Raw genomic sequence first — 144,179 nt, forward strand, 5'->3', positions numbered from 1 at the left:
GTGAAGAGGTGTAGCTTGTCTCCGCAGCCACGTGGACACGAAGAGGTCGAGGATGTCCAGGAGTCGATCACGAGCTGTCCCACAAAGGCTCTAGCTTATGGCGGTGTCAGCAACTTGATTGGAGCAAACAGGTCTTGGCTAATGCAAGCCACGCAGGAAGTGAAGAAAGCTTATCACTCGGACCAGCAAGGTCAGAGCAACCAGACCCACAGTGTTGATTGTAGGTTTCGTTGCCAAGATGGCTGCTAGCCACGTGGCAAGTGGCCGGGATGGCGCATCGAGTGGCAAAGTGCAAAAGGGCCCCACGCAGATCGTGAGATGCTGGGGGGCTGATCTTCGGTGCAAATGCTGCTCAGTAGTGGAGCTTCTCAAACCCCAAAGCACAGCGTCGAGGGTGCCTCGGGTGCTGCGCAGTCAGCTTCTTGGGGGTCTTTCAAGATGTCCGATCCCTCGTCTCTCGGTGCCTCCACGGGTCTCTTCTTTGCAGGGACTATGGATCGGGCTCTGAGATGTCTGGGAGTCTGGGTCTCATTGGGCTCTGGGCTCGGGCTCCGGCACGAGGCTGCAGCAAAGCAGACGTCTAGTTGCTGGATGGTGCCTGTGTTCACAGGGTGGCCACTCCTTGGCCACAAGGGAGAAGCTCTTCAGTCTTCTGTGCAGCAGAATGTCGAAGTCCAGGCGTCTTCTTAGTTTCAAGTCGATTTCAGGATGATCTGAGGTGCTATGGCACTGCTCCCACTCTTATTCCCAATCTGAGGGGTGGATCACCTGCTAGGTCCCTCCTCTGGGTGGGACCAGGAAGGGGGGCGGTTACACCCCCTTTCCTTTGTTCAGCTCCACGCCAGGACTGGGGCTGGAAATCCCCAGCACCGGTTTGGACTGGCTTATGCACAGGGACACCTTGTGTGCCCCAGGCATGTCTCAATCTATTCAGCCCTGTCCTACCCAATACACAAAATCCTGTCTGGGGTGGTCCTCGCACCTCTCAAGGCAGGAAACCCTTTGTCCAAGCCTCCCTCACTGGAAGGACTCCCAGCAGCAGGAGGTCAGACTTGTGTCTGTGGTGGCAGCATCCATTTTGTGATGCTGAGGCTCGAGGTTAACTTTAATCGGCGTTCAGGTTATGTACATGTCGTGTCCCACTAGAAGGGTGGAATGCTATCCCCGTCGACAGGACTGTCGAGGGGATAGTATTCCAAATTATATGACACCTTACTCGACATGTTTTGATAAAGCCAAACCAAAGTTAGCATATAACCGCGAGGATTATAATGCACTTAAGAGTATATGGTATGGCAATATCCCGGAACAGCTAAGGGAGTTGTTCCCGACAGCTGCAGACGGGCTCAGCTTGTGCCAGAGCACCATCTCACATGAAACCAAGCACTCTGCCTCCAGGATTGCTGAGGCCTTCCATAGGAGTGGCTTATAGGTTAACATGTGTCCATTTAGGGTTAGATATAGGGATACTATACCTAAGTAATAGATGATTACACCAACTTACCCCAGCTGAGTGATTAGCAAGTTGTGTCAAATATGGAGGCCAGGCCAGGGGTGGCAAAATACATGCTGCAGCCCCTGGTAGGCCTTGGATACGCCTATGCCCTGGGTACCTGGAGTAAACTGTTACAGGGGCCTATAAGGTGAACCAGTTCCAATTCGTAATGCACCTAGAGTGCATTGGCATTAATTTAGAGAGAGAACAGCAGGCTGTGGGTCTGATTAGCAGGCCCACAGCCCCATTAAGTCATAAACCAGTGAAGCAAAAAGCAAAAATTTGGGGTGACCATAGGATAGTAGACCCTACTCTCCTACAGTTCTAAAAAAAAAAAAACAAAGCCTTTTGGAAGCGTGAGGGGATTGGAATCGCCTCAGGCTCCTTGAAGCCTTTGTTCACAGCCAGAGCTGTGAACAAAGAAACATTGGAATGTTGGAGCTCCAGGCTAATACCAGACATTATAATCCCAGAGCACTACATTGTTTTCAATGGAGCTCCCAACATTCCAATGTTCTAATACTTTGTAAACCTATACCTGCATAGTTCTACCAAGAACAACCTGAAGTTCTGTGACTCTTTAAAAATCAATCTGTTTACCAAAGGAAGGGTGCTCAGCAGTCAGTTCTGCCATGTTCTCTAAGGGCTGCCCTTAGCCCCGCCACTCCCTCCCATTTCAAGCCCCTATATTCCTCCTATTACAAGTCTGCCAATACAGACGGTGCCACTGTGTTGCACACAATATTGGCTCCCTACATACGGTCACCTGGTGAGAAGCAGCCAGCACAAGGTGGATCAAAAAGTGGAATAGAAAGATATGCCTAGTGTGGGTTTCCAGCTTGTGTTAGGAGCTTCTGCCAAGTCAATTACAGTTGTGAAAACACCCTAAGGATTCCACGGAAGACAACATTGTATTCAGACATTTCTTTTTTGGCGACTGGTAGGATCGAATTGCCTCAAAAGCAGTGTTCTATAGACAGCCCTGGCCCTGTAAGACCCCATCCCCTTGTCAAACGGTGTAAAATGTTTACAAGCTCTAAGGTCAGCTATCCCCTTTGTGACTACCTTGGTGTAGCAGATTCCCAAAATAATGCCCTCTCTCAACACCTTTGTCTCATTAATACTTACATTGCCATCCTGCCTGCATGTATCTTACCCTTGTCTCATGTTCAGTGCCCTAATGCTTTGAAGCTTGGTTAGAGCTTTAGAAAATTGATGCAAACATAACATGGTTTAAGGTTATACAATGTCTCCCCGTGTTCTTCCCAGCAGGTTCCGATAAACTGCAAGAAGCAGTAATCAACAAAGAGTGCTATTCAAATGAAGTCAGCTATCCATCCACTGGGTCCACTAACGTGGTTTTCAATATTATGTTTTCTTAGACACAACTTTTGTTTGAAAACAAAAATGTTAGTCCTCGTTTTGCCAATGCAATAATAAACAGTTGAAGTGCGACCTGGAACGTTATTATAATTTCACGATTTACAAGTATTTTGCTGAATCGATGGAATAATTAAAATCAATGTAGTTAATTATTCAGTCTCTAGCTTCATAGCTCCTTCAGCGGCTACATATTTCACTATTATGTTTTATGGGCATGCGCCCAAAATAAGCTTTATGATGATGAACTGTCGACCAGTTGCTAATGGATGAATAAATATACATAATGATAGTTTAACATGATGTTTTAAAATACACTTAATCTATTATGTTTCATTGCAGGTCAGTCGATTGGAGCACCGTTTCAAATTGATTCAGTCACCAGTGCCCTGATTTCAGCAACAGTAATCCTTGGTGTCTTCAGTTTTTGCTTCTTTGTATTCTCTCTCACGCTTCTGAATAAAAAGAGGCGTAGCAATATAGTCCTAAATGGTGTACAAAATCAAACTATCAACTGATCAGCCGCTGGAATATTCTGATGGACATTGCTTTAACGATGTGCTATGTTAAGACTATGTATTCAACTCATGCAATTATGTTTAGTTTTCAGCTATCTCTTCAAGTCAGATGAAAGTATATAACACAAATGACTGTCATTTTGAAATTAATTTTCCTTTTGTATGATTGCGTTTTATTTTGGCTGTACTATTATTTTATTTTATTTTGTACTGTTTAAACAGAAGATGATTTATTATAAAATATGAAGCAAGTTTCACTAATTTGTGGCTGTATCATTCTATGCTAGTAATCCTGTACAATTTTTAGAAGTAGACCTCAGCAAGGCCTACCAGTGCTAGGGGTTCGCCCTTCTCTGCACACAAGTTCTCAGACCTATAAATAGAAGTTGGCACAGGAGCTGAAATATCAAGGAAATAATTTATTAAACCTCATGAGGTGGAACTACATTCACACAACACCCTTCGGCAGTGTATGAAGTAGCAAAAGGGGAAGAAGAACCATGGGTCTTTTATACCCACACAGGAGCTCAAAAGAAGGCAGTACAAGTACACATAGGACGAGTTACATATATAAATGGTCATACAAGAATGCACAGTGAACAAAGAAGGAGGGGCATTGAGTTGCTGAACAGTTAAAACAGCCAGACAGTAACATACTAGAGCAGGTGCATGGGCAGCTACAGACTCTTCTGAGCATGTGCAGAATAGCAGGGGCTAAGCATAGCCAATTCTTGAGCACAGTACAAGGGCAAGCAACAGTGAAGAAGGAAAAAGCACATGGTGAGCACATGGTCACCAAGATGGCTACCGGAAACAAGATGGATGCAACTAAATGCTAACAGCGATCTCTGTCAAATTTTCATAGACAACCCTTTTAGCATTAGCTGAACACATTCATAATCTGGAAGGGTCTAAGTATACATCATATGTGTTGATTCTCATATTTTCATCAATCTCTTTATCTAGTACACGTTGGGCATTCATTTGCTTAACATCACGTCTGGTAGGGGTACAAGCAGTGATACAGATGGAGCAAAGCATTGGACCACATTGTGTACATAGGCAGCATGTCAAAAGAATTGCAAATAATATACACAGAATTGTCAACAGTTTCCAACCCCAGGTAGTGATCAATGTCCAAATCCAGGTGGCAAAAGTCCAGGTGCCAGTATCAGGGGGAATCTCAGCAGCTATTTTGTGTAGCTTGAATATTACATTAAAACTGAAGGAACATGATATGAAATGTACACGCAGCAGCTACTTCTGATGATGCGACATGCGCCACCTCGGTCAGCCAAAACCACATCTAGAACCATACGGTTTTGGAACGCCACAAACCTTGCGATCTGTAGTTTCTCTGTGATGTTTCCAAGTACCATAGCTGTCGGGTTGGTCACAGCTTCTACGACACAAGCCAAGCGTATGATTTTTCTACTGTTCAAGGCAGCACTAACAAAAAAGAACAATCCCAAATTGAAATCAATGTATTGTTGCAGTGCAGTGTCAGTTTGACCCACCTCATCGTGGTTTATTGTCCTCTTAAATCGGTTCTTGGAAATGCCATAATACAATTTATAGTCCTTATGATATGATGCAGGAGCCAAAAACACAGGAGGTAATAAATAGGACACATAACAGACTCCGGACCATCCAACAGGTAGACGGAAGTATCTCTTGTTTCCACAGATAAAATATGTATTATGTGATAACGTAAAGCTGCTGTTATTAGTGCCAGAAATGTTTAAAACCAGGACACATTCACTTTTTCCCACTGGAATTTTCCCAACTCTACTCACACATAAATCTGCTCGAGCTCTGGTATCAGCTATAACAAATGGCCCATTACCCTTAGCAGTTCGAGTATTCGGAAAGACATAGTCCGTGGAGGAATTTCCTTTGCAATACTCGTCCATCTCCCATACAGTTCCTTCAGTTTGCGGATTTCCATCCTTATTAGGATAGCACCCCTTATTCAATTGATAGTTCAATTTTCCTACATCAAATTTTGTAATTTTAGCAATGTGTGTGGCCCAGAGTGCTGCAAACTAGGCTCTACAAGAAGCATTATGAGAAAATGGCAAAGGAATAAAAGGTGTTCCTCCCTTTTTCTGATAAGCTGGCATCATTCCACACACCCAACAGTTAGTAATGTTTGTAGCATTGTGGGTGTGGTGCAACATCTGGATGAACGTGTTGGTTAGATAAGACTGTCTATGCTTCTGCTCATGTTAAGGGAGAGAAAATAGTGGTGTTCAATGGGTGCTGGAGTGGTGGCAGTCAGTATTTGTCAAGTAGGAGCCACTTCATCTACAACCCAAGTAATCACTGCCATAGTGATAGTAAACCCAACAATACACATAATCGACATGTTGCAAATCCTTGCAGCAGTTGATGTTTTCTCCATAGGCACATTCATCTCGGTGTTGAAGTAGGAAAACCGTTGGAGCTCTAAAGTCCTGGGCAGCCGTTGGTTTCTTCACTGAGGGTTAAGACAGGTGTCACTAGACAAAAAGATCCCCCCTTCTTCAGCTCAGTTTCTTACTAACTCAGGTCGGTTGCTCAACCAGTCTTTTTCAACAATAAAGTTTCTTTCCGGGGCCGCAGTTGATATTGAGATACACCAGGAATCGTATGGTCCGGGAAGACTTCCTTAGGTTCTTCAGGTGACAAGGCTTGGCCTCTCTGTCTAAGAGGTCTCGATCCTCGATCAAGGCAGCAGGTTCCACCAGGGTAGACGGCACCTTCTTGCAGTGGGTAGAATGCACCTAGTTTGTCCTGTTTGTCACTCGGACTGCAGTTCTCGTCGCCAAGAGTACCTGCTCTGGGCCACGCCACCTAGGTTCCAAGCTGCTCGATCTGTGGAAAGACCAGATCATCACCTGTTCTCCAGGCCGTAGTACATGGCCTGCACTTTCCGAAGTGTCAGGAAGAGCTTCTCAAACCTTTTGATAAATAGAAATCAAGCTGTCAGTCAACCATGATGAGTAGTCACTCATCAAGACACAAGGTACATCATTTATGAGGCATGGCTTAGGAATTCCCCAAATATTCATAGGCCTTCTAAATACCACCTCATACGGTGTAAGGCCAGAACGTGAATGTGGCACAGATCTAAAAGACAACAATGTTAAGGGTAGTGCATCAGGCCATTTCAAAGATGTGGAAGCCTGAATTTTAGCTAGCTTAAGCTTGAGGGTAGCATTGTATCTCTCCACAAGTCCTGCTGATTGTGGGTGGAAGGCAGCATGACATTTCTGCTTAATCCCTAATCCTTTCAGGACGTACTCGACAACTTGTCCAATGAAATGGGGTCCGATATCACTCCACAAAAGTTTGCAAACATCAAATCTGGGGGGGAAATTATTTTAGAAGCACCTTTGCTGTAGTAAGAGCTGTATTATCTTTTCTGGGGTACGCCTCTATCCACTTACTGAAGGCACATACCACTACTAGCACATACTTCAGATTATTGAAGCATTCAAGCTGGATGTAATCCATTTGAAAAACTTCAAAAGGTGCAGTTGGTGTGGGAAACCCTCCTGTAGGAGTTTGTGTCCCTTTTTCAGGATTGTACTGAATACAAATCAAGCAGGACTGCACTATCTTTTTAGCTGAGCCGGCAATCTCTAGATGCTCCCAAACTTGCGTGAGCAGTTTCGTTATTGAGGAGGATCCAACATGTGTCGGCCCATGTGCCATATGAATCATGGAATGTAAGTAGGCTGTGGGCAATCGCCACTTAGTCATATCTTTATTACTCCAACAGTCCTAATCATCTAATGTTCCCTCTTTAGACCATTGCTCAAGTTTTTCTGTAGAGGCAGATCTTTGCATGTCTAGCACTTCCTGCCTGGTACGTTGTCAACGTTCAGCCTGTGGCTTCACCACACACATAGATGTGGTACGTTGCTGCATTGCTGTCTCTCGGGCTGTGTGATCTGCGAAGGCATTACCTTGTCCTATTTTGTCAGTCACTTTCTTGTGTGTGCTACACTTAACAATCACTATTTCCTTCGGGTATGTCAATGCAGTCAGAAGATTGTATACCAATTCTCTATGCATTATTTGCATCCCATGGGATGTAAAAAAGTCTCTTTCCTTCCAGAGTAATCCAAAATTGTGAGCCACTCCAAAACATAGCGGTATCAGTATAGATGTTCACAGATAAGACAGTACTAAGTTCACACCCTCTTGTCAGGGCTATTAGCTCAGCTGCCTGAGCTGACTTCTGTGGAATACAAGCTGTCTCAACTACTGTCTGAAGTGTTGTGATTGCATATGCTGCTGATGTTGTGCCATCTGGTAATTTCAAACAGGACCCATCAACCCACAGTTCTCCATCAACAATTGAGAGAGGTGTATCTTGCAAGTTGACATGACCCTTTGTCTGTTCCTCAGTAAGGAATATACAATTATGAGGCTCTTGTGACTGAGAATGAGTCGCTGGATATGGCAACAGAGTAGTCAGATTCAAAGTTGAACATCTTTTCAGAGTGTTGTGAGGAGCCAAAAGTGTCAATTCATATCCTGTCAAACGAGCACAAGATAAATGCTGCGTTTTGGTTTGGTTCAAAAGGGCATCAACTGCATAGGGTACTAACACAAACAATCTATGCGACAAGACTATCCATTCACTCTGACGTATGGACACAGCTGCCGCTACAACAGCATGGAAACACCCAGGCAACGCATGAGGGACTGGATCAAGGACAGCTGAAAAATATGCACAAGGACGCTGCTTATCACAGTGTGTCTGTACTAAAACTGAAAGTGCACAACCACCCCCTCTTGTACATAGAGTGTGAAAGCCATACTGTAGTCTGGGGTGCCTAATATTGTTGCAGAACAGAGAGCTTGTCGCAACTGTTGAAAAGCCATCTGGCCTTCAGTCATCCATAGAAGGGGCATTGGAGTGTCTTTAGTCAGAAGAGCCAACAAGTGTTTAACAATGGGCGAGAAGCTTGGTATCCATTGCCTACAAAAAGAAGTGAGATGCACAAGCATCTTTCTGAGTACAGTGCACAGGTGTGTCTAAAATAGCTTGAATGCGGTCTGATGTTAGTGCACGTCCCTCCTTAGACAGGAGGTGACCTAAATAGGTAACCTTCTGTCTACAATACTGCAATTTCTTCTGAGAAACTTTGTGATGTTGTGATACAATTCTCACGAGAAATGCACATGCACGAGCGCCCGCGTATGTGCATTTGTCAGGAAGATGTCGCAATAAAGCAGGAAGAGGGAGCCCTGGGACGCCGCATCTCTGGTAAGTCTTTTTAATTACTTGTATTATGCTTTTAGAGATTGTCAGGCCATTTAAAATAGGGCGGCCGGGAGACAGGTGGTGGGCAACTTCGCTCCTCCACGTCGTGTGCGTAGCCTGCCTACTACACCTACTTTGCAGATTGCGAAGTAGGTACTACTATGCACACTCCATGGACGGAGCGGAGCACTGTGCCCAGGGTTAGTATAGACCCATTTATAAATAAAATAACTCTTCGCAACAGTGGAATCTTTATTATCATCCGTTCCTGCACGCTCAAGAGGGGCATATAAAGGCACAGCTTCCCGCATGGGTTTAGCATGAACTACAATATTCTTATCTGTCCCTGGAGTGTCATCCCGCGGCACAATGGACCTAATTGTTTGTTCAGCTGCATCAGCTGCATTTTTCTCCTCTTGCAAATGGAGTGCATCAGCTCATAGTTCAACCACACGTCTAATTAAGTCAGCCACCTGGGAAGGGAGAAAGAGACCATCACGCAATTGTTTATAATCTTTTGCTATATCAATAGGCTCTAACTCTGTGGAATATTTTCTAAACCGTTCAATTACTTCTATGGTAAACCTTTCTGCAAAATATAACTGCCCTCTATCCTGCCATTGTTGTACATCGGCTACAAGATCTGATGCAGAAATGTTATCACAGGCTGCTTTAAGAGCAGCCGATCTTAGAGTGGCCGCACGGTCAGCAGTCAGAAGAGAGTGAGTCTCTCGCTGAGTATCTGATCCTAACTTATCCTGATCCGAAGGAGAAATATTATCATCAGAATCATGGGAAGGGGCAGAGGGAAAAGTATATGGAGACGGAGAGCGATCCAACAAAATTGAATCATCCTAGAGTTTATTAAGGAGAGGGTAGAATTTTTCTAAGATCAAATGACCCATTTATAGGCCAACACACCTCGGCATCCTTACTGGTATACTTATTCCATAATGTGCTGTACATTATAGAAGAAATACCGTTTCTCGGCTGAGCTCGTTCAAAGTTCACATTGGTATTTCCAAGAAAGTAGCACATTCTACGAAGTGAGCTTGAAACAGGCATGCCAAGAATATTGTAGTATATACAATATTATATATAAAGTAGCACTTAGCTTAGAGTGTGCCGTTCAAGTATTCACAATTTAGAGAAAAATCTCCTCATTACCTGCCTATGTAAATTGCAATTTACATATAATCACACAAATCACGATAATCACATTATTGGCCAATACAAGTCAAGCACATGTCGACGACCTTACCAAGCACAAATCTCCAGCCTCTCCCTGCCAAGTTCTGAATTGACCAAACTGTCTCTGCATGGTGAACACCAGAAAGGATCTCAGTCGAGAACCGGTGCCACATGGAGGATCAGTTCACGGAAGAGAGGAAAAAACGCTGTGGGTGCCAATATGCGGGTCTCCTCGGGCAGTGATCGTCCGTAGCGAGATTCCAATCCTCTATCAAGACCACTCCTTTGGGCAACCGAGTCGCCGATGAGCCCAGTGGTTGGGGACCAATTTGTAGAAGTAGACCCCAGCAAGGCTACCAGTGCAAGGAGTTTGCCCTTCTCTGCACACAAGTCCTCAGACCAATAAATAGAAGTTGGCACAGGCCCTGAAATATCAAGAAAATAATTTATTAAACCTTAAGAGGTGGAACTACATTTACACAACACCCTTCGGCAGTGTATGAAGTAGTACAAGGAGTAGAAGAACCATGGGTATTTTATACCCACACAGGAGCTCAAAAGAAGGTGGTACAAGCACACATAGGAAGAGTTACATACATAAATGGTCATACAGATAATGCACAGTCAACAAAGAAGGAGGGGCAATGAGTTGCTGACTTCAGTTAAAACAGCCTGACAGTAACAGACTAAAGCAGGTGCATGGACAGCTACAGACTCTTCTGAGCATGTGCAGAGTAGCAGGGACTAAGTATAGCCAGTTCATGAGCACAGCACAAGGGCAAGCAACAGTGGAGAAGGAAAAAGCACATGGTGAGAACATGGTCATCAAGATGGATGCTGGAAACAAGATGGCTTCAGCTAAATGCTAACTGCGATCTCTGCCAAATTTCCACAAAGTAATCTCTAGTACTACTACTCATTATCATGTATGTTTATTCTAGGTGAATCCCTACAAATGAATATCTCAGTGATAGGTCATTGTTGTTATAAATGTTCTGAATTTTTGTGATTTTAAATTAGGCGATACTTTGTTACAAAATGTTCTTTATAATGAGTATCAAACATAAATAATGTTCAAATACAAAAAAATCCATTAAGGGCTATCATCTTAAAAATTGCACATGTGAATATTCAACTGAATTACATATATTTTTAAACCTGCCCTGTCATATTTGTCATACTGTATGTTTTCAGTTTTCACAAACATAGACAAGCTTTGAGGTTTTCAGTTAATCAGTTCAGTAAAACAAGTATGTGTGCTTTTTTTCAACCAAAAGTTGTTAAGTTGTATGTTTTCTCTACACAGTGGAACGGAAAGCATTATACTTCTGAAATCAGATTACAGTTGTACCCCAAAACAGTAAGCTGAATTTCATTTTACAAGTACATGAATTTTTTCCATATTTTTGGTCGTTTTTTCTGTTTTTTTCACTACATTTACAAACACTTTGCTGAGGAAAACTGAATTAAAATGTATATGTTGGATCCTTTATATTTTTGAATTTCTCTAATATTGAATTAAAGTCAATTATCCATTTTAATAACATTATCATTATTTTAGAAGTTGTGTTTCTGGTTGGCAAAGATATGCACTCTGTCCAAGCAGGAACCACAATCCTAGTCAACACACCGTGAATTATTTCGTGCTCACCTTCTGGTAGCTTGGCACATAGCACTCAGGCTTAATAAAAGCACCACAGAAAGATTCCACACCAGGTTAGAAAAATAGATTATGAATTAATAAATAAAACAAGACAAAAATCCATTCACTAGAAGTTGAGACATGACTTTTTAAAGAATAAATGTCAAAAAGAAGCAATACAAGCTTAAATGGTTTACCTGGTCATGCTAGACAGGGGTGAAGTCCAAAGTTCAGGCCAACCATGGGCCGGATATAGGGACCCACTTGGGCCCACTGAACAAAAGTATCTTGATCCGAGGTGCAGGTGATGCGTCAATGCCAAAGGCAATGTGCAGGTTCTGAGGGCGATGCACCGGGCCCATGGCCTGCTTCAAACAACAACAAGGATGCACTGATTCCAAGGGCAATGAGCCAGGGTCCGCACCTCTCAAATGAGAAGATGCACCAGTTTCGATGAGGATGTGTGTGTTCTGGATAAAGAAGCACCCTAGACCTCACTTCCAAGGGTTCTAGACTAGGGTTGAACAACTTGGCAGGACAGACCCACAGCTTGCAGAGTCCAGATGCAGGTGATCCAGTGAAAAGGCCAGTGATAAACACTGCACAGTCAACAAAAACGAAATGGATCCATTTACACATTCAAGTTTCCTGGCTGTTTCACTGGGAGTCAAGTTTTGTAATTCACCTTGATCTTGATTAGTCACCATCTAACTAATCTTCACAGATCAACACTCTTCCTTTGGTCAATGGACCAGTAGTAGATGGTGATATTAGTAATTAACTAACTAACTTACAGATCTTAGTGAAATAACCAAAGATTCTGGGTAAGATTCAACACAATTTTATCTAAATCTCAGTCATAAATGAATGCTCATTAGTACAAATTCACAGTGCAAACTCCATCAGCTTTCATGGGAGAGAAAATTCATTTATCAACTCACAGTATCATTCAACAATTAAATGCATTAAGAGTGGATAGATGAAGAGAAAGTAGACATCACAAATCATGCATTTGCAAAAGATATGCAAATATAAAGACAGAATAATATTTACCCAAGGCTGATAACGGGAAAACCAGCCCTCTGGCCAAAGGACTGATGGAGGTCCCCTGATTAAGAGTCAGGAGACAAAGACTATAGGAGAGTAACAGCATAAGGCAATATTTACTGAACTTTTCTCTACAACCCCGAAGCACCGGAGCGCATCCTTCTCTCACACTCTCTCCCTCCTCGATATTCTTCCGATATCTTCATTCTAATCAGGTGCCTTTCAGAGGTGAATCTTCCCAGTCTGTTCTCTTTTTCTCATCAGCAGCAGCTCTCGTCTCTCCCTCTCCCTCTCTCAGCATCGATAGAAGATAACTCTCTTCCAACCATGAACAATTTGTCTACCAAAGTTCCTCTATTTATACTCATTATTTCTGCATGTCCCACCCTCAAAAGTTACAAATATCAGTGGGTCATGGACTGTGATTGGGCAGGGGCAGGGGAGTTGTCATCACCTCTTTCTGTCATGTTTAATTTCTTAACGAATTCTTTTGTCTAACAAACCCTTCCTCTTTACCTCATTTATTATTCTGCCTTATTTCTTTTCACATGTATTTAATGTTTCAAAATAAAACATATTTCAATAGTGTTTCAAAGTCAAGAAATGCCGTCAGACAGTGACTTCTTGTCCTTGGCTCTTTGCAGCCTGTCAGCGACACGGTCAGCGGGTCACATCATTATCACAGTGCGCATGACTAGCTCGTTTCCATCTTCACCGCCATCTTTTTAGGTCTCGCATAGCGATGCAGCGAATGCACTGCTCGCTTTGCAAAGGTATGCAGTATACATTATAGGTGAAGGAAGCCCCACCCACTCCCACACCCACTTTTTCATTGGCTTGTGGGTTTTTCCTTTCTAAATGCTGCCTTCTGAGTAGCTTAGAGGCTGCTAGTCCCGCCTTTTGACGGCCATGTCTCCTTCCACGGCTATTGGCCCCTTTACTATATGTTTTCCTGAGCACCACTTTTTCCCATGCCAACCCTCCCGCTGTCTGAGCCTTGTCTCCCGCCCCTCCCACTTCTGTTGTTTGTGCCTTATTTTCCTTTCCATTCACCCCTTTGCCCTCCGGGACGCTCGCTAATCTGCTTTCCTCAGAAGGAGGATGCTGCTGAGGGATCCTCACCGAAGCTTGTCCGCGATGTCTGCCATATTGGAATGGGTCTGGTCTTGTTGTAAAGAACGAACTGGAAGACCGTTTACTTTTCGGCAGAGGCATACCTAAAGAAGCTGTAACATTAAGTATTTTGGTATACACAGAACGCGGTTATAATAAGGATAATGATTGGCTATATTTTAACTAATAATATTGAAACACAGTTTCAGACATTAAGTACATTTTCCAATCTGTGCGGCCGTGAACGTCGCACCGGATAAAGAACGGACGCACTCCTTGTTTTCATTGCACCCTGGCTCTGCGCCACAATAAGGCCTCCATTCCATGATGGTGCCAGACGTGCAAGGGGCGGGGCCACGCGAGAGCCTGGACCCGCCCTCTCCATGGCCTGCAGCTGCATGCCGCTTGCCCCCGCATCACGATGAGCGCCCCGGTGGAGAGCGCGACTGTCAAGTTCCTCATAGGGGGCTGTCAGGGTAAGGCATGGCCGGGGGCCCCAACACCGCTGGTAGGGGCGTCTTCAGTGCACGGTACCCTGCACCCCAGGACCCTACCTTCTCCCCCCTGAACACTACCTGCCCCAGCCTCCGACACTGTAGTGGGTCTGTAGTACCCGGTATCCAACCACTGCCACTCTAGAGGAACCTACTCAGTCCGCAGGAGGTGGCGCATGGCCCCCACCTCCAAACCTCGCCCCCTCCCAAACAAGGCCCGTATACTGCCCCCAGCGCCCTGAAGACCTTGAATGAAAGCTTAAGAATGCCCTTTCTTGTCATGGTGTCTGCACAGAAAATAATATTGGGGTGTCAATGCTACGATAGTTACGAGATGCCCATTTTTAAAATTGATTTCTGCTGTAGCGAGGTTGTTGTACTAAATTATCGACTCTGCATGTCACTTTCTAGAAGTTGATGGAGTCCGGTGTGGTCCGATCTGGCCTACACCTTAAAACCGGTCATACTTGACCATTCATTTCTACTTTGACATTATTCCAATCCCTTACTTCAGCCGGACATCAGCACTGTCCACCCACCCCCTTCACAGGCAGCAGTCGAGGTAGACGGAGTTCCCTTTTGTGCTTAACTTGTTTTGCTGCTTGTTTCTTTACCGATCATATTAGGCCCAAATGTACACTATTAATAAAGGAATCATATACAGATGTTAATTTCTCAAATATGTGATTGTCAATGTTCACCACCCACTTCCATTATATCCCATTTTAATTTCTTTTACTTTAAGCAAAAGCATTAGGAGTAACAGCTCTCTTTAAGTTCATTCAAGCATATGCCAAGCATGCAGTGCCTCAAGACGTTATGTTAGGAACTTATGCGCAAGCGTGATAATTTTCCCACTCAAACAGGTTAGTCACATGGTTATCTACGTAGTTTTGGTTTGCACATGTGCAAAAGTGTTTTCCAGTTTAAAGCGAGGTTTAGTCGAGATGCAATTTATTCTTTGTTATTTAAGTGTACATAAAGCACTTTTCCCCATATGTAAATGTTGTGCACCTGTTAATTTTTTTTTCTATACTATTTTACTGGTTAGTACTGTTAATGAGAGATTGCTTTCGGGCAAGTTTCGTTTTCTTGAATCCTTGCTCCAACAATCCCCCCTCTGATGGCATTTTAGAGCCATCATAAAATACCCATCATTACCAAGTTCCAACTTTATTATTCAATCTTGGTATCTAAGTTGTTCTCTTCACAATCTTTTTCTCTCTTTCATGTTCATTTCTTTCATTTTACCAAAAAGATTTTTTTTCGCTTCCTCTAGCTCAATTTCCTCCTTTTTTCCCCTTCTTCCCATCCTTCTATTCTTGATTTCAATCATCGATCCAGTTCTAATTTTTCCCTTGCAACTTTTATAGGTCATTATTAGCGTCAATATTACTAAAGCTATTAAAATTACTGGAATTAATATTTTCCCTAACAAGCTACTCCAAAAAGTTGAAAACCAGCTTCCTATAGTGGAAAGACTCTTACTAAGTCTTTCCCAAACACCGCCAACCTCCAGTTGGGTCAAGTCTTTATCAATCTTTGTAATATTCTTAATACATCCCTCTATGCCTTTACTTTTGTCTGGGATATATGTACAGCAGTGTTGAATTTTCAACATGCCACAGACTCCACCCTCTTTTGCCAATAGAATATCAAGGGCAAGTCTATTTTGCAAGACCATAGATCTGATTGCAACCATTTCAATATTAATCATTAAGAATGCTCCAGCAGTATCTGTTGATAAACGATCAGCTACGGTGGACAATTGACGTATTTTATATGAGTTCAATACGACTCCAACTGAGGGTATCAGTGCACCAAATATATCACCTACTATTTCTGAAAAATTTGCTCTTTTATTTCTGATTAGTCCTTTACTTATTACATCCATTTCATTGTTCTTAGTTATGTGGTATACTTTCGTAAATACAATGCCAGAATAGCAACTCTCATACCATTGTGCGCGCAACCTAAAATAGGCATTTTTACTGCACATGTAATAAATACCTGGGATAACAGGATCAGTTCCCCCTTTCAGTGCCCATCCCCCTATTATTAGGAAGGTATGTTCACATTCACTAGTACCAATGAAAACACTATTATATTCCGTTTTTAGTCTATGTAGACAGAATTTCCCCAATTTTGAAAGTCTATGGACATTGTAGCATGAGTCTCACCTTTCTTATAGTCCCCCTCTAAAGTAGGCCTTGGAGGTACATGTGACTTCTGCTCAATAGCTTTCTTTTGGAAATCCTGTCTTCTTTCCTCTACTAAATTTAGAAAATCTTTTTCTTCATCATGCAAAAGACATGTCAGATTATTTCTATGAGCATGTGTTATATCTTTGGTATTCGTTGTTAGGAAAAATTCACCCATGTACCCTGCATTTTTGCTACTAAGCACAGGATTCAAGTTTCTACGAATAGTGATTTCTGAAAAGACTAATGCCCACATGCATCAAACTGAATTGCATTCGCAAACGGTGCGAATCGCAAAATTCAGCCGTTTGCGAATGCAATTCATTGATTAAGCTTTTTTGCTATTTTCGCAATTTAAGAAATTGCAATTTATTTGCGATTTCGTAAATTGCGAATGCATTTAAGAAATCTCAAATTTGCGATTTCTTAAATGCAATGCATGATTTTTTTTAAATTGCTAAATCGTAAATAGGAAGTGGTAGATTAACATGAACACTTACACATTACACATTAACACATTAACACTTCACGGTCATTTGCGATAACTTTCAAAAATGCACAAACGTGCATTTTTTAAAGTTTCATTTTACACTCACACATTCCCTTGGGGCATGTGTGTGTGTAAAAAGTACTTAAAGGTACATTTCAGGGGTGCAGGGGGGTCCTTTTAACCCCCCCCCTGCTCCCTTGAAATTGCATTCTCATTTTGTGATTACTTAATTGCGAATCGCAAAATGAGAATGCCTTCACATTCATTCCTATGGGCCTCTAGGCCTATAGGAATCAATGAAAAGGGATTCCCTAATTGTGATTCGCAAATTGTGAATCGCAATTAACGAAAATTAAGAAGTTGCAATAAAAATTGCGATTTCTTAATGCATAGCCGTTTGCGAATTCTTAATTGCGATTCCTTAATTTTCGCAATTAAGAATTCGCAAACGGGAACATTGATGCATGTGGCCGTAAATCCATATTTGAATAAAAATACTGCAACTTGCCTGTTACATCAAACAGACTGGGCAGAACACGACATGGCACACCATATGTTAATGGAAGATGGTGATATGTCACTCCTATAAATAAAAATCACTCACATCCATCGTATCTACATATTGATAAAGGAGTTTGGTAAATACATTTAATGATGAATCACTATTCGATTTGTCATGATAATACATGCTCTTATCCATTTGTTCTAAATCTTTAGTAGTAGTTTTCTTAGTGACTGCATTCGTTCTTTCACTAGTATTTGTGTAATTTTGATTATTAGTCACCATTAGGACAGGTATCATAACCATTAACAATAACCACATCAACATTTGTATTGTAATTCTACATAAACAACACTTAAAACATCTTTGTTTTAGACTAGATTTTGGATGTTCAATCACTTACACTTCTGCCATTTTTAGTATCTTCTTCTGTTGTTTGTATTTGTTCTGGACCCCCTGGTCTTTCCTTTTCTTCTTCTTACTGAGCTTGATCTGGATTTTCGGTAGTTGATTCTTCTATTCTTTTCTCACTTTGTCCTGGTCTTTAAAGCTCTGGCTCTTTTTCAGCCTCTACAGCAGTTTCTTCAGTCCCAGTAACTGGTGCCCACTCTACTTGACTTGTACTTGGTTGTTCATCATCAATGTGGTCTTCAGAGTCCGTTTCTCTGATTTCTTTGACTTCACAACTTGAGCTTCTGGTTCTTTTCTTTGTTTTACCAGATGCTGCTTTTGTCAGTCAGGTGGACTTGGGACTTTCTGGGTATGACTGGCATGGATCCAATTTGGCAAGCCAGCACATTTCACTGCTGTTGTCATGACCAATATGATTTGATGTGGTCCTTTCCACCTGTGGTGTGTTGATTTGACACTTACTAACAAGCAGCAAAATGGAAATCTTTTTTTGAGGACAAAGAGTTATTGGCAAAACGGCGGCATGCCTGGACCATCCTGAACAGCTTCACAACCCCAAAAACACACACATATCTAACATCCCACTTCAGTGGTCACCTAAAAAAGTCTTTTACAGCCTATCGGATGGGGATGCATGTCACAAAGGATTTACTACCGTCCTGGAAATCATCACACCAGACGAATCAATGTCGCCTTTGTGGGTACAACACCGAAACACTTGTCCACCTTTTCTGCTTATGTCCGGCCCTGATAAGTCAGAGACGACTCTTATTGAAACCCATCTTTAATGCTCTCAACATTCGATCCTGCAGACACGCAGTCACAAGCTGGCTCGGTGGTTCCAACATAATCCTAGTATGCTGTGGAGTCAAATTCTTGGCAGAAGCAAGAAAACTTTTAGACCTAATAGAATATGAGGACCATCCAGTTCGTGGGCAAACAGGGCAAGCTCAACCCTAGGACCTCACAAGCCCCGCCCCCAAACAAAACAATAGCCGAGAGACAACAATTTTAGTAATTTTTTTAATAAATTTTGTATCGTTATTTTATTATGCGAATTTTGTAATAATTTTAACTAATTATGCAAATAAAAAACCTTTGACACTTTTTTGGCAAAGTGCCTAGCTGAAGTTTTTTAACCCTAGCTCTGCTGGCACCTAGGGAAACCTAGCAAACTTATACATTTTTAAAAACTAGACACCCAGGGGAATCCAGGATGGGGTGACTTGACAGGCTCCCACCAGGTATTGTTACCCAGAATCCCTTGCAAACCTAAATATTTGTAAAAAAACACCCCAAAAAATGTCCTCACATTTCTGTGGTGAAAAGTTCTGGAATATGTGTGGATTCGCAATCCCCCCCCATCTTCCCCAAAGTCTTCTGAGAAAAATAGTACCTCACTTGTGTCGGTAGGCCTAGTGCCCACAACATGAAACGGCGTAAAAACGCAACGTGGACAAACCACAATGTCACAATGAAAAATTACCCTTTTTTGGCAAAGGGCCTAGCTGTAGTTTTTGAAGCCTAGATTTGCCTGCACCTAGGGAAACCTAGCAAACCGATTCATTTTTAAAAAACTAGACATCCAGGGGAATCCAGTAAGGGGTGACTCGACTGCCTCTCACTAGGTTCTGTTACCCAGAATCCCTTGCAAACCTAAACAATTGTTAAAAAACACATTTTCCTCACATTTCTGTGGTGGAAAGTTCTGGAATCTGCATGGATCCACAAATTTCCACCCACCCCAAATTCCTAAACGTCTTCCTAGGAAAATGGTACCTCACTTGTGTGGGTAGACCTATTACCTGCAACAGGAAACAGCACAAAACACAACATCGACACACCACAATTATACAATGAAAAATTACACTTTTTTGGCAAAGTGCCTAGCTGTAGTTTTGAACCCTAGCTCTTCCGGCACCTAGGGGAAACTATACATTTTTAAAAAATAGACACCCAGGGGAATCCAGGATCGGGTTACTTGACTGGTGTAGGAGAGTAGGGTCTGCTTCCTATGGTTACCTCCACTTTTTGCTGTGGTTCTCTGGTTTTTCGACTTTAGTCTGGCTGTGGCCCTGCTAATCATGCCCAAAGCCTAGCTGTTCTCTCTCTAAATTGATACCATACACTATAGGTGCATACCAGATTGGTTACTGGGTCACCCTTGTGAGTCCCTGTATAGTGTACCATAGTACCCAGGGCATAGGTGCATCCAAGGCTTACCAGGGGCTGCAGCATGTATTATTCCACCCCTGGCTGGCCCTCCAAACTGACACCACCGGACTGCAATGGCAGCCTGGGTAAGGTGATGTAATCACCCCTTATTTAGATATAGTATACCTACATCTATATATATATACTACAGCGAAAACGTGGTGCGAGGTGGAAAGGATTCGTGAAGGGTGACATCCTTCACGAGCGTGCTGGAACTGAAGGGGCTTTTTTCAGGTGAAGGAAAAATCGAAAAATGAACTTCACATTGAGGATCTACATCTTGCCTGACTACTCGCCTAAAACCCACATTTACAACGATGACATTGTCATTTAAGAACACTGCAAACCTCTGAAAAAAGGTAAAATAAAAACGTGAACTTTCCGGGAGAAAGTGGCATCGAACTGACAATGCATTGTGGGACTTGTATTTTGAGCGCAAGGTCACGTGAGGAACATTTTTTTTTAAAAGGCAGGCACGAATGCACTTTGCAGATTGGGCATTCCTACTTTCTGCTTTGAGAAAGGCTACTCGCCGAAACGTTAGCTTTTGGAAGTCTGCTGCGCTGCTGTAAATACCTGAATAAAAGCGCTTTCTCTCCAGTATTGGTCCTCACGAGTTGGTTTACACTGGATGGTGTGTTGATGGGTTACTCCGAGCCCATTGTTGTGAGGACGCCTTGAAGGGTCGGGGGCTCCAGTATCGGGAGAACTTGTGTAGTAATATATATATATATATATATATATATATATATATATATATATATATATATATATATATTACCTACTGGCGGTCGCCAGTAGGTATATATAGTTAGGATTTTTTCCCTATGGGATTTCTGAAAATTCTATGCCTAATAACTTTTGCGTTTGTGGACGGAATTGGCTGAAATTTTCAGGAAAATGGCACATTTTGTTTCTGAGCAGCCCTTGAAAATTTGGGGGGGTTTTGTGGAGGGGGGGCCGAGAAAAAAGGGGGGTCCCAAAACGCCTTTTTCCCATGTTAATTTCCATAGGGGGCGGTTGGACTCACTTTTAGCCCGAACGGCTGAATGGATTTTCACGAAACTTGGCAAAATTGTAGGGACTGTTAGCCCGATGTGCCTTTGCTAGGTCTCAATATATGTGCTTCAGTGGATTTTGAGAAATTAACGTTTAAATCAAGATATATATCTGTAACAGCGCTCCGGGCAGCGATCCGGTTAGCGAACCTTTCGCGTATCGGAACTTTGCGATGCGAAGCTGATTGGCCCTCCGGTGTCTGTCAACATTCTAAACAGTCCGGAGCGGCCGCCATCTTGTCTCTCGGTAGGATCGAGAGACAAGAGGAGGCCAAAACAAAGGGGGAAATTACCATAAGGGGGCATAGTAGATCCTCGTTGACCCCCTAGGTTAGATGTGGAGGATTTAAAAGGGCCTAGGAGGGTCCAAAAAAAAAAAAAAAAAAATTTTTTTTTTGCGTGGTAAGCGCCAAGTTCGCGAACCGGAAAGCGTTCTGGGCAGCGAACTTTATGGATAAAAGAATGAAAGACTTTTCTAATACTGTATGTTAATTGTTTGTTGTTTTTCTTGTTTTTTTTTGTTTTCTTTTTTTTAAAGTGTTTTTTTTATTTTGATTCTTTTTCATAATTTATTAAACTTTCTAACATTTCAGTGTCTGAAATGTCATTATTTTCTTGAAATATTGTTTGCAATCTGTGAGGTTGCAAAATGTCCTCATTTGCAAGGAGGACATCTACTGCTTGGACACATTGCAGCAGTTCATTATCCAAGCTTTCATCCATAAATTCCATGTCAATTTGTTCAATTAATTCCTGGCTGCTCTCTTGCAGGTCCATCTCAAAAGAAACTTGCTGCTCGCCTTCCATTTTGCCTGAAATTTGGATTAAAAAAATATATATTAGTAGAGATAGGGCACTGTTGGGATTAATTTTAGATAGGCAGTTTTTATCAGTGAATTTATCTTTTGGCAGTGTATAGTATGAGAGTGGAAATAGGACTATAAAAAAGTGTATGTGATTTAACCAAGACAAGCCTTACTCCATTCATAACTATAACAGAGAAGTCTATCTAAATACATTACTACTACAGAGGGATAGTGTATATCTAGCAGTAAAAGTCTACTATATTAAGTTATAGTGCACAATATATTAAATTATAACTTACCTTCACAAAGAAGTTGAAGTTTTTTGAAGCTATTGAAATAGGAGGTACAACAAGAAGTAGTAGTCAAAATGGCTGTGTTTCCTTCTCTCCCTTTATATATATACAGGTATATAACCAATCAAATGTCAGGTAATAAAAGTAGAAAATGAAAGTAACATTTTCATTGGTTGTCAATTCCAACAATTCAGATGTGTTTTGTGAAGTAATTTACCTCACGGTACTTGGAGAGGTCTACAGGCTAAATGGCTAAATGAAATTTCAATGAAATTTGTGAGAATGGAAGGGATTGTTATGTAGTATGAGCTAATCTATATTTGGTGAGAGTGTCTCTAGTCGTTTTTCTGTAAATTACTTTCCCACCTTTTTTTAGGACCGCTTTCCGGAAAGCGGCCCGGTTAGCGAACCTTAAGCGTCACGGGAGTCCACCATTTTGTGTTTCGGTCGCATTAAGATACAAGATGGAGGGCAAATAATGTTTAGAATGGGTAGAAGGGGTCATGGTAGACTTATCTTGACCCCCTAGGTTTTCTGAGCGTGGCTGAGGAGGCTTATATGTGCGGAAAAAAAACATTTTTTAAAAAAATCCGCGAGGTTAGCTTTCGGTTAGCGAACCGGGTAGCGCTCCGGGGAGCGAATTTTGTGGAAAATTAGTGAAAAAAGTTAGAGAAAAATAATAATTGTGAGTGATCAGATGTAGGGTAGCTCTGAGAAGAGCTTTTGGGTTTATGGTACATTTAGGTACTTATAAGTAGGTACCAATGCACAGTCTTAAATTCAGAATGAAAATTCTGTTGCCCTCATCTGAGAAGTGAACTCCATCTCCTCTGTAGATATCTTGCATGTAGTAACGCAAGTTATTGTTGTACAGAGAGCCCATTCCATGGTCTCTCATGTAAGCTGAAACAGATTTGTTTACATGCTTCCTCGCTTTCTCAATTTGTGGAGAAAATTGGTTGGACCACCTCCATTTCTGTCTTTGGCATATATTGGAATATACCAAGGCAGTTTGAGGAAAAAGTGCCATTAATTGCTCAAAGGTGTCCTTTAAAAGCATTTCCAGAGCTACCCCTGTCAAAGTGCCCAAATCATTACCTCCACAGTGCACTATTAACAGGTCAGGTTTTGGCAAATGCATAAAGGTTTTCACCAATGGTATCAATTGGTGACATTTTAATCCTCTTTGGCCCAACCACTTAATTTCCACATCTTGTAAATTGAGGTTAGGTAAATTTCTGTTCTCAGCATACCTTTGAGCCCAGTGGATGTAACTATGTCCAACAATCCAGACCTTAAACATGGTGGGAGAAGGTTGTTCTGCAGTCAGATGAAGTGTGGTACTGAAAGGGCAGTTGAAACAGTAGGAGTTTCAAAAGAAAAAAAACTGTGGATTTACAATGCTAATGATTCATTAGCAGTGATTGGTGCATTTCCATTTCTGAAAACAGAAAGTTAGGGTGCATGGATGTGTTCTTTGAAACATGTAATTTGAATGGTCAAGGAAGAAACATTTAATGAAAGATTGCTCTGGATACGCAGGTGCACTGAGAGTTCAGAGTTCAATTGAAACATTGTTGTGTGAATTTGCAAACATGAGAGGTCTTCCAGGAGGTGGTTGCTATGGAAACAAGGCAGAGAGGGCAGAGGGGGGAAGGGTTTTGATTTGAAAAAAGTGAGGGAAGAGGTATGATTGGCTAATATGAGAGATATGTGAAATGAATATCTGTATTTCTGTGCTTTCAATAGCTGCAGCCTTTGGAGTGCATCCTTTTTCTTCTGCTGAAGACAATTTGGTGTATTTCTGAGACTGTTTTCAAAACTCAAAAAATATTTGCTAAGGTGAGAAAAGATTTATTTAATTTAGATAGAGAATAGTATGATTTAAGGAGAAAATGATGAAGAAAGCTGTGTTTTTAAAATGTGGTTTTGTCTCTAGTGATATACTAATAGAATTAGTTTCATAGAGAAATTGTAATTGCATATTTGGTGTAACATTCTGGCATGCAGTAACACAAGTTATTGTGGTACATGGAGCCCATTCCATGGTCTGTTATGTAAGCTGAAACAGATATGTTGTTTTTAAAAACGATTTAAGAAATCAATTACATTTCTGGATATGTACTGCTAGAGCTTCATAGGTTGTTTTGAGCCATATTTATAAGGTATTTGAGTGTCTAAGATGTTATGTTTTCCTTTTAAAATGTAAAGTGTTCCTCATGGGGCAAGTGTCTTGTAAATACGCTCCCACTTGTGCTTGGCAAATTTAGATTTTGATTATGGGAGTTACCTAGCCATGTTAATAGTGTCCCAAAAATGGTGCTAGGGCATTCCAGAAAACACTTTCATGTGTCTCAAGGACATTTTTAGTCATTTCTTCATGAATGCAGGTATACAATTGATTTATATGCTGTGTTTAAAAACGAATTTTGAAATCAATTAAATTTCAGGATATGTACTGTTAGAGCTTCATAGGTTGTTTGGGGTCATATTTAGAAGGCATTTTAGTGTCTTTGATGTTATTTTTCCCTTTTTAAATGGAAAGCGTTCCTCATGGGGCCCTGAGCAGTTCTTAGCCATGTTATTTAATAGGAAGTGGATAACATGGCTAAGAGCATTTGCTGGAAAATGCATGAATATCGCTGACTTTTCTGCGATATTCATGCATTGCGGCCTTTTTTTTTCGCATTTGCGAGCAGTTCTTAGCCATGTTATCCAATGGGAGGTGGATAACATGGCTAAGAGCATTTGCTGGATAATGCATGAATATCGTTGACTTTTCAGCGATATTCATGCATTGCGGCTGTTTTTAATCGCATTTGTGATAAACAATTACATTTCTTGATATGTACTTTTAGAGCTTCATAGGTTGTTTGGGGTCATATTTAGAAGGCATTTTAGTGTCTTTGATGTTATGTTTACCTTTTTAAATGGAAAGCGTTCCTCTTGGGGCAAGTGTCTTGTAAATACGCTCCCACTTGCGCTTGGCAAATTTAGATTTTGATTATGGGAGTTACCTAGCCATGTTAATAGTGTCCCAAAAATTGGGTTAGGGCATTCCAGAAAACACTTTCATGTGTCTCAAGGACATTTTTAGTCATTTCTTCATGAATGCAGGTATACAATTGATTTATATGCTGTGTTTAAAAACGAATTTTGAAATCAATTAAATTTCAGGATATGTACTGTTAGAGCTTCATAGGTTGTTTGGGGTCATATTTAGAAGGCATTTTAGTGTCTTTGATGTTATTTTTCCCTTTTTAAATGGAAAGCGTTCCTCATGGGGCCCTGAGCAGTTCTTAGCCATGTTATTTAATAGGAAGTGGATAACATGGCTAAGAGCATTTGCTGGAAAATGCATGAATATCGCTGACTTTTCTGCGATATTCATGCATTGCGGCCTTTTTTTTCGCATTTGCGAGCAGTTCTTAGCCATGTTATCCAATGGGAGGTGGATAACATGGCTAAGAGCATTTGCTGGATAATGCATGAATATCGTTGACTTTTCAGCGATATTCATGCATTGCGGCTGTTTTTAATCGCATTTGTGATAAACAATTACATTTCTTGATATGTACTTTTAGAGCTTCATAGGTTGTTTGGGGTCATATTTAGAAGGCATTTTAGTGTCTTTGATGTTATGTTTACCTTTTTAAATGGAAAGCGTTCCTCTTGGGGCAAGTGTCTTGTAAATACGCTCCCACTTGCGCTTGGCAAATTTAGATTTTGATTATGGGAGTTACCTAGCCATGTTAATAGTGTCCCAAAAATTGGGTTAGGGCATTCCAGAAAACACTTTCATGTGTCTCAAGGACATTTTTAGTCATTTCTTCATGAATGCAGGTATACAATTGATTTATATGCTGTGTTTAAAAACGAATTTTGAAATCAATTAAATTTCAGGATATGTACTGTTAGAGCTTCATAGGTTGTTTGGGGTCATATTTAGAAGGCATTTTAGTGTCTTTGATGTTATTTTTCCCTTTTTAAATGGAAAGCGTTCCTCATGGGGCCCTGAGCAGTTCTTAGCCATGTTATTTAATAGGAAGTGGATAACATGGCTAAGAGCATTTGCTGGAAAATGCATGAATATCGCTGACTTTTCTGCGATATTCATGCATTGCGGCCTTTTTTTTTCGCATTTGCGAGCAGTTCTTAGCCATGTTATCCAATGGGAGGTGGATAACATGGCTAAGAGCATTTGCTGGATAATGCATGAATATCGTTGACTTTTCAGCGATATTCATGCATTGCGGCTGTTTTTAATCGCATTTGTGATAAACAATTACATTTCTTGATATGTACTTTTAGAGCTTCATAGGTTGTTTGGGGTCATATTTAGAAGGCATTTTAGTGTCTTTGATGTTATGTTTACCTTTTTAAATGGAAAGCGTTCCTCTTGGGGCAAGTGTCTTGTAAATACGCTCCCACTTGCGCTTGGCAAATTTAGATTTTGATTATGGGAGTTACCTAGCCATGTTAATAGTGTCCCAAAAATTGGGTTAGGGCATTCCAGAAAACACTTTCATGTGTCTCAAGGACATTTTTAGTCATTTCTTCATGAATGCAGGTATACAATTGATTTATATGCTGTGTTTAAAAAGGAATTTTGAAATCAATTAAATTTCAGGATATGTACTGTTAGAGCTTCATAGGTTGTTTGGGGTCATATTTAGAAGGCATTTTAGTGTCTTTGATGTTATTTTTCCCTTTTTAAATGGAAAGCGTTCCTCATGGGGCCCTGAGCAGTTCTTAGCCATGTTATTTAATAGGAAGTGGATAACATGGCTAAGAGCATTTGCTGGAAAATGCATGAATATCGCTGACTTTTCTGCGATATTCATGCATTGCGGCCGTTTTTTTTCGCATTTGCGAGCAGTTCTTAGCCATGTTATCCAATGGGAGGTGGATAACATGGCTAAGAGCATTTGCTGGATAATGCATGAATATCGTTGACTTTTCAGCGATATTCATGCATTGCGGCTGTTTTTAATCGCATTTGTGATAAACAATTACATTTCTTGATATGTACTTTTAGAGCTTCATAGGTTGTTTGGGGTCATATTTAGAAGGCATTTTAGTGTCTTTGATGTTATGTTTACCTTTTTAAATGGAAAGCGTTCCTCTTGGGGCAAGTGTCTTGTAAATACGCTCCCACTTGCGCTTGGCAAATTTAGATTTTGATTATGGGAGTTACCTAGCCATGTTAATAGTGTCTCAAAAATGGTGCTAGGGCATTCCAGAAAACACTTTCATGTGTCTCAAGGACATTTTTAGTCATTTCTTCTTGAATGCAGGTATACAATTGATTTATATGCTGTGTTTAAAAACGAATTTTGAAATCAATTAAATTTCAGGATATGTACTGTTAGAGCTTCATAGGTTGTTTGGGGTCATATTTAGAAGGCATTTTAGTGTCTTTGATGTTATTTTTCCCTTTTTAAATGGAAAGCGTTCCTCATGGGGCCCTGAGCAGTTCTTAGCCATGTTATTTAATAGGAAGTGGATAACATGGCTAAGAGCATTTGCTGGAAAATGCATGAATATCGCTGATTTTTCAGCGATATTCATGCATTGCGGCCGTTTTTTTTCACATTTGCAAGCACTTCTTAGCCATGTTATCCAATGGGAGGTGGATAACATGGCTAAGAGCATTTGCTTCAAAGGTTGTTTGGGGTTATACACCATTTTTGGGAAATTATTAACATGCCTATCTAACTCCCATAATCAAAATCTAAATTTGCCAACCGCAGGTGGGAGCGTATTTACAATAAATTTGCACCATGAAGAACGTAAAATAGCATACTAGACACTCAAATGCCTTATAAATATGACCCAAAACATCTTATGAAGCACTAGTAGTGCATATTTCCAGAAATGTATTGGTTTTCATTTAATGATTTACTTCATTGGTAGGCCTTCACATGTTTTTGTACCTTGGTTTTTTTCAGTGAAAATGTTATCTGCAACCATGTGTTGGCCTCACCTCAAATAAACAAAACAGGTGATGGACTGAATGTGGATCAATGACACACATTCACCCCAGTCTAAAGATCTGGGCCTAAACAAATCTTTCGATAGGCTACATCTTATCGTCATCCTGAATTAATGATTTAAAATATTAGGGAGTGATTTATGAGTGTTGTATGCCTGTTTTGTACCATTGAGTGTCATTTTTGTGATGCAGTGCTGGTGGAAAACATTTGCTATGTTAAATAATTAGTACGGCATTAAGTTTTAGATGACTGTTATTTATTTACTGTTTGGTAATAGTGGTTAATAACATTTTATATTATATTTTTCCACAGATTCAACTGCAGATTCTTTCATAGTTTGGAAAATGCCTACAAAAAGTAGAATAAGAAAGGCTAGAAAACGTCAAAGACAGCAGGATGATGTTTTATTGCAGCAGTCCTCTTCTCCAAATACTTGTCAAAACAGCAAGAAAGGTCCGGGTAAGAGCACGAAATCATTCTTAAGAAATATTTGTAGTAAAAAAAGTTTTGCTCAAAAAAATGTTTTAGTTCACAAAAAGAAAAGTAATTTAAATGGAAAGGAGAGACCCATCACAAATGTTACTGGTAGAGGAAGAGATAACTCTGTGCATGATAGTAGAAGGAAACAACAGTTTAGGGACATTCGAAATCGAATGTTCCGTAATAGGATATTAGTTAATTTATTGAAAAATATTAAAAAGAAAGGCCAACAGAAAGCGGCATTTTATAAGAAGAAGAAAAATGTAGAGAAAATTATTGATCATGCTTTTGAAATTAAGCGAAAGTTGTTTATTTTGGTAATCAATAGAATTAGGAAACTAAGCAAGGTAATTTCTGATTTCAAAACAAAAAGTAGATGGAAGAGAGTAGTAAATCGTACTAACTTTTGTGAAGTTTTTTCCGGAGAATGGATGCATAGTTCAAGTTCTGAGGCATTTTTTAATGAGGAGACTTATTTTCAGGATAATGATTTGGTGCATGCAGTTGACATCAGTGGTCGAGCTTATGAAGTGAAGGATGGTTGTCCAGTTGAAAAAGAACAACTTGTGACAACAGAGACAGAAGAGGCGCTAAGTGATGAGGTTTTAGGAAGACGTCCTAAGGGTCCTGTGTACATTTGGAAGTGTAGTTCTATTTGCAGTGTGCGACAGGTTTCCATCAATTTGCTTTGTGATTTTATACGGACATTTAATAAGAAAAGTTTGAAGCAGAAAATGAAGTTGTTGCAAGATTTAGATCCTTGCAGAGTGAGACAAATGACAGGTTTGCGTGGTCATTCACTGGCTTGTCTTTCCAGGAGAGTATGCCAGAGTGTTTTTCATCATTTCAGGATGCTAGCAGTGCATCATAATAAAGTGAGAAAATTAGTGAGAATGTTGTATTATGCTAAGAGTCCAGCAATTATGCTTAAACAATTATGTGCTGCTCTTTTGCATGGTTCTGAAATAGATGTGAAGAATATTTGTGAAGAAATTGAGTTTTGTTACTTTGGTAGTAAAGATGAGAATGTTCAAATTGACCCTGAAGTAGAGGGTAATGTGGAAGATAATGTACAGGTTTCCAGTACAGATAATTTTCAGAAGGAAATTGCCACGTTTCAGATGAAATCAAGTGAGAGGCCTAATTTCACTTGTGTATGTTGTCGACGCACTTATTATAAGAATCAGACTAAGGTAGTGGATTTATATGCAAAAAGTGAAAGGGAAAATAATAGTGAATGGAAGGATTTTGCCACATACTTGATGGTAGAAAATTATTTTGATTTGGGATCGGATCAACGTGTGTGTACTTATTGTTGTAATAAATTAAACCAAAACCAGATGCCTGCTAGGGCAGTTCATAATAATCTGGAATTGGTTGAGATTCCTTCTGAATTGAAGGATTTAAATACTTATGAATCTATTTTGATTCAAAGTATCCATCCCTTTCAGGCTATTGTAAGAATGGAGCCAAAGACAGGGAAGTTGCCTCCAGCAGATTTACAGAGAGGATTAAAGGGAAGAGTTGTTTATTTGCCTCTAGATTTGAACAAAAACATTAACACAATTGGAATAGAAAAAGTGGAAGAGGAACCTCTGGTTATCTTGGTTAATGGGGTTCCGACAAAGAATAAGAAAATATGGCAAGATTTAGTGGATGTTAGGAAAGTCAAAAAGGCAACAGTGTATTTGAAGAAAAATAATAAGTACTATAAGAATGTATATGTTGCAGAAGAGGAAGTAAGTGATGAAGAGGATAGCGATTTGTGTGCTGGCCAAATTGAGAAAGTAGAGGCCTCTAAAAGTGAAGAAATATATGAACATTATAGTGTTCATCCTTTGCATTCCAAGGAAGTCATGGGGAATGCTATTGAGTTGTTTCAAATGAAACAAGCCAAAGGGAGTCCCATTAGTGTTTGGGAGGAAAGTTTGGAAGCTCGGTGTTTCCCACAGCTATTTCCCACAGGTCAAGGAGGAAGATATGATGAGCGACCTCATCAAATTCCTGCGTCTGAATACCGGACTTTACGATTGTATGCAGAAGATCCTAGGTTTCGGCAATGCATTCCCTATTTGTTTCATCTCCTGTTTGAAAGCGATCTGTCTGGACTGTCATATGCAGTGAACCACATCTTAAAAAGTGGTATACAGATGCGAAACATCTCGGCAAGTGACTTTATGCATAAAGTCAATGTCCAAGACAGTATTTTGGATTCTCACTTAATTAATCTCATGGCGTGTCAGCGTGGTACTAATGAGTACTGGTACCGTCGTCATGGTGATTTAAAATGTATGCTGAGGAACTTAGGAACTCCAACATGGTTCCTCACTCTGAGCTGTGCCGAGTATGGCTGGGAAGACTTACTTGAATTTCTACGAGAGGCAAATGGAAATATTGAAAACATTGAATTCAAGACACCTGGAGAACTGTGTTCTTTGGATCCAGTGAATGTATGCAGGTACTTCAATCATAGATTTGAAGCTATGATGTCTTTCATCACAAATAAAAAGAATCCACCTCTTGGAGAGGTGTTGGATTTCTTCTGGAGAAAGGAGTACCAAGCAAGAGGCGCCCCTCATATACATATGTTGTTGTGGATCAAGGATGCACCTAAATTTGGAACAGATCCGGATGACTTAGTGATGAATTTCATCGAACAGTATTCTACGTGTGCTGTTCCAAACGCAACGGAGAAGAAAAGTCTAAGAGAACAAGTTCTACGTTTCCAAAGCCATCGTTGTGGAAAGTACTGTCGTCGTAAATTCAGAAACAAGGACAAGTTCTACACCAAATGTCGTTTCAACTTTCCACGACCGGTGATTTCTAAAGGAAGAGTGAACAGTTTGATGTCTTCGCTGCGACATAATGTGACGAGGAAATCACCCAAGAATACATACAATTTGAAAAGGAACGAAGAGTCCAAGTACATCAATGACTACAACCCAGTGATTTTGTCCATGTGGAATGCTAACATGGATATACAGTTTGTGGCTGACAACTGTATGGCTGTGGCTCGGTATGTGACATCTTACATCACCAAAAAAGAAAAGACCGAACTGAAGGATATGTGGGAGGACATTTCCCATGAAAAGAGCCTCAGCAAGAAGTTGTACAGTTTCAGTCTGAAGATGTTGTCGCATCGAGAAATCGGAGCTTACGAATGTTCTGATCGATTGTCTTCAGCAAGTCTCTATGCCAAATCCAGGAGTCTCGTTTGGGCGAGTCTTGGTCTTGCTGCAACGCGAAATCGAGTTCTAAAACCTGTCCGGGAAATTGAGTATTTGGCAGAAAAGGAACCAAACAGTACCGACATTTTGAAGACCAACATGTTGGATACATATTATCCAAATCGAAGCAGTCACCTTGAGAATGTTTGTCTATATGAGGTTCTCCAAAATTATATATTCAAGAGGAACATCAAAGAAGATATTGAGAAAGGAGTGTATGCTGTAATTGGAAGTGAGGGATGCCTGGTCAAGCAAAGAAAATGCCAATTAGTAAACCATCGAAAATTGAGTGGTGAATCTCCAGAAAAAAAGGAGTTTTTTTATTTAGCACTTTTGCAACTTTTCAAGCCTTGGCGTGCAGAAGAGGAACTGCTTGGAGATTTCCTCTGTTACGAAGACTCTTTCAATGCAGCCAAGGAGTCCATAGAATGTCCTGCTTTTTCTAAATATCAAGAAATGCTAACTTTGGAAATTGAGCAGGAAGCAACGATTGCAGCCGAGATTGCCAGAGACAGTTCTCAGGACAGTCAGAGTTCTGTTTCATTGAGTCAAGATCCACTTGGAGGACCTATTATCGAAAATGAAGCTGCCACTGCTATGAATGAAGTAGAAAGAGCCATGGCACATGCTCAGGAGGATTCAGTTAACTTAGAAGACTTGGAAAAACAACTCAACGTTGAGCAGAGGAAAATATATGATGAAGTTACCAAGGAAATTGAGCACGGATTAAGTCATGAGAAGAACAAGTGCTCATGTACATCGTTGAAGCCTGTCCGACTGTACGTGAGTGGAGAAGCGGGAACTGGAAAAAGTTTCCTCATTAAAGCAATCTCTTGTTATTTGCAGGAAAGGAGTGAGTCATCGCTGTCTTGTGTTGTCACCGCTCCTACTGGACTGGCAGCACATAACATTAAAGGTATTACTTTGCATCGTCTACTGATGCTGCCGGTGGAGCATGACAACAAATTACAATACAACAAGTTATCTGGAGATGCTTGCTGTGAAGTTTCAAGAGTCTTGAGGAAAATGAAACTACTTATCATTGACGAAGTAAGCATGGTTTCCAATGTCATGCTTGCCTTTGTGCATTTGAGAATGCAAGAAGTACTTAAAACTGAATATGATGTGTTATTTGGTGGGAAACACATCATTGTTTTCGGAGATCTTCTGCAGCTGACACCAGTAAAAGGTCAACCTGTGTTCAAAATACTCACGCATGAAGATACCAGGAAGTGCCTAGGGAGCATTGGCAACGTCAATATATGGTTAAACTTCAATTATGCAGAACTGCATCAAAATATGCGTCAGGCAAAGGATGAAGATTACAAGAATATTCTACAAGATATTAGAATTGGAAAAGTGACTGAGCATGGGAAAGAAGCTTTAAATGCACGATTACTGTCCAATTTATATCCCAAACAAGAGATTGTGCCTGAGAATATTTTTCAGAAAATTACTGAGAAGAAATCCGGGATATGTCTCATGCCAACTCTTGCAGAATGTGCCATCTTCAACAACAAAATGTTGAATTTAGAAAAGCAAGAGATTGTGAAACTTGAAGCTATCGACAAATTAGAGCATATGGGATCAACAATTATTTTGTCAGACAATTTGAAATCAAAATTGGATTCATTAGAGAAGACTATATCTAAAACAGCGGGTTTTGAAAAGACTTTGAATGTGTGTTTAAATTGCCGAATCATTTTGAGAAGGAATTTACATGTAGAAAGAGGTCTGGTAAATGGATCAATGGGTAATGTTGTTGATTTTGAGAAATACAGAAATAGAGATGGAATAGAATTTTTAAGAATTAAATTTGATGGCGTTGAGGAAGTACAGCAAATTGGTCGTTGTTCTGCTAGGTTTTTGCTTGTTAAAGACTTATATGTTCGCCGTAAACAGTTTCCTGTTTGCTTGGCATATGCGGTGACAATCCATAAATCGCAAGGTTTAAGTGTAGACTGTGCATTGGTGAATATTGGCAGTTCTGTGTTCAAGGAGGGTATGGCATATGTGGCATTGTCACGAGTTAGAACTTTATCGGGATTGTACTTAATTGACTGTGATGTCACAAACATTTGTGCGGATCTAGATTGTGTTAAGGAATACAATAGGTTAAGAAGAGAGTATGCGCCACATTTGCCTCAATATCCTTTGTTTGAGAAACGTGTGGTAGGCCGCAAACGTAGAAATAGCAGTAATAGTAGGGAGGTTGTTGCAAAAAGACTAAAAGTCAATGAACCGAAAATTGTTAGCAGAAAGAAAGTGGATTCTGTTGAAGATGTTGTCGGTTTTCAATTTGAAAACAGTTCTGGTGTCAACTGCTATGCAAATGTAGTGGTTAATGTTCTCTTTTCACTAGAGAGTTTAAAAGAACAGATTCTGTTGAATTCAGAACAAATTTTATGCTGTTTGTTGAATTCTGTTTTCGAGAAATGTAGCACTGATCGAACAAAAGTAGAAAGTGTGTCTGAAGTTCGTTATCTGTTAGATGAATGTTCAGGTCAAACAGACTTCTCTGAAAATAATCAGCAAGATTGTCAGGAGTTTTTAATGTATATGCTTGATATATTGCAAGATGAGGGTGTAGATGTAGATCAACTGTTTGGGCTTTCTTATCAATGGCAGCATGACTGCGAGAATTGTAGGGTATCAAGTACTACTAGTGTAGACTCAGAAAGATTTATATATTTAACTTTGCCAGACAGTAAATCAGTCTCCTTTAATAAGCTAGTAAATGCAGCGGATCACAACATGGAGTGTAGCCAATGTAAATCTGAAATGATGTCAACATTACTTATACGTAGATATGGACAGTATGTCATTTTAATGATGCAACGATGTAGGCCTGATGGATCAAAATTGTCAACTTTAATAAAAAATGTTGTGGCTTCTCAGCTTTCAATATCAGGAAGGACTTTTGTAACTGTAGCAATTATCTATCACGATGGTCCTTCAACAACTTCAGGACATTATACAGCTTATTTAAAGTCTCGAAACGGCTGGTCATTCTGCAATGATTCCGTTGTAAGTTTCAAAAAAAAATTGCCGTTTGACCTTAAAAATTCTTACCTGGTGTTTTTAAAACCAAAATTTTAAAGAAAGAATCTCGAGATTTCCTGTGAAGAATTGGAAAAGGTTCATCAAGTTGAGGGAATGTAAGTCTGCAATGCTGTCTAGATTATTGGTCCAAAACTTTTAATTATAATGTTATTTTGTCAAATCCGACTATATAAACCTGATGCAAGTAAGTCTGCTTCATAGTAAGCAGTATCAGTGTCATAGGAAAAGGAGAACATGAGTGACAAAGAAGGGTAAGATATTAGTAGTCCAGGATTGTGAAAATTATCTTAAATGTTTTCTTTTTGAAAGTTGCGAATATAGAAAATGACGGGATTTGATTGGAAGAATTACAAGACTTGTGAATAGCTGCAACATGATTTGGCCAAGTGGAAACATTTGGTAGAATGTGAGAAGTCTTTTCTTGTATGTAGCATATTTTTCGAATCGTTGGAGGTTTTCTTTCAGAAAGTGGCGGGCTGACAATATTTATAGCACAACACAGTGGACGCTGTTCATAGGACATCCTTCGACGTCATTGAAAGTAAGTTAATTTTAAGGAGTTTTGAATTCAGATTTCTTATGTTGAATGGGTTTTTTAAACACAATCATTTTGATTGTGTTTTTTTTCCCCGCTGTTACATGATGAATACCTTCAAGTCACTGATTTAAGTGAAATTTGATACATTCTGAGAACAGCAAAAATAAACCATTTAACATGTATAATTAATGTTTTGCTTTTTGTACTTATGATATACATTTAGAAATGTGAAGTAGATATGGAGAAACTGAGTCTTCTGTAAGTGTCAATTTTAATGCTTAGAGTGCTGTACTTCTGTGTACTGTTTTTTTTTAAAAAAAAATGAATAGGCCTCACCTCAAAGAAAGCTCTTGAAAGCACACATCTTATTTGCATCCTGAAACAATCATATAAAATGTTAGACACAATTTTATGATGGCTTTACATCTTTTTTGCGCTGCAATTGCATCACTATTGTGAGACATTAGCAGTGCAAAAAAAGCACCATGTTCCAAAATAGGCCTCAGTTCATCAACATCAAGATACAGTTTCTTTAAAATATATATCTTTAGGATTGTGTAGGGGACGTAGAGAAGCAGAGACTTCTGTAAATGTCAAAGTTGTTGAAAAACTGTTTGTTCTTGAACCTTTTCCCTTGTCTTTTCTAATTTTTAAATACATGTTTTAATATTTTTGGAAATGTTTGTTCTCTGTTTTACAGATTGAAAGTATGAAAAAATATTTTAAAAAGGTAACAAGAATTATAAGGTAAATGTTTTCTACTCTTTTTACCCGCAATGCACTGCTGATGATGTCACTGACACTATCTCTCATTTACTCTCTATAGCTGTCTTTCTTTTTACATTATTCTCTGTTTACTTCCCTTATACTAACTCTTCTTTTTTTTAAAAAAATATTTTTTTTGGTTCGCTTCCAGTTCGCGAACCGGTCAGCGAACTTGAAGCGAACCAAAAGAAATAGAGCTTGCCAGAGTGATAAACATTCTAGCAATTTTATTTGAAAGGGGAGGTAGTTCTGAAAAGAACTTTTTTTTTTGTTTTTGTTGTTTTATTTATTTATTTATTTTTTCTGAACATTTTTTGATTTTTTTGTATTTTTAGAACAGTTTTATGTTTTTTTTGTGTTTTTTATGGAGGGGAAACAACAAAAAAACAGGCATTGAAAAGGGCTCAACAGGAGCAAAAAAAAAATTACTGCTTGGGTGCATTAGGGCACTTATGGTTTTCGAACACCATATTAATCAAGTTGACGCTCATGTTCCCATACGACAGCATAGCACCACAATATATACAGGTAAACCTCATATGTTTAAAATTTGGCTGAATGTTTGGCACAGTTTCCTGTGCCTCTCTTCCTGTCAAAGACATTGTTGAGGTAGATCTGGCCACAGGAGTTGTCGGGGGATTGTCTTGTAGGTCCCTTAACTCAGCCCGGCTGTAGTTTAAGGGATGCCACCTGGTCATATGTCGATGCATAGTATAGTTGCCCATACTATATTTTTTCTCTGTGCCTCTAGACAATCTGTAATCACAGATGAGGCAGGTGGCATATTTAGCATTCACCTTCTTCTCCCCTGGAGGGATGGAAAAAAACTGCCAGATGAAACTTGTTTTTCTCTTAGAAACACGGGGCAACTCCGGGATAAATTCTGGTTGATCTCTATCCTCTTCTTCTTCTTCCTCCTCTTCCTCCTCTCTGTTGGAGGTAAATTGACTTGGTGGTCCTCTCTTCTTATGAGGAGGTGGAGGTGGTGGTGGGGGTGCACCAGCTGCAGCAAGTATGGAAGCCATTGCTGAACTCCAGGAAAATGGTCTTTCTCTCACCAAGATGAAAGTCAGAGTGAGGAAAGAAGGAGGGGTTTACATGATTTGGGAAAAGCAAAAGTTCTGAACCAATGAAAAGTGTTATTTTTAGGTCACATGACCTAGTCATACATCATTTGGAAACCAAAAGTGAAATGAACCAATGAAAAGTTTGATAAACAAGTCACATGACCTGTTCCGCTTACGTTACGCGGTGCGCGCCGCGTCCCGGATCGTTTCCGGTTCGCGGTCCGGAGCACTTCCGGGAGCGCTAACGCAGCGCGTCATTAGACGCATTACGCGACAACGTGATACGTCGCGCTTCCGCGACGCGTCACAGTTCCGCTAACGTAACGTTGACCGGTTCGCGGACTAGGTCGCGGCATCAAGATGAGCTAACGGAAAGCTTCCCGGTTCGCGAACTAGAAGCGAAGAAAAAAAATATTAAAAAAAAAATTATTAATAAACATCTAAAATATATTTTAAGATTTAAAGAAGAATACATTTTACAGCTACAGATGTTAGCTTTTAAAAAACCAATGAAATTCACAGAAAAAACCATAGGTTATAGACCATATATAGTTAGGAATTTGCATTTACAAAACCTTGAAAATTCACTGAAAAAACCATAGGTTATAGACCATATATAGTTAGGGATTTGCATTTACAAAACCTTATTTTACTCGCATAAAACCATTGAAATTCCATATATAGTTAGTTGCGCTAACTATATATCGCGCACCCGCAATCCACTGCTGATGATGTCACATATTACATCATTCATGACATGGTCAGTGACATCACTGATGACATCACTGATGACATCTCAAATGACATCACTGATGACATCTCAAATGACATCACTGATGACATCACTGATGACATCTCATTTGACATTACTGATCACATCACTGATGATATCATTCATGTGATAATACGATGAACCTCTTCAGACTCTAATATAACCTTAGATACAATCAGTGTAAACAGACACTCACAGACTGTCACTCATCCATGCAGTTACTCACACACCTAGTCAGTCATGCAAAGAATCAATCACACCTCCATTTCCTCAACTATACAGTTATACAAACTTTACTTATTCAAACATATACTAACACATATTTACTCTCTTATACAATCCCTGATACAAGTTCACAATGATCCATACAGCCACTCACACATTCACTGGCTCTTATGCACAGTTATTTATATATGTCAACTCTCACATGTACTGTGTTTTACATATGTACTTACTTTGACATGTAGCACTGAGATATCCATTCACTCACCAATACACTCATGCACACAGTCAACCGCCCATACAGCTGTTTCCACATGCACTTTTGAAACTATACATCTAGTGAATCAACTGCTCACACATCTATGCATAGAGTCATACACCTCCCGGCCACCCACACACACACTCAGTCTCCCATACAACCAATCAATAACCCATATAGTTATTCATATAGCTACTGATCAACACATGCAGCAGTTTACAGAACAACAAACATAATGATGCACAAATTAAGACAGTTTAGTCACTAACCCATGCACTCACTCATACAGTCAGTCATGCACCAACTAAATCCTTCATCCAGACACTTATACATCCACTCATTCTTCAATATGTAAGACATATTTTAACTTTACAGAAACATACAGTCACTGGATGTTGTCATCAGTGATGTCATCAGTGATGTCACTGACCATGTCATGAATGATGTAATATGTGACATCATCAGCAGTGGATTGCGGGTGCGCGATATATAGTTAGCGCAACTAACTATATATGGAATTTTAATGGTTTTATGCGAGTAAAATAAGGTTTTGTAAATGCAAATCCCTAACTATATATGGTCTATAACCTATGGTTTTTTCAGTGAATATATATATATATATATATTCACTGAAAAAACCATAGGTTATAGACCATATATAGTTAGGAATTCGCATTTACAAAACCTTATTTTACTCACACAAAACCATTGAAATTCCATATATAGTTAGTTGCACTAACTATATATCGCGCACCCGCAATCCACTGCTGATGATGTCACATATTACATCATTCATGACATGGTCAGTGACATCACTGATGACATCACTGATGACATCTCAAATGACATCACTGATGACATCTCAAATGACATCACTGATGACATCACTGATGACATCTCATTTGACATTACTGATCACATCACTGATGATATCATTCATGTGATAATACGATGAACCTCTTCAGACTCTAATATAACCTTAGATACAATCAGTGTAAACAGACACTCACAGACTGTCACTCATCCATGGAGTTACTCACACACCTAGTCAGTCATGCAAAGAATCAATCACACCTCCATTTTCTCAACTATACAGTTATACAAACTTTACTTATTCAAACATATACTAACACATATTTACTCTCTTATACAATCGCTGATACAAGTTCACAATGATCCATACAGCCACTCACACATTCACTGGCTCTTATGCACAGTTATTTATATATGTCAACTCTCACATGTACTGTGTTTTACATATGTACTTACTATGACATGTAGCACTGAGATATCAATTCACTCACCAATACACTCATGCACACAGTCAACCGCCCATACAGCTGTTTCCACATGCACTTTTGAAACCATACATCTAGTGAATCAACTGCTCACACATCTATGCACAGAGTCATACACCTCCCAGCCACCCACACACACACTCAGTCTCCCATACAAATACTTGGGCAACCAATCAATAACCCATATAGTTACTCATATAGCTACTTATCAACACATGCAACAGTTTACAGAACAACAGACATAATGATGCACAAATTAAGACAGTTTAGTCACTAACCCATGCACTCAGTGAGACACATTTAATCACTCACTCATACAGTCAGTCATGCACCTACTAAATCCTTCATCCAGACACTTATACATCCACTCATTCTTCAATATGTAAGACATATTTTAACTTTACAGAAACATACAGTCACTGGATGTTGTCATCAGTGATGTCATCAGTGATGTCATTTGAGATGTCATCAGTGATGTCATCAGTGATGTCACTGACCATGTCATGAATGATGTAATATGTGACATCATCAGCAGTGGATTGCGGGTGCGCGATATATAGTTAGTGCAACTAACTATATATGGAATTTCAATGGTTTTGTGTGAGTAAAATAAGGTTTTGTAAATGCGAATTCCTAACTATATATGGTCTATAACCTATGGTTTTTTCAGTGAATTTTCAAGGTTTTGTAAATGCTAATTCCTAACTATACATGGTCTATAACCTATGGTTTTTTCAGTGAATATATATATATACATACATATATAAACATATATCATCTGTATATCTATATAAATACAAACATAAATGCATGCATACATATACTTATATGCATACAGATGCATGTTATTTACATGAAAGTTGAAAAAACACTAATAAAAGCAAAGCTAAAAAGCCACCTCATTACAAACAGAATGGCTTTAACTTAAACGAGGGCGAGATCTATTGCATTTTCAATGCTTGTTTACTTTGGTTCCATCAAGAAGGCATTCAGATGTGCCACACATTTGCCATAAATTCTGAATGTTAGCACTCTAGTTGCACATTAGATCACTGTAGTAAAGCTACTGCTCACCAGGGACGTCTGCTGCTGGTATTCAAAGTGCATGTTTCAGTCTGCATGTCAGAATTTTTTTAATGAAATAGAAGAGGATTTGAGAAGTCACTCAAAATGATCCCTAATTTTTCTTTCTGAAGCACTAATCATACTTTCTATGGCAAAATTAACCCCCTCATGTTGTTCCTTTTTAAATTGAGTGTTTTCAGACTTACCACTTCATTCCAATCAAGATGGCTTCTGGTGTGCCATACTTTTGTCATAAGTAAGACTGTTAGCGCTCTAGTTGTTCTTTAGAACACTCTGGGACATTCTGTCATTGGGCTATACTTGGGGTACATCTGGGTGATATTTGGGCTACATTTAGGCTCTTTTGTCTCTGGTGGCCATCTTGGGAGACTGTATGTCAGAATTTTTTAATGAAATTGAAGAGGGTTTGAGAAGTCACTCAAAATGTGCCCTAATTTTTCTTTCTGCAGCACTAATCATAATTCATATGGCAAAATATACCCCCTCATTTTGTTCCTTTTTAAATTAAATGTTTTAAGAGTTACCACTTTATTCCAATCAAGATGGCTTCAGGTGTGCCATACCTTTGTAATAAGTAGGAATGTTAGCGCTCTAGTTGTTCTTTAGAACACTCAGGGACATTCTGTCATTGGGCTATACTTGGGCTACATCTGGGTGATATTTGGGCTACATTTGGGCTCTTTTGTCTCTGGTGGCCATTTTGGGAGACTGCATGTCAGAATTTTTTAATGAAATAGAAGAGGATTTGAAAAGTCACTCAAAATGTGCCCTAATTTTTCTTTCTGCAGCACTAATAATACCTTCTATTGCATAATATACCCCCTCATTTTGTTCCTTTTTAAATTAAATGTTTTAAGAGTTACCACTTTATTCCCATCACGATGGCTCCAGGTGTGCTATACCTTTGTAATAAGTAGGACTGTTAGCGCTCTAGTTGTTCTTTAGAACACTCTGGGACATTCTGTCATTGGGCTATACTTGGGCTACATCTGGGTGATATTTGGGCTACATTTGGGCTCTTTTGTCTCTGGTGGCCATTTTGGGAGACTGCATGTCAGAATGTTTTAATGAAATAGAAAAGGATTTGAGAAGTCACTCAAAATGTGCCCTAATTTTTCATTCTGCAGCACTAATCATACTTTCTATGGCAAAATATACCCCCTCATGTTGTTTCTTTTTAAATTAAATGTTTTAAGAGTTACCACTTTATTCCAATCAAGATGGCTTCAGGTGTGCCATACCTTTGTAATAAGTAGGACTGTTAGCTCTCTAGTTGTTCTTTAGAACACTCTGGGACATTCTGTCATTGGGCCATACTTGGGCTACATCTGGGTGATATTTGGGCTACATTTGGGCTCTTTTGTCTCTGGTGGCCATTTTGGGAGACTGCATGTCAGAATGTTTTAATGAAATAGAAAAGGATTTGAGAAGTCACTCAAAATGTGCCCTAATTTTTCATTCTGCAGCACTAATCATACTTTCTATGTCAAAATATACCCCCTCATGTTGTTTCTTTTTAAATTAAATGTTTTAAAAGTTACCACTTTATTCCAATCAAGATGGCTTCAGGTGTGCCATACCTTTGTAATAAGTAGGACTGTTAGCGCTCTAGTTGTTCTTTAGAACACTCTAGGAGGCTGCAGTAGAACACAAAGGAATCAACTGACAGTCTCTGTCCTTATTGGATGTACATGTTTTACTGAGAATGTCAGACTTCATTTTCACATGACTGAGAAAGATAATATGAATTTACAGAAAATATGCTTTCAGTTTAGCTTATAGATCCCCTTCCAAACCACTGTGGGAAAATCATGAGATATTAGTTTTCTTTCAAACAATATTCATGATATCACAGCAGAAGGTTTTTTCACATGGTAAAATCACCTTAGAACCCACCACAATTCCTAAAACGAGTATGGTACCATCAACAAATGATTTATAATGTAACTAAAGTCCTAAAACCCTCTATTAACTACAATGCTTTTTAATGAGGTGCTATCATGTATATTGGTCCCAAGATGGCTGCCAACACTTCTTGGATGAAGTGCTGACAGCCAATCAGATCAGATGTGTGGTTAGGCTCCGCCCAGATATATATCTTTTTTTGAACCTAAATTACTCAAAATCCACTGGAGCACATATATTGAGACCTAGCAAAGGCACATCGGGCTAACAGTCCCAACAATTTTGCCAAGTTTCGTGCAAATCCATTCAGCCGTTCGAGCTAAAAGTGAGGCCAACCGCCCTATGGAAATTAACATGGGAAAAAGGCGTTTTGGGACCCCCCTTTTTTCTCGGCCCCCCCTTAATGAAACCCCCCCAAATTGTCAGCGGCTGCTCAGAAACAAAATGTTCCATTTTCCTGAAAATGTCAGCCAATTCCGTCTACAAACGCCAAAGTTATTAGACATAGAATTTTCAAAAATCCCATAGAGAAAAAATCCTAACTATATATACCTACTGGCGACCGCCAGTAGGTAATATATATATATATATATATATATATCTGCAAATACCTCGCAGCAGCACTCCTTACAACAATCTGCAACACAGGACACAGACTTCCAGACATCTCTGACCCCGACCTTTGTTCACAGCAAAGCTAAGACCCGTGGCGGACACAAGAGACGTGGGACCGGAACTCCTGGACATCCTGCATTTTGCTACCTCCACCTACTTCCCGAGGTATCCCGAAGTTGTACATTGGGATGCTTGAAGCCCCAGCCCCAGCACCATTTGCACTGATGCTCAGAGGCCCACACTCCACGAGTGTCCAGTGGGCCGGCTTTGTGCATTTAGGCTCAACACATCTTCGCTGTTCATGGCCCGTTGGCTAGTGAGCCCCCAAGAAGACCAATCTTAAATCTAACTTGCTTTCCTGCTTGCTCCAGGATTGCTCCAGCTTCCCTACAAAGGAGAAGCGCCTCAGACCTTGCTGGTCTGCAACGAAGCCAATTACGACATCTTGCATGTGTTGCTTTTGCCAAGGCTTGTTAGGTCCAGTCCGGATACTGACAACGCAGTCAACTAGATCCTTTCTGGGACAGATCGAATCCAGCTTCTGGTCTTTGTCGATGCCACTGAAAGATTCAAATTTCTTAAAGTCGGACTATACTTACCAATAGTCCAAGGATATGTATATTAATATATCCACAATCAAGGAATAACAAAGCAGGCGGCAATGGAGAAGATCGAATCGTTTATTGAATCAAAATATAAGCCCTGACAGGGGAGCCTCTGTCTACACGACCCATGGAGGTGCGAAGAGGAGACTAACGAAATACAGTATATATACATTTTACATATTCTGGTTAACACCCGAAAAGGAAATACACAAGTTGTCCGTTAGTCTACCGGAACACCTATTTAAGGTTCTTACACATTTATCAATAGCTAAGCTAGAAGCTATTCCAAGGGTAGGTCAGTGAGGTGCCCTTCTTGTCTATCTTGGGCCGTGAAGTACAGAAACGGACCCTGCTAAAATGTATGCGTCCTACGAGAAGAGCAAGTATGACCTTGGGTTTCCCTGAGCCATGTTCTAATGAAAGAGAGGCAGACTTAATCGATTTAACCTGTTTTCGTATTCTGTGTTATACCATGAAGTATCAAAACTCTTATAGATAGGAAGGAGGAGCTACGCGGGCATCCAAGATGGTCGCGTAAGCAGAGGGCTCCTGGGACCCGCGCCGCCCTCCTGCAACTATCCTTGAAATATCCTGTTTTTTATTATGGGCTTTTGAAGATCTACTCTTGCTGACTTCAATATTCTTTCATGAATTGAAATCGGATGTCGGGAACCGATTTTGCATCAACTCCAACTTTCTCCCCTGCCCCCGATCGGGACCGGGGACTCTGCTGCTTTGGTGGGCCGAGGAGTACGTCAACAACATCGGCTTAAGGGACATCCTCCCGGCCAGCTGCATTGTCACTTTCAGTTTTGATTTCTCCTCGACCCTTCGATTGACTGTTCTAAGAGCGATTCGGCTCTCAAGTTGGTGTGCTTCGACCCGCTGTGCGGTCCTGCCATATCCCTCATCTCGCATTCTACAGTATTGGCCTGAAATTCTGCTTTGGTATCTCAATAACATCGGCCATTTTCACCAGGTCCAGAGGGCCCCCTCGGGGCGCGGCTTCCAATATGGCTTCCAAACCTGAGTTCGAGAGGCGCATGACGAAGACGCCGACCCGTGGGGGACCTATCCAGACTAATGTTATGGATCGTTACACGCAACCGAAGGGTTCCCCCGGCGGTGCCGGCCGTACTCTTGCGGACCCCAGGACGGACTCTACAGCGCCATCGGAGGTTTCGCTCCAGGACCTAATGAGTGCCATCACTGGGATGAAGGCTGATATGGGGCTACAATATGAAGCTATTGTTTCCAAGATTGATACTGTGGCTGTTGATGTCACACTTATTAGAGCGGACCTGGCCAAGACTAATGAGAGGGTCAAGGCTCTGGATTTGAAAGCCTCCTGTCTCGTCACTGATATGGCGGACGCACAGTCGGAGATCGGTAACCTGCGATCATCACACGACATGATGGCCAGACGACTGGACGACTATGAAAATAGGGCCCGGCGGAAAAACATTCGCTTGGTGGGAGTTCCCGAAAACCAAGATGCCACCACTGTCGACCTTCTTGTGGAGGATCTGATTCTCAACCATCTTGCTCCCGCCTGACTCAGCAAATTCTTTGTGGTGGAGCGTGCGTATCGATTCCCGGGTGGGCAGACTAAACCGGGGGCCCCCCCGAGGCCTATTATTGCTAGGCTTTTCCATTTCCGGGACCGGGACGCTATCCTCCAGGCCTCTCGTGGTCATGGTCCATTGAAGTTCGAAAACAGTTCTGTTACCATCTAACCGGATTTTACTCCTCAAGTCCAGCGACAAAGGATGGGGTTCTAGGGAGTGAAAAGGCGCTTGCGGGACTTGGGACTCAAGTATGCGATGTTGTTTCCAGCTCGACTGCGCATCGAATATCAGGAACAAACATTTTTCTTTGATCGACCAGACTGTGCCAGCGACTGGCTTGATTCACTGCCGAAAAGAGACGATCTGAGTGGAAGCCCCGGTGGAGCGGAGGGGGGTGCATCGGCACAGGAGTGACATTGTGGTTCTCGATGCCTGGTTTCTTGTTTTTATTTGTCAGCTGAGTTATGCCACTTGCTTCCTTGGGGTTGGGCCCGAGGGTGGTTCGGGTGTGGGTAGACTCTTTTCCTCATCCGGGGTTCTTTGTGTAGTGTAGTTATGAGAGGGCAACAGGCACACTGCAGATTGGGGTGGCTTTTTAGTCATACGCAGGGGTGCAGGGTGGGGTGTGTTGTAACGGGACGTTGTTGGGGGGTGGGGGGAGGGTTTGTGTTTGTTATTGCAGTTGTTTTTTCTACATGGCACAGTTTGCTTTGCTTTTATCCTACTGTGGTTGGGCTCCGGAGAGGGAGGGTTGCGGTCCTTTACCGGGATGGGGGGTGGTGAGTTGAAGTTGCTGTCCTGGAACGTTAATGGTCTGGGGGATAAGATAAAACGTGGCGTTGTTCACCAGTTTCTCCGACGCCACTCCCCTGACATTGTTTTGTTACAAGAGACACATCTGATAGGGAATGCGTGCAGGGCCCTGGATAGACGTGGTTACAGATTGGTCGCTCATGCTGGATTTACATCCGGTTCCAGAGGAGTGGGCATACTGATTAGATCCTCTCTGCCCCTTGAAATAGATGATGTTACACTTGATGATAAGGGTCGATATGCTGCTATTTCGGGGAGGTGGGAGAGAAAGGTGCTCTCAATCGTTAATGTGTACGTCCCTCCGGGTCTCCAGGCTACTACCTATGCCGACCTCGGACGGATTTTGCTAGGGCTCCCCGATGGTCTCCTTATTCTTGGAGGGGATTTTAACTCTGTGGTCTCTGGTGACTTTGATCGATACCCTCCCAGAGTCTTACTGAATTCCCAGATGTGGCTTTCTGAATTGCTGGAGACCTTTGGATTGGTGGATGTTTGGAGGCTGCTGCACCCCTCGCACTTGCAATATATGTTTCATTCTGGAGCCCACGGCAGCCTTTCTAGAATCGATTATTTCCTAATGCTGTCTGCCCACTCTCCTTCGGTGCGGGAGGTCCGTCACCTCCCTAGGGGAATTTCTGATCACTCTCCCTTGTTGCTCAGGGTCATGGTGGGTTTATGTAGCGAGGGCAGAGTCGCCCCCATTAATCCTTGGCACTTGCGAAATCCCAAGACGCGCTCTGAGCTTATCAAGGCCATTGATTGCTATTTTGATGAAAATGTGGGGTCTGTTTCCTCTTCTGTTTCCTTGTGGGAGGCTTTTAAAACTGTTATACGGGGTTCTGCATTGTCGTTGATTGCTGCTAATAAGAAGACTAAGCAGGAGGAATTATTGCGCCCCGAGGATGAAATAACTGTACTTGAAAGTGAATTGGGTGGTAATGATACTCCTGCTATTTTACATTCCCTGACTTTGAAGCAGGCAGACTATAGAGCCCTGGTGACTGACGCGGCCAAAGTTATGAATCCAAACCAGCTGGGCAGACTCTATGATGTGGGTGATAAGGCGAGCAAGCTCATTGCGTGGCTGGACAAATCTGAGAGAGCGAATCGAGTTGTACCGGTGATTGAAAAGTTGAATGGGGATTGTGTGTCTGACCCGATTGGGATCGTAGATTGCTTTGTGGACCACTTTCAGACGGTCTATCGATCGGTGAGTGATAGGGATGAGTGCGATTCCCGTTTGCTCCTGCGTGATATTGCGCTACCCTGCCTCTTTGATGAGGACAGGACCTTTATGGATGCGCCCATACCGGTGGACGAGGTCGCTGGTGCCATTCATGCCCTCCGATACGATAAGGCTATGGGGACCAACGGATTGCCCATCGAGCTTTACAAGTTGCGGCCTGACAAAATGGCGGCATATTTGCGAAATATGTTCACTGATGCCTTCGAGACTGGCCTCCTTCCTCTTGATCAGCGCTTGGCCACTATCGTTGTCATCCACAAGGAAGGTAAACCTTGTGACCGATGTGCTTCCTATCGACCCATTTCACTGCTTAACGCTGAACCCAAGATACTGGCCAAATTGCTTGATACTCGTCTGCTTACGGTCATCGGAGACCTGATCCATCCGGATCAATCCGGTTTCATTCCGCATCGGAACACCGCCCTTAACCTTCGGAGGCTTCATGGTGTTCTCGCGAGAGCTGGAACTCTGACTGAACCTGCCATTTTGGCTTCCCTTGACGCCACTATGGCTTTTGATACCATCGAATGGCCTTATCTTTGGGCAGCTCTCTCGAAGTTCGGTTTCGGCTCCAATTTTATTGCCTGGGTCAAACTCCTTTACGAACAACCACTGGCCCAGGTGATGGTGAATGGCAGGGTGTCTGGTTCGTTTGCACTTGGGCGTGGCACCCGACAGGGTTGTCCGCTGTCTCCATTGCTTTTTGCCCTAGCACTGGAGCCGTTGGCCGAGTGGCTTCATTGGGAGCCCTCGATCAGGGGCATCCAGTGGGAACCCAGATTTTGAAGATCGTGTCTCGCTGTATGCTGATGACATTCTTCTTTATCTCACCTCACCCCGGAAGTCTCTTAATGTGCTTTTTGATGTCCTCACCTCCTTTGGAAAGAACTCGGGTCTCGTTATTAACTGGACCAAATCCTGTGTTTATGTTCTGGCATGGGATCTCCCTCCATTGCCCCGTAGATTCACGATTCAGGTGGTCGAGACCGGTTTTAAGTACCTGGGGATTCATGTCTCCTTGGATTCCACCGTCCGTTATGATCGTAATCTGCATGCTCCTCTCCAGCGACTTAAACTTCATGTCTTGCGATGGCGTCGCTTGCCCCTATCCCCATTGGGGCGTGCAACTCTTTTTAAGATGATGTCGCTCCCTAGGTTCTTGTATGCACTTCAAAAATTTTTCGATCCCATACCCTCTGGGTATTTCCGTGAGGTCGAGAGCCTTCAGAGACAATTGATTTGGGACGGGTGGGCTCGTATCTTCTTACCCAAACTCACTTTGCCGTGGTACGATGGTGGCATTGCCCTCCCCGATATCAGGCGCTACTACTGGGCCTCGCATTTGTGCGCGGTTAATCATGTAATCTACTCCCCTGGTCCTGCTCCCGCTTTTGCGATGGACAAACTTCTCCTGCCGGGTGGGAACTTTAACAGGGCACTGTATTCTAAGGAGCCATTTCGCTCCTTGACTGGTCCTACGAAAAGTGCTGTACGAGTATGGCGTGATGCGAGTGCTGCTATAGGATGGAGGGACAGGTTGGCATGAAGGACGCATTTGTATGATTCTGATAGATTGGGTAATTTGTGGAGAACGAAGAGATTAGATAAATGGGATACGATTGGTATTAGCAAGGTGGAGGATCTCTGGTCCAAAGGTAATGTTAAGTCTTTTGAGGCTCTTAAAGTAGAATATGAACTTGGTGACAGGGAGCACTTTAGGTACCTTCAGGTGCGGCACGCCTTGACCTCCGTTTTCCCCCTGGGGACGGAGATTCCCCAGTCGTCGCCGCTAGAGGATCGTATTCTAGATGGCCACGTGCCGGACAGTACAATATCCCTGATCTATAAAAAACTCATTAATAACAGGGTTGATCTAATTGTGCTACTCAGGGCTTCGTGGACCGCTGATGGCTTGGAACTCGATGATGAGGATTGGCAAATGGCCGTCTCCTCCCCTAAGGAGGTGGCCATACCATCTCGCCTCCGTTTCGTACAGTTGAAGATCCTCCATCGAGTATATATGACTGGTACGCGTCTGGTCCGAATAGGTTACTCCCTTGATGGGTTATGCAAGTGCGGTTGCGGTATGAGTGGTACCTTCTTGCATATCATTTGGGAGTGTCCTTAGGTGTCTGCCTTCTGGTCTAGAGTGCATGCGACTATGGAAAGGGTCACCGGGGTCTCTCTATTGCCTGAGGCCCGGCGATGCCTTCTTAATGTCTGGGAACCGACGGATTATACTACGGCTCAGACTTTTTGGGTGACTCTTGGTAACATGGTTGCCAAGAGGGATATTGCTCAACTCTGGGGTTCCCATAGGCCATCCACGATAACTGCTTGGAAGGAGAACATGGACTGGTGTATGTTCAGGGAAAAGACGGTCTATGTGGCTCGTGGCCGACCAAAGAAATGGGGCAGGATTTGGTCCCAATGGAATGCTTACTGTGGGAATATTTGCACCCCCCCACTGGACTACACCATTGATGTTTCGCTGTCCCCTTAGTTGACGTTCATGATGTTTGTCTGTCATAATCTGTATATATCGATCTGCTGGCCACCCTCCGACCCTAGCCATATGTCTCATTATTCTATGAAAATTGGTTTCCTTGCCCTCTCCTCTAGAGTCCCTGCAAATTGCCCTTTGCCATGTGTTTGTGTGATTTGTTTGTTGTACGTTCATTCATCAAAATTTTAAAATGAAACCTATTCCGTCCTTTTTCTGATTCTGCGTTGTGCGCACTGACACACTGAGAAGTGGTTGACCAGCATGCAAGATGGAAGCTCCGATGTGCACTGTTATATTACTGACTGTCATAGCAGCCGGCCCGATGGGTTGTAGGCAGACGCTGTGTATCGCGCATAACAGAAATAAAGGTTTAAAAAAAAAAAAAACTCTTAGAGATAGACGAAGGGAGATAATACCAAGTAGTCCTAACTACAATAATAGGACAGAACGAACCTCTATAACCTATCATTAGGTCATCATACAGTAGTATTTTATTCTTAATCATGGATACGTATATGTGGTTATATGGTGAATAGTGATACAATCACGATTATATAATTTTATATTCCAACAGACGGCTGTTTTGGCCCACTATGGCCAATATAACTATGTTACTCTACTCTACAAACACCCCTTCATCTATCTGCATGAGATCCGCTACTTCCTTCTGAATCATTTTTTTTCATCTTCTTTCGTTTGGCCTGGGTCAAAGAAGACGTTATGTTGGTTGCACAAAAAGTACAACACGCTGGGCCACAATGAAGGCATAAGCAACAAGGGAAAATTATTCCAAATATTCCTACTATAATCATAAATACCTTCCATCCCCATGTAGCTAAAAGACTCCAGAACCACCCACTGAGGGACCAGGCACCATTTTCTTCATGTAATTCATTAGCTAACAGGTGCAGTTTTTTAATGGCAAGATGTATAGTAGGGGCCGAATCAGGTATGTAGACACAACATGAGCTGCCAATCACACGACAAGCTCCGCCCCTATCTGCCAGGATGACGCCTAGTACCATCCGATTTTGAAGAGAAACAAGTCTCGTAGTCTGAAGCTCTACAGTAACATTAGCTAATATTTCAGTTGTTGTTTGGACCACATTTTCCACAATTCTAGACAGTCGTCTTATGTTACGACTGTTGAAAATTGGTCCCCAAAATGGAACCAGTCCCTTTGAAATATCTTCAAATTGTTGTAGTGAGGTATCCGTCTGGTCAGTCTTTTCAGTATTATAGCTTCTTATAGTCCTATTAGCTTCTAAATCTCTTTTTATCAGCTGATGAGTCTTATGGTAATTGGAAGGGGCAACATACACAGGAGGGTAAAGAAAGGACAGATAACACCGTCCTGCCTATCCCCGGGGAAGCCAAGTATAAGAATTTTCCGCAAAGACGAAATACACGTTAGCGGGAGTGATCATCGGAAGAGTACTATCAGTTTGCAACGTATAAGCTTAATTACAGGTACTACTCCCTACCTTAATGTGACCTCGCCCCCTAATACAAAACAAAGAAGTATAATTTATAATGGGGACTGGCAGTGCTCTATCATTCATAACATTAAGTTCCTTAAAATGTTGAAAATACAAAGTGGAATTGAAAAGCTCAAAGTCTTGCATCTCTTCTTGTAACAAGGTATCATTTTTGGAATTTGTATGTACATTCATGCAAGCATTTGGATCTAAAGAACCCCGACCTTTATCTCCTTCTGCATCAAATCCTTGGTGTCTCTCTATATATTTCAAAATAGCTTCATAGTCTCTTTCAGAATATATTTTGGGATTTACAACATAATGAGAATACATCAATGATAACAGTTGCCACCATGCCTCACAACTAGCTAAATACGATAGAGGGAGAGATAAAAATAATTCATGTTGATGCATAACCGATGGCAATAACCCACAAACCCAGCAATTCGTCTTGTTTGTGGTACTGTGGGTCTGGTGTAACATCTCTATAAACACATTTTTCGAATAAGTCTCCCTATGCCTTGCCTTATGCGGGGGTAGAGAATAAAATTGATGTTCTTCGGGAGCAGGAGTAGTCTTCAATAATTTACGAACTGGATATTGAAATTCTAAATATACAAATACACACATCATAATTACGGTAATCAAAGCAATTAAAACAACGAATGCCACCTTCACTCTGGTGGGCCATCCGGAAAACAATTGCATATCACGAATCTGGCGCCGAGGGGCCAGTGGTCTTTCATCCTCCATCATAATTCGACCAAAGGGAAACATACTCTCTAAAAGTCCAAATCTATCTTGTTCCCTTGCTAAAAGTCCACAACTAAACTTTGTATCCACAAAGCATGCCAACCACCAGAGGGTTTCTTCTTCCCCTTGAGGGATCTTCTCCCTGTGTCCGTTTTCCTTCCCTTAGAGCCTCACAGGCAGGCTCTTATCCATTTATCCAAGGAAAAGCAAGTTTTCAAGTTCAAAAAGTACAAGTGCGGCCCTTTTCTCGGTTCTTCTTTCTGAACAGAGCTTTTTACACAAAGTTCCTAGCTCTCTACGAGTTCAGTCCACAAGTTCAGTCCAGTGTCTCGCTCAGCACCCCAATCATTCTGCTCGATATCTTAGACAACAATGTCTCATTTTATTTTCCTTCCTTAGCGAGTGGGGTACTGTGCTGTTTTTGGGGCCGCAGATCGTAGCGACAATGGCCAGGTTGCCCCTGGTCAGAGAACAAATTAGTAGCATAGGTAACAGGCCTGGCCTCCTCTCGTGCTGCCTCAGGATTAGTAGTTGCTCTCGACTCAGCTATTTCACCTTCCCCTTCAGGCAACACAAGGCTTGACTGCTGTTTCTCCTAAGCATCCGAAAAAGGCACAAAACTCTGAATCAGTTCTCCTTCCTGACTCGGCACTCCATCTTTGTTCCGTCGATCAGAGGGCAGAGGCTCTTTACGTGACTGGCATGGATCCAATGCTTGCGACCATGCACTTTCACTACCGTCCTCGTTACCAGTAATACTTGGTAGGGGCCAGACCACCTGGGCTCTAGGCTCGATGTTCGCTGATAGTTCTTCACCAGTATCCACTGGCCAGGCTCCAATCGATGTCCAGGACCCTCCGGCAGTGGCTGCAATGTGTCCGATACCTGTTGATGAATAGAACGCAGATCTTTAGTCAACTCATACAGATAATCTTTCATCAATGGGTAATCAATATCTCTAAAGGTCCTAGGTCTGGGGACTCCCCATACGTTTGCCTGACGGCCGAATGTAATTTCATAAGGGGACAGGCCCGTCCTTGAATGAGGAGTTGTTCTAAGAGATAGCAAAGCTATTGGGAGGGCATCAGGCAACTTTAGTCTAGTGTCTGCAAAGACTTTGGCCATTTTAAGTTTCAATATGCCGTTATATTTTTCAACCAGTCCCGCAGATTGTGGATGCCTAGCGGCATGAAACTTCTGTTTAATCTGCAGGCCATCGCAAACACATTGTACAAGAGTAGCGTTAAAATGTGGTCCATTGTCTGACCAAATAATTCGAGGCAAACAGTACAAAGGAAAGAATTATTTAATCAGTACTTTTGCAGTGGTAATGGCAGTTGCATCCTTGGTGGGGTAGGCTTCAACCCACTTACTGAAAGCACACACCACCACCAAGACATATTTTAAAGTATTAACACGTTCCATTTGTATGAAATCTATCTGTAAGACTTCAAATGGTAAGGATGGCGGAGCAAAGTTGCCACTCAAAACAGATTCTCTACCTCCAGGATTATGTCGTAAACACACCGGACAATATTTCACAATGTGGGCTGCTTTTTTTACAATATTAGTGTTATACCACACCGGATCTAGTACTGTGCTAATTCCTTCTGCACTGATATGGGCCGGGCCATGTGCCATCGTAACTACTGCATACACCATTGCATTTGGAAGTAACCATCGCTGCTTTTCAGATCGATCTATCCAGCACCCATTCTCATCTAGTTTCCCAATGTCCTGTTCCCACTTCTGTATCTCTTCTTGAGTTGCTTCTTTCTGTAATTGTTTTACACTCTCAAGAGTATTATCAAATAGAGCTCCGTCCTTTCCTTATTTTCATTCTCTTGGTGCTCATAGTACTGAGCCATACTAAGGATCACAGATGGGGTGGACGTAGTCCATGTACTTTCGGCCGCCTGAAGGCGCGTCATAATCTCTGGTAACAAATTTGTCACAAATCTATTTACAAACAGTCATATTCCCCCATCCGTGGATAAATCCTGCCCACTAAAATCTATGAATGTTTTCTCGAATCTAGTGAAGAAATCCGAGACACTCTCGCCTTTCTTCTGTTTACAAGCAGCTAACTTATCCCAATCTATATTTTTAGGAGGCAGGAGTGTTTGCATGTACGTAATTATTTTGTCTGGTACTGCCAATATTTGATCTCTGGGTTTTTCCCCAGGTTTCCGTTCTTTATCCCAATCTTTTAATTGATCCCACGCTGCTCCTAACTCGAGAATATGATCCGTATCATGTATCTGTCTCCAGATATCGACCGGGATCAAGAGGCCAAAGAACAGCTCAATATCTGCTATAGTCATGATCGCAGAATTGGCAGCCTCGCCCAGTTCTTTGTAGTAAGCAGTGGGATTTTTACGCGGGTCAGGGAGCTGAGCTTTTAATGCAAGGAACTCGCTTCGTTTCCAAGGGATACAAACCCATTGTTCCTGAAGCTTAGCGTCCTCCCTAGCTCTAGTTACGTTGCCCCCGGCATCCCTAAGTTCAGGTAATTCTGGGACAAAAAGAGGGTGTACCTCTCTCATAGGATTCTGTGTTCCCCAATCAGTACATCTCCGGTGCATTCGCTCACGATACTGCAAGAGAGTTGCCACGTTCTGATATACTTCATCGGCCTGTAGATGGAATTTATGGGCTCTGTCTCTAATATCTTTTATTATCTGTGGTGAATATCCTTCCTCAAAACCCTGTTCCCACAGCGAAATCAAACGAATCGCCATATTTTCTAAAGCTAATTGTTGGGCAACAGGCTGGTAATCCTTTATGGTACTCCAAATATCCTCCAGTGTATAAATAGAATTCCGCATCCATTGGGACGCCTGATTTACTATAGTTTGTCGTTCTTCCGTTCCCATCGCAGACCTGGTATAAACCCGTGGGTCACTCAGATCCGATCTCAAACATTTAGGGGTTGTATCTAAGCTCGAGGATCTATAACACTTCGAGCCGGAGGGGAGATAAATATTGGACTTGACATAGATGATACAACCGAATTTGGTTGTAATGTAACCAGGGGAGAAGTAGAGGGTCGGAGTGAAGGAGGGGGAAGCAGCCCATCCCGTACAGACCCAGACCCCGTGGCCATTGTTCCTACAAGATTTCGTATGGGAGGTGCTGGTGGTAGTGGGGGCGCCGGCGGAGGTGCAGGCGCAGGCGCAGGCACTTGATGAGCCAACGGCACTGCCGGATATAGACCCTGTGGGGCATAAGGAGGAGGCGGACGGGCTTCTAAAAGCCCCTCTAATTCATCTCTAATATCAGGTCGGGTTACATAACTTTTGTCTGTTTCTAAACGGAACTGCCTATCCATTTGAGCAATATTTTCCTCTAGTTTCCCCCTATCATAAGCTACCACCTTTTGAGTTATGGTCTGTCCAGCTTTAATTTTTCCTAATTTCTCTTCCCTTATTCGCCGTCGTTTAGCCTCCTTTAACCATAGGTTCAAGGAGTCAAACATAGACTGGCGGCTTTTCTTCATAAACATTTTATTTTCCAAATACGTTATTTTGTTTTCATCAAACGAGCCTCTAAGGGGCCATTGCAATTCGGTATTATCTCTGGTATACCTATTCCATAATGTATTAAATAAAATTGGAGTAAGACCATGTTTAACATACATATCAAAACTGGGGCTCCCTTCGGGAGGGGCAGGCTGTCTTTTTTCCAGCCGAGTACCTCTCCCACAGCAGCACCCAAAACATAGTTTACTAAAAGAAGGCATGTTAACAATAACGTTACAAATGTTACAATTTTGTCAATTTGCTTCTTTCATACGGGCGCGCCCACTTCACCATTCACTCTCTTATATTCTTCCGATCGTTTTCATGCAAGATGCCGCAAAGGCCGCAGGGTTTCAGAAATGAGCTCTTATACAAATTCAAATACCAATGACATGTCTCGTAATACGAACAGAGCCCGTCGACTCCTGTTCGGGGAATCAAATTCCAAAGAATTCCAAAAATCACAATAAAGCCCCTTGGTAGGAAGAAAACAAACTCACTTTTTAGGTATCCCTTGGTCGCATTCTGGTTGGGCTGGTGTTTCGGGGCCCAAGGCTCCAGAATCCTAGCTTACCCAGCTGCTCCAAGGGCTTCTCCTAAGTGAGTTTAGCCTAGCAAACACCCCGTGCTTCGCAAGGCGCCAAGCGCAATTTCACAAAGTAAATACAAATCCTAAAGGTGTCTGCACGTGCAGCCCCTGCACCGCAACGCCAGACCCTTTTTCCTGATTCCCTCGTGGTCCGGCTTCCCCGGCTACCGTCAAACAGACAATTTCCAAATACACACTTCCTTGAAGTGTCTCATTCCATTCTGAAGATTCACTCACCTGGTGCACTCAGGTCGATCCCGACTTCTCCACTGCCGATTTCTAGACAGACTGACACAGTCTGTGTCATAGTGAGATGAACTGAGCTCCACACCATGAGGGCTGCAAGACAGCTCGGCTCCGTCACCCACCCCGCCCAAAATAACGACAAACCCTATGCAAATATTAAAAATATAGACAACACACCAGCAAAGAAACAGGGTAAAACATTTTATTAAATAACTATTTACATAACTATTTTATACTTTTTATTGCCCGATCCGGCTAGCTCAATCGATCGAGCATGAAACTCATGCACTCTGATAGCAAGCGTTGCTACTGATGCTATGCAGACCAAAACTGGTTTTCAGTTTGTACATTTTTCTAGATTTTTCAATCCAAGGTTGGTTGACTTTGTAGAACGATGGCTTCAGATTTTCAACATACGGTGTGGTGGCGCGGACTGGGAGGGGGCGCTTCGCTCCTGCCCCCTCCCCAAGTAAGATTTTCATACGTGAAAGTACGTTAATGGTTTTGGTCCCTGAGTTGCTTCAATGTCACTGCCATTCTCAAATGGCATAAGTTCTGGATGTTGGGTGCCATAGTTCAGAGTTCTGAGCAGCGCTTGTAACACTGTCTGAAGCTTATTTCCACCTACTGCAGCTTCACTATTCTCAAAGTAAGTGAGTGTCGTTTGTGGACCTGACTGCATTTGAAAAGAATGTGATATGTTACCTTCCTAAACAGCTTGACGGAGGCCCCCGAGGGGCGGTGTGATGGCCATGGACTCGGAGAAGATGCTTGGCTCCGACCCCCTCCCCAAGTCTTATAGCACTGGTGTAGCCTGAGATCGCCCCCGACATAGGCGGCCGGCTCCCGGGGTCCGGCGGAACTTTTTGCCTTTTGATGACTCTTCTATTCTAGACCTTGTTCCACAATCCGTTTGACCTGAAGACACGCTGTAGTGGGGCGCCCCTTTACCGTTTCAGTTGCCATTCCGCCCGCTTTTGCTACACTGTGCCTCTTCCGCCATTCAGCTGTTTACCGCCCGCTCTTGCGACTACAGCGTCTCGCTCACCATGTAGTTGAGTTGCTCCCGCTCTTGCGGTGCAGCGATAGGCGGCTGCCACAGGACTCTCAAAATGGCGGCCGGCTCTTCGGTTTTGGGCCTGGTCCACTAAAATGGCCCTGGGACACCTTTGAACTCGGACGCTTCCCTGATAGGGCTTGGGTCCCATTCTCGAAAGCGTCCCCTCAGCCGTGAAGATTCTACAAAAGTCTTGGGGGCCCCCGACTCCCGCAGGCTTCCGGTGGGGAGTGGCTGCCATGATTGCTTGCGGAATGGCCACGACGGAGCTACGAGATGGTAGTGCTCTCATGCTGACGCCAGCTTTAGTCTGAAACATCCAGAAACACTGTAGACTACCAATTCGATCAGTTCCGGTAGCGCCCCAACATGACCCGGAAGAGAAGAACTTGCCCTCCCCTCTTTGACTGATGGTTCTTGTTGCCTGTCCCCTCTGTTGTCATTTAACAGAACTTTTTGGACTGCTGAAAGGGGTTGTGTTCCGAACGCTGGTTGGTGGAGACATTTTGACTATATTCTTGACCTACGTTGTCGCGTAATGCGTTATATGACACGTCGCGTTAGCGCACCCGGAAGTGATCCGGGGCGCGGCGCGCAGCGCGTAACGTAAGCATAACAGGTCATGTGACTTGTTAATAAAACTTTTCATTGGTTCATTTTACTTTTGTTATTTTAATGATGAAAAGCGTGGTCATATGACCTAAAAATTACGCTTTTTATTGTTTTCGAACATTTTTTTTTTTAAACATATATGTTATAATATTCCAGGCTAATGTACTTTCCCGGAAAATTTACAACTGTCCTGCAAGTAAAACATATTCCTTTTTCGAGAAAAAGGGCGTTTCTTCGTTCCATGACGGAGCCGTTGAGTAAAAGAGACTCGGCCTGCTGTCTTAGTCGCCGATACGCCTGATTATCAGATTCTTATCGATCACTTTATGTTGCAGGAGTGGAAAACACAACTGCCCTTGACCATTTATCTTTACTACGTTCCTACATATTATACCTTTTATCCGTCATGTAATTGGACTACTTTATTTCACTTGCCTTTTACTGATTCGAAAACAGTGACTAAAAGTAAAAACTTTACCAATGTAAATACTACTACCATGTTTTGTTTTAAAAAGCTTTATTGTGAAAATGTCAGTATACAAATACGGGCCTATAACCACGTGGGCCGGCCACGGAGCAAACTGGAATCGTATATGATGAGGAGACATTTACATTATGGAGGAACGTAACGAACGAGCCATTAGGTTGCAAGAACTAAGGTGTCTAACAATTGCGGAATCGGTGGACGTACATTTTGTAATTAAAATACGACAGGGCCACTTACAAAAAAGTTATCTAGATATACATTTGCGTGCAAGTACCATGGGTAACGTTAATTCGAACTTTCAATAGTACAGTAATCAATAACACATCAGAACTTAATATCAATAGGGATGTCGAAATATTCAATCAATTCTCGTCCCCGCCCGCCATGAGCATCAAAACTGCATTCATATCTCGTGATATCAAGGTTGTTCAACTAGTACACAACAATGAGTTACGAGTCCCATTTATACCGGCGCCATTTTGGGCGAGGCCGGGCAAGTCCAAGATATAGTCAAAATGTCTCCACCAACCATCGGCCAGACCAGAACCCCTTTCAGCCCTTTATGCTACAAGATGGTGTCTTCCATTCAGAAAATATTATTGGCAGCATTTTGAAAGGAAACATAAACAGCCGTTCTCCTAGTGAGTTTCACATTGTTACATTTAGGAAGAATGTTGAAGAGTAGTATGTGGAAAATCTGAAGCCATTTTTCTACAAACTCTCAATCAGCCTTGGATGGAAAAAAAATCCTGAAGAATGTACAAACTGAAAACCAATTTTTGTCTGTATAGCATCAACAGCAACGCTTGAGTCAGCTTTGTGTCAAGCCGCCATTTTCATTCACTCAATAGCGTCCCCCTGCACACATTCAGGGACCTGGTCGTGTTTTCAGATGAAACAGATTGTAGGACAAGAAGCAGAAAAGAAAAGGAAAAAAGTTCAGCCGGACCTCGGGAGCCGGCCGCCTATGTCATGTGCGACCTTTGGCCACACCAGGGCAATAGTGAAGCTGCAGCAGGTGCAAATAAGCTTCAGACAGTCTTCCAAGCACTGCTCAGAACTCTCAACTATGGCACTCAACATCCAGGACTTGCCATTCGGATCTTGGCGCCTTGTGCTGGTTCCGACCTATTCACACATCGGTCCACTACTGACATCACCTCATAAGCCAACGGGACACCCCACGCCGTCTTTCGGCGCAGCATTGTAGGATGGCCACACCAGTGCGGCAACTTGCTGGACACCACCTCGGTGCCATCCGGATCTCGGCGCGTTCGAGTCACTGTGCCGGAAGAGTGACCGGAACTCAGCTGAACACGCCGTCTTTCGGCGCAGCATTGTAGGATGGCCACACCAGTGCGGCAACTTGCTGGACACAACCTCGGTGCCATCCGGATCTCGGCGCGTTCGACTCACTGTACCGCAAGAGTGACCGGAACTCAGCTGGACACGCCGTCTTTCGGCGCAGCATTGTAGGATGGCCACACCAGTGCGGCAATTTGCTGGACACCACCTCGGTGCCATCCGGATCTCAGCGCGTTGTGCTGCCTTCGGCCTATTCGCACATCGGTCCGCTACTGACGCCGCCTCACGTGCCAACGGATTTTCTACGCTTTTTGTAGCCCTATGCCGCATAACAGGTCATGTGACTTGTTTATAAAACTTTTCATTGGTTCATTTTACTTTTGGTTTCCTAAAGATGAAAAGCTTGGTCATATGACCTAAAAATAACACTTTTCATTGGTTTAGAACATTTTTTTTTCCCAAACGATGAAAGCCCCACCTTGTTTCTGGATGTTTCAGACTAAAGCTGGCGTCAGCATGAGAGCACCACCATCTCGTAGCTCCGTCGTGGTCATTCCGCGAGCAATCATGGCAGCCGCTCCCCACCGGAAGCCTGCGGGAGTCGGGGGCCCCCAAGACTTTTGTAGAATCTTCACGGCTGAGGGTACGCTTTTCGAGAATGGAGCCCAAGCCCTAGCAGGCAAGCGTCCGAGTTCCAAGGTGTCCCAGGGCCATTTCAGTGGACCAGGCCCAAAACCGAAGAGCCGTCCGCCATTTTAAGAGTCATGTGGCAGCCGCCTATCGCTGCACTGCAAGAGTGGGAGCAACTCAACAACATGGTGAGCGAGACGCTGTAGCCGCAAGAGCGGGCGCAACTCAGCTGGATGGCCGCCACCTGGGGAGGCCCGTTCACGCTGCCTCCCCCACGCCCCCCCCCCGGGCCGCCCCACGCCAATTTTCGGAGCAGCATTGTAGGATACCAAAACCAGTGCGGCAGTTTACTGGACATCACCTGGGTGCCATCAACATCTCAGCGCGTTCTGCTGCCTTGGGACTATTCGCACAACAGACCGCTACTGACGAGGCCTCCCCCCCGCACCACCCGGGACGCCCCACGCCAATTTTCGGAGCAGCATTGTAGGATACCAAAACCAGTGCGGCACCCAGGTGACATCACCTGGGTGCCGTCCAGAACTCAGCACGTTGTGCTGCCTTGGGACTATTCGCACAAAAGACAGCTTCTGACAATTGTTGCTTTTTTTGGTGAAAAATGTTTAAAAGTTTTTACAGTTTTTGTTCCGTTCATTATATTTAAAAGTTAATAAAGTTTTATAATCTTACTTTGTTGGAGTGTTATAAATTTTTTTTTAAACGGGTGAATGGGGCCTTGAATCGGGTTATTGTCATGTGTGGGCTTTGCAAGTGTACTGCTACAGGATCGGACATTTCAAACTCAAATGCACGTTCTTTTTCTTACCTTTCCGAAGCATGGAGCGCAATAGCAGGCAGAGAAAGGGTGATGCAAGTGTTGAACACTGCCTAGCCTGGAAGTTGCTGGCAGTGCCCCCCCCCCCGCCCGCTCCTGAAAGAGGACACACACACACCGCCGCCCCGAGTACTTCACAGATCTTTAAAAGACCATGCGCTTGTTTATGAGGCTTAAATGGTTTATCACCCCTTCTAGAACCCCTGCATCGACCCTCTGACGTTTCCTGGAAGAATTACCACGTAACACAATACCAAGCCCTGTCAGCTGAAACCCCCGAAGAATCATGGGGCATATTATCAAGGGGGTTTATCTCCGCTTTTTTGGCTTTAAAAGCCAAGAAAGCGGAAATAAAATTATCTCCCTATTACCAAGCTGTCGCTAACACCAGTTAGTGACAGCTAAAAGGAGATAGCGACCATCGTGGGCCCCGCTTTCCATGTCAGTGATAGTGCCCTGAGCAGTTCTTAGCCATGTTATCCAATGGGAGGTGGATAACATGGCTAAGAGCATTTGCTCGATAATACATGAATATCGCTGACTTTTCTGCGATATTCATGCATTGCGGCCGTTTTTTATCGCATTTGCGATAAACCTTGCTAATAGCAAGGTTTATCTGCGATAAAAATCGCCGATGTGCGGCGATTATTTTTGTCTCTAAACAAGTTAGAGACAAAAATTATCGCTAGTTGTTGGTAATATGCCCCCGGGTTTTTGCTTGCAGAAATCTGGAGGCGGGAGACTAGCACTGAAATCAGTAGTCTCACGCCTGAATCGGGAGGGTTGGCATGTCTGGATTCTCTACAGCTGGGGCCATAAACTACATCCGCAGGGGTAGGTGATAGCCTGGGACCAGCCTGGCATCTAAAATGGCTGCCGTGCACGACAAAATTGTGGCATTGGAAAAAAGGCAAGATGGCGCAGACAATGTTTATCAATAAGGATTCATTTATAACAAAATATTTTATCGCAGTGACAAATTGGCGGTCAACACTTCCTGATTTCCATCGAATCGAACGTTAACAGACGTCACGCAGCAAAAAAAATAAAAAGCTCACGCACAGCCGCTGGAAGAGATGTATCAACATATATGAGCCTCCTCAGCCACCCTCATGAAACATAGGGGATTAGGATACGTCTCCCGCACCCCCTTATACCTAGTAATTTAATTAAAACGAAGCACAAAATGGCGAATTCCCGTTTCGCTACCAGTTTGCAGCCCAGTTCGCGGCCCGTGAAGCGCTTCTACCGTGAAAAATCATTTTTTTTTTATTTTCCCCACGGGACCCTTTAATAACCCCAACAACATTCCTAGGGGGTCAAGAGGGGTATACCTTGCCCCCTTTCATTAAATTCCCCCTTCGTTTTTCACCTCTTCTTCTCTCTCGATCCTACCGAGAGATAAGATGGCGGCCGCTCCGGACTGTTTAGAATGTTGACAGACACGGGGGAGCCAATCAGCTTCGCATCGCAAAGTTCCGTTTCGCGAAAAGTAAGCGAACCGGAGCGCAGCCTGGAGCGCTGTTACAGATATATATCTTGATTTAAACGTTAATTTCCCAAAAACTACTGGAGCACATACATTGAGACCTAGCAAAGGCACATCGGGCTAACAGTCCCTACAATTTTGGCAAGTTTCGTGCAAATCCATTCAGCCGTTCGAGCTAAAAGTGAGTCCAACCGCCCTATGGAAATTAACATGGGAAAAACGCGTTTTGGGACCCCCCTTTTTTCTCGGCCCTCCCTCAACAAAACCCCCCCAAATTTTCAAGGGCTGCTCAGAAACAAAATGTGCAATTTTCCTGAAAATTTCAGCCGATTCCGTCCACAAACGCCAAAGTTATTAGACATACAATTTTCAAAAATCCCATAGGGAATAAATCCTAACTATATATACCTACTGGCGATAGCCAGTAGGTAATATATATATATATATATATATATATATCCACACAAACACCCAGCGTTCGCTTTCAGCAATCCCCGAAAGTAAAGAACACAGGAGCCGTGGCCTCAGTAAGTGATGCAGATTTAATGCAGATACAACGTCCGATGCGTTTCGAAGTAAGCCTACTCCTTCATCACGGGCCAGTAGGTATATATAGTTCGTATTTTTTCTCTATGGGACTTTTGAAAATTCTATGTCTAATAACTTTGGCGTTTGTGGACGGAATCGGCTGAAATTTTCAGGAAAATGGCACATTTTGTTTCTGAGCAGCCCCTGACAATTTGGGGGGGTTTTGTCAAGGAGGGGCTGAGAATAAAGGGGGGTCCCAAAACGCGTTTTTAACATTGAGTTTTCCATAGGGCGTTTGGCCTCACTTTTAGCTCGAACGGCTGAATGGATTTGCACGAAACTTGGCAAAATTGTAGGGACTGTTAGCCCGATGTGCCTTTGCTGGGTCTCAATATATGTGCTCCAGTGGATTTTGAGAAATTAACGTTTTAAAAAACAGATATATCTGTGACAGCGTCCCGGGTAGCGCTCCGGTTCGCGAACTTTTCGCGTAATGGAGCTTTGTGAAGCGAAGCTGATTGGCTCTCCGGTGTCTGTCAACATTCTAAACAGTCCGGAGCGGCCGCCATCTTGTCTCTCGGTAGGATCGAGAGACAAGAGGAGGAGAAAAACGAAGGGGGAAATTAATGAAAGGGGGCAAGGTAGACCCCTCTTGACCCCCTAGGAATGATGTTGGAGTTATTAAAGGGTCCCGTGGGGCAATTGAATTTTTTTTTATTTTTCGCCATCTTGCTTTTTTTCCAATGGCACACTTTTGTCGTGCACGGCAGCCATTTTAGATGCCTTGACCAGACCCACTCTCTGCACGCCGCCGATCGTGACGTCTGTTAACGTTCGATTCGAAGGAAATCAGGAAGTGTTGACTGCCATTTTGACACTGCGAGGAAATATATTGTTAAAAATAATTGTTATAAATTAATTCGTATTGATAAACATTGTCTGCGCCATCTTGCTTTTTTTCCAATGCCACACTTTTGTCGTGCACGGCAGCCATTTTAGATGCCTTGACCAGACCCACTCTCTGCACGCCGCCGATCCTCAGCATGGCTCCCCACCCTCGCAAGCATCTCCCCCACGCACTGGTCACCCCCGATCTCTGTCTTATGCATGGACCATAAACCTCCCCCCATCTGCGCTGCTCTTCCCTGAGAATCACACCCTGTGCCTGCCCGACATCTCCCTTTCACCCTATTCACTACCGCACCCTCTGACATTCCTCTTCCTTTGTGTCTGATTGTCCAGCCCTGCGGATGTAGTTTATGGCCTCAACTGTAAAGAATCACCCCTCTTCAAAGGAGTTATAGTGGATCAAGGCCCCCACCCGATGAGATCCGTCACACCACACGCGTTCCTACTATCTGATAACGATCCTGTATTGTGATTGGGGAGGGGATTCTCACTGTGAGGGTGTGTGGGACCGAGCCTGAAGCGGAAGATTCCAGGGATGCCTTTTTGTACATCAAAGTCTTCACAATTATGTGTCACATAAAAAATATATAGCACTCCAACAAAGTAGTAGGATTATAACACTTTAATAACTTATAAATATATACAACGCACCAAAAACAGTAAACACGTTAAAAAAAAATTCTAAACAGAAGCAACAATGGTCAGTAGCGGTCTGTTGTGCGAATAGTCCGAAGGCAGCACAACGCGCTGAGATCTGGACGGCACCTTTACTTGCCTCACTGGTTTTGGCATCCTACAATGCTGCTCCGAAAAATGACGGGCCTCCCCAGGTGGAGGCTCGCCTGCTGTAGTGAGGCGCCCCTTTAGCGTTTCACTTGCCATTCAGCGGTTTTCCGCCCGCTTTTGCTGCACTGTGCCTCGTCAGTAGCGGTCTGTTGTGCGAATAGTCCGAAGGCAGCACAACGCGCTGAGATCTGGACGGCACCCAGGTGATGTCCTTTACTTGCCGCACTGGTTTTGGCATCCTACAATGCTGCTCCGAAAAACGGCGTGGGGCGCCCGGAGGGGGGGGGGGGAGGCGGCGTGAATGGGCCTCCCCAGGTGGAGGCTCGTCTGCTGTAGTGGGGCGCCCCTTTACCGTTTCACTTGCCATTCAGCGGTTTTCCGCCCGCTTTTGCTGCACTGTGCCTCATCCGCCATTCAGCTGTTTACCGCCCTCTCTTGCGGCTACAGCGTCTCGCTCACCATCTAGCTGAATTGCGCCCACTCTTGCGGTGCAGCGATAGGCGGCTGCCACAGGACTCTTAAAATGGCGGCCGGCTCTTCGGATTTGGGCCTGGTCCACTAAAATAGCCCTGGGACACCTTGGAACTCGGACGCTTGTCTGCTAGGGCTTGGCCCCCATTCTCGAAAGTGTCCCCTCAGCCTTGAAGATTCTACAAAAGTCTTGGGGGCCCCCGACTCCCGCAGGCTTCCGGTGGGGAGCGGCTGCCATGATTGCTTGCGGAATGGCCACGACGGAGCTACGAGATGGTGGTGCTCTCATGCTGACGCCAGCTTCAGTCTGAAACATCCAGAAACACTGTAGACTATCAATTCGATGAGTTCCGGTGGAGCCCCAACGTGACCCGGTAGGGAAGAACTTGCCCTCCCCTTTTTTTAGTGATGTTTCTTGTTGCCTGTCCTCTCTGTTGTCATCTAACGGAACCTTTTTTGAAAAAAAAAGGTGGGGCTTTCATCGTTTGGGAAAAAAAAATGTTTTAATCCAATGAAAAGTATTATTTTTAGGTAATATGATCAAGCCTTCCATCATTAGGAAACCAAAAGTAAAATGAACCAATGAAAAGTTTTATAAACAAGTCAAATGACCTGTTATGCGGCTTTGGGCTATAAAAAGCGTACAAAATCCGTTGGCCCATGAGGCGGCGTCATTAGCGGACCGATGTGCGAATAGGCCAAAGGCAGCACAACGCACCGAGATCCGGATGGCACCGAGGTGGTGTTCAGCATGTTGCACTGGTTTGGCCATCCTACAATGTTGCGCCGAAAGACGGCGTGGGGTGCCCGGGGGGAGGCGGCGTGAACGGCCCTCTTCCGCCTCCCCAGGTGGAGGCACCTGATCTGCAGTGCGGCGCCCCTTAGCGTTTCACACGCCGTCCAGCAGAGTTGCGCCCGCACTTGCTGCTACAGTAGGCCGAAGGCAGCACAACGCGCCGAGATCCGGATGGCACCGAGGTGGTGTCCAGCAAGTTGCCGCACTGGTATGGCCATCCTACAATGCTCCGCCGAAATACGGCGTGTGCAGCTGAGTTGCGGTTACTTTTGCTGCTACAGTACGCCGAAGGCAGCACAACGCGCCGAGATCCGGATGGCACCGAAGTGGTGTCCAGCAAGTTTCACTGGTGTGGCCATCCTACAATGCTGCGTCGAAAGACGGCGTGGGGTGCCCGGGGGGGGGGGAGAGGCGGCGTAAACGGACCTCTTCCGCCTCCCCAGGTGAAGGCACCTCATCAGCAGTGGGGCGCCTCTTAGCGTTTGACTCGCCTTCCAGCTGAGTTCCGCCCGCTCTTGCAGTACAGTGACTCACCCGCCATCCAGCTGAGTTTCTCCCGCTCTTGCGGTACAGTGACTCGAATGCGCCAAGATCCGGATGGCACCGAGGTGGTGTCCAGCAAGTTTCACTGGTGTGGCCATCCTACAATGCTGCGCTGAAAGACGGCGTGGGGTGCCCGGGGGGGGAGGCAGCGCAAACGGGCCTCTCCCTCCTCCCCAGGTGGATGTACATCATCTGCAGTGGGGCGCCTCTTAGCGTTTGACTCGCCTTCCAGCTGAGTTCCGCCCGCTTTTGCTGTACAGTGACTCACCCGCCATCTAGCTGAATTGCGGCTACTCTTGTGGTGCAGCGATAGCCGGCTGCAACAGGACTCTCAAAATGGTGGCCAGCTCTTTGGATTTGGGCCTGGTCCACTAAAATGGCTCTGAGACACCTTGGAACTCGGACGCTTGCCTGCTAGGGCATGGGCCCCATTCACGAAAGCGTCCCCTCTTTTGACTGATGGTTCTTGTTGCCTATCTCTTCTGTTGTCATTTAACGGAACCTTTTTGGACTGCCGAAAGGGGTTCTGGTCCGACCGCTGGTTGGTGGAGACATTTTGACTATATCCTGGACCTGCCCTGCCTCGCCCAAAATGGCGCCGGTATAAATGGGACTCGTAACTCCTTGTTGTGTACTGGTTGCCCAACCTTGATATCACGAGATACGTATGCAGTTTTGAAGCACATGGCGGGCGGGGACGAGAATTGATTGAACATTTGGACATCCCTATTGATATTAAGTTCTGATGTGTTATTGATTACTGTACTATTGAAAGTTTGAATTAATGTCACCCATGGTACTTGCCCGCAAATGTATATCTAGATAATTTTATTGTAACTGGTCCTGTCGTACTTTAATTATAAAATGTACGTCCACCCATTCCGCAAATGTTAGACACCTTAGTTCTTGTAACTTAATGGGTCGCCCGTTACGTTGTTCTACAGTGTAAATGTCCCCTCATTATATACGATTCCAGTTTGTTCCGTGGCCGGCCCACGTGGTTATAGGCCCGTATTTGTATACTGACATTTTCACAATAAAGGTTTTTAAAACAAAAAATGGTAGTAGTACTTACATTGGTAAAGTTTTGAATAATAGCCACTGTTTTCGAATCAGTAAAAGGCAAGTGAAATAAAGCAGTCCAATTACATGACGGATAAAAGGTATAATACGCAGGAACGCAGTAAAGATAAATGGTCAAGGGCTGTTGTGTTTTCTACTCCTGCAACATAAAGTGATCGATAAGAATCTGATATTCAGGCCTATCAGCGACTAAGACAGCAGGCCGAGCCTCTTTTGCTCAACGGCTCCCTCATGGGACGAAGAAACGCCCTTTTTCTCGAAAAAGGAATATATTTTACTTGCAGGACAGTTGTAAATTTTCCGGGAAAATACATTAGCCTGGAACATTATAACATATATGTTTAAGAAAAAAAAATGTTCGAAAGCAATGAAAAGCGTTATTTTTAGGTCATATGACCAAGCCTTTCATCATTAGAATAACAAAAGTAAAATGAACCAATGAAAAGTTTTATTAACAAGTCACATGACCTGTTATGCTTACGTTACGCGCTGCGCGCCGCGCTCTGGATCGCTTCCGGGAAGCTGCGCCTCGCGCACCGGAGTACTTCCGGGTGCGCTAACGTGACGCGTCATATGACGCATTACGCGACAACGCAGGTCCAGAATATAGTCAAAATGTCTCCACCAACCAGCGGTCGGAACACAACCCCTTTCAGTAGTCCAAAAAGTTCTGTTAAATGACAACAGAAGGGACAGGCAACAAGAACCTTCAGTCAAAGAGGGGAGGGCAAGTTCTTCTCTACCTGTTCACGTTGGGGCTCCACCGGAACTGATCGAATTTGGGCGGGGTGGGTGGCGGAGCCGAGCTGTCTTGCAGCCATCATGGCGTCGAGCTCAGTTCATCTCACTAGTTTCGTATTTCTCATGAGGGGTTGTTCCTAATGTTTCTATTTTAGCGAGGTCAAAAAGAGATCCCATTAGTGGCCTACTGATTTTGCTCGATTCCTTTTGTTTTTTTAAACGATTTTTCACTATCTGGAAAGACTAAACAGAGTATTGCGACTCTGTGCTTGTTTGTAAATAGAGAATGAACCAAAGAGAACCAATTCTAAAACAGTAAACGCTTGGATAACAATCAATCAAATGGAGAGAGAAGCAGGCACAACAGATTACAACGGGGGCAAAGGCCGGCGTTACCTACCCTTCACTATCTGCAAAGAAAGAATACTCCTAAAAGAAAAAAAGGGGGGGGGGCCAGCGTTCAAAGCACATCAGCGTGCATAGACACGAAATGTTTTTACCTACCACGTACTTGACATTTTAAAGCTTTTCATATTTGCTATTAAAAAAACATTGAAATTCATTGAAAAAACCATAGGTTATAGACCATATATAGTTAGGAATTAGCATTTTCAAAACCTTATTTTACTCACACAAAACCATTGAAATTTCATATATAGTTAGTTCCACTAACTATATATCGCGCACCCGCAATCCACTGCTGATCATGTCACATATTACATCATTCATGACATGGTCAGTGACATCACTGATGACATCACTGATGACATCTCAAATGACATCACTGATGACATCACTGATGACATCTCAAATGACATCACTGATGACATCATTCATGTGATAATACGATGAACCTCTTCAGACTCTAATATAACCTTAGATACACTCAGTGTAAACAGACACTCACAGACTGTCCCTCATCCATGGAATTACTCACACACCTAGTCAGTCATGCAAAGAATCAATCACACCTCCATTTCCTCAACTATACAGTTATACACACCTTACTTATTCAAACATATTCTAACACATATTTACTCTCTTATACAATCACTGATACAAGTTCACAATGATCCATACAGCCACTCACACATTCACTGGCTCTTATGCACAGTTATTTATATATGTCAACTCTCACATGTACTGTGTTTTACATATGTACTTACTTTGGCATGTGGCACTGAGATATCCATTTACTCACCAATACACTCATGCACACAATCAACCGCCCATACAGCTGTTTCCACATGCACTTTTGAAGCCATACATCTAGTGAATCAACTGCTCACACATCTATGCACAGAGTCATACACCTCCCAGCCACCCACACACACACTCAGTCTCCCATACAAATACTTGGGCAACCAATCAATAACCCATATAGTTACTCATATAGCTACTGATCAACACATGCAGCAGTTTACAGAACAACAGACATAATGATGCACAAATTAAGACAGTTTAGTCACTAACCCATGCACTCAGTGAGACACATTTAATCACTCACTCATGCAGTCAGTCATGCATCTACTAAATCCTTCATCCAGACACTTATACATCCTCTCATTCTTCAATATGTAAGACATATTTTAGTTTTACAGAAACATACATTCACTCGATGTTGTCATCAGTGATGTCATTTGAGATGTCATCAGTGATGTCATCAGTGATGTCATTTGAGATGTCATCAGTGATGTCATCAGTGATGTCACTGACCATGTCATGAATGATGTAATATGTGACATGATCAGCAGTGGATTGCTGGTGCGCGATATATAGTTAGTGGAACTAACTATATATGAAATTTCAATGGTTTTGTGTGATTAAAATAAGGTTTTGAAAATGCTAATTCCTAACTATATATGGTCTATAACCTATGGTTTTTTCAGTGAATATATATATATATTCACTGAAAAAAACATAGGTTTCACACCAGTTATAGTTAGGAATTAGCATTTAAAAAACCTATCAAATTCACTGAAAAAACCATAGGTTTAACACCAGTTATAGTTAGCTGGAAATTTTACTGATATAAAACCATTGAAATTCCCACGTTATAGTTAGTTGGACTCACTATAACTTGCACGTGTAATGCACTGATGACACCATCCAGTGAATGTGTGTCTTTCAGATAAATAAATATGTTTTATATATGTATGTTAAGGTCGATGGAAGAATATTTGTTTAAATTATTGTCTTAATGGATGTTTTTTAAAAAAAAAATAATTGGATATCTGCCTTATTAAGTGTATCTTAGTGAATACATATATTAGCGAGTGAAAGTAGGTCAGTCTCTCTGTCATCAGTGATGTCATGAGTGATGTCACTCACCATGTCATGAGTGATGTAATATGTGATGTCATCAGCAGTGCATTACACGTGCAAGTTATAGTGAGTCCAACTAACTATAACGTGGGAATTTCAATGGTTTTATATCAGTAAAATTTCCAGCTAACTATAACTGGTGTTAAACCTATGGTTTTTTCAGTGAATTTGATAGGTTTTTTAAATGCTAATTCCTAACTATAACTGGTGTGAAACCTATGGTTTTTTCAGTGAATTTCATAGGTTTTTTAAATGCTAATTCCTTTGTATATCGAGTTTCTAACCTTTTTTTTTTTTTTACAATTTGCTGTTTTTTTTTAAGTATTCATTTTTTTAATATAATTTTTTTCTTTTGCGCTCTGGGTGCGCGCTCCGGGAAGCTTTCAGCTAAGCTCTCCGGTAAGCTTTTCGGTGAGCTCACCTGAAAGCGCACCCAGAGCGCTACTGTCGTTCGTGAAAAAAAATATGAATGAAAAGTTAATAATAATGCAAAACATTTCGTACCATACAAATAAAATTAGTTTTTTTTTATAAGGAAAATGATTATGCATTTCTGTAAAAGTTTGATGACGTCACTTCGGCGCGCAACGTAAGTGCCCTCGGAAGCGCCTACGTTCGCGCCGCGTAAACGCACGCAGAAGCGCCTACGATCGCGCCACGTTTGCGCCCCGGAAGCGCCTACGATCGCGCTGCGTAAACGCACCCGGAAGTGCTCCGGAGCGCGCAGCGTAAACGCGTCGGGTCATGTGACCCTAAAATAACACTTTTCATTGGTTGCTAACAGTTTTTTTTACAATGAATGAAATCCCCACCCATTTCCTTCACTTCTTCTTTCACTTTTGTGACTGAAAGACCTGTTTTTTGCACCTGGATCTTTTGTGAATTACCATGGCTGCCAGAGAATCCAGCAGTGAGGATGAACCTGAGTTCATCAATGAAGAGCCTCCTACCCCAAAGGTGAAGGAACATTTCATATGGAAATTTTTTAAGATTCCAGCTGACCAGAAGAAGGTGAATGCACCAAAAGTGGAGTGCAGGATCTGCAAACAGGTCCTGTCACGGGGTGACCCCCCAAAAAAGTACTCTTTTGGGAACTTTATGATGATCCGACATGTGGAGAGGAGGCACCCCCAGAATTTTGCCCGGGAAAGTGTCAGGGCTCTGGCACAAGAGGTTCCCAGAGATGGGGCCTCTACATCAACCGGAGGAGCAACTTCTTCTGGGAGAGAGCAATCGCAGGAGCAGGTGCCAAACATACAACCTGCATTTAACCATGGGGTCGTCAGATGCAGATACTGCAATCAACTCCTCACCTATGGGGAGCAAAGTGTCCAGCTCATGGTTCGAGCATTGGAGAACCATCGCTGCCCTTCCCACCCCTAATTTTTTTGTTTTCTTTTTGCTCCTGTTGAGCAGTTTCCATTCCCTGTTTTTGTTCCTGTTCAGTTAAAAGAAGAAAACCAAAAGTTCTTTTCAGAACTACCTCCAATTCTCATCAAAGAGCTATATTCTTAAAAAAATGAAGAGTAAGTGAAATATAGTGCATTGATAATTGAAAGGAGAATGAGTAAGAAAGAACAGAAAGGTATGAGAGGTGAAAGGAAGTGAAGTAGGAGGAATGAAAGAAGGTGAGTGTTAGAAAAGAAAGTTATGAGAAGAAGAGTGAATATGGGGAATGTTGATATTCAATGAAAATGTTGAAAAAGAACAGGAGTGTTGAAGGATAAGAAAAGATGCATTGCTGGAGTTGAAGGTAGAAGGCTTCATTTATGAAGCCATGCGTCACTTTAACGCCACCAAAGCATCACTTTTTGTGACACAACATTCCAATAAAAAATGCACCTTATTTATTCATATTTACAAAGTGGCGTTTCTTGGTAAATACATCACTTTGTAAACCCCTGTGCCACATTATTCCTACCTCAGGTGTAATGTATGCAAAAGGGACGTATTGACGCAAGAAACGGTCGTAGAGGTGACACAGTGAATAAACTGGAGGCCTCATTTCTGAAAAGTGACGCATCGCTACGTGAAAACAGCGATGCGTCACTTTTCTGGACGCACTCCTTATGACATTCCAGATATGTCATATTTAATATATGACTAATCAATTCGCAAGGAGTTACAGATATGTCAGTATTTCTGACGTATCTGTAAACACAAAAGTAACGCATTGCTGGAGTGCGTCACAAAAGTGACGCAACTCCAGTAATGTGTCCTTTCACATGGAAAAAGCACCATGTGAAAGGTCTGCTGTGAAGCAGGCGCAAGATTTTGACGCAACAGCATCCTAAAAGTGACGCAGTGAAATCTCAAAGATTTCACTGCGTCGTTATTACCAAGCTTTTTCGGGGGAACACCCCCTCTGCATGCATTATACCTGACGCTATTTTTAAAAAGTGACGCATCTAGGTACATGGGTCACTTTTTAAAACTCTGCGCCACATTATATCTGCATCAGGTATAATGTATGCAGAGGGGGCAATCCCTCGCAAAAAGCTTGGTAATAACGACGTACTGAAATCTATGAGATTTCTCTGCGTCACTTTTAGGATGCTGTTGCGTCAAAATCTTGCGCCTGCCTCGCGTCACTTTCATGTTTACAGATATGTCAGAAATACTGACGTATCTGTAACTCCTTGCAACATGATTCGTCATACATTAAATATGACACATCTGGAATGTCATAAGGAGTGCGCACAGAAAAGTGACGCATCGCACCAACAGTGTAAAAAAATTTGCCTCGTTGCACTATATTTAAAGGACGCAACAGCATCCTAAAAGTGACGCAGTGAAATCTCAAAGATTTCACTGCGTCGCTATTACAAAGCTTTTTGCGGGGGAACACCCCCTCTGCATGCATTATACCTCACACAGATATAATGTGGCGCTTGATTTTAAAAAGTGACCCATCTACCTAGATACGTCACTTTTTAAATATAGCGCAACGAGGCGCATTTTTTACACCACTGGTGCGATGCGTCACTTTTCTCTGCGCACTCCTTATGACATTCCAAGTAACGCATTGCTGGAGTGCGTCACAAAAGTGACGCAACTCCAGTAATGTGTCCTTTCACATGGAAAAAGCACCATGTGAAAGGTCTGCTGTGAAGCAGGCGCAAGATTTTGACGCAACAGCATCCTAAAAGTGACGCAGTGAAATCTCAAAGATTTCACTGCGTCGTTATTACCAAGCTTTTTGCGGGGGAACACCCCCTCTGCATGCATTATACCTGACGCTATTTTTAAAAAGTGACGCATCTAGGTACATGGGTCACTTTTTTAAACTCTGCGCCACATTATATCTGCGTCAGGTATAATGTATGCAGAGGGGGCAATCCCCCGCAAAAAGCTTGGTAATAACGACGTACTGAAATCTATGAGATTTCTCTGCGTCACTTTTAGGATGCTGTTGCGTCAAAATCTTGTGCCTGCCTCGCGTCACTTTCATGTTTACAGATATGTCAGAAATACTGACGTATCTGTAACTCCTTGCAACATGATTCGTCATACATTAAATATGACACATCTGGAATGTCATAAGGAGTGCGCACAGAAAAGTGACGCATCGCACCAGCAGTGTAAAAAAATGTGCCTCGTTGCACTATATTTAAAGGACGCAACAGCATCCTAAAAGTGACGCAGTGAAATCTCAAAGATTTCACTGCGTCGCTATTACAAAGCTTTTTGCGGGGGAACACCCCCTCTGCATGCATTATACCTCACGCAGATATAATGTGGCGCTTGATTTTAAAAAGTGACCCATGTACCTAGATACGTCACTTTTTAAATATAACGCAACAAGGCACATTTTTTTACACCACTGGTGCGATGCGTCACTTTTCTGTGCGCACTCCTTATGACATTCCAAGTAACGCATTGCTCGAGTGCGTCACAAAAGTGACGCAACTCCAGTAATGTGTCCTTTCACATGGAAAAAGCACCATGTGAAAGGTCTTGCGTCAGTCTAACACCTGCTGTAAAGCAGGCGCAAGATTTTGATGCAACAGCATCCTAAAAGTGACGCAGTGAAATCTCAAAGATTTCACTGCGTCGCTATTACAAAGCTTTTTGCGGGGGAACACCCCCTCTGCATGCATTATACCTGACGCTATTTTTAAAAAGTGACGCATCTAGGTACATGGGTCACTTTTTAAAACTCTGCGCCACATTATATCTGCGTCAGGTATAATGTATGCAGAGGGGGCATTCCCCCGCAAAAAGCTTGGTAATAACGACGTACTGAAATCTATGAGATTTCTCTGCGTCACTTTTAGGATGCTGTTGCGTCAAAATCTTGCGCCTGCCTCGCGTCACTTTTATGTTTACAGATATGTCAGAAATACTGACGTATCTGTAACTCCTTGCAACATGATTCGTCATACATTAAATATGACACATCTGGAATGTCATAAGGAGTGCGCACAGAAAAGTGACGCATCGCACCAGCAGTGTAAAAAAATGTGCCTCGTTGCACTATATTTAAAAAGTGACGCATCTAGATAGATGCGTCACTTTTTAAATATTGCGTAACAATGCGCATTTTTTTACACCGCTGGTGCGTCACAAAAATTGACGCACAGGCGGCGCAAAACTGGCAGCGCAAGGCCTTCATAAATATGGTCCTGGATTTTCCCAGTGCTTCGCTTCCCGGTGCGCGTACCATGCGCTTCCCCCGCGCAAAACGAAAAAAAAAAAAAAATAATGTAATGCCCCGCAGGACCCTATTTTAGCCCCCACATCAAACCTAGGGGGTCAGAGTGAGGTTCCGTGACAATTGTAAGTGGTGTTTTCGACTCGCACGAATATAGTCGAGTCTGGTATCTATGAACCGCAAATGACGAGTTTAGTAAGTGTGCGCAGTTTCGCTGTGCTAACTTAAACCGTTCGTTTTGTTATGTGGGTTTTTCATCTGTACCCACGGGTTCCATCTTAGATACGGCATTCATTTTGTCTCTTGCCCTCAAGTAGCCAGCGAACGGACGCTGTCCGCTTCGCGACCCTGGGACTCCCAAGATATTTGCGGAAGACACATGTTCTTTGTAAGTGTCTTTATGACGAGGGGGTTGCTACTGTAAGGCAGATGGCGCCGCTCGAGGCTCATCTTGCCGCACGGACTTATTGTCTCAGCCGTGCATCTCATTAGGCACGTCCCTTTGATGCCTGTATCTCGTGTTTCCCGATACCTCCCCTTTTACACCCTTTCCGATCTCCCCACTGTCTCCCTCTTCCTCTACACCTGTCCTTGTTCCTATTTCGATCTATTTTACTGCTGATTGGAATTCGCTAATGGTGGGAAGATGGGTTTTTACAGTTGGGAACCGCCAAATGTTTCCGCACTTATGTTCCGGACCTCATGTGTATCAAAGTGACCAAAGCGACCCCTCTGGGGGATAATTGTGGGAACCGGGTTGTAAACTTTTGTGTGCCATGTTGTCTTATGGGTAAAAACTGTATAAAAGGAGCGATCCACAGAACCAATTTGAAGCAGTCTCCCCAAGTTGCACGTGGTGTACTTGTCGTGACTTCTGTGTTCCCTGCAGTAAATAAACCTTGAATCTTTGACGCCGAAGGAAGTGTCCCGTGTCTCTGTGATTCGTACGCCGGAGCAGGTTACCCACGAAGGTTTCAGGTGTTGTGCCCTGGCACCGCTGGGTCTTAAAGAACCCAGTCCTTCAGTTGGCGCCCAACGTGGGGCTGCATCAGTGGTACCGGTCCAAGCCCGACGATCGTGAGGAACTTCGTGTGAAATCTCCAAGGGAAGGTGCACTCCGCTTCATCGATCCTGTTGTCGAAATAAGTGGCCCGAAGACTTTTCCCGCGAAGATTCCCGCCTCCGGACGGCTGCGACGGACTGCTGCCCTGACTGTAGACCTGTTTTGGCGCCTGGCGTAGACCTTGGTATAGCGAGATGATTGACGGGCCTTCCTGGTGACGCCATCGATCTTTGAGTTAAGTATTTGTGGGTCGCTCCCAGAGTTCTTGGTTGTTGACACTTTAGCGAGTGTTTTTGTTGTTAACGCTGTGTGAGTGTTTTTGTTGGTGACACTTTGCTAGCGTACTTTGTTGTGTTGTTTGACGACTGCAGCCGCCAAAAACCGAGGGTTTTGTTCTTTGCTGGGACTTGGTAAATCCCGTAACCCTTGAAGTTTGTGAAACTCGGCTAGTGTGCAAGATGCCTGGTCGCAGTACTTTGTTTAGTTGTTTCAGACTTTGTGGTACGGATTCCCGACTGGAGGACTCGTGTCCGATACCTCCGGTTGGAACTCCCACTTATGAGCTCTACAGTAAACATGGGCTAGGCCCGATTACTTTTAATGAATACTGGATCAAATATACAAAAAAGGATGGTGACCTTCGCTGGCCACCTCACGGTAGCTTTGAGGCCCCGATCTTAGATAATCTAGAGGTTAAATTGTTCGCGAAAAAGTCAAGGCCGGCCATGTTTGATGCCTTTTGGTTGTGGCGTAAAGAAGCCCGACAGAAAGAAATCAGACAGACTAAACGAAATCAGCGAGATACTGCTGGTACCATTGTAAAGAAAGCAGAGCAGTTCCAGCATGATAAGGAGGCTAGGGAAAAGGAAGTGTTTGACAGATTACAGCGTATGACCGTAGATAAATGTTATCCCGCTTTGCCTACGGAGTCGGAAACGAAGGATGAGTCAGTTGAGGATCCTTTAATGTCCTATCTTATGAAGTCGCCACCTCCATACGTACAGGGTACCACAGCCCCTGTGATTCCCCCTGTACCTGTTCCTGCACCTATTCTTCCTTTGCCTGTTCCTCAACCTGCACCCGTTCTTCCGACTGTTCCTGCTCCTTCGTCTGTTTCCATTCCTACTGCTCCTCCGCTTCCACATACTCCTGCTCACGCTACTGCTCCTGCTTTGTTAACCCCTACTGTTGTTTCTGTTTCTACTCCTTCACTTGTTAGTCCTGTGTCCTATACTCCTCCCTCTACTCGTAGTCGTAATTCTCCTCTTGCGGCTAGCTTCTTTCATTCGCTTGGACCTGTTCTAGGGTCCGCTGGTTCCGATGGTCCTCAGAGACGTAGTCAGCTTCCTGGTAATAGGGAACGTGCTTCGCTATATAATATGGCGATGGGTTGGAATGACGCACCCCCTTAGAAATCCACCACGTGTTGTACTCGACACGTTTTGTCAGTTCAATATACCAACCCAGAGATTTGTGTTTGAGGAAATGTGTAAGGTTCTTCGTGATCAGATATCGGCCGACGCGCCTGACGAGGTGCTGACCGCTTTGTCTGATCTGCAGCTTCAGTTTTCGACTGGACTGATAGTGGATACTAATGTTCGACGTGCTGTTGAACGGTTGCTATCTTTTCGTCCCGCTCCTATACCTCAAGCCTTGTTTGTCGAGGATGTCGAAAGACAGACAGATGAGTCTGGCCAATATCCCATGCGTGAAGTTCCGCCGGTTTGGATGCCAGGTAACCCCGCAGCTGCCCCTCCGATCCCGCCGTTTTTCCAGAGAGTATGGATACATCTCCCATGGAAGAGATCGGAAGTGTTACAGGTGAAGCAATCTTTGCCTGACCCTCGCAAAAACCCTGCAGGGTATTATAAAGAATTATCGCAGCTCGTAGATGCTACGATAATGAATCTAGCCGATATCGATATGTTGTTCGGCAATGTCGTACCGCAACCGGTATGGGCTAAGATTCGTCAGGAAAATCACGCAAACGAATTGGGTGGTGCTTGGGCTGCCATTGTGGCGGCAGATGCGCGACAAGTTGGTGGTGCTAAACCCGAGCAGTTGATAACTGCCCTTCCTCAAAGAATTATAACGCTAATGAAAACTCTTATGCCAGCTATGAGGGTAAATTGGGACAAATTGTCAGCTTGTAAACAGAAGAAAGATGAGAGTGTTTCCGACTTCTTTACGAGGTTCGAGGAAGCATTCATTGATCATAGTGGGCAGGATATGGGCACCGAGGGTGGTCAAAGATTGTTCGTGGATAAATTTGTTTCGAGTTTATTGCCCGATTTGAGCAATAAATTAAAGAATTCGGAAAGTGCATGGGCCGTTTCTACCTCAGCTCAGATATTGGCTACGGCACAATACTATGAGAATAGGGAGAAAGAAGAGAACGACCGTGCTGATAAAAAGACGAAAGAGCTCAAAACTAAAGTGTTGCTTCAGCAAGCGTATCCTCCACGTTCGAATCAGACTAATTCACAACAGAATAGATCGCAGTCGCAATCGAATCGATCGCAGCCGCGTAATGATTCCTCCTCCCAAAGATCATCGTTGGGGTACAATCAATGTGCTTATTGTAGACAGGAGGGACACATTAAATTTAATTGCCCTGTTTTGAATGAACGTAACAATGGTAACTCATCTAGAGGAGGTCGTGGTGGTTCGCAGCAGGCATCACGTGGTAGAGGTCGTGGTGCTCAGAACGATCGCTCAGATAACTCATCCAATTCTAATAATTGTTTCGATCAACGTGGATCATCGCAAGGACGATCTGCGCAGTACAATGTAGACGATTATTACGTCGATCAGGGAACTGACGACAGTAATTACTAGGACAGCCAAAGACAAGGAGAGGGAGTGGTATCAGTTCCGGTTGATCAGAGAGGGCCTTACGTCGCAGTTGCTACATCGGGCGTCGTTGAGCCTTTTCTGTTGGACACTGGTGCAGCGAAAAGTTCTATCATGCATTCGAAACTCCCTGGCGCACCTTTGTCTGGCTGAACAAATGTTTCCGTTGGATTCTCTGGCGCCCCTGTTAGCAATCCAGTTTCGCGCCCTTTGCCCCTCAAAATTGGGCCACGTGAGCTAGATGCTCCATTGATTCTAACAACAGGTTGTGGTGAAAATCTTTTGGGCCTGGATTTGCTTAAACGTTTGTACGCAACTTTGTATTGTTCTCCTGCGGGTGTAAAGCTTACGTTAGGAGAGAGGGTTGTCTCTCCTATGTATTTGTCTCTCGATAAGCTTCCACCGGAATTGAGTTCTCTTCCTGCGTCTTTGTGGGCAACGGGTCCAATGACGTGGGCCTACTTGATATCTCCCCTTATGTTGTTCAGTTGAAATCGAATGTGCGATTGCCACGTATTCCCCAATATCGTATCTCCCTTGATGGTGAACGAGCACTGTTAGCGATCATCTATGATTTGATCGAGAAAGACGTTATTGAGGAGACTCAGGGAAACGTGTGCAACAGCCCTGTACTGCCCATTCTTAAACGTACTGATCCTTCAAAATCGCCTGTTTATCGTTTTGTTATCGATTTACGGGAGGTGAATAAAATTGTGGTTCCTCAATTTCCCGTTGTGCCTGACATCACGGCGCTACTGACTCTGATTCCAGCTTCTGCATCATGGTTTTCGGTGATTGATTTGAAAAATGCGTTTTTCAGCATCCCGATTGCCGAGGAGAGCAGGGACCTTTTCGGTTTCTCTCTCGGTGGACGTAGCTTCCGGTTTAAACGCGCTCCTCAGGGCTACTGTGAAAGTCCATCTATTTACAGTCAAGCCTTGAAGGGTCAACTGGATGCGTTTCGGTTGCCGGTCGGTGCGGCCTTGATCCAATACGGCGACGACTTATTGGTAGCTGCTGATACTCAGGACATTTGCAAAATTGCTACGGTGTCGTTGCTGCAACATCTCTGTGAGTTAAATCACAAGGTGTCACCTACTAAACTCCAATATTGTTGTCAAGAAGTAACCTATCTAGGTCACTTATTGTCAAAGGAGGGAAGGAGGTTGACCCCAGAGAGAATTGCAGCAATTGCGCGAATGGCTTTGCCAAAAACCCAAAGAGATGTGCGTGCCTTTCTAGGTATTACATCGTACTGCAGGCAATGGATTCCTAATTTTTCATTGCTAGCGAAACCATTGGTGGCTCTTACGTGCAAGGATGTTTCAACTCCTTTACCATGGACGGAAGAATGTCAGAAAAGTTTTTCTGAACTGCGTGATTCATTGTGTTCGGCTCCTGTGTTAGGTACCCCTGACTACAGTAAGCCGTTTACGTTATATGTTCACGAGAGAGAAGGTTGTGCTTTGAGTGTCTTAACGCAACCTTTTGGTGGTAAGCAACGTCCATGTGCATATTTTTCCTCGACCTTGGACCCAGTAGCTAGAGCATTGCCGAGTTGTTTACGAGCAACAGCGGCAGCTGCGGTCTCCATCCGACAATCAGCAGGATTGGTCATGGATAATATGCTTACGGTGATGGTTCCGCATGCAGTCGATACTCTTTTGAATCGAACGAAAACTCAGCACTTGACGAGTGCGAGGTTGTCTGGGTACGAGTTGACGCTGTTGGCAAGCCACATTCAGATAAAACGTTGTAATGTTCTGAACCCGGCAACCTTGTTACCAATTAGCACAGAGTCAGATGAAGTAGCAGAACATGATTGCTACTTGAGGACAGAAGAGGAAACAAAAGGTCGAGTGGACCTTAAAAACACCCCATTGGAAGATCCGGATGGTACTTTGTATGTGGATGGGTCATGTTTTAAGTTGCCGAATGGCGATGTGACTACTGCTTATGCTGTTGTAACATTGAATACTGTTGTTGAGACTGCAAGATTGAATCAGAATTCTGCCTAAGCTGCAGAATTGATTGCTCTTACTAGAGCATGTGTGTTAGCAAAAGGGAAACGTGTGAATGTGTTTACCGACAGCCAATACGCGTTTGGTGTCGCTCACAGTTTTGGACGATTGTGGAGAGAGAGAGGTTTCTTGACGTCGCACGGTACGAAGATTCAGCATGGCCAGCTTGTGAATGATCTTTTGGATGCATTGACGTTGCCTACGCAAGTTGCGATTGTTAAATGTAGTGCCCATCGTAAGGTGACGGATGATGTTGGTCGTGGTAATGCGTTTGCGGATGAGATTGCTAAGGAGACTGCCCGGAACCTTAGCACTCGAATGTATGTGACGAGTTCGGTTAGGTGGCCTACAGAATCGAGTATGTGTGAGGACACTATCGAAAGTGTGAAAGCAATTCAGAATGAGGCCACCGACACTGAAAAGACGAAGTGGAAAGAAAGCACAGGAAAGTTGGATGCGAATGGTTGTTGGATTGATTTGACCGATCAGAAAAGATGGATGTTGCCTGATGCGTATGTGCTGGCCGTTGTGACAATGGCGCATGGGTTAGCACATATTAGCGCAAAAGGTATTTGCAAATTGTTGTCCCCTGTATGGAAGAATGATGGTATTACGAAATGTGCTGAACGTCTGGTGAAGAATTGTATGGTGTGCATGATGTACAATCCTGGCAAAGGAACCCCAACTCCTCCTGGCAGTTTGGCTCCCCCTTCATGTCCCTTTGAGGTGATTCAATTGGACTTCATCCATATGGAGAGATGCAATAACCTAAAATACGTTTTAGTTGTGGTTTGCGCATTCTCCCGATGGATCGAGGCCTATCCCCTCAAAGACAATACTGCTTTGTCTACTGCGAAAATCCTACTGAAGGAATATTTTCCTCGGTATGGAATGCCTAGAGTCGTGTGGTCAGATAACGGAAGTGAGTTTGTTGGAAGTGTGATGAAGAGTGTGTGTAAGGGCCTTGGAATTACTCAAAAATTCCACAGCGCCAATCATCCCCAGTCAGCTGGATTGGTTGAAGGGTACAACGGCACCCTTAAACTAAAGTTAGCGAAGATTCAGGCTACGACTGGTCTTTCGTGGCCTGACGCTTTACCTTTAGCATTACTGTCAACTAGGGCGACTGTACACTCCCGAGTAGGGCTTAGTCCCTACGAAATAGTGTTCGGCCGTCCTGCAAATGTGTGGGGGGTTCCTAGGCCAGGAATGTTTTCTGATCTTGAGTACCCAATGTTGATCGATTATCTACATGACTTGACTGCTAAACTGAGGTTAATTCACCAACAGGTTTACGACGCATTGCCGACGCAGACGGAGGGTCCAGGCCACCAGCTCCAGCCCGGAGACTGGGTGGTGACGAGAAATTTTTCACGCAAGAATAACCTGGACCCGAGGTTTACCGGACCCTATCAAGTGCTCCTGGCCACGAGGACTGCCGTTCGTCTCGAGGGACGTAAGAATTGGGTGCATGCCACGCACACCAAGAAAGTCCCTATTCCTTTGCCGGCAGACCCGTGGGTAAGGAGAGGCATTGCATCCACTGAAACAGAAACATCGCCGGCGTTTGTACCTTTTAGCGACGCACAGCCTGTTGGAGCATCCTCAGCGCAGCAGAAAGACACTGTTGAACAATTAGCATCAAAAGACTCAAGACCAGAACACTCAACTGATCAGCAGGACGCTGTCTCTTCAACGGATCCTTTGTTTGACGAGCAGACACGTCCTGGGAAAACCCGATACTTTTTGCGATCTCGCACTAAGGACAAATAAAAGATCCTGCTTTTCTGTATTGCCAATTGCATTATCTCGTTTTCCGTGACCAGTTTTGAACTTTCGTATTACTGTAATTATTTTTGTATATATATATTGAGCTTCATTCCTTGTACTTTTTGCTTCCACAGCTGAGAGACTTTGTTTTTGCATACATATATATTGTGCATTGAAGGCCGTAGGGCCGCGCGCGTACTTCCTTCTGGATAGTAGGTCTTGACGCTAGGTTAAAGGCCGTCGGTTCCTGGGAACTCCTAGGGATTGACTATTGCTACACAGAACGAAGTGCGTCAAGAAACGTTGCGGACGGTCGTAGGGAATGGCATTCTCGAAGCTGAATGATTTGGAAGGAGCTCAGGTTCACAGATTCAAGCTGCAGCAACTCAGTCGTACCAAATGTTTTATATTCCAACTGTTTGTATTGTTTTTGACTGCTTCAGCATTATTGGCGGGTGGGGTGTATTACACGATGTCTTACTTATTGCCTTCTGCTACACCTACTCCTACTCCTGACCCTAAACTTACCTCTACTGTTTCTCCCCATTCCTTTCATATGTTACCGGAACACGAGCAGTCTAGACGTGTAGAATTCCGCAACAATTCCTTTATTCAGCTCCTTCATCAGCATCAGTTAGTGGTTAACACTACTAATTGTTGGGTGTGTGGGTTGATGCCACATACTACGGATAAGGGAATTCCATATCTGGTGTTACCGTAGAGTTCCCAAGGGTCAGTTCGAGCATTTCAAACAATGTTTCGAAGCGCACTGGGTTTCCACCCCATTCGAGAACCACGTTCCCCCTACTCTGGTCCTACCTCGTATCAAAAACCTTTGTCGATAGCAATAGAGGATTTAGATAGTGATATCTATGATCCCTCGCTTATTCCCGAAGAAGAGATACAGGCCTATAGGGTCCTAAGTAGAGGTGAATATAGTGCGTTCACTAGCGAAAAGCAGCTTAAAAGCTCGCCTCCGATATGGGTCGTACCCCACACTGGTAATTTTTGTCTCATGGGTCGTGGCCGAAGATCGCAAGCCCGACTTGGAACAAGTGCTTGCACTGAAAATTACATTCTGCCGATGTTCTCGTCCCCTGTGTTTCTGGCTGCCAAGGGAACATACTTTATCTGTTATGATCGTGCATATGCATGGTTGCCCGCTGACTTCATGGGCTCATGCTTCATTGCAAATTTGTTGCCTCCGACGTTCACTGTAGATGCCGATTATCATAAGACTAGAGTTGTGCGAGGCGTAATTAGCGAAGAGGATACCGCCGGTCAAGAGGCAGGAGACTTTTTCAAGGGTTTCCTCCCGTTTTGGGGACCTATGGTTAATAGTAGGAACCTGAGACAGTTGACTCGAGTTGTAGAATCGACAGCTAATATTACTGCCAGTGCCCTTGGTAATATCACCACTGAACTTCAGGCGGAGAGACTTATGACGTTGCAAAACCGTATGGTTTTAGATGTCATCTTAGCAGATCGAGGTGGGGTATGTAAGGTGATCCATTCGAGCTGCTGCACTTTCATTCCAGATAATGCTCCTACTGTCTATCAAGCCATCTCGAGGTTGCATAAGATCTCCGAATCCATACACGTGGATGTAGGGGATTGGACGCTACTCGGGTGGTTTTGGGGCCTGATGTCGACTTGGGGTTGGAAGATTCTGATGATCATCGGAGTCGTTCTAGTGTTCCTGTTCACGTGTTGCCTTTGTGTGCAGTGTGGTCCTGCCTTATGTGGCCTCTGTGCTACAACGTGTATAAGACAACCACCTGTTACCAAGGGGACTCGGTTGGACAGAGCTATGCTACAGCAACATCTCGATGGTTTGATGAATATCGAATATGATTCCGACTAGTGCTTGCCTACATGAGGGCAAAAGGAGCGTCTGAAGTTCCGTGACAATTGTAAGTGGTGTTTTCGACTCGCACGAATATAGTCGAGTCTGGTATCTATGAACCGCAAATGACGAGTTTAGTAAGTGTGCGCAGTTTCGCTGTGCTAACTTAAACCGTTCGTTTTGTTATGTGGGTTTTTCATCTGTACCCACGGGTTCCATCTTAGATACGGCATCCATTTTGTCTCTTGCCCTCAAGTAGCCAGCGAACGGACGCTGTCCGCTTCGCGACCCTGGGACTCCCAAGATATTTGCGGAAGACACATGTTCTTTGTAAGTGTCTTTATGACGAGGGGGTTGCTACTGTAAGGCAGATGGCGCCGCTCGAGGCTCATCTTGCCGCACGGACTTATTGTCTCAGCCGTGCATCTCATTAGGCACGTCCCTTTGATGCCTGTATCTCGTGTTTCCCGATACCTCCCCTTTTACACCCTTTCCGATCTCCCCACTGTCTCCCTCTTCCTCTACACCTGTCCTTGTTCCTATTTCGATCTATTTTACTGCTGATTGGAATTCGCTAATGGTGGGAAGATGGGTTTTTACAGTTGGGAACCGCCAAATGTTTCCGCACTTATGTTCCGGACCTCATGTGTATCAAAGTGACCAAAGCGACCCCTCTGGGGGATAATTGTGGGAACCGGGTTGTAAACTTTTGTGTGCCATGTTGTCTTATGGGTAAAAACTGTATAAAAGGAGCGATCCACAGAACCAATTTGAAGCAGTCTCCCCAAGTTGCACGTGGTGTACTTGTCGTGACTTCTGTGTTCCCTGCAGTAAATAAACCTTGAATCTTTGACGCCGAAGGAAGTGTCCCGTGTCTCTGTGATTCGTACGCCGGAGCAGGTTACCCACGAAGGTTTCAGGTGTTGTGCCCTGGCACCGCTGGGTCTTAAAGAACCCAGTCCTTCAAGAGGGGGTCTACTCTTCCCCCTTATGGTCATTTGCCCCTTTTTTTTTCAAACCCCTTGTGTCTCGATTTTACCGAGACACAAGATGGCGGCCGCTCCAGACTGTTTAGAATGTTTACAGACACCCAAGAGCCAATCAGCTTTCTGCGCACAAGTCGCGTGTCGCGCCAGGAGCGCACTCCGGTGCGCGCACCGGAGAGCGCCTATAGATATATATATTTTTTTGAACCTAAATTACTCAAAATCCACTGCAGCACACATCTTGAGACATAGCAAAGGCACATCGGGCTACCAGTCCCTTCAATTTTGCCAAGTTTGCTGGAAATCCATTCAGCCGTTCGGGCTAAAAGTGAAATCGACCGCCCTATGGAAATTAACATGGGGAAAACGCGTTTTGGGACCCCCCTTTTATCTCGGCCCCCGCTTGACGTATCCCCCCCAAACTTTCAAGGAAGGACCGGAGCTCGACGAGGCCATTTTCAGGAAATTTTCAGGCAGATTCGTCAACCGGTGCCAAAGTAATTCCAAATAGAATTTTGAGATTTAACATTGAAAAAAATCCTAACTATAACTACCTACTATATATATATCGCCAGTAGGTATATATAGTTAGGATTAATTCTCTATGGAACTTTTGAAAATTCTATGTCTAATAACTTTGGCGTTTGTGGACGGAATCGGCTGAAATTTTCAGGAAAATGGCACATTTTGTTTCTGAGCAGCCCTTGAAAATTTGGGAGGGTTTTGTCGAGGGGGGGCCGAGAAAAAAGGGGGGTCCCTAAACGCGTTTTTCCCATGTTAATTTCAATAGGGCGGTTGGACTCACTTTTAGCTCGAACGGCTGAATGGATTTGCACGAAACTTGGCAAAATTGTAGGGACTGTTAGCCCGATGTGCCTTTGCTAGGTCTCAATATATGTGCTCCAGTAGTTTTTGAGAAATTAACGTTCAAAACAAGATATATATCTGTAACAGCGCTCCGGGCTGCGCTCCGGTTCGCTTACTTTTTGCGAAACGGAACTTTGCGCGCAGAAAGCTGATTGGCTCTCCTGTGTCTGTCAACATTCTAAACAGTCCGGAGCGGCCGCCATCTTATCTCTCGGTAGGATCGAGAGAGAAGAAGAGGTGAAAAATGAAGGGGGAATTTAATGAAAGGGGGCAAGGTATACCTCTCTTGACCCTCTAGGAATGATGTTGGGGTTATTAAAGGGTCTCGTGGGGAAAATAAAAAAATATATATTTTTCACGGTAGAAGCGCTTCCCGGGCCGCGAACTGGGCCGCAAACTGGTAGCGAAATGGGAATTCGCCATTTTGTGTTTCGTTTTAATTAAATTACTAGGTATAAGGGGGTGCGGGAGACGTATCCTGACCCCTTATGTTTTCTGAGGGTGGCTGAGGAGGCTCATATATGTTGATACATGTCTTCCAGCGGCTGTGCTTTTTTTTTTTTTTTTTCTTTGCTGCGTGACGTCTGTTAACGTTCGATTCGATGGAAATCAGGAAGTGTTGACCACCATTTTGTCACTGCGAGTAAATATTTTGTTATAAATGAATCCTTATTGATAAACATTGTCTGCGCCATCTTGCCTTTTTGTCCAATGCCACAATTTTGTCGTGCACAGCAGCCATTTTAGAGGCCTTGACCAGACCCACTCTCTGCACGCCGTTGATTCTCAGCACGGCTCCCCACCCTCGCAAGCATTTCCCCCACGCACTGGTCACCCCCGCTCTCTCTCTCATGCATCGGCCATATACTTCCCCCCATCTGCGCTGCTCTTCCCTGAGAATCACACTCTGTGCTCGCCCGACACCTCCCTTTCACCCTATTCACTACCGCACCCTCCGACACTCCTCTTCCTCTGTGTCCGATTGTCCAGGCCGGACCCAGGCTATCACCTAGCCCTGCGGATGTAGTTTATGGCCCCAGCTGTAGAGAATCCAGACATGCAACCCTCCCGATTGAGGCGTGAGACTACTGATTTCAGTGCTAGTCTTCCGCCTCCCGATTCCTGCAAGGAAAAATCCGGGGGCATATTACCAACAACTAGCGATAATTTTTGTCTCTAACTTGTTTAGAGACAAACATTATCGCCGCACATCGGCGAATTTTATCGCAGATAAACCTTGCTATTAGCAAGGTTTATCGCAAATGCGATAAAAAACGGCCGCAATGCATGAATATCGCTGAAAAGTCAGCGATATTCATGCATTATCCAGCAAATGCTCTTAGCCATGTTATCCACCTTCCATTGGATAACATGGGTAAAAACTGCTCAGGGCAGGTGTTAGCTTTTGGAGATATTCGCGCTTAGCGCGAATATCTCCAAAAGTTGGTAATAGGAGATAGCGATGGTTAGGGACTGTTTCCAGTCGCTAACATCTTGGCACGCCCACTTTGCATGTCATTAGTGATAAATATCACTGACATGCAAAGCGGGGCCCAAGATGGTCGCTATCTCCTTTTAGCTGTCACTAACTGGTGTTAGCGACAGCTTGGTAATAGGGAGATAATTTTATCTCCTTTTTTTTGGCTTTTAAAGCCAAAAAAGCGGAAATAAACCCCCTTGATAATATGCCCCACGATTCCTCGGGGGTTTCAGCTGACAGGGCTTGGTATTGTGTTACGTGCTAATTCTTCCAGGAAACGTCAGAGGGTCGATGCAGGGGTTCTAGAAGGGGTGATAAACCATTTAAGCCTCATGAACAAGCGCATGGTCTTTTTAAAGATTTGTGAAGTACTCGGGGCGGCGGTGTGTGTGTGCCCTCTTTCAGGAGCGGGCGGGGGGGCACTGCCAGCAACTTGCCAGGCCAGGTAGTGTTCAACACGTGCATCACCCTTTCTCTGCCTGCTATTGCGCTCCATGCTTCGGAAAGGTAAGAAAAAGAACGTGCATTTGAGTTTGAAATGTCCGATCCTGTAGCAGTACACTTGCAAAGCCCACACATGACAATAACCCGATTCAAGGCCCCATTCACCCGATTTTTTAAAAATATATAGCACTCCAACAAAGTAGGATTATAAAACTTTATTAACTTTTAAATATAACGAACGCAACAAAAACTGTAAATATATTTAACATTTTTTGAAATTAACCAGAACTATAACGATAACAACAACAACAACAATAATATAACTTTTATGCCTAAATTACGCAAACATTTAGCTAATCTGCTAAAGGGGGGAGTTGCCATTTCTTTACAATAATCAATAATGAAAAATCAACATCAATAGGGTTGTCCGTATTCCCGATGCAGCACTATAGTGCAACATACACAGCACCTGGGGTGTCAAGAGTGAACAGGTCCTAGCTGCTTAAACAATGACTGACAAATGCGTTAGGGATTTCCTTGTGTTTCTTAATAGCATTGGTGTCTGCACATTTCTTTGTCAATTCTGTGAACATGATAACTGCTTCATAGACAGACGATATCTTTGTTAAGTCATTAGTGTTAAGTGTGTCTGAAACTACAGTGCCCTTCTGTTTTTCTTTCTTCAGGCTCTACAGAGTTTTGTGTGTTGTTCTTTTGAGCGACAATTATTCCAGAGGTTTCAGGTTCACTTGTTTTGTCTTGCAGTGAGTTAACAGCTTTAGAGACTTCATGTTTATTTGCTATGTCCTGCTGTTCGTCAACTGCTTCAGAGACGTCAGCCTCATTTGTTATGTTTGACTAGATCCTGGACCTGCCCGGCCGCGCCCAAAATGGCGCCGGTGTAAATGGGACTCGTAACTGCTTGTTGTGTACTGGTTGCCCAACCTTGATATCACGAGATACGTATGCAGTTTTGAAGCACATGGCGGAGGCTCGTCTGCTGTAGTGGGGCGCCCCTTATCGTTTCAGTCGCCATTCCGCCCGCTTTTGCTACACTGTGCCTTTTCCGCCATTCAGCTGTTTACCGCCCGCTCTTACGGCTACAGCGTCTCGCTCACCATGTAGTTGAGTTGCTCCCACTCTTGCGGTGCAGCGATAGGCGGCTGCCACAGGACTCTTAAAATGGCGGCCGGCTCTTCGGATTTGGGCCTGGTCCAGTAAAATGGCCCTGGGACACCTTGGAACTCGGACGCTTGTCTGCCAGGGCTTGGGTTCCATTCTCGAAAGCTTTCCCTCAGCCTTGAAGATTGTACAAAAGTCTTGGGGGCCCTCGACTCCCGCAGGCTTCCGGTGGGGAGCGGCTGCCATGATTGCTTGCGGAATGGCCACGACGGAGCTACGAGATGGTGGTGCTCTCATGGTGACGCCAGCTTCAGTCTGAAACATCCAGAAACAAGGTGGGGCTTTCATCGTTTGGGAAAAAAATGTTTTAATCCAATGAAAAGTGTTATTTTTAGGTCACATGACCTAGTCTTACATCATTAGGAAAACAAAAGTAAAATGAACCAATGAAAAGTTTTATTAACAAGCCACATGACCTGTTATGCTTACGTTACGCGCTGCGCGGCGCGCTCTGGATCGTTTCCGGGAAGCTGCGCCTTGCGCACCGGAGCACTTCCGGGTGCGCTAACACGGCGCGTCATATGACGCATTACGCGACAATGCAGGTCCAGAATATAGTCAAAATGTCTCCACCAACCAGCGGTCGGAATACAACCGCTTTCAGCAGTCCAAAAAGTTCGGTTAAATCTTAAGAGCGGGAGCAACTCAACTACATGGTGAGCGAGACGCTGTAGTCGCAAGAGCGGGCGGTAAACAGCTGAATGGCGGAAGAGGCACAGAGTACCAAAAGCGGGCGGAATGGCAACTAAAACGGTAAAGGGGCGCCCCACTACAGCGTGTCTTCAGGTCAAACGGATTGTGGGACAAGGTCCAGAATGGAAGAGTCATCAAAAGGGAAAAAATTCCGCCGGACCCCGGGAGCCGGACGCCTATGTCGGGGGCGATCTCAGGCCACATCAGGGCAACACGACTTGGGGAGGGGGCAGGAGCCAAGCGCCCCCTCTCAGTCCGCGCCATCTCACCGCCCCTCGGGGGCCTCCGTCAAGCGGTTTAGGGAGGCACCGTATCACATTGTTTTCCAATGCAGTCAGGTCCACAAACGGACCCTACTTACTTTGAATAGTGAAGCTGCAGCAGGTGCAAATAAGGTTTAAACAGTGTTACAAGCGCTGCTTAGAACTCTGAAGTATGGCACCCAACATCCAGAACTTATGCCATTTGTGTAAGGCAGTGACATCGAAGCAACTCAGGGACAAAAAGCATGAACGAACATTCACGTATGAAAATCTTATTTGGGGAAGGGGCAGGATCCAAACGCCCCCTCCCAGTTCGCGCCACTACACCGTATGTGGAAAATCTGAAGCCATCGTTCTACAAACTCTCAACGCTTGCTATCAGTGCATGAGTTTCATGCTCGATCGATTGAGCTAGCCGGATCGGGCAATAAAAAGTATAAAATAGTTATGTAAATAGTTATTTAATAAAATGTTTTACCCTGTTTCTTTGCTGGTGTGTTGTCTATATTTATAATATTTGCATAGGGTTTGTCGTTATTTTGGGCGGGGTGGGTGGCGGAGTCGAGCTGTCTTGCAGCCCTCATGGTGTGGAGCTCAGTTCATTTCACTATTTTCGTATTTCTCATGAAGGGTTGTTCCTAATGTTTGTATTTTATCGAGGTCAAAAAGAGATCGAATTAGTGGTCTACTGATTTTGCTCGATTACTTTTATTTTTTTACACGATTTTTCACTATCTGCAAAGACTAAACAGAGTATTGCGACTTTGTGCTTGTTTGTAAATAGAGAATGATCCAAAGAGAACCAATTTTAAAACAGTAAATGCTTGGATAACAATCAATCAAATGGAGAGACAAGCAGGTATGACGGATTACAACGGGGGTAAAGGTCTGCGTTAACTACCGTTCACTATCTGCAAAGAGAGAGTACTACTAAGAGAAAAGAGGGGAGGGGGGGGCAGCGTTCAAAGCACATCAGCGTGCATAAACACGAAAACGTTTTTACCTATCACGTACTTGACATTTGACAGCTTTTGCTATTTGCTATTAAAAAACCATTGAAATTCACAGAAAAAACCATAGGTTATAGTCCATATATAGTTAGGAATTTGCATTTACAAAAACTTGAAAATTCAATGAAAAAACCATTGGTTATAGAACATATATAGTTAGGAATTTGCATTTACAAAACCTTATTTTACTCGCATAAAACCATTGAAATTCCATATATAGTTAGATGCGCTAACTATATATCGCGCACCTGCAATCCACTGCTGATGATGTCACATATTACATCATTCATGACATGGTCAGTGACATCACTGATGACATCACTGATAACAACTCAAATGACATCACTGATGACATCTCAAATGACATCACTGATGACATCACTGATGACAACTCAAATGACATCACTGACAACATCACAGATGACATCATTCATGTGTTAATACGATGAACCTCTACAGACTCTGATATATCCTTAGATACACTCAGTGAAAACAGACACTCACAGATTGTCACTCATCCATGGAGTTACTCATACACCTAGACAGTCATGCAAAGAATCAATCACACCTCCAATTCCTCAACTATACAGTTATACACACCTTACTTATTGAAACATATTCTAACACATATTTACTCTCTTATATAATCCCTAATAAAAGTTCACAATGATCCATACAGCCACTCACACATTCACTGGCTCTAATGCACAGTTATTTATATATGTTAACTCTCACATGTACTGTGTTTTACATATGTACTTACTTTGACATGTAGCACTGAGATATCCATTCACTCACCAATACACTCATGCACACAGTCAACCGCCCATACAGCTGTTTCCACATGCACTTTTGAAACCATACATCTAGTGAATCAACTGCTCACACATCTATGCACAGAGTCACACACCTCCCAGCCACTCACACATATACTCAGTCTCCCATACAAATACTTGAGCAACCAATCAATAACCCATATAGTTATTCATATAGCTACTGATCAACACATGCAGCAGTTTACAGAACAACAGATATAATGATGCACAAACTAATATAGTTTATTCACTAACCCAGGCACTCAGTGAGACACATTTAATCACTCCCTCATACAATCAGTCATGTACCTACTAAATCCTTCATCCAGACATTTATACATCCACTCATTCTTCAATATGTAAGACATATTTTAACTTTACAGAAACATACAGTCACTGGATGTTGTGATCAGTGATGTCATCAGTGATGTCACTGACCATGTCATGAATGATGTAATATGTGACATCATCAGCAGTGGATTGCGGGTGCGCGATATATAGTTAGCGCATCTAACTATATATGGAATTTCAATGGTTTTATGCGAGTAAAATAAGGTTTTGTAAATGCAAATTCCTAACTATATATGTTCAATAACCAATGGTTTTTTCATTGAATATATATATATATATATATATATATATATATTCACAGAAAAAACCATAGGTTATAGACCATATATAGTTAGGAATTTGCATTTACAAAACCTTGAAAATTCACTGAAAAAACCATAGGTTATAGACCATATATAGTTAGGGATTAGCATTTAAAAAACCTTATTTTATTTGCACAAAACCATAGTTAGTTGCACTAACTATATATCGCGGACCCGCAATCCACTGCTAATGATGTCACATATTACATCATTCATGACATGGTCAGTGACATCACTGATGACATCACTGATGACATCTCAAATGACATCACTGATGAAATCACTGATGACATCACTGATGACAACACCCAGTGACTGTATGTTTCTGTAAAGTTAAAATATGTCTTACATATTGAAGAATGAGTGGATGTATAAGTGTCTGGATGAAGGATTTAGTAGGTGCATGACTGACTGTATGAGAGAATGATTAAATGTGTCTCACTGAGTGTATGGGTTAGTGATTAAAGTGTCTTAATTTGGCAATCATTATTTATGTTGTTCTGTAAACTGCTGCATGTTTAAATCATTAGCTATATCAGTAACTATATGGGTTATTGAATGGTTGCCCAAGTATTTGTATGGGAGACTGAGTATGTGTGTGGGTGGCTGGGAGGTGTATAACTCTGTGCATAGATGTGTGAGCAGTTGATTCCCTAGGTGTATGGGTTCAAAAGTGCATGTAGAAACAGCTGTATGGACAGTTGACTGTGTGCATGAGTATATTGGTGAGTGAATGGATATCTCAGTGCTACATGTCAAAGTAAGTACATATGTAAAACACACTCCATGTGAGAGTTGACATATATAAATAACTGAACATAAGAGCCAGTGAATGTGTGAGTGGCTGTATGAATCATTGTGAACTTGTATCAAGGATTGTATAAGAGAGTAAATATGTGTTACTATATGTTTGAATAAGTAAGGTGTGTATAACTGTATAGTTGAGGAAATGGAGATGTGATTGATTCTTTGCATGACTGACTAGGTGTGTGAGTAACTCCATGGATGTGTGACAGTCTGTGAGTGGCTGTTTACACTGAGTGTATCTAAGGTTATATTAGAGTCTGAAGATGTATTATCACATAAATGATATCATCAGTGATGTAATCAGTAATGTCAAATGAGATGTCAGTGATGTCATCAGTGATGTCATTTGAGATGTCATCAGTGATGTCATTTGAGATGTCATCAGTGATGTCATCAGTGATGTCACTGACCATGTCATGAATGATGTAATATGTGACATCATTAGCAGTGGATTGCGGGTCCGCGATATATAGTTAGTGCAACTAACTATATATGGAATTTCAATGGTTTTGTGCAAATAAAATAAGGTTTTTTAAATGCTAATCCCTAACTATATATGGTCTATAACCTATGGTTTTTTCAGTGAATTTTCAAGGTTTTGTAAATGCAAATTACTAACTATATATGGTCTATAACCTATGGTTTTTTCTGTGAATTTCATTGGTTTTTTAAAAGCTAATATCTATAGCTGTAAAATATATTCTTTATTAAGTGACGTATCACGTAGCCCGTGAGACGCCTCATGATACATCGCATAACCGTGACGTATCGTCTCTGCAGCGCAAACCAAACCCAAAATGTAAGCGCGCCAGAACACGCTTAAAGATATATATATATTTTTTTAACCTTAATTAGACAAAATCCACACGTGCACATATCACAAACGTTCAAAAAACACAATATGTCGGACTCCCGTTACGCTGCCGGTTAGCTGCCCGGTTAACGTACCAGGAAGCACCTTTACCGCGAAAAATCGAATTTTTTTTTTCTTTTGCCCCGCAGGGAACTTTAATAGCCCCCTCATCAATCCTAGGGGTTCAGGAGGGGTCTGCCTTACCCCTTTCATTCATTTACACCTTTTTTTTTCCACCTCTTGTCTCTCGATCCTACCGAGAGACAAGATGGCGGCCGCTCCGGACTGTTTACAATGTTGACAGCCAATCAGCTACTCCTCAGACTCCCGTTACACTGCCGGTTAGCTTCCCGGTTAGCTGTCCGGTTAGCTGCCCGGTTCGCGTACCAAGACGCGTCTCTACGGCGAAAAAAATCGGATTTTTTTTTTTTTTTGGCCCCGCGTGGCTTTATAATATCCCCCTCATCAATCATATGGGGTCAGAAGGGGTCTACCTTGCCCTCTTTCCTTCATTTCCCCCTTTGTTTTGGTCTCCTCTTGTCTCTCGATCCTACCGAGAGACAAGATGGCGGCCGCTCCGGACTGTTTACAATGTTGACAGCCAATCAGCTACTCCTCAGACTCCCGTTACACTGCCGGTTAGCTTCCCGGTTAGCTGCCCGGTTAGCTGCCCGGTTCGCTTACCAAGACGCGTCTCTACGGCGAAAAAATCGGATTTTTTTTTTTTTTTTTTTTTGGGGCCCCGCGTGGCTCTATATTATCCCCCTCATCAATCCTAGGGAGCCCCCTTTCCTTCATTTCCCCCTTTGTTTTGGCCTCCTCTTGTCTCTCGATCCTACCGAGAGACAAGATGGCGGCCGCTCCGGACTGTTTAGAATGTTGACAGACACCGGAGAGCCAATCAGCTTCGCTTCGCAAAGTTCCGATACGCGAAAAGTTCGCTAACCGGAGCGCTACCCGGAGCGCTGTTACAGATATATATCTTGTTTTAAACGTTAATTTCTCAAATTCCACTGAAGCACATATATTGAGACCTAGCAAAGGCACATCGGGCTAACAGTCCCTACAATTTTGCCAAGTTTCGTGGAAATGTCGATTCTCCAATTAACATGCAGAGAGAATCTTGATTTCATTAAAGACAACGGAGGCTGACATTATGCAATAACTTTTATTGCTGCTCAAGATATGCAGCCCTTTAAAGTGTAACCATTACATCATAAATAAGACATTCTACAGGACATGGACAAGTGTCCTAGCAACCAGTAAACATCCTCTTAGAGCTGCGAAGGAAAGGACTTGAGACTCAAAATCTTCCAACGTCCACTTAAAAGGTTCATAAAGAAGTCGAATCTGAAAAGGAAAAACACAAGGAATAACACTTGTATCGGAAGGGAGAAAAATATAAGACATATTAAACAAATTTTAAGAATATAGTAAGACAACATCCACCAGGGAGTGGTGGGAGGGATAATGTCAGCCTCCGTTGTCTTTAATGAAATCAAGATTCTCTCTGCATGTTAATTGGAGAATCGACATTTCATTACAAGACCGGAGGCTACATTATGCAAGTTCAAAGCTTCTTAAAGCAACATTACTCACATGTTCGACAGGTTTAAGGTAAAACTTAACAAAAGTTGATGCATTAGACCAATCTGCTGCTTTCAGGATATCAGAAAGGGATCCCCCACCCCAGAATACCTTGCTTGCCATAGCGCCACGAGAGGAGTGTGCGCCGAACTTTGATAAATCTACTCCAGCTTCAAACATGACAGTTCTTACCCACCTGGCAATTGTCGCGGAAGAGACCGCCTTATAAGGTTTGTTAAAAGAAATTAACAATTGATTTTCATTACAAGGTCTAAAAATACTCATTTTCTGATCATACGCTTTCATGCAATTAACAACACACAGTTTTGGAGAATCTAAAAAATAAGGGTAAAATATGTTTTCAGACATGGTCTTGGTTCTTTTCCAAATCTCGAATAATACTCCATCAGGAGAGTAAAATCTGTTACAAATTTCTAAAGCCTTAACATCAGATACTCTCCTGAAGGAGATTAAACAAAGTAAGGTAGCTAGTTTAATCGACAATTGTTTTCTCGTAAGGAAACAATTGTCCGGCCAAGATGAAAAAAGATTAAAAATAACATTAACATTCCACAAGGAACTATATCTGGGCCTAGGAGGACGTTTAAGTCTTATGCCTTTCATTACTCTACGAATCAAAGGATCGGTACCAATAGAAAAGTCGTTCAGTAAGGAGTGACCTGCAGAAATTGCTGACCTATAGCAGTTGACTGTTCTATAACAAAGGTTTGAGTTAAAAAGGTCCGCTAAAAAATTAGCAACATCCACTACAGGTGCTTCCACGGGATCCAAATTCCGTTCCATGCACCAACCACACCATCTTTTCCAAGCACTGGTATATTTTCTCCTCGTTCCGGGAGACCATGATTCATCCAAAAGGTTCTTAGCTTGCCCTGAAAGGCCTGAGTATCTCGTAGAACCCCTGAAATCTTCCAAACAAGAAGGTTCATGTTTCCTTCTAAGAGAAGAGGATGAAAATCTCCTTCTAGACCCAGAAGGAGATCCAAGTTCCCTGGGATAAAACGGGGAATTTCCATGGTCAACTCCATCACACTCGGAAACCAGACCTGGGAGTTCCAAAAGGGAGTAACTAGGACGATTCGGGACTGTTCTGAACGAACCTTCAGTAAGACTCTCTGGATTAGGGAGAAAGGGGGGAAGGCATAACAATTGAGATTGCTCCACGGTTGGAGAAGAGCGTCCACTGCCAAGGCAAATGGGTCTGGTCTCCAGCTGAAGTAGCGATCTATTTGGAAGGAGAGTCTGCTGGCAAATCGGTCTACTTCGAAAGGACCCCAAAGGTCTTGAATTTTCTTGAAAATAAGGGGATTCAACTTCCAATCGCTTGCGTCTCTGAGGAATCTCGAGTTCCAATCCGCCCTGGTATTCAGGTAGCCCGGAAGGAATTCCGCTCTCAGCGCAATCTTCTGGTCCCAGCAGAAGTACCAAATTTTCTTGGCCAGATCTGCTAGAAGAACAGACTTCGCTCCCCCTAAACGATTGATGTAGGAGACGGCTGTGAAGTTGTCTAATTTGATTAGGACTACGCTGTTCATTAAAATTGATTTGAAACTCATAAGAGCATTCAAACACGCCATCATCTCTAAACAGTTTATGTGTAGAAATAGTTCCTCCTGGGACCATTTCCCACCAGTTTCCAAATTTCCCAACCTGGCACCCCAGCCGGAGTTGCTCGCATCGGATTCCAAGATATGGTCCGGTGTATTCCCGAATATGGCTTTCCCGTTCCAACTGTCTAGGTTGTTCCGCCACCAAAGGAGGTCGGACCGAGCTTCTGGAGATAAGGGAATGTGGTCTGAATACCATAGGCCTTTCCTCAGGCCCGTGGATTTCAACCTCTGAAGGGCTCTGTAGTGAAGCGGTCCTGGAGAGATCGCTTGGATAGATGATGATAAGAGGCCCACTATTCTTGCTAGTTCCCTCAAGCTGACCAAATCTTTTGATAAAACATAAGAGACTTCTTTCTTTATTTTGGTCAGTTTCTTCGAGGGAAGTTGGAGTTGGGCTAAGGACGTGTTCACCTGAAAACCTAGAAATTCTAGATCCTGAGAAGGAGTCATGACGGATTTTTCTACATTGATAATGAAGCCTAAAGACTCCAGGAGGTCTACCGTCCACCTCATGTGGAGAAGAAGTTCTTCTTGACTCTGGGACATCAATAGAATATCGTCTAGATATATAATCAAACGAACTCCTCTTCTCCTTAGAGATGCAACGACCGGTCTTAGAATCTTGGTGAAACACCAAGGGGCCGAAGAAAGGCCGAAAGGAAGGCATCGAAACTGGTAGGTTACGCCTTTCCATAAAAACCTCAGATATTTTTGGGAGTCGATATCCATAGGGACAGTGAAATAGGCGTCTTTCAGGTCTAGCTTGATGAGCCAATCTCTCTTCTGAAGAATATCTCTCAAAAGGTGGATACCTTCCATCTTGAAATGTCTGTATACGAGAAAGGAATTCAAGTGTCTGAGATTTATTACGGGGCGCCAACCTTTGTCTTTTTTCTTCACAAGGAAAATTGTGCTTACAAAGCCGGGGCCCGGGTTGGATACAATGAAAATTGCCCCTTTTTCCAACATCATGCGAATCTCCTCGTCTACTAAGGGTGACTGATCTCGGTTTAGAACTAGTTCCCTGGGGGGTGAGGTCTGGAGAGGGAAGGAGACGAAGTCTATCTTGAAACCTTTGACTGTTTCTAGAACCCATGCATCGTTTGTTATTGATAGCCAATTCTGGCAGAAAGTAGCAAGTCTGCCCCCTACCTTTGGAAGGGAAGAACCAGAAGGAGGGGTTCTTACCTTGATTTCCTTGTCCTTGGAACTTGGCCCGGTTGTTTCCGCCTCCACGATTGCGGTAGTTGCGTCCTCTCTGAGGGAAGAAGGAGTTGTTTCCTCTAAAGTATCTTCCACGCTGGTTCTGGTTGTAGAAGGACCTGTTAAAACCTCGGCTGACAGCTGGCCCTCCTCTGTCAGCCCTTCCAAAAATTTGCCTGCCCCCAAACATCCTTCTCATGTTACTCTGAGCTCTGCTAAAAGCAGAGAAAGTAGATACATATTTACCAAGAACTTTGATAAATGAGTCCCCGAAGAGGAGACCATTAGGGTCACCCTCTACGTCCTTATCGGCTAGGTCCCCCAACTTGGGATTCATCCTAATGAGGATTCCTCTACGTCTCTCGGACGTGAGGCTAACGTTGGCGTTTCCTAGGAGGCATAAGGCACGTTGGCTCCAACCCCTCAAGAGTTCGGTGTCAACCGGAGTGCCATTAATAGAGGATTCCTCTGCAAGGTCTAGGATTCTCGCCAGAGGGCCTAAGGTGTCTAGCAATTTATCCTGACACTGTTTTAGACAACGTTCGACACCCTTGCGAGGGTCTCTACCGGTCTTAAACAGGAAGGTAAGTAACTCAGGATCTAGGATAGGTGTCAAACCCGCTTTGTTGTCGAGGAATGGTCTAGGACATTCCGACTTCATTAGGTTTCGAGAGTCCCTTTCAAGGGGTTTCCTGATCCAAAGCTTAATAAATTTAGCTACGTGGTCAAGGGGCCACCAGTCGGAACCCCTAGGATGAGTAATATTCGAAGGGTTGAACATCTCCGCCCCAGAGGGGTCTTTAATAGAGTATGAGGTGGAGGGTTGAGACAAATCCTCATCCAATAGATCGTCAAGTTTTTCTGACGGATCAAAGACGTATTCGTCAGCATCAAAAACGTCGTCAGGGGACATATATTCATCATCGTCATCATCACAAAGGATGACATCTTTTGTGCCGCGAGGGACACCTTGTCTAATTGTGCCGCGAAGGACACCTGTATTTTTTGCGCCATTGAGGACGCTAGATCTGTTTGTGCCGCTTGGGACACCTTGCTCATTGGTATCACGTGGGTTACCATTAGTCTCGAGATGTTTGGATTTCCTTATAGCCTTTGCGCCCCTGGCGGGGAGAGGGTCTTCCTCATCTGAGGAGATAGAGTCCTCAAGAGGAGTATCCCTCTTTCTTTTAGATAATGCTGCCTCAACTGCCTCCTTTAGGGAGGATTTCAGCTGGGTCTTAAAAAGACTCATAAGGGAATTTTCAGTGAGAGGGGCCTCACAGGCATCGTTGGACCTCTCAGTCCTCTCACAGCGTTTTTTTTTTTTTTTTTTAAAAGGATAATAACATGTACCTCAAGGGGCTCTCTATTTGGTGATTAAATCCCAGAGTCCGCGTAGGCAGTAGGAGGCGACCGTTATGTGATCGCAAGGTCGCTTTGCGTAGTGCGTTGGCATGGAAACGCACAGCGCGAGGAGCGGAGAAAGCCTAGAAACGAGCTTTCGCTTCGGCCCAAATTTCCGCATTGTTTGGCATTGAGCCGCTCATTTTGGTGAGCTGGTCACCGAAGGGGAGCGCAAAACGGAAGCGGAAGAGGTTCCGATCTTCATTGAGCACCGGAGAATCTCCTCGGAACTCTGTCAGGTAAGCGCTTACTCTGAATGCGCTGTCAACGTCTCCCCCCCCCCCCCGGAACCCGCGAGGCGGGGGGCGCTCTCCGAGAAGGAGAGACTGGTGACAGAAAGCCGGCGAGGGCAATTAAAAAGAAACGTGAAACGATACAAAAGCGACCCGACCATAAATTGGAAGGGTAGGCGACATAAACATTGAAAATCGGCTAAAAGTAGAAAATAAAGACTGTTACCTACCTACCTAAAACAGGTCAGTCTGTAAGGCAAATTGGTTAGAATAAAACACATTGGCTAAGTTAATCAAAATAATATGAAATAGCGTATAAAATACCCCTAGAGGGGGAGAAAGGAAGAAGAAGTACTTATCTTTGCGTGAGCAGCGAATAAAAGAGGATGTTTACTGGTTGCTAGGACACTTGTCCATGTCCTGTAGAATGTCTTATTTATGATGTAATGGTTACACTTTAAAGGGCTGCATATCTTGAGCAGCAATAAAAGTTATTGCATAATGTAGCCTCCGGTCTTGTAATGAAATCCATTCAGCCGTTCGGGCTAAAAGTGAGGCCAACCGCCCTATGGAAATTAACATGGGAAAAACGCGTTTTGGGACCCCCCTTTTTTCTCGGCCCCCCCTTGACGAACCCCCCCCAAATTTCCAGGAGCTGCTCAGAAACAAAATGTGCCATTTTCCTGAAAATTTCAGCCAATTCCGTCCACAAACGCCAAAGTTATTAGGCATAGAATTTTCAAAAGTTCCATAGAGAAAAAATCCTAACTATATATACCTACTGGCTATCGCCAGTAGGTAATATATATATATATATATATATATATTCACTGAAAAAACCATAGGTTATAGACCATATATAGTTAGGAATTCGCATTTACAAAACCTTATTTTACTCACACAAAACCATTGAAATTCCATATATAGTTAGTTGCACTAGCTATATATCGCGCACCCGCAATCCACTGCTGATGATGTCACATATTACATCATTCATGACATGGTCAGTGACATCACTGATGACATCACTGATGACATCTCAAATGACATCACTGATGACATCTCAAATGACATCACTGATGACATCACTGATGACATCTCATTTGACATTACTGATCACATCACTGATGATATCATTCATGTGATAATACGATGAACCTCTTCAGACTCTAATATAACCTTAGATACAATCAGTGTAAACAGACACTCACAGACTGCCACTCATCCATGGAGTTACTCACACACCTAGTCAGTCATGCAAAGAATCAATCACACCTCCATTTCCTCAACTATACAGTTATACAAACTTTACTTATTCAAACATATACTAACACATATTTACTCTCTTATACAATCCCTGATACAAGTTCACAATGATCCATACAGCCACTCACACATTCACTGGCTCTTATGCACAGTTATTTATATATGTCAACTCTCACATGTACTGTGTTTTACATATGTACTTACTTTGACATGTAGCACTGAGATATCCATTCACTCACCAATACACTCATGCACACAGTCAACCGCCCATACAGCTGTTTCCACATGCACTTTTGAAACCATACATCTAGTGAATCAACTGCTCACACATCTATGCACAGTCATACACCTCCCAGCCACTGACACACACACTCAGTCTCCCATACAAATACTTGGGCAACCAATCAATAACCCATATAGTTACTCATATAGCTACTTATCAACACATGCAACAGTTTACAGAACAACAGACATAATGATGCACAAATTAAGACAGTTTAGTCACTAACCCATGCACTCAGTGAGACACATTTAATCACTCACTCATACAGTCAGTCATGCACCTACTAAATCCTTCATCCAGACACTTATACATCCACTCATTCTTCAATATGTAAGACATATTTTAACTTTACAGAAACATACAGTCACTGGATGTTGTCATCAGTGATGTCATCAGTGATGTCATTTGAGATGTCATCAGTGATGTCATCAGTGATGTCACTGACCATGTCATGAATGATGTAATATGTGACATCATCAGCAGTGGATTGCGGGTGCGCGATATATAGTTAGTGCAACTAACTATATATGGAATTTCAATGGTTTTGTGTGAGTAAAATAAGGTTTTGTAAATGCGAATTCCTAACTATATATGGTCTATAACCTATGGTTTTTTCAGTGAATTTTCAAGGTTTTGTAAATGCTAATTCCTAACTATATATGGTCTATAACCTATGGTTTTTTCAGTGAATTTTCAAGGTTTTGTAAATGCTAATTCCTAACTATATATGGTCTATAGCCTATGGTTTTTTCAGTGAATATATATATATACATACATATATAAACATATATCATCTGTATATCTATATAAATACAAACATAAATGCATGCATACATATACTTATATGCATACAGATGCATGTTATTTACATGAAAGTTGAAAAAACACTAATAAAAGCAAAGCTAAAAAGCCACCTCATTACAAACAGAATGGCTTTAACTTAAACGAGGGCGAGATCTATTGCATTTTCAATGCTTGTTTACTTTGGTTCCATCAAGAAGGCATTCAGATGTGTCACACATTTGCCATAAATTCTGAATGTTAGCACTCTAGTTGCACATTAGATCACTGTAGTAAAGCTACTGCTCACCAGGGACGTCTGCTGCTGGTATTCAAAGTGCATGTTTCAGTCTGCATGTCAGAATTTTTTTAATGAAATAGAAGAGGATTTGAGAAGTCACTCAAAATGATCCCTAATTTTTCTTTCTGAAGCACTAATCATACTTTCTATGGCAAAATTAACCCCCTCATGTTGTTCCTTTTTAAATTGAGTGTTTTCAGACTTACCACTTCATTCCAATCAAGATGGCTTCTGGTGTGCCATACTTTTGTCATAAGTAAGACTGTTAGCACTCTAGTTGTTCTTTAGAACACTCTGGGACATTCTGTCATTGGGCTATACTTGGGGTACATCTGGGTGATATTTGGGCTACATTTAGGCTCTTTTGTCTCTGGTGGCCATCTTGGGAGACTGTATGTCAGAATTTTTTAATGAAATTGAAGAGGGTTTGAGAAGTCACTCAAAATGTGCCCTAATTTTTCTTTCTGCAGCACTAATCATAATTCATATGGAAAAATATACCCCCTCATTTTGTTCCTTTTTAAATTAAATGTTTTGAGAGTTACCACTTTATTCCAATCAAGATGGCTTCAGGTGTGCCATACCTTTGTAATAAGTAGGACTGTTAGCGCTCTAGTTGTTCTTTAGAACACTCTGGGACATTCTGTCATTGGGCTATACTTGGGCTACATCTGGGTGATATTTGGGCTATATTTGGGCTCTTTTGTCTCTGGTGGCCATTTTGGGAGACTGCATGTCAGAATTTTTTAATGAAATAGAAGAGGATTTGAAAAGTCACTTAAAATGTGCCCTAATTTTTCTTTCTGCAGCACTAATAATACCTTCTATTGCATAATATACCCCCTCATTTTGTTCCTTTTTAAATTAATTGTTTTAAGAGTTACCACTTTATTCCCATCATGATGGCTCCAGGTGTGCTATACCTTTGTAATAAGTAGGATTGTTAGCGCTCTAGTTGTTCTTTAGAACACTCTGGGACATTCTGTCATTGGGCTATACTTGGGCTACATCTGGGTGATATTTGGGCTACATTTGGGCTCTTTTGTCTCTGGTGGCCATTTTGGGAGACTGCATGTCAGAATGTTTTAATGAAATAGAAAAGGATTTGAGAAGTCACTCAAAATGTGCCCTAATTTTTCATTCTGCAGCACTAATCATACTTTCTATGGCAAAATATACCCCCTCATGTTGTTTCTTTTTAAATTAAATGTTTTAAGAGTTACCACTTTATTCCAATCAAGATGGCTATTACCTTTGTAATAAGTAGGACTGTTAGCGCTCTAGTTGTTCTTTAGAACACTCTAGGAGGCTGCAGTAGAACACAAAGGAATCAACTGACAGTCTCTGTCCTTGTTGGATGTACATGTTTTACTGAGAATGTCAGACTTCATTTTCACATGACTGAGAAAGATAATGTGAATTTACAGAAAATATGCTTTCAGTTTAGCTTATAGATCCCCTTCCAAACCACTGTGGGAAAATCATGAGATATTAGTTTTCTTTCAAACAATATTCATGATATCACAGCAGAAGGTTTTTTTCACATGGTAAAATCACCTTAGAACCCACCACAATTCCTAAAACGAGTATGGTACCATCAACAAATGATTTATAATGTAACTAAAGTCCTAAAACCCTCTATTAACTACAATGCTTTTTAATGAGGTGCTATCATGTATATTGGTCCCAAGATGGCTGCCAACACTTCTTGGATGAAGTGCTGACAGCCAATCAGATCAGATGTGTGGTTAGGCTCCGCCCAGATATATATCTTTTTTTGAACCTAAATTACTCAAAATCCACTGGAGCACATATATTGAGACCTAGCAAAGGCACATCGGGCTAACAGTCCCTACAATTTTGCCAAATATATATTACCTACTGGCGGTCGCCAGTAGGTATATATAGTTAGGATTTTTTTCCTATGGGACTTTTGAAAATTCTATGTCTAATAACTTTGGCGTTTGTGGACGGAATTGGCTGAAATTTTCAGGGAAATGGCACATTTTGTTTCTGAGCAGCCCCTGAAAATTTGGGGGGTGTTCGTCAAGGGGGGGCCGAGAAAAAAGGGGGGTCCCAAAACGTGTTTTCCCATGTTAATTTCCATAGGGCGGTTGGCCTCACTTTTAGCCCGAATGGCTGAATGGATTTGCACAAAACTTGGCAAAATTGTAGGGACTGTTAGCCCGATGTGCCTTTGCTAGGTCTCAATATATGTGCTCCAGTGGATTTTGAGAAATTAACGTTCCATAAAAGATATATATCTGTGACAGCGCTCTGAGCAGCGCTCCGGTTTGCGTACTTTTCGCGTTACGGAGCTTTGCGAAGCGAAGCTGATTGGCTCTCCGGTGTCTGTAAACATTCTAAACAGTCCGTAGCGGCCACCATCTTGTCTCTCGGTAGGATCGAGAGACAAGAGGAGGCCAAAACAAAGGGGGAAATGACCATAAGGGGGCATAGTAGATCCTCCCTGACCCCCTAGGTTTGATGAGGAGGTTTTAAAAGGGCCCCGCGGGGCAAAAAAACATTTTTTTTTATTTTATTTTTTTGCGTGGGAAGCTCCCGGTTCGCGAACCGGTAAGCGGCCCGGGGAGTGTACTATGAGGAAAAAAGAATTATAGACTTTTCAAATATTGTATGTTAATTGATTGTTCGTTTTGTTGTTTTTTTAAATTTATTTATTTATTTTGATTAAAAAAAAATTATTGGTCAGAATTTTCATAGTTCAATAAAACTTCCAGCATTACATCATCTGGAATCTCCTCAAACATGCATGTTTCTATGTCTTGTAAGCATTCAATAAATTGTTCATCAAAAGACTGATCCATAAAATCTTCATCCAAAAATTCTTCATTTAAAATCTCTTCTGTTGTAATGCCAAAGGAAACATTGATTTTTTCGTGCTCCCCTTCCATTTTTTTGCTGTAAATTGCATAAAAAATAATTATATTAGAAGAGTTAGGGCACTGTTGGGTTTAAGTTCAGACAGGTAGTTCTGTTTTTTTAACAGTGAAGTTAAAGTAAGTAAATTCATAATTATAGCAGAGAAGTGTAAGTTAATCAATAAATATAACAAAGGAGCCTATCTGTATCTATAACTATAGCAGGGGGACAGTAAATAATTATCAAAAAACGTTTTTACAAATTAATTTAAAGTGCCACTTACAAATTATCAATTTACTTTACAGGGAGGTGAAATGGCTCTTGAAATGTAGTTCAGGAAGTAGTAGTGAAAATGGCTGTGTTTCCTTCTCTTCTTTTATATATATTCAGGTACATAACCAATCAAATGTCAGGAAAAAAAAATTTGAAAATGAAAGTAACATTTTCATTGGTTGTCAATTCCAATACTTCAGATGTGTTTTGTGAAGTAATTTACCTCAGGGTATTTAGATAGGTCTACAGGCTAAATGGCTAAATGGAATTCCAAACAAATTTATGAAAATGGCAGGGAATGGTATGTAGTATGAGCTAATCTATATTTGGTGAAAGTGTTTCCAGTCGTTTTTCTGTAAATTACTTTCCCACCTTTTTTGATGGACCGCTTCCCGGGGAGCTCCCCGGTACGCGAACCAGCAGCGTTACGGGAGTCCACCATTTTGTGTTTCAGACGAATTAAGATACAAGATGGAGGGCAAATAATGTTCAGAATGGGTAGAAGGGGGCACGGTAGACGTATCTTGACCCCCTAGGTTTTCTGAGGGTGGCTGAGGAGGCCCATATGTGCGGGAAAAAAACATTTTTTTTAGAAATTTTGCGTGGTTAGCTTCCGGTTCGCGTACCGGGTAGTGCTCCGGGGAGCGTAGTTTGTTGAAAATTAGTGAAAAAAGTTAGAGTAAAATAATAATTGTGAGTGATCAGATGTAGGGTAGCTCTGAGAAGAGCTTTTGGGTTTATGGTACACTTAGGTACTTATAAGTAGGTACCAATGCACAGTCTTAAATTCAAAATGAAAATTCTGTTGCCCTCATCTGAGAAGTGAACTCCATCTCATCTGTAGATATCTTGCATGCAGTAACGCAAGTTATTGTTGTACATGGAGCCCATTCCATGGTCTCTCATGTAAGCTGAAACAGATTTGTTTACATGCTTCCTCGACTTCTCAATTTGTGGACAAAATTGGTTCGACCACCTCCATTTCTGTCTTTGGCATATATTTGAATATACCAAGGCAGTTTGAGGAAAAAATGCCATTAATTGCTCAAAGGTGTCCTTTAAAAGCATTTCCAGACCTACCCCAGTCAAAGTGCCCAAATCATTACCTCCACAGTGCACAATTAACAGGTCAGGTTTTGGCAAATGCATAAAGGTTTTCACCAATGGTATCAATTGGTGACATTTTAATCCTCTGTGGCCCAACCACTTAATTTCCACATCTTGTAAATTGAGGCTAGGTAAATTTCTGTTCTCAGCATACCTTTGAGCCCAGTAGATGTAACTATGTCCAACAATCCAGACATAAAACATGGTGAGAGAAGGTTGTGCTGCAGTCAGATGAAGTGTGGTAATGAAAGGGCAGTTGAAACAGTAGGAGTTTGTAAAGAAAAAAAACTGTGGAGTTTCAGTGCTAATGATTCATTAGCAGTGATTGGTGGATTTCCATTTCTGAAAACAGAAAGTTAGGATGCATGGATGTGTTCTTTGAAAGATGTAATTTGAATGGTCAAGAAAAAATCATTTAATGAAAGATTGCACTGGATACGCAGGTGCACTGAGAGTTCAGAGTTCAATTGAAACATTGTTGTGTGAACTTGCAAACATCAGAGGTCTTTCAGGAGGTGGTTGCTATGCAAAAAAGGCAGAGAGGGCAGAGGGTGGAAGAGTTTTGATTTGAAAAAAGTGAGGGAAGAGTTTTGATTGGCTAACATGAGAGATATGTGTAATGCATATCTGCATTTCTGTGCTTTCTATAGCTGCAGCCTCTGGAGTGCATACTCTTTGTTCTGCTGAAGACAATTTGGTGTATTTCTGAGACTGTTTTGAAACTCACAAAGAATTTGCTAAGGTGAGAAAAGATTTATTTAATTTAGATAGACCATAGTATGTTTTAAGGACAAAATTATGAAGAAAGCTGTGTTTTTAAAATGTTGCTTTGTCTAAAGTGTTTTACAAATAGATTTTGTTTCTTTGAGAAATTGTAATTGAAAATAATGTGAAGTATTAGCACTGTCAGGGTGTTTTTGTACATAGGAGCTGTGCAGTGTTTTCAAATTATTACTTGAAATCGTTTTTGAGGAAAAGGAATGCTTTTAAAATTTATCACAAAGAAGAAATGGTGTCTACTTCTTTATAAGGCATTTGAGTATCTCTGATGTTATTTTTCCCATTTTAATTTAAGAGCTTTCGCCGTGGGGCTTGTTCCTTGTAAATATGCCCCCACCTGTGCTTGGCAAATTTAGATTTTGATTCTCGGAGTTACATAGCCATGTTAATAGTGACCCAAAAATGGTGTAAGGGCAATCAAAAAACGCTTTCATGTGTCTTAAGGACATTTTAAGTCATTTCCTCTTGAATGTAGGTATACAATTGATTTATATGTTGTGTTTAAAAACGTTTTTTGAAATCAATTACATTTCTGGATATGTACTGCTAGAGCTTCATAGGTTGTTTGGGGCATATTTATAAGGCATTTGAGTGTCTATGATGTTATTTTTCCCATTTAAATTGAAGAGCTTTCTCCGTGGGGCAAGTTCCTTGTAAATATGCTCCCACCTGTGCTTGGCAAATTTAGATTTTGATTCTTGGAGTTACATAGCCATGTTAACAGTGACCCAAAAATGGTGCAAGGGCAATCAAAAAACACTTTCATGTGTCTTAGGGCATTTTAAGTCACTGAGTAAACACAGGTGATGTGATTGTGAAATGAGGAAAAGAAACTCTACATTTTTCAATTACATCACTAGTGTTTCCTAAGTTTACGAATGACATTGTGCAGATGAAGTTTAGGTCTGTCCACGGACACAAAAGAGATCTGGCCTTTGTTCAAGAGTGAAGTGGACATGACTTACTTCATTGGTAGGCCTTCACATGTATTATCTCCTCTGTATTCTTCAACAAGCGTAAATCTCATCTGCAACCGTGAGTAGGCCTCACCTCAAACAAACCTCTGGATAGGCCACACCTTATCGTCATCCTGAATCAATCATTTAAAATGTTAGGGACAGATTTATGATAGGTGTATGCCTGTTTTGTACCACTGTGCGTCACTTTTGTGACGCAGTGGTGGTGCAAAAGATTTGCTATGTGGCGACATATTTACAACTTGATGCATCTAGGCAGATGTGTCATGCTGTAAAGTCCTGTGCCACATGAAACCTGCGTCAGGTTTCATATAGGTGTTTTGTTGCAGGGTGGGCATTCAACAATTTTACTATTATAGTCTCTGAGATTTGTGTCTTAGTCTGCATTGTTGTTCTCTTTTTTTAAAGATAACGACAACATCAAGCATGAGTGATAATGAGCAATCAGTTGATCTCGATCTTATCGTTGAACTTGTCATTGAAACGTCAGTGGAAGTAGATCCCTTACATCATTTAAATCCTGAGGATGATGAAGAATATGATGAGAATGCCGATTTGTCAGAATTGTTTGACTTAGGGTGGGAAGCTGATCTGCTTGAGCCTATGTAGTAAACCGTTTCATTTAAAATTAAACAAAAGTTCAAAAATAGTTTGTGTGTAGTGTCTTTATTAAAATAATCAAATATGCTCATAAACTTAGTTCAGATTCACATATAAAACAACACAGGTAAAATGTAGAAGCATTCAATTTCTTTGCTAAATTTGCCAATGCACTAAAAATAGTTCTATGTTAAAATAATAAGTAGGGTGTTAAGTTTTTGATGACTGTTATTGATTTACTGTTTGGTAATAGTGGTTAATAACATTTTTTATTATATTTTACCACAGATTCAACTGCAGATCATTTCGAAATTTGAAAATGCCAACTAAGAATCGAATTAGAAAGGCTACAAAACGTCAAAGACAGCAGGTTCATCTATTACTGCAGCAGTCCTCTACAAAAAAAACTTGTCAAGTCACCAAGAAAGCTCCGGGTAAGACCACAAAATCATTCATAAGAAATATTTGTAGTAAAAAAAGTATTTCTACAGAAAATGTTTCAGTCCAGAAAAAGAGAAGCAATTTAAACGGAAAGGAAAGACCAATCAAAAATTTTACTGCTAGAGCAAGAGATAACTCTGTGCATGATAGTAGAAGGAAACAACAGTTTAGGGACATTCGAAAACGAATGATCCGCAACAGGATAATAGTCAATTTGTTAAAAAATATTAGGAAAGGCCAACAGAAAGTGGCATTTTATAAGAAAAAGAAAAATGTAGAGAAAATTATTGATCAGGCTTTCGAAATTAAGCGAAAGTTATTTATTTTGGTAATCAATAGAATTAGGAAACTAAACAAGGTAATTTCTGATTTCAAATCAAATAGTAGATGGAAGAGAGTAGTTAATCGTAGTAATTTTTGTGAAGTTTTTTCCGGAGAATGGATGCATAGTTCAAGTTGTGAGGCATTTTTTAATGAGGAGAGTTATTTCCAGGATAATGATTTGGTGCTTGCAGTTGACACCAGTGGTCGAGCTTATGAAGTGAAAGATGGTTGTCCAGTTGAAAAAGAAAAACTTGTGACAACAGAGACAGAAGAGGTGTTAGGTAATGAGGTTTTAGGAAGACGTCCTAAGGGTCCTGTGTACATTTGGAAGTGTAGTAGTATTTGCAGTGTGCGACAGGATTCCATCAATTTGCTTTGTGATTTTGTACGGACATTTAATAAGAAAAGTTTGAAGCAGAAAATGAAGTTGTTTCAAGAATTAGATCCTTGCAGAGTGAGAGAAGTGACAGGTTTGCATGGTCATTCACTGGCTTGTCTTTCCAGGAGAGTATGCCAGAGTGTTTTTCATCATTTCAGGATGCTAGCAGTGCATCATAATAAAGTGAGGAAATTAGTGAGAATGTTGTATTATGCTAAGAGTCCAGCAATTATGCTTAAACAATTATGCGCTGCTCTTTTCCATGGTTCTGAAACAGATGTGAAGAATATTTGTGAAGAAATTGAGTTTTGTTACTTTGGAAGTAAAGATGAGAATGTTCAAATTGACCCAGAAGTAGAGGGTAATGTTGAAGATAATGTACAGGTTTCTAGTACAGATAATTTTCAGAAGGAAATTGCTACGTTTCAGGTGAAATCAAGTGAGAGGCCTAATTTCACTTGTGTGTGTTGTCGACGCACTTATTATAAGAATCAGATTAAGTTAGTGGATTTATATGCAAAAAGTGAAAGGGAAAATAATAGTGAATGGAAGGATTTCGCAACATACTTGATGGTAGAAAATTGTTTTGATTTGGGATCGGATCAACGTGTGTGTACTTATTGTTGTAACAAATTAAACCAAAACCAGATGCCAGCTAGGGCGGTTCATAATAATCTGGAATTGGTTGAGATTCCTTCTGAATTGAAGGATTTAAATACTTATGAATCTATTTTGATTCAAAGTATCCATCCCTTTCAGGCTATTGTAAGAATGGAGCCAAAGACAGGGAAGTTGCCTCCATCAGATTTACAGAGAGGATTAAAGGGAAGAGTTGTTTATTTGCCTCTAGATTTGAACAAAAACATTAACACAATTGGAGTAGAAAAAGTGGAAGAGGAACCTCTGTTTATCTTAGTTAATGGGGTTCCGACAAAGAATAAGAAAATATGGCAAGATTTAGTGGATGTTAGGAAAGTCAAAAAGGCAACATTGTATTTGAAAAAAAATAATAAGTACTATAAGAATGTATATGTTGCAGAAGAGGAAGTAAGTGATGAAGAGGATAGCGATTTGTGTGCTGGCCAAATTGAGAAAGTAGAAGCCTCTAAAAGTGAAGAAATATATGAACATTATAGTGTTCATCCTTTGCATTCCAAGGAAGTCATGGGGAATGCTATTGAGTTGTTTCAAATGAAACAAGCCAAAGGGAGTCACTTTAGTGTTTGGGAGGAAAGTTTGGAAGCTCGGTGTTTCCCACAGCTATTTCCAACAGGTCAAGGAGGAAGATATGATGAGCGACCTCATCAAATTCCTGCTTCTGAATACCGGACTTTACGATTGTATGCAGAATATGCTAGGTTTCGACAATGCATTCCCTATTTGTTTCATCTCCTGTTTGAAAGCGATCTGTCTGGACTGTCATATGCAGTGAACCACATCTTGAAAAGTGGTATACAGATGCGAAACATCTCGGCAAGTGACTTTATGGATAAAGTCAATGTCCAAGACAGTATTTTGGATTCTCACCTAATTAATCTCATGGCGTGTCAGCGTGGTACTAATGAGTACTGGTACCGTCGTCATGGTGATTTAAAATGTATGCTGAGGAACTTAGGAACTCCGACATGGTTCCTCACTCTGAGCTGTGCCGAGTATGGCTGGAAAGACTTACTTGAATTTCTACGAGAGGCAAATGGAAACATTGAAAACATCGAATTCAAGACACCCGGAGAACTGTGCTCTTTGGATCCAGTCAATGTATGCAGGTACTTCAATCATAGATTTGAAGCTATGATGTCTTTCATCATGAATAAGAAGAATCCACCTCTTGGAGAGGTGTTGGATTTCTTCTGGAGAAAGGAGTAGCAAGCAAGAGGTGCTCCTCATATACATATGCTGCTGTGGATCAAGGATGCACCTAAATTTGGAACAGATCCGGATGACTTAGTGATGAGTTTCATAGAACAGTATTCTACGTGTGCTGTTCCAAACGCAAAGGAGAAGAAAAGCCTAAGAGAACAAGTTCTACGTTTCCAAAGCCATCGTTGTGGAAAGTACTGTCGTCGTAAATTCAGAAACAAGGACAAGTTCTACACCAAATGTCGTTTCAACTTTCCACGACCGGTGATTTCTAAAGGAAGAGTAAACAGTTTGATGTCTTCTCTGCGACATAATGTGGCGAGGAAATCACCCAAAAATACATACAATTTGAAAAGGAACGAAGAGTCCAAGTACATCAATGACTACAACCCAGTGATTTTGTCCATGTGGAATGCTAACATGGATATACAGTTTGTGGCTGATAACTGTATGGCTGTGGCTCGGTATGTGACATCTTACATCACCAAAAAAGAAAAGACAGAATTGAAGGATATGTGGGAGGACATTTCCCATGAAAAGAGCCTCAGCAAGAAGTTGTACAGTTTCAGTCTGAAGATGTTGTCGCATCGAGAAATCGGAGCTTACGAATGTTCTGACCGGTTGTCTTCAGCAAGTCTCTATGCCAAATCCAGGAGTATCGTTTGGGCGAGTCTTGGTCTTGCTGCAACGCGTAATCGAGTTCTGAAACCTGTGCGGGAAATTGAGTATTTGGCGGAAAAGGAGCCAAACAGTACCGACATTTTGAAGACCAACATGTTGGATACATATTATCCAAATCGAAGTAGTCACCTTGAGAATGTTTGTTTGTATGAGGTTCTACAAAATTACATATTCAGGAGGAACATCAAAGAAGATATTGAGAAAGGAGTGTATGCTGTAATTGGAAGTGAGGGATGTCTGGTCAAGCAAAGAAAATGCCACTTGGTAAACCATCGAAAATTGAGTGGCGAATCTCCAGAAAAAAAGGAGTTTTTCTATTTAGCACTTTTGCAACTTTTCAAGCCTTGGCGTGCAGAAGAGGAACTGCTTGGAGATTTCCTCTGTTACGAAGACTCTTTCACTGCCGCCAAGGAGACCATAGAATGTCCTGCTTTTCCCAAATATCAAGAAATGTTGACTTTGGAAATTGAGCAGGAAGCAACGATTGCAGCCGAGATTGCCAGAGACAGTTCTCAGGACAGTCAGAGTTCTGTTTCATTGAGTCAGGATCCACTAGGAGGACCTGTTATCGAAAATGAAGCTGCCACTGCTATGAATGAAGTGGAAAGAGCCATGGCACATGCTCAGGAGGATGCGGTTAACTTAGAAGACTTGGAAAAACAACTCAACGTTGAGCAGAGGAAAATATATGACGAAGTTACCAAGCAAATTGATCATGGATTAAGTCATGAAAAGAAAGAGTGCTCGTGTACGTCGTTGAAGCCTGTCCGACTGTACGTGAGTGGAGAAGCGGGAACTGGAAAAAGTTTCCTCATTAAAGCAATTTCTTGTTATTTGCAGGAAAGGACTGAGTCATCGCTGTCTTGTGTTGTCACTGCTCCAACTGGACTGGCAGCACATAACATTAAAGGTATTACTTTGCATCGTCTACTGATGCTGCCAGTGGAGCATGACAACAAATTACAATACCACAAGTTATCTGGAGATGCTTGTTGTGAAGTTTCAAGAGTCTTGAGGAAAATGAAACTTCTTATCATTGACGAAGTAAGCATGGTTTCCAATGTCATGCTTGCCTTTGTGCATTTGAGAATGCAAGAAGTTCTTAAAACTGAGTATGATGTGTTATTTGGTGGCAAACACATCATTGTTTTCGGAGATCTTCTGCAGCTGACACCAGTGAAAGGACAACCTGTGTTCAAAATGCTCATGCATGAAGATACCAGGAAGTGCCTAGGGAGCATTGGCAATGTCAATATATGGTTAAACTTCAATTATGCTGAACTGCATCAAAATATGCGTCAGGCGAAGGATGAAGATTACAAGAATATTCTACAAGATGTTAGAATTGGAAAAGTGACCGAGCATGGGAAAGAAGCTTTACAAGGACGATTACTGTCAAATTTATATCCAGAACAAGACGTTGTGCCTGAGAATATTTTTCAGAAAATTACTGAGAAGAAATCCGGAATATGTTTGATGCCAACTCTTGCAGAATGTGCCATCTTCAACAACAAAATGTTGCATTTAGAAAAGCAAGAGATTGTGAAACTGGAAACTATTGACAGAATAGAGCATATGGGATCAACAATTATTTTGTATGAGAATTTGAAATCAAAATTGGATTCATTAGAGAAGACTATATCTAAAACTGCGGGTTTTGAAAAGACTTTGAATGTGTGCTTAAATTGCCGAATCATTTTGAGAAGGAATTTACATGTTGAAAGAGGTCTGGTAAATGGATCAATGGGTAATGTTGTTGATTTTGAGAAATACAGAAGTAGAGATGGAATTGAATTTTTAAAAATTAAATTTGATGGCATTGACGAAGTACAGCTAATTGGTCGTTGCTCTGCTATGTTTTTGCTTGTTAAAGACTTATATGTTCGCCGTAAGCAGTTTCCTGTTTGCTTGGCATATGCGGTGACAATCCATAAATCGCAAGGTTTAAGTGTAGACAGTGCATTGGTGAATATTGGCAGTTCTGTGTTCAAGGAGGGTATGGCATATGTGGCATTGTCACGAGTTAGAAGTTTATCGGGATTGTACTTGATTGACTGTGATGTCACAAACATTTGTGCGGATCTAGATTGTGTAAAGGAATACAATAGGTTAAAAAGAGAGTATGCGCCACATTTGCCTCAATATCCTTTGTTTGAGAAATGTGTGGTAGGCCGGAAACTAAGAAATATCAGTAATAGTAGGGAGGTTGTAGCAAAAAGCCCAAAAGTCGATGAACCGAAAATTGTAAGCAGAAAGAAAATGGATTCTGTTGAAGATGTTGTCGGTTTTCAATTTGAAAACAGTTCTGGTGTCAACTGCTATGCTAATGTAGTTGTTAATGTTGTCTTTTCACTAGAGACTTTAAAAGAACAGATTGTGATCAATTCGGAACAAAGTTTATGCTGTTTGTTGAATTCTGTGTTAGAGAAATGTAGCACTGATAGAACAAAAGTAGAAAGTGTGTCTGAAGTTCGTTATCTGTTAGACGAATATTCAGGTCAAACAGAATTCTCTGAAAATATTCAGCAGGATTGTCAGGAGTTTTTAATGTATATGCTTGATGTATTGCAAGATGAGGGTGTAGATGTAGATCACCTGTTTGGGCTTTCTTATCAATGGCAGCATGACTGCGAGAACTGTAGGGTATCAAGTACTACTAGTGTAGACTCAGAAAGATTTATATATTTAACTTTGCCAGATAGTAAATCAGTGTCCTTTAATAAGCTAGTAAAAGCAGCTGATCACAATATGGAGAGTAGCCAATGTAAATCTGAAATGATGTCAACATTATTTATACGAAGATATGGCCAGTATGTCATTTTAATGTTCCAACGATGTAGGCCTGATGGAACAAAATTGACAACTTTAATAAAAAAATGTTGTTGCTTCGCAGTTGTCAATATCAGGAAGGACTTTTGTAACTGCAGCAATTATATATCATGAGGGTCCTTCAACAACATCAGGACATTACACAGCCTATTTAAAGTCTAGAAACGGCTGGTCATTCTGCAACGATTCTGTTATAACTTTAAAAAAAAAATTGCCGTATGACCTTAAAAATTCTTACCTGGTGTTTTTAAAACCAAAATTTTAGGGAAAGAATCTCGGGATGTGCTCTGAGGAATTTCAAGAGGTTCATGGAGTAAAGGGAATGTAAGTCTGCAATGCTGTCTAGATTATTGGTCAAAACTTTTGATTATAATGTCATTTTAAAAATCCAACTATATAAACCTGATGCAAGTAAGTCTGCTTCATAGTAAGCAGTATCAGTGTCATAGGAAAAGTAGAACAAAATACGGGCGGAGCCAAGATGGCGGGCTGAAGCCGCTCGGTGAAGGAGTTTTGCATGGAGCCCACACCGCACACTGAGTGAAAGAAACTACGAGTGCTGGCGACACTCTGCTCAAGCACTGTGATCCAAATACTGCCTACCGTCTGTGCGAGACGCTGATGTAGAAGCGTTTTCTTTTCTTTTACAATACACGCTAAAGCCAAACCTGGATGCTGCGACTTGCCTGCCGACTGATCGGAGGGGCTCCACCGACTGGGAGAGCCTGGAGTATCGGCTACTTTCGTCTGCTCTGCCGGGAGTGGTACTGGGCGGGTCCTGGTCTACTCCCTGCATTCACTGTACAGCTGCGGGGAGACTGCGGAGCTAGCGAAGACCAGGCGGCGTACCTCGCTCAGCTGCAGCAAGCCGACGAAGACAAAGCGGCGCACCTAACACCGGGTCTGAATCCTTCTGCCGCTCTCGTGCAGATGACAACGCGGCAATCCACCCGGTCCACCAGAACTGCTAGAACTGGGAAGGCGGTGAAAACTGACGAGCCAGGTATGTCTACCAGCGAGAGCAAAGTACTAACGGGAGGATCGGTTGTCAAAATGAAAACCGCTGCGGGACTTACGGGCGCTCCTCATTCAATTGCTGCTACTGGCAAAGGCGGTAAGGGCGTAGTGGGTGCCGGGGGAGAAAAACAGGTACACAATGTAGCCATAACAGAGGGGAGCATTAATCATAACATCGCGGCAGTGACTTCTTGTGAGGGAGATATTGATTCCCAGAAACTTCCCATTTTAGCTGACTTGGCTAAGAAAGACACTAACTCTATCTCTTCCACTAATGCAAATACAAGTCTTGTGCATGCCAAAGAGAAAGTCACAAGCAAAAATACTACAGACTGTACAGATACAGCTAGAACCAATAAATCTGGTATTCTTGTAACTGCCACTGCCGCTGCCCCTGAGCTTAATACTACCATCCCTCCCGGCCCTGATTCTGCAACCAACAACGGCCCCTTTAACATTGATAAGACTGTTAACAATAATCTGGTACGCATACCTACTGCGCCAGAAGCTACTATGGATAAAGAGATAGAGATTAACAGACTAACCAGCAACCTATCGTCTGTATTGGAGATTGACTCGCCTATGCTCAGCAACTTAGAGGACGACAATGAACCTAGAAAGACTGATCGCATGTTAAATGATGAAACCGCAAGAACAGAAGAAAACTCAAATCAAGAATATGAAGAGCTATCTGAAGAGAGCGAACAAGAAGTGGAAACTAGGAACATACCGGTCGAGCTATGGACTCAAGAAAATCTAAACTAAAAGCCATGGTCAGACAAAAATCCACCACTCGCAAACTACTGAGCAAAGATACTACCGTAAACAAAAAAGGGCGCAAGGCCCTCATCGACGATAGTCCGCTGAGGAGATGGATTAAAACCAAGGGAGGAGTCAAGGGCATGGCCCTAAGATTATCTGGTGCAAGCTCTGATGGAGACCTGTATTTACACGACAGGAACACACTTCCCAGAGTCGAGAACGCAGAGAACGCAGAGAATGTAGAATTTGATAACCAGACTAATGAAATGCCAATAGGTCTACTAACTGTATCAATTGAAAATGGATCAATTACTGCCAACACTGCCAACACCTTAGGATTACCGCCTAGTGATCCCACTACCTCTCAAGCTGCCAATAATCTGGAGACTAGCGAGCCCATTAACACGCCTACTCTGACTTCAACAACAAATTCTAACATGAGGCCAATATCAATAGAAACTAACTTGAAAACATACCAGTTGGAAATCTTGAATGACTCAACGGGAATAATGGGAACAATGTCTACCAATACTAGCCAGACTTCCTCGGCTACTAATCATTTGACTACACAAACTGCAGCGCCAAAACCAGATGAAGAGACACCGCATCAGCAAAACAATATCTCTATGGATTTAATTATGCAAACTCTCATTGCCCAGAGGCAGGAAAGTCACCAACAACACCTCCAGCTGAGAGATGATAATATAAAACTACAGGCTTCTATGAGCGAAATGTGCCAGAAACTTGGCGGGGTCACGCAAGAGATTGAAGATTTGAAGCAACGAGTTGTGACAATTGAAGAAGGGACTTCACGTTCACAGTCAACCACGAGAAACCACTCGTCCCGCATTTCTCAACTAGAATCCAAAGTTGAGGATATGGAGAATAGAGCTCGCCGACATAACCTCAGACTGTTTGGAATACCGGAGGGCGCCGAGGGGGCCGACCCTCGTACTTTTGTAGTGAAACTCTTTGAAAAAGCCTTCAGCGACCTCTCAGCCTGGGATTGGGACTCCCATTTGCAACGTGTACATAGACTACCCTCTTCTCAAAAAAGTCAGAATAACAAATTCCCTAGACCAATTATGATCTATTTTGGAAACTTCCTACTGAGGCAAGCTGTTGCTCTTAAAGCCAAAGTTAATAGCCCTGTCACCCTAGGCAATTTCACTTTCTTCGTCCGTTCAGATCTATGCAAGGTTACAATGGATCGACGTTGGGAGCTGCGTAAATTAATAGATCCTTTTAAAGCTATCGGCTGTACGGTGTATCTGCAAGAGCCTGCACGCCTCAAAATTATCAGGGGTGGACAATCCCTATTCCTCACTGAACCAGAAGAGGCGAGTAAAAATCTAGAGAAATGGACGAGGTAAAAAGAATAAGGGAAAAAGAATATGAACTCTACAAGATAGAAAGCTATAAGATGCATTTTTTTTCTTCTTTTTTGACAATTCGAGCAATCTGAAAATTAATCAGAATGAAATGTAATCACTACCATTATGTCTAAAACATAAAATCCTTATCTTTCTCTTTTCCTTTCGATCTTATATAGCCTCTTTTGCTGTCAAAAAATATGCACTATGAGTCACTCTAGCGGTGTGAAAAAGACTCCATGCTCACAACTTCACTGTGCTGCCCTACCAGCGGCAGCCGGGATAGAGGGGTGCTTTCCCCTGGGGGCATTGAGGTCGAGGGGGTCGGTGGACGGAATCAAGCCATCTGGGTGGGTCGGGCAAGAAAAAGGGAAAAAAAAAAATTATTGCAAGAATAAGAAATGTATTAAAAGTTGTAACAAGGTTAATGAAGTCGTTTTGTGGAAGAGATTGAGAAACAACAATATAAGATATGTCTTCTCTTAAATGTTTAGTTTGGAACGTTGCCGGTCTCAACCACAAAGGCAAAAGGAAACTAGTACAAGAAGAAATCAATATGTACAAACCACATATGGTATTTATTTCGGATACCCATATTAGATATCAAGATCACAAACTTTTATCACAAATGGGCTACAACCTTGTTGTTTGCTCTACTTTAGGGGCATCAGTCCGAGGAGTTGCTATCTTAAAACAGAAATGGCTAAGAATAAATGTTATCAAGACTGCTGCCGATGTCAACGGCAGATGGGAAATTGTACAATTGCAATTTAATCAAAAGCGATATGTATTTTGCATAGTCTACGGGCCAAATCTAGATATACCGAAATTATATGAACAATTGACCATTGAATTACTGGATTGGGACGGTGAGCTATTGATAATGGGGGATTTTAATTGTGTCATGAATTATGCTATAGACTCCACAAGCAAAGGAACTAGAAATAGGATGGGTAAAGTGAGATCGGCTATTTTAGAACTAGCCAGGATACACAATCTAAAAGATGCCTGGCGTACCAAACATCCTACTATACCCGGCTTCACATATTACTCCTCTCCACATCAAACTCTCTCTAGAATCGATATGATCTGGGCAACAGACTGTATTTTAGAAAACTATGAGATAGAAATTTGCCCTAAAATCACTTCAGACCATAACCCGATATTATTTGAATTCAAAAATTTAGACACTCAACCTATAGCCCGACAGTTTACATTCCCCAGATATTTACTAACTGACCATCAATACATTTCCAGTATTAAAAAACACATTCTAGAATATATATCATTCAATATTAATTCAACTGCTATCAGATATGTATGGGATGCATGTAAAAGCAGCATCAGAGGTTACACTCAGCAATATATCTTCAAGGACAATGCTGAAAAACTAAGGTTAGAAAGAATTACTATATCAAATATTTCTCTAGCCGAGCAACAACTCTCAGACGCTATAATAGAGGGCAAAACCAACATCAAGGAGCTAAGCTTAGGACTTATCTCACTAAGGGCATCACTCAAGAAAACTCTCAGGTAAAAATTCATCTCTAAAATACACAAATATAAACTCGCACAATATGAAGGTGGAGACAGAATTGGGAAAATTCTGGCGTATAAGGTAGCCGATAAAAAGGCTAAAACTACTATTAAAACAATTAAAGGACTCGACTCTAAAATGTATAGAAAATCAGAACAGATTCTGGAACAATTTGCCAAATATTACTGTCACCTTTATACTCCAGAAAAAACACCTACTCCAGAAGCAATTAAATCATACTTAGAGAAATACGCACCTGAAAGATTGGACACAGAAATAACAAGATCACTTAGTACTGTAATTTCTATTGAAGAACTTGGTAAAGCTGTAAAGGCGCTCCCCCCAGGCAAGGCTGCAGGAGAAGACTGTTTACCTGTGGAGATTCATAAGATCTGTGAACAGGAACTCTTCCCCCTACTTAAACAAGTGATAGACTCTGTGGGAGAAACTGGAGTTGCCCCTACTTCATGGCGTACAGCTAAAATTGTATTCTTTCTAAAAAAGAATAAACCGCCGGAAGAACAGGGTTCCTACAGGCCTATTTCATTAATCAATACTGACGCTAAAATATTTGCTAAAGTACTTGCTAACCGCTTAGCGCCTATAATGCCGGCTCTAGTTAATTGTCAACAACACGGTTTTGTGGTGGGCAGAGATACCACTACCCACGTCAATACTGCAATAACAGCTTTGGATGTTGCGGCGACTACTCTCACCCCACTCGGAATGGTCATGTTAGATGCAGAGAAGGCATTTGATCGAGTGGGGTGGGAGTATCTCTGGGCAACACTAACGGTTTATGGTATACAGGGGCAATATCTGGGATGGATCCAATCTCTGTATGAGACGCCTACAGCAATAGTTAGTTATTCAGGGAACAACTTTGATAACTTCTTAATAAAAAGAGGCACTAGACAGGGGTGTCCTCTTTCACCCCTATTATTCGCTATAGCTCTAGAGCCATTCCTCAACGCACTAACTGCTCAGGAACATATAACTCCAATAGAACACGAAGACATGTGCTTAAAAATTACAGCTTTTGCTGACGACATCGCTGTATATACTACAGACTTGGTGCGGGCCATACCTAAAATAATCCAGGAAGCTAGAGAATTTGGCGACATATCGGGATATAGACTCAACGTCAACAAAACACAAGTGATAGCTAATTATCAACCTACACATCCGATAACAGGGCTTTGTCACAATGCTACTTATTTAGGAGTCAAACTTACTGCAAATATCGAGAAAATCGTTCCGTTAAATTATGACCCCTTACTCAAAGATATCGACTCCATGCTTAAAAAATGGAATAAAATACCACTTAGCCTGATCGGACGTATTAATATAATAAAGATGAAGATAGTTCCGAAAATACTATATTTATTCAGATCTATCCCGCTGCAACTCAATGAATCATACATTAAGAAAATAGAAAGTATTTGCAGTAGATACATTTGGGGATATAAAAAAGCCCGTCGGTCAATGACGGTATTGAAATTACCTGTTGAAAAAGGGGGACTAAACTTCCCTGATTTAAAAATGTACTTTTTTGCCACTTTTATACAACGCATACGTAGTCTTCTGGCTAGTGATGTCCCCACATTTTATCACCAATTTATGTTAGGATCACAAAGCAATAAGTTTCTATTTAGGGTACACGATCCAAATTAGTATAAGAGAGTCAAATTCAAGACCGCGAGAGCCATTAAAAGAATCTGGGACCAAATTATGGACACTGAAAAAATTTCCTTTTTTAATGCTGAACTTCCAATATGGGGGAACCCAGGGCTGCCAACTATCTTCGCAGATGGTGCTTGCACTTTATGGATAGACCAGAACATTAACAAGCTAGGGGATCTTTATGGCCCAGATGGCCTTCTAAGCTTTAATGCTCTAAAAATACTATATAACATCAATGAGACAACATATTTTAAATATATTCAGATACAAGATTTTTTAATTAATAACAAGAAAATCGAGAATGTTGAACACTCAGATATCTTACAATTTATCTATTCTAATCAGACTAAAGCTATTATTAGCAAGAGCTATATTATTCTTAATAAAGGCCAAGTCGGAGACTGCGAGAAAATGGCAGATAAATGGACTACTAGGCTAGGAATTAACATCTACCCTAGCCAGATTGTGAGCTCACTAAAACAAATAAACCGAGTTGTCCAGTCATCAAATCTGAGGCTACAATATTATAGGACAGTTACCCAAATATATTACACGCCTCAAAGAATCTCCAGCTGGACACCGGGCAATATCTCCACTGAACGCACCCAATACCCAAAATGCAATCTAGAAGCAGCTGGCATAGAGCATATGCCCTATGAGTGTCCTAAACTTACAGATTTCTGGTTGGGAATAATGGACGTTCTTAACAGGAAGCACATAACTATGCCTGTACTCTCTGCTCATTTGGTTTTGCTGGATATACAAGACACGAATAGTAATTATAAAGATCTGTTAAAAATCGTTTTTGCATGTGCCAGACTGGTCATCGCGCGTACATGGATCTCGAAAGAACCACCTAGTGTCAATGAATGGTGGTACTTATCCACGAAATACATACTATGGAACTCTCTTTGGCTAAATTAAGAGGCCCTAAAGCGCTAAAAGGAAGGGAGAAAATATGGGGCACATTCACTAGCTAAATGGACAAATATATTGTGAGACCAACATGTCACATCCTTTTGACACGACTTTTTCGTAAAGCTGCCTTGTCAACATCCGTGTCTTTCTTTTCTTTTCTTTTCTTTATTTTTTTTCTTCCTTTTGTTCTCTTCCCAATGACAATAACATTTATTGAGAATTATGTACATGTATACGATCGAGATGATTTTATTACTGCATTTATGTTCTTTCTTGCAATAAATAAAAAATGTATTAAAATAAAAAAAAAAGGAAAAGTAGAACATGATAGAGCAAGAAGGGTAAGATATTAGTAGTCCAGGATTGTGAAAGTAATCTTAAACGTTTTCTTTCTGAAACTTGCGAAAATAAAAAATGACGGAATTCCAAGAGTTGTAAATCGCTCTAACATGATTTGGCCTTGTGGAAACATGTGGTAGAATGTGAGAAGTCTTTTATCGTATGTAACATATTTTTCAAAACGATAGAGGTTTTCTTTCAGAAAGTGGCGGGCTGAAAATATTAATAGCACAACAGAGTGTAAGCTGTTCATAGGACATCCTTCGACGTCATGGAAAGTAAGTTAATTTTAAGGAGTTTTGAATTCTGATTTCTTATGTTGTATGGGTTTTTTAAACACAATCATTTTGATTGTGTTTTTTTTTCCCCGCTGTTACATGATGAATACCTTCAAGTCACTGATTTTAGTGAAATTTGATACATTCTGAGAACAGCAAAAATAAACCATTTAACATGTATAATTAATTCTCTACTTTTTGTACTTATGATATACATTTAGAAATGTGAGGTAGACATGGAGAAACTGAGGCTTCTGTAAGTGTCAAAGTTAATGCATACAGTGCTGCACTTCTGGGTACTGTTTTATTTTGAAACCTGAATAGGCCTCACCTCAAACAAACCTCTGGAAAGGACACATCTTATTTGCATCCTGAAACAATCATTTAAAATGTTAGAGACAATTTTATGATGGCTTTACATCTCTTTTGCGCTGCCATTGCATCACTGTTGTGAGACATCAACAGTGCAAAAGATGCACCATGTTCCAAAATAGGCCTCACTTCATCAGCATCAAGATACTGTTAGTTTAAAATATATATCTTTAGGACTGTGTAGGGGGCCTAGAGAAGCAGAGGCTTCTGTAAATGTCAAAGTTGTTGAAAAACTGTTTGTCCTTCAACCTTTTCCCTTGTCTTTTCTAATTTTTAAATACATTTTTTAATATTTTTCAAATGTTTGTTCTCTCTTTCACAGATTGAAAGTATGAAAAAAAATTGAATAAGTTAACAAAATTATAAGGTAAATGTTTTCTACTCTTTTTGTTACATTTCTATCACATTCACCTACTATAGGGCTTCAGACTATAGAGCTTTAAACAAAGTTTAACTAAATGTGGAAATTTGGAGCTGTGCCCGTGGCTTTTAGTTCAATGCGCAAGTGCATTGACCTAAAATGCGTGTGCACATTACCAAATCGCCGTCTGTTCCCTCAGGCGCACTCCTCCCACACCTTTGAAGTGAAGATTAGCTTCACTTCAAAGGCCCCGGCTGCTTTACACCCTCATTCTGCTGTCCCCGCTCCGTCCCCTCCCCTGTCCGCCGTGTGCATTTTTCGTCCCTACCCCACAGTAACGCCACTCACACACGCAATGCCACTCACACATGCAACGCCACTCACACATGCAACGCCACTCACACACACAACGCCACTCACACACACAACGTCACTCACACACACTATGCCACTCACACACGCAATTCATCCATGCAACGCCACTAATCCACGCAACGCCACTCATTCACACAACGCCAATCATCCACACAACGCCAATCATCCACGCAACGCCACTCATCCACGCAACGCCACTCATCCATTTGCAAAACCAAAAGGACAAACTCTTCTATTGTGAGACCTATTGCATTTTCAATGCTTGATTCTTTCACTTCCTTATCTATTTTGTTTTCCACAATTATATCCTCTTCCATCTTTTCTTCGGTAAATAAATCTATTAAACAGCATCTCTGGTTTAGTCCCTATAGCTGTCTTTATTTTAACATTACTCTCTGTTTACTTCCCTTGTACTTACTCCTTTATTTTTTTTTTTTTTAAATTGGGGTTAGCTCCCGGTTCGCGTACCGGCGAGCGAACCGGAAAGTGAACTAAAAAAAAACAGCTTGCCAGAGTGTTACACTTTCTAGCAATTTTTGTATAAAGGGGAGGTAGTTCTGAAAAGAACTTTTTTTTAATGTTTTTGTAGTTTTATATATTTTTTTTCTTTTTTGAACATTATTTGTTTTTTTTGTATTTTTGGAACAATTTTGTGGTTTTTTTTGTTTTTTTTGAAAGGGAAAGAACAAAAAACAGGTATTGAAAAGGGCTCAACAGGAGCAAAAAAAAAATTATTGCTTGGGGCGTTTAGAGCATTGGTGTTTTTCAAATGCTAAATTTATTATTTTAACACTCATATTAGCACATGAAATTAAAGTGCCACAATATAAACAAGTAAACTTCATATGAACAAAATTTTGGGGGATATTTGGCACTGTTTCACGAGCCTCGGCAACCGTCAGAGAAATATCAGCTGATGTCCTGGCCACAGAAGTTGGAGGGTTCTCTTGCAGGTCACGCATCTCTGCCCGGCTATAATTTAGTGGATGCCACCTCTGCATATGACGGTGCATAGTGTGGTTCCCATAACTGTACTTTTTTTCAGTGCCCCTGGATAATTCATCTTGGCATATAAGGCACGTAACATAGCGTGCATTAACTTTTTTCTTTCCTGCTGGAATAGAAAAAAACTGCCAGATAAAAATATTTTTGTAATGAGATACCCGGGGTAACTCTTTCAAAAATCGTGGTGCCTCTTCTTCCTCTTCCTCTTCTGGATCCTCTTCCTCCTCTGGGTTTCCAAGGAACTCTGGAGGTGGTCCACTCTTCTTATGAGGAGGTGGTGGTGGTGGTGGTGGGGGTCCAGCAGCTGAAGCTACTACTGAAGCCATTTTTTTCACAGAGCAAAATAGGACTTCCTTTCTCAAAGTTGAAAGTCAGAGTGAGAAAAAAGGTGGGGGCTTTCATCATTTGGGAAAAAAAAAGTTCTAAACCAATGAAAAGTGTTATTTTTAGGTCACATGACCTAGTCTTACATCATTAGGAAACCAAAAGTGAAATGAACCAATGAAAAGTGTTATAAACAAGTCACATGACCTGTTCCGCTCACGTAACGCGCTGCGCGCCGCGCCCCAGATCGCTTCCGGTTCACGGTCCAGATCACTTCCGGGAGCGCTAACGCGGCGCGTCATAAGACGCATTACGCGACAACGTGATATGTCGCGCTTCCGCGACGCGTCACGATGTTGATTTCTAATGCGGCAGCTGCGCAAACGGAACGTTTACCGGTTAGCGGACCGGGTCGCGGCATCAAATTGAGCTAACGGAAAGCTTCCCGGTTCGCGAACCGGCAGCGAAACAAAAAAAAAATAATTAAAAAAAATATATAATTAAAAACATTAAATTACAAAAATTTTAAATATATTTTTGAATTAGAATAAAAATACATTTTACAGCTTTTGATATTTGCAATTAAAAAACCATTGAAATTCACTGAAAAAACCATAGGTTATAGACCATATATAGTTAGGAATTAGCATTTGCAAAACCTTGAAAATTCACTGAAAAAACCATAGGTTATAGACCATATATAGTTAGGAATTAGCATTTACAAAACCATATTTTACTCACACAAAACCATTGAAATTTCATATATAGTTAGTTGCCCTAACTATATATCGCGCACCCGCAATCCACTGCTGATGATGTCACATATTACATCATTCATGACATGGTCAGTGACATCACTGATGACATCACTGATGACATCTCAAATGACATCACTGATGACATTACTGATGACATCATTCATGTGATAATACGATGAACCTCTTCAGACTCTAATATAACCTTAGATACACTCAGTGTAAACAGACACTCACAGACTGTCACTCATCCACGGAGTTACTCATGCACCTACTCAGTCATGCAAAGAATCAATCACACCTCCATTTCCTCAACTATACAGTTATACACACCTTACTAATTCAAACATATTCTAACATATTTTTACTCTCTTATACAATCACTGATACAAGTTTTCAATGATCCATGCAGCCACTCACACATTCACTGGCTCTTCTGCACAGTTATTTATATATGTCTACTCTCACATGTACTGTGTTTTACATATGTACTTACTTTGACATGTAGCACTGAGATATCCATTCACTCAGCAATACACTCATGCACACAGTCAACTGCCCATGCAGCTGTTTCCACATGCACTTTTGAACCCATACAAATAGTGAATCAACTGCTCACACATCTATGCACAGAGTCATACACCTTCCATCAACTCACACACATACTCAGTCTCCCATACAAATACTTGGGCAAACAATCAATAACCCATATAGTTACTCATATAGCTACTGATCAACACATGCAGCAGTATACAGAACAACAGATATAATGATGCACAAAATAAGACAGTTTAGTCACTAACCCATGCACTCAGTGACACACATTTAATCACTCTCTCATACAGTCAGTCATGCACCTACTAAATCCTTCATCCAGACACTTAAACATCCACTCATTCTTCAATATGTAAGACATATTTTTACTTTACTGCAACATACAGTCACTGGATGATGTCATCAGTGATGTCATTTGAGATGTCATCAGTGATGTCATCAGTGATGTCACTGACCATGTCATGAATGATGTAATATGTGACATCATCAGCAGTGGATTGTGGGTGCGCGATATATAGTTAGGGCAACTAACTATATATGAAATTTCAATGGTTTTGTGTGAGTAAAATATGGTTTTGTAAATGCTAATTCCTAACTATATATGGTCTATAACCTATGGTTTTTTCAGTGAATATATATATAGACACATATGAACCTATAAGCCACTCCCATGACAGGCCTCGCCAATACTGGTTGCAGAGTGCTTGGTTTTGTGTGAGAGGGTGCCCTAGCATGAGCTGAGCCCCTCTGCAGCTTTCAGAACCATCTCTTCATAGCTGTTCTATGATATAGCCATACCATATACTCTTAAGTGCATTATAATCCTCGCGGTTAATGCTAACTTTGGTTTGGCTTTATCAAAACATATCGTGTAAGGTGTCAAACACTTTGGAATACTACACCCCCGCCAGTCCTGGCGGTGGGGGTAGCATTCCACCCTTCTAGAGGGAAAAGACATGTAGTTACTGGTTTACCCGGTTAAAGTTAAACAGAGCCCCAGCATCATAAAATGGATGCTGCTGCTACAGACACGAGTCTGCCCTCCTGCTGCTGGACGAAACTCCGGCAGCGGAGGCTTGGACAATAGGTTTCCTGGTCAGTGAGGTGCCAGCACCTACCCAGACAGGCTTTAGTGTATTGGGGCAGGGTAGTTTGCATTCAGTGAATGCTTTTCAGACACTGTCTGGGGCACACAAGGTGCTCCATGCATTTCCCAGTTCAAACCGGTGGCTGGGGGCACTCAGCCCCAGCTCTGGTGTGAAATTGGACAAAGGGAAAGGGTTGTAACCACCCCATCCCCAGGTCCACCCATAGGAGGGACCTTAGAGTTAGTCCAACTCCTAAACTTCCTATAAGTATAGGACCTCAGTCCCTAGGACTTTAGATTACCCTGGAAGAAACTCTGAAACATATATCCTGGACCTTCAATGTTCCATTTCAACTGGAAGATGGAAGACATCTCCCTTGTGGTCAAGGAGTGACCACCCTGTTCAAACAGGCACCAACTGCAACTTTGCTAGTCTGCATTTTCTTGGCTCCCGCCGGATCCCGAAGAATCTGCGACACAAGTCACAGACTTCCAGGCATCTCTGATGCCGTCCTCTGTTCACAGCAAAGCTGAGACCCGTGGCAGACACGAGAGACGTGGGACCAGAAATCCTTGATGTGAGAAGTTAGCCTGGCATATGATGTCCACTAGTTCTAGTGGGCACCTTGCACCAGTCTAAATCGACCCTTATTGATGGTGGTTGTAAAGTCAACCTTATAGAAAGCTATCCTTGTGGTAGCATGGACCAGCAGTCAATAGGCTAAGACTTCAGAGAGCATGTGAAGCTGTTTGTTTTACCAATTATAATCCCTTGAATACCAAATGAAAGGATACCATACAAGGTGTATATCAAATATATATGTTTTTATTCTAAACACAACCCCTCTGCACTCTTTATTATGTCAGAGGTCAAAGTACATTACAAGATTCTCAATTATCATACGATAAGTTGCACAAATACAGTTATGCCCTAGGGGCCTTACAAACCATAAACTAAAATAGTGATGTAAGAACCACGTCTGGAATGGAAAGTAGGCCTAGGGCCTAGGGATTCGCTGGGGCTACACTAAACAACCAAAGGTTACGAAGTAGGAGGCCCACAGGAGACGCGTGCAGTGTCTAAACACAGCTGTGGGTTACCTTTGACTTATAATGGAAAACAAAGAAGTTACAAAGTTACTGTTTAAGGACACTTCCGGATGGACTACAGTAAAACACCTTTAGACTAGGACACTTTGAGAGTCAAGACCCATGGGAGCACCGGAGTACTCGTGTTACCTCACCCAGGGAAGCCGGGTGCATAGGTGTCTTTTCGTGTCTGGGTTTTGTCGGCGTTTTCTATGGAGATCTGCAAAGAAGTGCTGCAGGCGAACAGAGGAAAAGTGTCCAGGTGGATCCAAGGGTGGACCGAAGATTTGAAGAACCTGAAAGCAGAGGGGACAGAGTCTGGGTCACTAGCCAGTAACCAGGAAGGAACCAGGCAATGTCGGGTGCTTGAAAGTGAAGAAGGTGAGTTTGTCTCTTCATCCACGAGGTCCAGGAGGCATCGATGATGACCAGGTGCTGGATTCGAGCTGTCTCACAACTGATCTAGTTGACAGCAGTGTTGGTATCCGGATTAGACCCAACAAGCCTTGGCAAACGCAACCCATGCAGGATGTCGACATTGGCTCTGTTGCAGAACAGCAAGGTCTGTGGCGCTTCTCCTTTGCAGGGAAGCTGGAGCAAGTCTAGAGCAACCAGGCCAGCAAGTTTAAGTTGAAAGAAAGTCTTCGGGGGACTCACTAGTCAATGGGCAAGGAGCCAGGAAGACGAGTTGAGCACAAATGCAAAAGCGGGGCCCACGAGACACTCGCAGAGTGTGGGGGCCTGGGCTTCAGTGCAAAGGGTGCTCGGGGATGGGGCTTCTCTTACCCCAATGCACAACTGCAAGGGTATCTCAGAAGTTGAGCAATTAGCAAAATGCAGGATGTCCAGGAGTTCCGGTCCCACATCTCTCATGACTGTCACGTGTCTCAGCTTTGCTATGAATGTGGGTCGGGGTCCGAGATGTCTGGATGTCCAGTTCCTGTGTCACAGAATTTTTGGGATCCGGTGGGAGCCTCGAGAATGCAGACTGGCAAAGTTGCTGATGGTGCCTGTTTGAACAGGGTGGTCATTCCTTGACCACAAGGTAGATATCTTCCATCTTTCAGTCTAAATGGAATGTCGAAGGTCCACGATATGTCTTGTGAAGATTCGTCCAGGGTAATCTGAAGTCCTAGGGACACAGCTCCTATACTTATACTAAGGTAAGGGGCTGGACTACCTGGCTAGGTCCCTCCTATGGGTGGACCTGGAAAGGGGTTTTTTACACCCCTTTCCCTTTGTCCAGTTTTGTGCCAGAGCGGGGCTGGAGTGCCCCAGCAACTGGTTTGAAATGGACTATGTATGGAGCACCTTGTGTGCCCCAGGCAGTGTCTGAAAAAGCCTCTGCTGATGCCGCCCTCCCTGCCCCAATACACAAAACCCTGTCTGGGGAGGTGCTGGCACCTCCCTGGACAGGAAACCTATTGTCCAGGCCTCCCCTGCCGGAGTTTCGTCCAGCAGCAGGAGGTCAGACTCGTATCTGTTGCAGAAGCATCCATTTTGTGTTGCTGAGGCTCTGTTTAACTTTAACCGGGTTTTAAAGTAACAACATGTCTTCTGGAATTTTAGGTGGCTGAGCTAGCCAAGATGGCGGACGCAATCTCCTAGAGCTCCGCATGGCTGCCCGCGCTGACTAGCCATAAACCCGCCATAATGCCCGGGGTTTGCTGAGACCGGAGCTCCAGAACCGCAAGACATCATCTTCGGCCCGGTGTGAGGCTAAAAACATGGCTGTTACTACCAGGGCTGGAGATTGCTGTGATCACGGACCTCCGAGCCCCATGAACACAATGGCGGCGCCCATCGCGAAATGAGGGCTGGACCTGGCGAGAGTGAGGAGACCCGGAGATCTGGAACCAGCCCCCGAATCATGGGGCTCACACGGTGAGGGGCTGCTGACTTCTGCGACCCCCGGGGGCTGACCCCAGCGAAGGGCGCCAGGCGGGTGCCCTTCCCTGGTTTAGCAGACACCCATCAACATACCTGCACCACACCTTCCCCCGGGGTGCGCTTCCGACACCCTCCGCTGCCATCGGGAGGGGGCAGCCCGCTCTGCAGGCCCCCGCGCGAGTCGCAGCGGTGACCGGGCCCTTCTACGACTTCCTGCGCTCCTGCCAATGCCTACACCACGACTGCGACCAGGCCCTGAGGCAGCACAGAGACATGGGACCTGCATGAGGCCCCCGGGACTGGAGACACCAACGCCGCATCGCCACTGACCTGTGTGGCCTGGACCAGCCGCCCTGTGTGGTGAGTGCCGTCCCGCTATCGACAGACGACCCCCGGGAGGTGGCCTCCAGCGGGAACGAGTAGCTGCCACCTGGGGCGGGGGCCCATCCCGCAGCTGCCCTCATGGGCAGTAACCACGCCCAGATGCCGAGATCAGAGAAAATGACGGCGTCCACTATAGGCTGATGGCTGAGCCTGGCGGGGGTGAGAGGACCTGTGATCTGTGTGAGGTTTTCTGTCCGGGGACACTGCCTGGATCCACTAGTCTGTTTGGCCCCTGGCACTGTGCGTGGTGGGAGTCGGGGGGACACCCCCTCAACTGGTGAGGCCCACAAGAAGACCCCCCGCACCTGTAGGACTCGGCCACCATCATCATCGCCATTGGGAGAGAGGGGCCTGCTGACAGAGGACCGCGCCTGTGGTGTGCAGGGACGGTGGCGGGAGACGCCCACGGCCTTGAGGCCTGAGGGCAATAAGGGGCTCTGGCCCTGTTCACACGGCCTAGCTACGACTCGACCTTGCCACCACTTCCGGCACCCGGCCCCCGAAGCTGCCCAGTCCTGAGGAACCTCCTGTTGTACCCCAACGAGCAGCGAGGACAACATCACCCCCCCAGATCGGCGTCTGTTGTCAGGACACGGGGGGGAGTCACCACAAGGTGGGGGGATAGACTGCTCGGAAGGTCCCATCTACCCAGAGAACGCAGCGTCCCCTACAACCGGGAGGACCCACGCTATTGTCTGGTGAAGAGCCCCCCCACTATTCTGTAGCCATACCACAAGACCAGGAGGATTGAAGACCAAGGAGTGTGTTGTGCGGAGGGACACATGCGCTTTACGTGAAAAGAGGACATCACCACTGGGGGTCTTCCGGGACGAGGTCCTGCCAGTGGGAGTGACCTGAGACACAATAGAGGGGCCCAAGCTTCACCATATGGCGGCAACACCTGGGACGCCTAGGAGACAGAGGAACGGATCCCATAACATCGCTTGGAGGGGCGGATATCCCACACAACTCTCGCACCTGGACGAACTCCAGAGGGAAAGATGCCACTATATTTCGTGTGCCGCATCGACTTCCAGGCTGGGCCGGGGTGTGGCCGAGGCACCACACTCCCAGGGGAAGGAGGCAGTCAAGGAGCATATGTACTGTCCGGGAGCCGTCGAAAGCCATGGGACGACAGAGAGCGACTGTGACAGCGACTACTCCGATGGCGTCCCGCAAACTACCTTCAGACCAGCTGCCTGCACACACAACAAAGGAGCCTCCGGGCACGGATGACACGTCTGCTAAGTTAGACCAAGTCCTCGCAGTCATTGAACACTCCTGTATCACTATGGAGTACAAGTTTGGCCAACTGGCAATGGACCTCAACCTGCTGGGCGATGACCACAGAAAATTGTCCAATAAAGTTCACCAAGGCGAGAAGACACTTCATGCAATGGAACCCCAGCTGAAGGCGCACCATGAATCCCTAACAGCGCTACAACTAAGAGTGAAAGCCCTGGAGAGCAAAACAGATGACTTAGAAGGGAGGTCGCGTCGAAGCAATATTTGCGTCCTCAACCTGCCGGAAGGAGTGGAGAGAGAGCACCCTGTCCGCTACACAGAAGCATGGCTCAAAACCTTCACAAGAGAGCAGGACCCCACCCCTTACCTCTCCGTGGAGAGAGCTCAAAGGGTCCCAGCCAGAAAACCGCCCCCGGGATGGCTACCACGACCATTCCTGTTAAAACTGCTCCATTTCCCAAGATAGAAACGCGGTACTTCGAGCGGCCCGACAAGCAGCTCCACTTCGAGTGGAGGACAAGCAGGTCTTGCGCCAGCACAACATACAATATGCGCTTCTGTTTCCCGCCCGCCTCAAGATCATCTAGGACAACACCACGACTTTCTTTACAGACCCCGGAGTGGCGAGCGACTGGGCGGAGCAACATCTGAGAGACTTGGGAGGTCATGGTGGTTCACAAAGTCTGAAACTATCAAGCAACCGACGGCGGCAGCTGAAGCGAATCACCTTAACACAATTGCCCAAACAAATGGACATTCATGACAAAAATACTCCGCACCTGGAGCAGATAATTGCGGAGTGCAGGAGAGCTCTTAGAGAAGCAGCACTAGTGACGGGACTGACGGGCAACAGTTCCGATGGAGAAAGAGCCCCCCAACAGACGAGGAGCACAGCGACGCCACAACATCTCAGGATGGCTCAGTAACGCCGCTGCTGGTGACGCCCCAGACAGCGGACACGCTAATATAGCAGTGTTTTTTCAGGAGAAGACACAGGGGAGGAGGAAACAAACAGTTGTGCCACCCCCATCCTCGCCGGTCCCCCTGCGGGATCCTGCTGCCTGGCCTGGGCCGGCCCCAGCAGTGGATGCGTATGAGGACACTATCCTGGTCCCCTTATGCTTTTGGCAACATGGACTGGTGGACCGGGAGTAACGCACAAAGCAGCACTATCCCCGGGCTTCTTGTGCCCATCATATAGCAGCGGGCGGCTGAGGTCACATCATTCGGGACACGCACGCAACACCCCCCCCTAACCTAACATACCACAGTTAGCACGCAAGGTGCAGTTTGGACCTATTCACAAAATAGAAGAGGGTTCCCCAAGGGAATTATTGATGTAGGCAGGAATACGGGGAAAAATACAGAATAAATAGAACAAAGACCCTGCCTAAATACTTCAAAAAGGTCCCAAACGGGATCCACAAGGATTATACACCGGGTGACAATACACATGTATAGAAGCCATAGACATGGGAAAACTTAAGGTCAGTCCAAATATTTATTTATAAACATTTTTGTGTTTTTATTAGATCTGACATTTCATCAAAGTGGGACATTCAATAAATATATACAAATGATTCCATAGATAAAATTGATAGAAAAAACAATGGGTTCATCAATATTTCATAATGAAGAGTTCAGCAATTACTAGTGTTTCACACACTCCCAGGCAACACCTCTAGGATTTAATTTTTGGATATCTGCGCACTAATGCACGCCTCACACTGCTGCACGCTGCACACTGCTGCATTACTCACACTGCTGCATGCTACACACTGCCGCATGCCTCACACTGCTGCATGCCTCACACTGCTGCATGCTGCACACTGCTGCACGCCACACACTGCTGCACGCCACACCCTGCTGCACGCCTCACACTGCTGCACACCTCACAATGCTGCATGCCTCACAACACCACCACATCACTCAGGGACACCACCATATCACTCTAGGACACCACCACATCACTCTAGGACACCTCCACATCACTCTAGGACACCACCACATCACTCAAGGACACCACCACATCACTCACGGACACCACCCAGGGGCACCGCCACATCACTCCGGGGCACCACTCAGGGGCACCACCACATCACTCAGGGACACCACCACATCATTCTGGGACACCACCACATCACTCATGAACACCACCACATCAGTCTGGAACACCACCACATCACTCTGGGACACCACCACATCCCTCTATTACACCACCACATCACTCAGCCCAACCTTATCATCACTCGGCACCACAACAGCATCACTCAGCACCAAAACAGCACTGTCCTTGCTTGCTACCACCAAGCATTGCCATAGCCAATAGGACTCGCATTAGGAAAGTGTAAGCTGTTGGCTTTGTGAATAACAATGCTATTAATGTATATATTTTCAAAGCCAACACATATTTAAAAAAATGGCCATTTACAATACCAATAGCTCACACTTTCCTAATGCGAGACCTATTGCATTGCAAATGCTTGTTATCTCAGACGTGGTTCGTATACCACTCTTTTAGTATTTGGTTTGTAAGGCCCCTAGGGCATAACGTGTACTGTGCAACTTATCGTATGCTAATTAAGTTCCTTGTAATGTACTTTTACCTCTGACCTCAGAAAGAGTCCAGAGGGGTTGTGTTTAGAATAAATACATATATATTTGATATATACCTTGTGTGGTGTACTTTCATTTGGTACTCAAGAGATTATATTTGGTAAAACAACTAGCTTAATTTGCTCTCCGAAGTCTTAGCCTGAAGACTTCTTGCCATTGCTACCCCTAGGATAGCATTCCATAAGGTTGACTTTACAACCACCATCAATAAGGGTCGATTGGACTGTTGCAAGGTGTCTCACTAAAATAGAGGACATCATATACCAGGCCAACTTCTCAGATTGGTGTGCAGCGGATGGGATAAGAGCTTGCATTGTTTTACCAGATAATCTTGAGAATATCATTTGAAAAATCACATCAAGGTACCTGTAGGTACATATAAATCAAGTCTTATAATACATAAGTTTTACTGAACTTAGCAGTTGTAGGTGTTAAGGGCTTAGCACAACCTGACTACAACTTCTAGAGAGGTTCTAGAAGGAAAGAAGTAGTGTAGGTAGGTGCACACACCACACCTCACTAGTCATGGCTGTCAAAGCTGGGGCAAGTGTGCCTCTGCAAGAAGACGACCCAGTGTTGCCTTCTTAATATGACACTTTCACTTTCCAAGAATTGAGAAGCTTGTGTGCCATAAGAAAATTAAAGCAAGGACAGAGTCCAACCTTTCAACACCTGGTAGATATCTTAGTGATAGATGATGTAGCAAAAACATCAGATCCAGATACTCAGGGTAGTAGGGAGGGGGGCCATCCTTCATCAGAGGAAGATCCTAGTGGGGCAGCCCCACTGGTGTCTGAAGATGATGAGGATGTAGGCCAGGATGAGGTTAAAGAACCTGACCTGGGAAACACAGGACTACCTGAGGGTGGAGAGGGCCTAGGAAGGCCTCCCTCTATCCCTCCACGGAGGCCTAATGGTGTGATCAGAAGACACAGATCTCTTTCAGAAGAATCTAGACATTCTGACTCATCAGTAGGGTCCTCTGCCACAGCTCAAAGGAGAAAAACTTCTCCTCAGAGAAGAGAGCATGAAGCTAGGATGAAAGAAATCAAGCTTAGGATCAGGAGACAAGAAGTTGCCCTGGCCAAAGAGACCCTGGCTCTTGAAAGAGACAGGAAATTGTGTGGGCTAGAGCCCACTGGTGGCAGCATAATCCCTAGTGGTAGGGATAGGTCTCATGACCATAGAAATCTAAACAAGATTCTCCCTCCCCATAAGGTTGGGGATGACATCCGCAAATGGATAACTGCTTTGGAGAGGGCCTGCAAAGTTCAGAAGGTACCCCAAAGTCAGTGGGCAGCAATCTTGTGGCTCTCCTTTGCGGACAAAAGTCAAGATAAGCTCCTCACTGTCAGAGAAGAGGATGCTGACAACTACTATGTCCTGAAGAGTGCTCTGATAGATGGGTTTGGCCTAACACTGAACAGTACAGGTTGCTGTTCAGAGATACCCAAAAGACACAGACTCAGGACTGGACTGACTTTGTAGATGGTGCTACTAAGGCTCTGGAAGGCTGGTTACTGGACAATAAAGTAAGTGAGTATACAGGATTGTATAACCTTATAATGAGAGAACAGATCCTTAATAATTGTCAAAACCAGTTATTGCATCAGCACTTGGTTGACTCTGATTTGACCTCTCCCCAAGAATTGGGTAAGAAGGCAGACTAATGGGTCAGAACCAGGGTGAAGCAGAAGGTACAGAACCAAGGTGGTGACCAGAAGAAGCAAGACCAAAAGGGTGGGGAGAAAGCAAAAGACCAGAAATGTTCTCAAGGTCCCCAAAAAGCTTCTAATGGTCAGGGTCCCCAACAATTCAAATAGAAAGAAGGTCCTAGGAAACCATAGTGCAAGATTTGTAAGGTTAACACTCACTGGACCAGTGACTGTACCAAGGAGGAGACAGCTCCAACCACCATTGCCCCTAAGGCAACTGTTCCCCCTAGTTCAGCTCCAAGTGGTGATTCTCAACAGAAGGGTGTAGTAGGGTTAACCCTGTGAACTGAGATGGATTCTGGCCTAGTCAGAATACCAACTCAAGCTGTTTTGATCTGTGATGGAGGCATAGATATGTCCTTTCCTGTGAGTCCAAATAACTTGGGCAAGTGCAGACAAACTCCTTTAGTCAATGAGAAAACGGCTCAGGCCTACAGGGACACAGGTGCCAGTGTCACTATGGTGATACCTGATTTTGTGGACCCTGGACAGATCATACTAGGTGAAACCTACCTAGTGACCAATGCTAGCAACGTCACTACCACGCTGGAGATGGCAGTTGTTAATTTCTCCTGGGGAGGGGTAACTGGCCTTAAGAAGGTTGTTGTTAGCTCAGACCTCCCTGTAGAATGTCTGCTTGGCAATGACCTAAAGACTTCAGCCTGGTCTGAAGTGGAGTTTAGGACTCATGCAGAAATGTTAGGAATCTCAGCACATGTCCTTGCAGTGACTAGGTCGTAGGGCAGAAAGTCTCACACTGAACAGGCACTGGATTCTGGAATAATGGACACGTTGCCTACCAGGAGGAGAAGCAGTAGGGTTAAGGCAGTGCTTTCCCCCCTGCCTCAGGATGAGGATCAGCCTTCTGAGAAATCTAGTTGTGGGCCTGAAAAAGGAACTGTCCTAGAAGAGCTTGAACCTGATCAGGTTGAGTTTCATGGGACAGGGGGATCTTCTAGGGCAGATCTGAGGCAGGCGCAGTTGGACTGCCCTTCTCTTGAATCCCACACACAGCAAGCTGCTGCTGAGGCTGCTGAGAATGCTAGTGCAACCCATAAAACTGATTGGGATGAAGGGCTCCTGTATTCAGAGGCTAGAGACCCCAAGCCTGGTGGTTCCAGGAGATTGGTCATACCTTTGGAATTCAGGGGCTTCCTTTTGACACTAGCCCATGATATTCCCTTGGCAGGACATCTTGGCCAGAACAAGACTTGGGACAGGCTTGTCCCTCACTTACACTGGCCCCACACGTCGGAAGACACCAAAGAGTTGTGTCGCTCCTGTGTCACCTGCCAAGCCAGTGGCAAATCAGCTGGCACAACAAAGGCCCCCCTTATGCCACTACCTGTGGTGGGGGTTCCCTTGAAAGAGTAGGGATTGCCATTGTTGGACCAATGGATCCCCAAACAGCCTCTGGGCACAGGTTTGTCCTGGTGGTAGTGGATCATGCCATCATATACCCAGAAGCTATTCCCCTTAGGACCACCACAGCACCTGTTGTGGCAAGGGCCCTCTTGGGAGTTTTCTCAAGGGTGGGCTTCCCTAAGTAGGTTGTATCAGATAGAGATGCAAACTTCATGTCTTTTTACCTGACTGCAATGTGGAAGGAGTGTGGAGTAAATTATACGTTTACCATATCCTATCATCCACAGTGCAATGGTCTAGTTGAAAGGTTCAACAAGACCTTAAAGGGCATGATTAAGGGTCTCCCTGGAAAGCTCAGGTGGAGATGGGTTATCCTACTGCCCTGCCTTTTGTTTGCCTACAGAGAGGTCCCACAAAAGGGGGTTGGCTACAGCCCTTTTGAACGTTTGCTTGGGCATCCTGTAAGAGGACCCCTTTGTCGGGTGAAGGAAGGATGGGAGTTACCTCTCAAACTTCCCAAATAAGACATTGTGGACTATGTACTTTGTCTCCGCTCCAAGATGGCTGAGTATATGAAAAAGGCATCCAAAAACCTTGAGGCTAGTCAGGAATTGCAAAAGGCCTGGCATTACCAAAAGGCTGTACTGACTGTTTACCAGCCAGGACAGAAAGTGTGGGTGTTGGAGCCAGTGGCCCCAGCAGCTCTCCAAGTGGAGTGGACCCCACACTATTGTTGAACAGAAGGGAGAGGTTACCTATTTGGTAGATCTTGGAACTCCCAGGAGCCCCCTAAGGGTGCATCATGTCAACAGACTGAAACCATATGTTGACAGGGCAGACATGGGCTTGCTCATGGCTACTGATGAAGGACAGGAGGAAGAGAGTGACCCCCTCCCAAACATGCCCTCACAGAATGTGAATGTATGTGTCTTGTAAAGCGCACTGCTGCCCTGAGGCGTTGTGGCGCTGTAGACCGCTGGAGATCCCGTCCTGGCTATCCCTGTGAGATGGTCCCTACGATGGGTCCCTGATGATGGGTCAGTTGATGGTGTAGCCTTGGCAGGCAGCCTCAATGACCAGCAGCAGAGTGACTGCAGACAAGTTCTGTAGGCCTACAGACATATGTTTTCACTGACTCCAATTCAGACTACCTGGTGTACTCATTAAGTGGACACTGGGAACAGTTGGCCTGTTAAAAGTAAGATTTACATGCAACTTGATCATTTCAGGGACTGTATCAGGACAGAAGTCCAGAAAATGTTGGAATTGGGAATTATTGAACCCTCAGAGAGCCCTTGGGCCAGTCCAGTAGTCCTTGTGCCTAAACCTCACACCCAGGGGGGTAAGAGAGAGATGAGGTTTTGTGTGGACTACAGAGGTCTCAATGCTGTCACTAGGATAGATGCCAATCCAATACCCATGGCAGATGAGCTCATAGATAAGTTGGCATCTGCCAAATTTCTGAGCGCATTTGACCTGACAGCTGGCTTTTGGCAGATCAGACTAGCTAATGATGCAAAGCTGAAGACAGCATTTTCAACCCCTAGTGGACATTATCAATTTGTGGTAATGCCCTTTGGTCTGAAAAATGCACCTGCCACATTTCAAAGGTTGGTTAACCTCGATGATATTGCTGTCTTTAGCTCCACCTGGGAAGATCACCAGATCTACCTGAAAAATGTTTTGGAGGCCCTGTAGAAGGCAGGCCTAACTATCAAGGCTACCAAGTGCCAGCTAGGGAAGAGTCAGGTTGTATACCTGGGCACCTTGTAGGTGGAGGCCAGCTTCAACCATTGCAGAGCAAAATCCAGACCATAATGGACTGGACTGCTCTAACCACCCAGACTCAAGTCAGAGCTTTCTTGGGCCTGACTGGGTACTACAGGAGACTTGTCAAGGGATATGGTTCCATTGTGACACCCCTTAATGACTTAACTTCTAAAAGAATGCCTAAGAAAGTTCATTGGACAGTCAGCTGTCAAAAGGCATTTGATGACCTGAAGCAGGCCATGTGCACTGCACCAATTCTGCAAAGTCCAAACTACTCCAAAGAAATCATTGTTCAAACAGATGCTTCTGAGTTGGGGGTAGGGGCTGTGCTATCACAATTGAATGAAGAAGGTCAAGACCAGCCAGTAGCTTTTGTTAGCAGAAGTCTGACAACTAGAGAGAAACGTTGGTCAGCTATTGAGAGGGAGGCCTTTGCTTTGGTTTGGGCTCTGAAGATTTCTGAGGCCATACTTGTTTGGTACTCACTTCACAGTTCAGACAGACCATACGCCCCTCTTGTGGCTAAAACGATGAAGGGTGAACATCCCAAATTGCTCAGGTGGTCCATTTCCCTACAGGGGATGGACTATACAGTGGAACATAGACCTGGGAGTAACCATGCCAATGCAGATGGACTCTCCAAATATTTCCACTTAGAGCATGAAGACTCAACTGGTCAAAGTTAGTTTAATGTCCCTGCGTTTGGGGGGAGGGGGGGCTGTGAAGGAGAGTAGGGTCTGCTTCCTATGGTAATCCCCACTTTTTGCTGTGATTCTCTGTTTTTTTTTACTTTAGTCTGGCTGTGGCCCTGCAAATAAGGCCCACAGCCTAGCTGTTCTCTCTCTAAATTGATACCATGTACTTTAGGTACATACCAGATTGGTTACTGGGTCACCTTTGTGAGCCCCTGTATAGTGCACCCTAGGTACCCAGGGCAAAGGTGCACCCAAGGCCTACCAAGGGCTGCAGCATGTATTATGCCGCCCCTGGCTGGCCCTCCAAACTGACACCACAGGTCTGCAATTTCAACTTGGGTAAGGTGGTGTAATCACCCCTTACTGAGATATAGTATACCTATATCAACATATTACCTACTGGCGGTCGCCAGTAGGTATATATAGTTAGGATTTTTTCTCTATGGGACTTTTGAAAATTCTATGTCTACTAACTTTGGCGTTTGTGGACGGAATTGGCTGAAATGTTCAGGAAAATGGCACATTTTGTTTCTGAGCAGCCCCTGAAAATTTGGGGGGGTTTCGTCAAGGGGGGGGGACGAGAAAAAAGGGGGGTCCCAAAATGCGTTTTTCCCATTCATTTTTCAATAGGGCGTTTGGCCTCACTTTTAGCTCGAACGGCTGAATGGATTTGCACGAAACTTGGCAAAATTGTAGGGACTGTTAGCCCGATGTGCCTTTGCTGGGTCTCAATATATGTGCTCGAGTGGATTGTAACATTTTAAAAAACAGATATATCTGTGACAGCGTCCCGGGTAGCGCTCCGCTTCGCGTACTTTTCGCGTTACGGAACTTTGCGAAGCGAAGCTGATTGGCTCTCCGGTGTCTGTCAACATTCTAAACAGTCCGGAACGGCCGCAATCTTGTCTCTCGGTAGGATCGAGAGACAAGAGGAGGAGAAAAACGAAGGGGGAATTTAATGAAAGGGGGCAAGGTAGACCCCTCTTGACCCCCTAGGAATGATGTTGGGGTTATTAAAGGGTCCCGTGGGGCAAATAAAAAAAAATTGATTTTTCGCGGTAGAAGCGCTTCCCGGTTCGCAAACCGGGTCGCGAAACGGGAATTCGCCTTTTTGTGTTTCGTTTTAATTAAATTACAAGATGGAGGAAAAACAATGTGAGAAATGGGTATAAGGGGGTACGGGAGACGTATCCTGACCCCCTATGTTTTCTGAGGGTGGCTGAGGATGCTCATATATGTTAAAATATGTCTTCCAGC

Source organism: Lissotriton vulgaris, chromosome 8 (genome assembly GCF_964263255.1).
Source record: "Lissotriton vulgaris chromosome 8, aLisVul1.2, whole genome shotgun sequence".
NCBI classification, from domain to species: Eukaryota; Metazoa; Chordata; class Amphibia; order Caudata; family Salamandridae; genus Lissotriton; species Lissotriton vulgaris.